The 142987-nt window shown below is 44.9% G+C and overlaps 3 protein-coding genes across 5 annotated transcripts in view; all 3 read right to left on the bottom strand.

Moving 5' to 3' along the window:
- ATP1A1 (ATPase Na+/K+ transporting subunit alpha 1) overlaps window positions 1-12011 on the bottom strand; it is a 23153-nt gene extending 11142 nt beyond the window's left edge. Inside the window, exons 1-8 of the mRNA XM_072329070.1 lie at window positions 11837-12011; window positions 5876-5980; window positions 4605-4664; window positions 3378-3581; window positions 2915-3028; window positions 2241-2375; window positions 1934-2051; window positions 897-1165 (exon numbers count right to left, since the gene is read on the bottom strand). Of these exons, the coding sequence (XP_072185171.1) occupies window positions 897-1165; window positions 1934-2051; window positions 2241-2375; window positions 2915-3028; window positions 3378-3581; window positions 4605-4664; window positions 5876-5980; window positions 11837-11848 (1017 nt within the window). The 5' untranslated portion in view covers window positions 11849-12011. The remainder of the gene's footprint in view (window positions 1-896; window positions 1166-1933; window positions 2052-2240; window positions 2376-2914; window positions 3029-3377; window positions 3582-4604; window positions 4665-5875; window positions 5981-11836) is intronic.
- Window positions 12012-54586: 42575 nt separating this feature from the next.
- On the bottom strand, window positions 54587-68545 carry MAB21L3 (mab-21 like 3). Its single transcript, XM_072335772.1, has 8 exons — window positions 68438-68545; window positions 66966-67067; window positions 63476-63616; window positions 61351-61422; window positions 59215-59506; window positions 57317-57498; window positions 56433-56627; window positions 54587-54820 (listed from the first exon to the last, which is right to left on the bottom strand). The coding sequence occupies exons 2-8, from the start codon at window positions 67011-67013 to the stop codon at window positions 54587-54589; spliced, it is 1164 nt and encodes a 387-aa protein (XP_072191873.1). The 5' UTR covers window positions 67014-67067; window positions 68438-68545.
- SLC22A15 (solute carrier family 22 member 15) lies at window positions 68502-117881 on the bottom strand. 3 transcript variants are annotated; one of them, XM_072335752.1, is made up of 14 exons: window positions 117645-117881; window positions 102639-102851; window positions 99527-99659; window positions 98014-98178; window positions 96686-96815; window positions 94935-95150; window positions 94252-94392; window positions 93553-93638; window positions 93046-93166; window positions 92013-92085; window positions 86412-86600; window positions 84374-84456; window positions 69235-69330; window positions 68502-68614 (listed from the first exon to the last, which is right to left on the bottom strand). In XM_072335752.1, the coding sequence occupies exons 1-13, from the start codon at window positions 117729-117731 to the stop codon at window positions 69246-69248; spliced, it is 1722 nt and encodes a 573-aa protein (XP_072191853.1). In that variant the 5' UTR covers window positions 117732-117881; the 3' UTR covers window positions 68502-68614; window positions 69235-69245. The 3 variants fall into 3 exon arrangements, with proteins under 3 accessions (XP_072191853.1, XP_072191843.1, XP_072191861.1); XM_072335742.1 differs by lacking the exons at window positions 68502-68614; window positions 69235-69330 and adding an exon at window positions 77999-79339; XM_072335760.1 differs by lacking the exons at window positions 68502-68614; window positions 69235-69330 and having other exon boundaries at window positions 77999-84456.
- Between the last annotated feature and the right edge of the window lie 25106 nt (window positions 117882-142987).

A 142987-nucleotide genomic window follows, 5' to 3' on the forward strand; every position in this document is an offset into this window, starting at 1 on the left:
GGTGAGTACAGACAGTAGTTTTTAGGCCTAGTTGCTGGGTTTAAATGACAATTCCTTCTCCACAAGATCTCCAGAAAAGGATTCAAGAGGTTTCTGTCTCCTGCTGCTCAGTGGATTAGAAAGGAATTAATACAACCTGGACTAAGATTCTAGATTCTAGTCAAAGTCACAGTACCCTTAATCACAGTGCTCTTAAAATAGGTGGAGGCATGCCTTATACAAAAATATCCCAGAATAGTTCTAGAGATTGGGAAGCAGTTTAGTGATAAAGGAAACAAGCAGCTCTGGCTAGCCCTTCTCTCCTGAAGCTGTGTGCTTCTCACTCCCAGCAATTCATTCCCAATCTCAGCCGCTGCTCTGCAGCTCAAGGCTACATGGAAACCTCTGCCTTTAACCATCACCATCTGCTACAGAGAAGCACAACCAGACACTCTCTCTGCCTTTTAGGGAGACAAAACTTAAAAGAACCTCTGCCTGGAAGGACAACAGAGAAACTCGCTGAGTGCTCCAGTGGTGCTCAAGGGTTGGAAGGGCATGTAGAAGCTCCACATCAAAAGTACAGTGGGAGAGTCTCTCACTACCACAGAAAGAGGGGAGGAAGATAGCTCTACAGCTAGCTTTGCTCACTTAGTTCTGCAATTCCAAGCCTCTGTGAAGGTCTAACTCAGAAATCCACCATCACTAGATGAACAACTGCAGCATTTGATAGTCATCTACACAACTGGTCCAAATATAATGCATCTATAATGCCTATAAACCCTATACACTCACCACATACAATACCTACAGGACTTCAGATTCACCTTTGTGATCATCCACTGATCATGAAGCACTCTGCTTCCTGAAGTACCACACAGGTTACTTATTCAAGTCAACCTTTTTCCAACTTCACTCACCGTTACTGTTGCGAGCAATCCCTCAGGTACATTGGCAACAATGATCCCAATGAGGAAGATGACAGCCTCCAGCCAAGTGTACTCAAGGATAAGTGAGAGGATGAAGAAGCTGACACCAAGGAACACAGCTACTCCAGTGATGAGGTGGATAAAGTGCTCAATCTCCATGGCAATGGGAGTCTTACCCCCTTCCAGTCCAGATGCCAGACTGGCAATACGGCCCATCACAGTGCGGTCTCCAGTGCTAATAACAATGCCACGGGCAGTGCCTAGAAGAGAAAAAGGGGGGCTTTAGAAAAGAATAACATCCCAGAAGCCTGCCAAACAGCCTTGTAAGCTTGGTCCAATATAATGCCAGTAGATATCCCAATGGGCCAAGGTCTCTCACCACAGCTTTTATGCCCTCCAACGGGATGGGGGTATCTGGAGATACAGGCTACACGGTCTTCCTGCACAGCTAGCCATACTGCATGCCCTTTCCTTTCACCCCAGAGACTCAAGAATTCACTTGATTCAAGTGCCAGTTGCACAGGGAATCAAAGAGGAAAGCAGTCTTCTAGTAGACTACGCCTCTGCTTTAAAAGAAGGAAAGAGGACACTTTCTCTTCCCAAGGCATGGAAAAGATGTTCCGAGCTGCAACATAAAGAGGACCTACCACCGTACGTGGAACTGCAACAGAAGCTTTGCTGGAGATATCTGAAACTTCTGGTTTCTGCAGCAGCTGCATTATTTGCTATACTTCTACCTAGCCCTCTCATTATGGTAACTGCAATAAGGTGCCCATGCCTGAAGACACACCACATTGCTCCTCTTCTAGGAGAAAGATGGTAAGACAAGGCTGTGGATTCTTCTTTGCCCATTGTACAGTACTGGGGTTAGAATGAGCAAAGCCTTTTGCTGGAAACTACAAGCCTGCTCTTGCGTAGTAGGAATGGGTTACAAATATGGTGTGTGTGTGTATTCAGCGTTTGCATTACTTTCCCACAGAGTTAATTCTCTCATATTAATACTTTAATTCACCAAGACAGACACATACCTTCCACACAGTTGGTGGAAAAGAAGGCAATGTTCCTGGTTTCCAGTGGGTTCTCATTGGAGAAGTCTGGAGACCTGGTCTGAGGCTCCGACTCACCAGTAAGTGAGGAGTTATCCACCTGCATGGAAGGAAGTACTACTTCACACACAGGCAGCAAAGTGATCCAGCAGTGAAAACCACTGAAACATTGGAAACCTCCCTCCCCCCATCTTCTTCATTTACTTCATTATTCAATCCATTCACAGCACAGAAGACATTCTTTGATACCAGACTAATTTATGAAGTTTTCAGACAATCACTGCTATACCTTGCAACCATGTGCAGATATGATCCGAAGGTCAGCTGGAATTCTGTCTCCTCCTTTCACCTCCACCAGATCTCCAACTACAACACCTTCAGCATTTATGCTCATCTTCTCACCATTTCTGACTACAAGAGCTTGCTGAAAGACAGTAAAGAAACAATCTATGTCACAAGCAACTCTTAAGGCGCTCAAAGCAAATCCAAGCATCTTTAAATAGTTCTATTATGGTTCTGAGGAGGTTTCTACTTATACTAACGTGTTTATCTCAGATACATCTGAGACTTAAGAAGGAGCTATTTTTGTTTTCTTGACGCCAAAATTCCTTGTTGTTGCCAAGGTGACAGCAAGACGGTTAGGTGTGATACAGTCTGTCTGTGAAGGAATCCAAGCTTTCGTGCTTGTTTATCTCATCAGTTACATATGGTAATAAACTGGTGCAACTCACAGGGTGCCTGGATCTGCCTTGGACTACTCACATAATTACTTTGAGCATGAAGAACAAGCACCCCCTTCAATACTAAAAGCCAGAAACCCACACTAAGAACCAGACAGAACAGACATCTCGTCTCCTAAAAAGCCAACACCTCACATTCAGTCAGGCCTTTTGCAATTGAAGCTCATTACAGTTAATAACCCCGAGCAAGCATGGCAGGTCAAGGAAATGAAGTTTTCTGTACCTGAGGCACCATGTTCTTGAAGGACTCCATGATCTTGGAACTCTTCGCTTCTTGGTAATATGAGAAACAGCCAGTAATGATAACCACAGCTGCCAACACAACACCTAGGTACAGCTACAAGGAGCAGAGAAAGTGACTGAGAGCAGGATTTACCTCAGAGGCTTCCAGTTTGTTCAAGTAAATTGCTTGGTATTTAAGTGCTCTATTACAAAGTATGGAGATAATTGCAGTCTCCGTACATTTTGTACACAAAGGCTATCCACAAGCCACTGTTATTAAGACAAAATGAAGGAAGTCAGCTGCTCATTTCATTATGTGGAAGCACTCCAAGACATGTTAAGCAGGGAAAATTCAGTGGGTGAGCTTATGGGAAAAGCTTCTGGACCAAATGATTAAAGGAAGCTGATATGCTCTGAGCCACAGACAGGCTGAGGAGACTGAGGTAAGAGACATTCTTACTTACGTTATCAGAATTTTGCTCTCCCTCCATCACACTTGTAATGCCATAAGCCAGAAAACACAGAAGGGAACCAATCCACAACAGGAGTGAGAATCCTCCAAAGAGCTGCCGACAGAACTTGACCCATTCAGGAGTGGTGGGTGGAGGTGTAAGGGTATTTGGGCCATCACGAGCCAAAATCTCAGCTGCACGTGCAGTAGTCAAACCCTGGAAGAGAATTTGTTTTTAATTGTGGCAAGACTGACTGAGGAAAACAGCTTTGAATTTGTTCATCTTCTGCTTCAGAAGGGAGACAGAGTCCTGCTAGGAGAAATAAGGGGACACTAACAGATAATGGAAGTCTGTAGCAGAGCTAATGTGCTGCGGAGAACAGGATGTGAAAGCTGAATGCTAGAAGATGAACCGCAAAATGTTGGAAGCTACTTGAGGAGCCTGCAGATCACAGGGCTACAAGCACAGCAGGGCAGGACAAGGAGGCTAGAGCAGCAGACTTTGGTCTCTGAGGAACAGCCCAGTGCTATCCATCCTATCAAATTATGGAACAAGTGAAAGCTGGGGTTATAAAGACGGTGACACTTTGGAATGGCTTTCCAGGAAGTTCAACTTTTAGAAGCCAATGTCTTTGACAGAAGTATGCAAGTCTCCTTTACTACAGAGACAGAGCAGATTTGCTGCTAGATGCAATCCATCAATAATAAAAAAAAAAAAGTTAAAGCAAACATAAGCAAAGGTGCAAAAAATAAAAATAAAAATCACTGCAGAGCTTCTGCACTGGCCTTTGAGGTTAGCCAGAATATCTGCACACTTCTTACTATAAAAGGTTAGAGTTTTAACTGCTACTTGTCATCATTAAATCTTTGGTCACGTGCTAACTCACTAGGCTACGTCTGCAGTATAACAAAGATTTGACTTTATTACAAGTTCCTATGGGGGAAAAAAAAAAATCCAAGAATCAACTTGACCTTGGAACAATTTGGAAGTAGATAACAGTGACTTTGTTTTCCAACAAAGTCACTAAAGCATTGCAGGCAGGCTGTACAGTGGAAGGAGGAAGAGTACTACTTGTGAGCTCAACAAGTCTCTGAAAGCCTGGGAAACTTAAGTGGAAAAGTAGAGATTAAACAAACAAATATGTAAAACCCAGACCACCCAGGTCTCCCATTGTGAAGTGCCCTGAATTTGAAGAGTCCCAGTTCAGGCAAGGAGGGAGAGAAAACAAAGTCTACCTACCCGACTCAAGTCTGTTCCATATTTACGATGAAGTTCATCAAGACTGAGCTTGTGGTCATCCTGAAAGACAAGCAATAGATGAGGGGGTGACCATGGTCCCTGCAGATCAGTCAGCATAAGCTCAGCAACTCCCCCCCCTCACCAGGTTTCTTATCTGCATCATTCCAGTGAGATAGGGCTTCTTTCCAAGAAGAAGATAAGCTAGTTTTGCTATCCTGCTCAGCAGCTCAAAGCATTCTTATGGCTATTTGGGTACAACATAACAGCTTTTTAAACAACCTCTGATGTATCTCAGTGCTGTCTTCATGCTCACAGAAAATTCTAAAGTCACAGTGATTTTTTAGTGTTTTGCTTCTTGGGAGTGGGAGGGAGGGGGACAAAGTAGCTAGGAAGGAAGGTAGGTGTATACAGAAGATTAACTATGTAATTTCACAAATCTTAAATAACACTGTCAGCTTAAACAGCATTTCTTCCTCACCAAGAAACTCCATTTCACACTCAGACTATTTTCAACTAGAAAAAAAAGAACCGGTACACAGCAGCGTCTCACTAAACAGTGACACTGGTGGGCACAGATGCTTTAAGCAAGCTTTGCTACCAAAGAAAACCTGAACTTTGTGGAGCAAGTTTTTCTTTAAGCAGCTCCTCTCTTAAACAAAGGGAAAAAAATAGAGAGAGCCCAGACTGCACTAGAGAGCACAGAAATAAAGCCTGTATCAACTGCATCAAGATCAGATCTAAGCTGAATGATGTTCATACAGATGAGCAATGTTATCCAGCATTCACACATGGAGATGGGAGACTCCTATAGTCTCAAACACCATTAGAAGGAATAACACCGGGGTCAGTCTGAGCAGAGGGCAATAGTAAATTGAGCTTCACAGATCCAACTCCACCATTCCAGCTGGAATGAAAATAGCAGTCTTCCCCACATAACAACACAATAAAGGCTGCACTGCTGCTATCCAGACAATGCTTGCCTGAGTGAGGGAGTGCAGGTACGCTTTGTCGTATGTAACAGGCAACCAAATGCCTTACATTCTGCCTCAAATGCCTTTTGAGAAGTGACATATTCAGGGCCTACTGCACTTACACCAAAACACTTGCAAGGTGTCTGGCTTGGAGGTAAAGGGGAGAAGGAAAATCAGTGCTTCCAGTCACACGACACTGGCAGCTTCCCAGCACTTTTATCTTTCAGTCATATGAGGCACAGAGCCTTGGGAGCAGAGAACATTCTTATAACTGTTCATTCCACACTTTACAAATCTTACCATTGAGACTTCCTTTTTAAGCTCATCCATGTCCCTCTCCTTTGTCTTTTTCTTCTTTGTGCCATGTTCTGATGTAGCAGTAGGCTCATACTTGTCTCTTCCAGCCTAAAAGAGATAACATACTACTGTTAAGAAACATCTACTGGTGTAGGAATTCACTGTATCTACCAGCTACATACATGAGACCGCCAGATAGACAAAAATAACTTCTAAGGTTTTTTGTTTGTTTTTAAGATAAACCACTCCGTTAAAAACAGTAAGTGAGCTAACCACCAGTCACTAGTACACACATTGTAGACAGACACCCAGCTAGGATGAGAGCAAGCCACATGCAATTCAGTCAGCCTTGGTGAGTGAGCCACAGTTCAAGCAGCTAAAGACCTTCTCCTGAGCACAAATGAATATTCCTTTTATGCACTAACTCCTCATCCCCTTGCTCACTCTTCCACACCCTCTGGGGCAAGGAGCAGCCTATCGAGTGAAGATAAAAAGTGGTATCTCTAACATACCAAATCTGAGGGGTAAGTTCCAAGCACTTTCAATTCTCAGTTTGGCACACTAGCTGGGCTGTTACGCAATGGAAATCTGCTTTCAATTTATGGAAGTTTGTCCGGCAAGAATGGTATACAAAGTAGTAATACACTTCCACAGACTTAATCTGTGCTCAGTCCTGCTTCAGCCTCAGATGACCTGCTCAATAAAGTCCCATTATTGAGATGGACTCGTATCCGTATCACCTATGATTAACTGTACATGAAACCAGGCAGAGACTTAGATCCTGTGACAATACGGTAAACAAGCATCCAAGGGCAAAGAAAGCACAGGGCAGCAAATACAAGCATCACTTAAAGACAAAAAAACGAACTACAGGAACTTTAACACACTGTCGGATACCAAAGTAGGCACTAGCACAGCCTCATGGAGCAGTTCCTCCTATGAATAAGATTCCAGACCCTCTCAAGCCTCTGAACGCTGCTTTCCCTTCCCTCCCCACTGCCTAGGACCTACAACGCCCTGCCAAGTTTTAGGCAATGACATTTTCAGCCAATAAGACCTCTGAGAAATATTTTGAGCTGAAACAGCAGTTAGCAGCGACACAGTCAAACCGGTAACAAGATGAAGGAGCTGCAAAGGGGGCTGCCTTGTTCCTCACACGAGTGCCTCAAATCACAAACTGGATTCCTCAGAGAGCTCTGGACACAGTCTACTGTTAGAGTCTAAGGATTGTCCTGTTACAAGCATTTATTATTATTATATATTATTAGTTACTGCAAGAAAAGTAGTAGACAAAACTAGAAGTGAAACTACACTAAAAATAATTTTCCAGAAGAAAAAGAAAAGGCACAACTTCTCTACAAAACCAATCAGGTGCATCTAGGCCAGGATTTCAAGTGCTCTAAGCAAGCGCTGGGTACGTTGTGCTGCAGCCACATCCACGCACGTGCATGGATATCACGTGCACAGAAGCCTCTCTTGCTCTGATCAGTAAAGGCAGACTTTGCACCTCCCATATACCTGCATGCAGCTACAGAGCTGCAAAGCAGAAACACTTTTAACCAAGTAGTAAAGTCTGTTTGCTACCTCCCATCCAGTAAAAAGGCACACAACCGCAGACTGTCAGCATTCTTGACATTCCCTTCCCTGTACCTAAATTCCCGTTGCACTATTTCACACACAAAAAAAAACCCAAAAGCTTCAGAACTTCAAACAGGCAGCGCTCACATTCCAGCATCACAAGAATTTGCCACAGGGCAGTTCTCAAGTCCTCGTGAAATTTCTCTCTTTCCTTTGGTTTGAAGGAAACATCTTGGAACTTCAGCATTCAAACAGTCCCACACAAAACACATTTCTTGCTCACTTCAAGGAAGTAGTGATTATTAATGGAGCTGGAGGAGCCACAGCCCTGCCTGGCATTGCAGCACCTCTGCCTCACCCCTTCCCCACCAGAAGAGCCTGACAAGGTCTTAGAGGTGACTGAGGACCAAGCCTATTGGGGAAGCAGCAGCAAACAGCTTGATAACATAGGAGTTTTAGCTCCAACATGAAAAGGCTCACTGCCTTTGTTCAAGCATGATTTGCTTAGAAACCCTTCAGTAAGCCTCACCGTGAGCTGCAGGGTGGGTATCTGCAAGAACCCAGAGTATCTTGCCTTCCCTTTCCTACTGCATCCTATCCAACAATGGAAGCCAGCCTAGTAACATTGGTCTCAGCTCTCACTTCAGGGTTTTATCATTCTGCATCTGAACTTCCTGCTCTGTCACTCACATGCGACCTTGAAGAACAATCACAGTACTGCCTTCTCTGTTCCCTGTGGTTGGGGCCACTGCAATGGGCTGGCAAGAGGAAGCTCATCAGTTCAACAAAGACTGAACAGTGCTGGCTGGCCTGCAAAGGGCTCTCCATCTTCAGCCCCCCCCCCTCCCCAGAGTCAAAAGGTGTCCCTGCTCTCCCCTCCTTTTCCTGCCAGACAATGAGGAAAGCATACGGTGCTCCTGACTTATCTAGATGCAAGCACACGGCTTGGACACAAAGAAAGGTCCTTCTCATCAGAAATGTCACCTCTGTTAGTTCACTTAGAGGAATTCTGACTCATCAAAATTGCCACACAGAAGGAAAAAAAACTTTTTTCCTTCTTATGTATGACTTTTTTCCATTGGCTCACACAGAACTTTTTTAAGTAGCAGGGTAACGAGTCCTACAGGCCCCCAGCAACCCTATTGTCTTCCAAAGGCAACTTCTGCATTTCCTCCTGGACTAATGGAGCCATTCATGGCTGGTGTTCTAAACACAAGCCACGACTGACCAGGAAACGGGAGGGGTGCAAATCAGCAGATGAGTTCATAAGTATCCTATTCTAACATCGCCTAATCCAACCAGAAACGTCAAGTAAATGCCAAAATAAATTAAGCAGTCTCTGGAGGCCCGGACTGTTCCAGTATTTATGTCATTACAATCAACTGTGCAGAGCAAACAGTGAAGTTACTGTCTTGCTGTCTCATGAGACAACCTTCATTAAATACACTAACCAGATGAGCCATAGCGGTGACCACTCCTACCAGAGCAGAAATGCTGCTTTGTGACCCTACATAACATTAAGCACAGGACATGACTGCCCTCCTGGAATCATTCCTTCTGCTTTCACCTCCAGTCCTTCACCAAAGGTCCGCCTGCCTACTACAGCAGTCTCAGCATGGAGAACACCACAAAGCAGCTTCTACTTCACAGCCTGTTACTGCTCATCATGAGCACTTCTCAATGGGATTCCGCAAGCAGGCGGCTGCTTCCCAAACTATGGGAGGAAAAGCTCTCCTTGTGTGAAAACAGAGCCAAATCTTGCAAGGGCTATCATTCACAGGGTTGAAAAGGAACCATAGTACCCCATATAGTGAGACAAGCGTCTCCACTTCTTGTGGGCCTGCTTGAAGACCCGGGTACAGAGCAGGCTTCCCAAACGCCAACAGACAGCTGAACAACCTATCCTGTTTTGTTTTGGTGTTATTCTGTGTTATAGGTTATGTCATCATACAGTTCTTTACCTAGAATATTAAAGCATTTTAGCTATCACAACAAGGTATTTCCAGTGCTCGTCAAGCACTGGGAGATTAATGGGCTGGACACCAGATCCCTGAAGACCTGGTAACTTCAGCAGCCCCTTGCTGACACTGTGCAGCATTGTCAGGACCCCACTGTGCTGTGGGATGGCAGCCCACAGGCGCAAATGACTTCTCAGATACCCTTTTTACCCATCATGCTGCTTTGAGATCGAGCATTGACTAGGCTGGGGTTTTCTTTGGCACCCTTAACTGCACAAAAACGGGAATTAAAGAGACAGGGAGGAGGAAGAGTAATATTGATGCCTAAATTATTCCCCGTAAGGATTGCTTTGATTGGCATGGTTTCCCCTTAACTGGTGCATTACACCTAACCAGGGTTCAGGCACTAGCTCCAATCCCCAGAAGCAACCTAAAGCAGGCAGTAATGTGCAACAAGGATGGAGAGAAGCACTCCGCTGCCTGCAGACAGCGGTGACCTCCAGCTGGCTCTCCTCCCCTACACACACACACTCGCCCCAGATAATACACACACCCAGGCAGCCCATGGCCCTCCCACTACCATCTGAAGTGACACAGCATCAGCACAGCAGCTCACACACGCAAAAACACCTCCTGCAGCACTATGCTCTCATGGGAAGGAGGTTCCCTTTTTGGGCACCCCAAGGCAGGACAAGCACACTGTTCAGCCCAGCAGTCACACCCTACTTTTCCCCACAGCTTGGTTCTTTCACATCCCTGTTTTTTTCAGAGGGTCCCCATTACTGCAGGCTCACCACTAAATGAGAGAAACCTTGTGACTTATGGAATAATAAGGCAGTGTGTGGCTGCCTCAGACTTCCCGGCAGTACACTTCAGCCTCAAGCCAATTGTTTACTATGCACACAACCCACGTAACGCAAAGTGAAAATATGCCTTCTGTATTAGAAAGCAATTGTAACTCCCTCAGTGAAGCCTAAACTCCAAAACCTGTTGCACTGCAAGGTTACAAATATGATTTCAAGCATCCATAGGACTGCATCAATCCCCACCCCCTCGGGTTTCATCCCTCAGATGAGATCATCACGCACGCTGCCTGTTGCTCACTAGACTGAAACACATTATGCTGGGGCAACCAAACTGCAAGTGGGCTTCACCCATGCAAGGAAGCAGCCCCAAGCCCACTCCACACATTCCCCAGCCCCTTTTTCCAAATGGCCATCCTTGCCCTTCTTCTATTTATGCAGGCACTGCTGTTACTCCACACCAATGAGGACAGTATGGGTGTTTTGAGGAGCACTCTGGAAACAGACAGCACCTCTGTTTTCCATCACCAAGGATGGAGAACACAGGGCTGCTGCCCCAAGGCACCCCACAGCCACAGTCTCCACACAGAAGGCTGGGACAGCTCTGTTTCTGGGCAGCTGGTCCAGCCATCCCCCTGGCAGGCCTGATAGCTCAGCTGGTTAGTGTGCAGGGCTGATAACACCAGGTCACACACTCGAGTCCTATGCCGGCTCCTCTCTTTCCACTCCAACAGCTGGAGCCAATGATCCTTATGGCACTCCGTGATTACGTCCAACCTCAGGCTCCCGCTTGAAAGTCTCCAAACATTTAAGAGAGATCTGGATGGAGGACTTCTCTTTACTCCAGGCTGTAACATGGAGATCGGAGGGCAGGATGGCCGACACAGCCCCGGCACATAAACCACCGCTGCACGGCATGCTGGGAGCCTATCATCTCAATTAACAGGGCAGCACCATAGGGTCACGCCTGATCGCCTTCCTTATGCCATCAGCTCCTATCTGCCCTCAACGCCGCTAACGCGCAGCGCCGCGCGCTGCCAACTCCCTCCCTCCCCCCCGGGGCCCTGCCGGCCGTAAGGAGTCTAAAGTACTTCCATGAGGGCCAGGAGACGTCGGGGCAGCCGCACTTCCCAACGCGGCTCCAAAAGGGCATCAGATAACGCCGCCCGCGGGGAACACGCCCGTTCCCGCACCGCCCTCACCTGCAGCCCCGCGGTGCCGGCCGGCTTCACGCCTCACCGCGCGGCGAGGGTCGCCCCCTCCCTCCCTCCCCCGCGGCCATTTCCAGCGCCGCTCAGGCTCCCCCGCCCTCCTGCAACGCCCGCGGGGAGCCGCCTCCCGGCGCCGGCCTCGGGCCCGCGCTGCCCCCTCAACGCCCCCCACCCGGAGCCGCCGCTTCCTCCCCCCGAGCCCGGCACCGAGCCGGCAAAGAGCCGCCCCACCGGCCGGCACAACGCCTCGCGCACGACATGGCCGCCCCCTCCCCTCGCCTCTCAGACAAAGCGGAGCCGCCAACGGACGACGCGGGCCGACGGGAGCCTCCCCAACATCCACCCCGACGGCGGCCCCTCGTGTTTCCCGCCCCGGCACCCCGCACGCTCCCCGCACCCGGCCAGGCCGCTCACCCCCTTGCCCATGGTGCCGGGCGTGCGGGACACGCGGCTGGCAGCGAGGAGCGGCGTTCAACGACGCCACGTGGCTCAGCAGGTACCGAACAAAAGCAGCGCCCGCCGCGCCGCTCCGCTTTTCCTCCCGCTCTCCTCTACCGCCCGGCTCCTCGCCGCAGCCACCCGCAGCTCCGATACGGCACCGGCTTCCCGCCGGATAAAGTCCCGGCCGCTCCGCCCCGTCCCGCCCGTAGCCCGCCCCTCCGAGCGGACCGTTGGGGCGGGGGGTGGTGCCGGCTTGCCCACGTGTAAAGCCGGGGCTCACCTCGGCCGCCCCAACCGCGCCCCACCGAGGAGGGTTCGGAGAGCCGCCGCGGGCTCCTTCCGGGCCCGGGGTGAGGCCGCCTGAGGGCGCTGCGCTGCCCCGCTCCCGCTCTGCCGGCTCTCCTGCCGCCGCCATGTCGAAGCGCTGAGGGGGCAGCGGGAACGGCGCCCCGCCGCTCTGCCGCGCTCCGCTTCGTGGCTCTGCGTTGGTAGGGTGAAGCCAGGCACGGCCACGGGAGCCGGCTGTGAGGGAACCACCGGGGCTCCCTTCCTGCCTACATCTGCCACACAGCCCACTGGGGTGACGCGGTGCCCCAAAGGCTGCGCGCCTTCCGGGGTTACGAGCTTCTTCTTTTTGTTAGCAGATGTGTATGCGCCTGTAAGAACGGCTTTAAAGCGTTGTAAATGCTGCGGGTTGTGGCCAGGAGCCAGTGATGAGATGCACGGCGTACCTCTGTGCTCTGCTGCACGGTGCCTGGCTGGGCAGTGGTCTCATAGCTCCCTTCTCACTTGAGAACATGGGAGAGAGATGGGGTAGGGCACATAGGGCACACGGAGCTCGCTGTGGGCAGTGGGAGTGCGCCTGCAGAAGAAAGAGCTTTCGTGTGGATAGGTGCTCTCTGGGTGAAAAAAGGCTGAAACTCGCCATGGTAGGAGAATAAGACTGAGCTCAGCTGTGCAAGTCTTGGACAGGAGCTTTGTCATCCAACTGTCCACAGACCTGTGAGATGGGAAGGGATGCTGCTACAAAGGACGGTTTTAAAGGCATTTAGGGAGTGTCACGCCACCGATGGAGTTCAGTCTGGTCGTTGACCCCAAGTCCTGCTGAGGCACTCCTGGTACAGGACATAGTAAACTATAAAGTAAAAACCTGCAGTGAGTTCAGATGTGATTTCAGATGGCAGGCAAGCATTTGAGAGACGTGTTCTTAGTCATCAGCAGAAGCTTCATGTTAAGCTCCTGTTTATGGACTTTATTGGATCTGCCACTGGTTTGATAGCCTCAGAGACTGAAGCTTTCAGTTCACCTGCAAAACCCCAGGTACCTGGGCAGCCATCTCCTTCTTAAGCTGCAACATCCCATCCCCAAGACAGAGCTGGGTAGAAATCTCAGAAGCTGAAACCACTTATTTGTTTCATCTTCACTCCTTAACAACAATTCACCATGTCAAACTTCAGTTTTTCTCATTGTGGCTGTGAAGCATCATCAGTAGAACATTGAAAGAAGACCCCCAGACAGCTTCCAAGCCATTCTGCTCCTTGATGTGTTACAGCTGTGATCTGTACAGTGCAGCTGAGCTGGAATACTACGAATGTGATCCATCTTCTGCATTTGGATAGTTGACGAGTTGCTATTTCTTCCTGATGTAAAACCAGAGGGATAAACTGATGCTATAAAGTCTCATCCAGGAGAAAAACGAGGCTGAGTTCCCTTGCTGGCAGTGACATAAAAAGAGGGCAAATCCATACGGATCAAAGGAAACAGTATTACGTAAAACCAGGAACAGAGGGTAGAGTACGCGTGTTCTCCTCCCTTAATAGGTATCAGAGAGATTAGCTTACAAAAAACCAAGAGAGCTCTGTTTTCAGTATCTACAGCAATTACAAACTCTTTTTGATACCTTGGCATGGTGACTGGGAGAAGCAGAGATAACATACAGGGCACTTCACTCCTGCCAGTGGATCAGGTCCAAGTCGGTTTATAATGCTCAAAAATTCCTGCTCTTTGGCTTGTGTGTCCCTCTCAGCTCATCCTGGGAAAAATCATGAATCCTTTTTTGAACATGTGAAGCGAGAGGGTGTTTATCCCCCTGACTGTGAAGCCAGTTGTGGGCTGCTGCAAAGCTGTTGAATTGCAGGGGTAGGGAGCACTGGGTGCTGTGAAAGGAGTGGGCCTTGCATAGGTATTTGCCCTGCAATGTGTGGGTGCCAACTGCTGTTTTTATAACATGCACATCTTGCAGTCTTTCTGTAGCATTTTTTTTGTTTTCAGTTTGAGAACTTGAGGATGTTCTACAGCAGGGAGATTTATTATGGCTATTTTAGGGTTGAGAAGAGTGTCACCAAGACGTAAGACAGGCAAGCGTTCATGGAATCACAGAATCATTAAGGTTGGAAAAGACCATCTATTCCAACCATCAACCCATCCCCACCATGCCCGCTAAGCTGTATCTGTCAGTGCCTCATCCACACATTTCTTGAGCACCCCCAGGGCCAGTAACTCCACCATCTACGTGGGCAGCCTGTGCCAATGCATTAGCACTCCTGAGAAGAAATGTTTCCTAATATTTCACCTATTCAAGGCTTTGACAGCTCTCTGCTCTTGGAGTTAGAGGCAACAGCTTCTGCTCAGGTATACTCCTGCTTTTTTTTTTGCAGTCTGCATATAGCTTGACATGGAAAAGCAAATCTTTATCCCTTTTCAATTGCCACAGCTTAGGGCTGCATTTGTTGGGAAAGCTAGGATGTCAGATCCTGGTAATGGATACCACCCAGAACAAGAAAGAATATCACCTCCCTCTTATTTTGTTCTTTCTGTGAGATCTTCTGTGCCCACCATCTTGTTTGATGAGTTGCAACAAGAGCCATGCCCTTCCCTTTGAAAAGCACAGGTGCTGCTTTAGCAGCAGTTAATACATACACATTGGGACAGTTTGCTTGTGGACAGTACAATGTCCTTTGCATCAGAGAAAGATCATAGAATTATCTGGATTGGAAGATGAACCTTCAAGGTCACCAAGTCCAACTGCCAAAGCTCCCACTTACTCAGAATTAAAGAAAAAGGAACAGAGCTGGACCCAAACAAGCTATTTTTCCTCATCTACTCATGCCTTATTGCCACAGTCACCAGAGGATGGAGTTACTCACAGCACACTAAAGCAGGCAGTAAAACCAGCAGCAGTACAGGTAAAGCAAGCTGTGTTCCTCCATGAAGTCTCTATATAAATGCCATTTAGAAAGGCAGTCAAAATGGGGATTCATGCCTTCTGAAGGGTGGTTCACTTAACAGGGGACACGGAGTACCCCAGGTGACTGTATGTAACTATTTCTGTCAACCTCCTGGCTGTAATTACAGGTCTCACCCCCTGCTGGCTTGTCTCCTGCCTTTAATGAGATCGCTTTGAGAGATAAGGCTGTGACCATTAAATCTGACTGTAGCGTGAGCAAAGATCATGATCCGCTACAGCCAGTCAGGCTTGGCTAAGGTTCTTCATGTGCTTTCTTTCGTCCCTCTGATGATGGATTCAACGTTTTGCATTTCTGACAGTGTTTTGCATTTTTCAGAAGCCTTTCAACTAGGTCATTCAAATGCTGTTTGCAAAAACAAGACAAAGTGTCCTTAAAGGCCCTTTGAACATGAGGTCTCCATCCTTTGCTGTTGCACATGAATGGTCCTACCTTCATTCAGAGCCATGGCTGTGTGGGTTGCAGAGGCGAAGGGCAGAAATATCAAGCATTCCACTCATTTTGAGTATCTGAGTGTTACGCTTGCACAAAACTCCTAAAAAATTCCTAGGCTCTTGGTCCTGCCGTAGGTGGGAAATCCAGCTACTCAGCTTTTCTCTATAGTAAGTTGAAACTGTTGTGTTTTCGTGTTTTTGTTTTGCTTTCTGCTTTACTGAAGAGGAGGCGGAGGCAATGTGGAATTTAGGAGAGCTGGGTTCCTCTCTCACTGCTTGATGAAGGACTTTTAGTGCTAGTTCAGAAAGCCCAGAAGACCACTTGTAGGGGCATGATGTGAGAGCAAGAACAGCCAAATCATTGCCAGTGGATCCAAATACACCACGAAAGCTTTTGCAGTTCTTCAGAAAAATGAATGTTTAGGAATCCACTGATTAATAACACAATGAAGGTCTTAAACTCTCGCTCTACGAGTTCTAGAGCTGTTTAAAGTTGTAATATATGCTTGTGATACTTTTTTTCCTAAACCCATAATCTATCATTCCATTTTTAGTTACAGACACTGTTTTTAATTTGCCCTCCTATGCCAGTTAGTTATCTGGGAGATAAAGCAGCTTTGAAATCCCCAGACTCCCTGGAACCACACTTTATATCTGTCCACGGTTGTGTGCATACTTTGCCATTCCAAAGCAGATAAACCAAGTACCACGTAACTCACTGCTTCTTTTGAGCACTAGTGGCCATATGGGAACATTTTACAGAGCATGGAATTGAGCCTAAAATATCTTCATGTGCTCTTTTAAACACACACACACACACACATATATATACATATTTCTCTTTTAAACATATATATATATACATATTTCTTTTTTATAGCTTCCCATTAAAGTTTTTTATTAGAAACGTAGGGTGTTTTCAAAGAGGAACACTGCAAACCCAGTCTCTGCCCATTCCACCTGTCTGCATGTGTGGTGCTGTGGTCTTCAAGTTAGGACATTCTACTGTATTCACCATTTCAGATGAAATGCTGCCTGGTAAGTAAGAAGGAGCAAGCTTTGGTAGACCAAGTTTCATCTTCATCATTCTGCACCCAGTCAGTCATTCTACCCAGCCCGTTTTGTCCACCGAGAGCAGGAACGTTTTCCCCATTAACTCCTCCCCTGTATTTTGTGTTCCCAGTTTATGAGCCGTAAGTCAAATGTGATCAAGAATAAAACACTTGGCCTTGAGTTCTGTGAAATCCTGGACATCACATAGCTGGTGTGGTCCCAGAGATTGGGGGAATGAGTGGGTGGGGCCATATAAAAAGGGGAAGATACCCCTGGAGACCAGGGTCTATAGAGAGTTAAATGCCTTGTCTGTTCAACTAGTGCCAAGAAAGGATGACTTCAGGATTCCAAGATCTGTCTGGCCGTATTCTGATGAAGTTCACTGTCCTGATGGTGACCCTATGCTATCTGATCTCACCTATACGAGGCCGTGCCTGACTCCACTACACCTTATGCAGCCAAAAGGGCTACTAAAGCTGGGTGTTGTTGATAGTAGAACAGAGGATGTGTCTGCAACTTGTTGATCCAAAATAGCCTGAATGTGCTAAGTTTTTAGCCTAGCTACATAAACCATCTAATTGCCAGGGCACTTGGGGAGGACTGAGAATATTCTTCCGAGCATGACAAGGATGGATTTTCTGGAGGTGGCTGGTTCTGTTCCCGTAGAGATGATTACTTTAATACAATAAAAAATGAACAATATGAGTTTGGGCACCTATAGCCCTTAATAGCGACATCTTTAAATTTCATTTAAGTCTGCATCCATCAATAAAATATTTAATATTTTTCACTAGACAACTGAGTTCTGCACAAGATGTTCAGTCTGGCCCTGGTTCATCAAATCACTTAAGTGCTTTGCTGAATCAGAGACTTGATTCTCATTAAATCAGGCACTTTATACAAGGAGGCAGGGAGCATACTGCAGCCTTACTTCACTGTGTGGGCTCACTTGGAAGGTGGTGTGCACAGTAATAGGTTACGGATTAAGACCATCCTTTCAAGGCCAGGTCTGCTCCACATCTTCCACCAGATGCATTTCCAGTTGGTTATTTATTGAACTAAAGTGGGATCGCTTGAGCTTTGGGAATGAGCTAATCATTGGTTGGGGATGAGCTAGTTGTTGTTTAGAAATGGCACTGACTTCTTTTTCCCTGAATTCTTCCATATAGCCTCAAGCATATAGGGAAAACATTGGAAGTATTTTGCTCTGAAAAGGAGTTGGACATTGAGCTGGTTCACCTTAGGGGCAGTCATGTCCTATGATGGTTTAGACATAAAGCTACACAGCCTGGGAACAAAGAACTCCCAGATTTTCTGTGAATCAAGTAGAGATCTTATACAGGTCCCAAATGAGCTGGTGGCCAGGATGTGCAGTCCCACAGTAGTTCCCCTGAACTGGGTTTATATTGTGAGTTTGGTGCCCTGTGCCCTGGGAAACATGAAGCGCATACAGACGGTCAATGTTTATATATGAGGCTATTTCAGTACAAGGTAACTATTGGGAAATTAAAAAAGAGGATTTTATAAACGTTTTGAAACAATCAAGATAGCTTCATAAAATCCTCCACTGCCTAAAGTGGAAAACCAGCAGAATGAAGCCTTGCCAACAAACATAGTTCATTCCAGCTCTTGCGGCAGGGAAACAAGACAAGTGGCCTGCCAGAACAGTGGGTTGCAGTTCATCTCAGGAGTACATCGGGATCATTATAGCTCTGAGATGAGCAGTTGCCCTTAGTAAGAAAAGCACACTCAGCAGCAAAATTGTTCTATGTAAATGGGCTACAGCCCAGAGATATCTTGTATTCCCAGAGCAACTCACATAGACATAAGCAAGCAAATCACTGACCAACTGCAGACTTTTGTTTCAAGCTTCTGAGCCCTCTTCACCTGTAAGACTACTCTGAAATGTACCTGTTTGCACCAGTCACTTCATTTGCTCTGGAGTAGGAGAAAAGAGCTGCTTTTCCACGCTCTGTAATTTCACCTAACAGAAAAACAACGTCGGGCAATTAATTACAAGAAGAGAACTGATGAGAGATAGAAGGAGAACTCGGATGACAGGCATCGTTGGCACGGTTGCTGCCTTTTACAAAAAAAAAAAAAAGTCATTTTTAAAATGCGTGTGTTCAGAACATAAGCAAACAAGCCTTAAAAGCACACACAGGATCTTGAGAACGGATCCTCTGCATGATGGAGAAGTGCAGCAGAGGGAATCTGTTCAGTCTTACAGAGAGTTCAGCCTAACCCCTTCTCTGTCAATTGCATTACATGGGATTTCTGGTGCCTGCAAAGACAAGTACTAGCCCTGGGACTTTTCCAGCCTTTTCAACAAATGCATGCATCTACTGGTTTGCTTAATATTTTTAAATAATCTGGGGATGGCTGCCTACTGAACCTATTGCACCACGCTGGTTATCATGCGGCTGTCATGCTTCGGGGCTTCTGTCTGCCTGAGATAAGAGCTGGTTAAAAACTCTGGTTGGGGGATGACACCCAGATTAGGAAAAAATGGCATTGGGGTTAATGAAATTTGCAGGAGTTTCAAGCACAAGCAGGCAGCTGACATCAGAGAAACAAAGAGGTGGTTTTTGTATCGTTTCTGTGCTCCCTACAGAGGCCTCTCCAAAGAGGACATGGTTCTCCAAGCACCAGCCCCTGAACCTAGGGTGAGATGGATCGCACAGAAGTACCCGTGTGGTTTCTTCACTAAACTTGACCCAGTTCAAAGACCTGAACTTTGGGGTGCAACGAAGTTAGGGGCAGGGAATTTCACTGCAACTTGTCTTGTCCAAGCTTCTTGGAAAACTCTTGGCAGAGCTAGGATCTGCCCCAGTTCTACTTTCTACTATCCGGGGTAACCCAGAAGCCCAACTTCTGCTTAGATAGACATCTGCTATTCACCAGGGTACCGATAGTTCTTTCTAATGTCTTTCTGGGAGAGGCTGCTCCGGGGAAATGCAACTTTACATTCATTCAACACCTACTTTTACTAGGACTACAACAGCAGTTTTTCAACAGTTGAAATTGTGGTAAGTTGGCTGACTTGTATTTGGGGATTTTTCCCTCATGGAGCAAGGAGTCTACTGCCAAGCTTTGCTCTGGGCAAAGATCCTGTTGCTGTCTTTGTTATTTCTTACAGTCTGCTGGAAAAATGGCATTCCCTGAGGCTGTAGTCTGTGCATCTGTCTATCCAAGATGCAATTACAGGGGAGCCTGTAGACTGGGGAGCAGCACTGAGGAAAAAGTCCCAAGGAAACGTTCTTTGTTCCTTGAATGACACTGCCCTGCACAGAGGTGTCTGCCAAGTACATGCCTTACCGGCTGCCCAGTTCTCTATACCCCCACGTGGTTTTGTTTTATATATTTTTTTTCAATTATATAGTGTTTAGATAGATTAAGACCTCAGCTTGCCAGCACACAGCTATTGTCTGCATGGGCATGTCCTCAAGAAACAATGCAGAGAGCCCATTATGGTTTGGGATAGACCTAAGCTGGGTAATTGAGACCTACCCTTAAGCCTCAAGATGTTCTGCTCTAATGCTCAGACCCAGCAGACTCCTCTCTTGCAGATAAAAGCAAAAAACCACCAGACCCAGCATTTCCAAAGCTCAGTTTTCCCAGTTTTAACAAGCCTGGAGAGTTTACTTTGGCTTGATAGCTCGGTGTCAGAGTTCAGATCCCGCTTAGTGTGTTGAGGAGGAGGGCTGGATGTTCCAAGCCTGATCTGTAGTTGCAATGAAAATACTTAGTGAGTTTAGCAAATACCTGCAAAAAAAAATTCCTTGCAAGACAGGTCAGTAAAAGTCATTTTCTTTGTGCCAGCATAGCAATATTGTTAAGGAACACTTTTTTTAATTGTTTGTTTTGGCAAATAAGTTGAAATTTCCGTAATGGCAAAAACGTTTGTGCAAATGCTGTTAAATGCACTTCTAAGTCTTTTTGCCAATCCGTTGCCATTTTTTTGTTTCATTTATCAAGATCAGCTAATGCACCAGTAAAAGCAGTAACGCCACAAGGAAGGTTTGCTAGGATAGCTCTGCTGGAATACTTTCATTTGGAAATCTTAAGAATGAGACCCCGCTGAAATTAAAATGTATATAGATTGTGCCAAGAACTAGCAAGGAAAACAGCTTACAACCAAGTCTTCTCCACGCTGTCCTAATGTGCGGGTGAGAAAGCTTTGCCCTGCTTCCAGTTCCTATACAAAGAACGAGAGCTTCCTCTGTTCCTGATACCCAGGTGAGTAGGAAGACAGGAATAACAAACACCACCAGTCCTGACTTCATTCTTCTCAGCTTATGAGCCTTACAGTGTGCAAACAAACCTGTCCATTGCCAAGCTCACCCCAAGGTATGTTCTGGAGAGCTAATGCATGTCACACCCATTCAATCCTCCTTTCATGCATCTTCAGGCAAGGGCACAGACCGCCAGTAAAAGCATGCAAATCATTCTCTAGGCATTGTACAAACATGTGAAGGAAAGTATTTCCTTGCCCTGAGGAAGTCACTGGCAAAGAAGATGAGAAAGAGTAGACTGGGGAAGAAATGGAGGTAGTTCAGTGTTCTCTAGCTGAAATAAAGGGAGGCTGGAGTAACCTCCAGTGTGATGGAGAAGGCATAATGAGCGGGACAACATGAACTGTTGCCCATCCCAGGGCACTCCAGATCCAGTCGTACCCAGGGTGACTCAGGTGCTGCATCCAGCCAGGACCTGACACCCATGGGTGGACTTCATGTGGGGAATGAGGAACTGCCCTTGGCCAAGGCTTCCAGCTCAGAGCTAAGGGATATGGGTGTCTTCTAGGGCCCGATGCAGTGTTTCTGTTGCTGAGAAAAGGATCTGCATGGAGGGACTGCCCGCAAGCAGCTGACATTCTACTGCTGACCTTCACAGGTCTTCCCTCTTGAATTTTACAGATATTTTTAAATCTTGCTTCACAGCTCAAGGAAATATCCTTTTCCTCTTTCTTCATTTTTGGGGCAACATTTCCTCGTTATATTTGCAAGCTGAAAACACAGCTGTCTCATAGGCTTCCTGATGCAAGCTGAGCGTGTTGAGCAAGACACCAGCATTACTAAACTGGAGCGGTACCTCTCCTAGAGAGCCACAGCAGAGGAAACAGAAGGTTTTGCAAACCTCATCAGCTATTCCTGTTGGAAGTCACAAGAGCAGCGCACGTCAAACCAAGGCACTGAATGCTTAAACAACAAATTCAGGTGTTGATTAATAGGAACACACCTTTAAATCTATATTGGCCAAGCAAGTCTAAAAGGGAGGTTTATTGTTGCGAGTGTGTATACTATAAATAAGGGGCTGTTTGATGTTCTGAATGTTGCACAACAGACTGTTTTATACGACCTGACAAGAAATGTTTTTTTTTTTGTATGAGTTAGGGAGGTGATTCTCTGAGGAATTGGATTTCATGGATGTGCTGAGCTCTCTTTGGGGAGAGCATCCAACCTAAGAAGGATGGATCAGTAATGTTGCCTTTTTTTGCCTCTTGCAGGCAATAGAGAACAGACAGGGTGATAAAAGGGCACAACCCACTTTGAGAAGAGGAAGAAAAATGGAATTATTTGGGTGAAGGAAGAACGGAGATCTGTTTGCACAGGAGGAGCCTGCTCTGCATCTGAGTTTTGGAAATACAATTTTGTCCATGTTGCCAACACAGGCAGCAGTATACCATGAGCCTGCTATATCCGAGCACCGCTCCTGGAGTCCCCTGTAAGAAAACACAGATGCCTTTATGGTCTGTGACCATCCAGCAATCCCAAAAGCAGCTTGTAAGGTGATGAGGAAAAATTAGATATATATTTCTCTCACAGCAGCATATAATGAGAGATGGGGACACAAGGCAGGGTGATGAAATAAAGAATGAAATGTCATCAAAAGTCTCTGATGAGCACCTTGAGAGCTCACTAAGTACTGGCAGCCACTGCCATCAAACCAGAATAATGTATTAGTTTCACAAGAACAAGGCCAAATATCCCACTTGTTTTATGTTTTTTTATGCTTTCTTTCTTTTAATACCAAAAAATACATATTAAAAATGAAATAAGCTTTGTAACTTTTATATTAACTATGTCATATATTTTATGTGCAGCCCAAGGCAATTCCTCTTCACTCAATGCAGCCCAGGCAAGACAAAAGGTTGGACAGCCATGAGTTAGCTCGCTAGCTAACACACTCCTCAGAAGGCATGCTTTCTGAGCCCACTGTCTAGCTTGCTTCTTTCCTGCAGAATTTCTCTCCCTTCTCTGAGTCTTTAATCTGGAATAATGCAAACTTAGTCTGAACCCTGACACCAGCATACAATTCTCCTCGGCCCTATGTGAACAGTTTCTGTGGTGATGGAGCAGAAACAAGACCACAACATTGGTCCCACCTGCCTGTGGGGATGCTTGTCCCCCGGCCATAACTTCATAGGTAGCCTTTTTTTGGGTGGTTTTCTATTCCTAAGTAAAATCCTGCTGTTAGCCACATCCAAACTTCGGATAAACTTACATTTGAAGTGAATGTGCAGTCCATAAACAGAGCCTGACCCACGTTAATTCCTGAGCCAGACTTAAATAATGCAGGGGAATTAGAAACTTGGGATGTTCAGCTTGATTTACCAAAGAGCTTGCACCTAATGTATTGAGTTGCAGGACCGAGCCACTCAGGGCTCCCATTGAGGCAGAGGAGCCTTTGTGGGCAGCAAGCATCCTCCCCATGCATGCCCCAGCAGCAGAAGGCATGGTGTTCATTACTGATTTGGGTTTCAGTACATCTACAGGTGGTAACCAGAGAAGCCATGGCAGAGCTACGGAGAAAACAAGCTGAAATAAATAGATCCAAGAAACACTTAGCCCGTGGGCTATCCTGTTGCAAATCCTACTCAGAGGACATCAGAACAGAAGAAATGGAGATTACTGAAGAGCGGATCACTCAAGTTTTACGAATTCTAAAGAATAAAAAAGGTAAATTCAACAAGTTTGCAGCTTGTATATCCCTGCCTCAGGCAACAAGCCTGAGGAACCACATGCAGGGAAGCAGCTTTAAGAAAGCTGGATCTCACGGGTATCAACTTGGCCTCTGATACTCTGCACATAGGAAGAGGGCAGACCTGTACTACATGCCAAGAGAAACAGCGAGGTGGCCACTCCTGGGTCCCAGCTGCACAGGAGTGTGGCTGCTGCTGTGTATTTTAATACCCCCTCTCTCAGGAATGAGGAGAGTGAGTTAACAGCCCTATAACTACGTGCTGCAGCCCAGGGGCACTGTGCATGTCTAGAGCCAGGGAGTGGTGGGCTGATGGGCCCCCAGGCTGTTGCATATATGGGGAAAGGGACAGCTGCACCCTGCTTCCCTGCTTCAGAAAGATGTGTTGGCACTTACTGTGGCCTTGGAGGACTCCTGGTCAGCCTGACATGTCCCCAGGCATGCACTCTCTCCTTTGGAGCTAGTGGGAATGAAATTCATATTTCTACATAGAATCATAGAATGGCTTGGTTTGGAAGGGACCTTCAAGCCCACCCATAGGCAGAGTTTCCTCTCACCAGGTCAGGTTGCCCAGGGCCCATTAAACCTAGTTTTGAATACCTCCAGGGATGGGGCACCCACAACCTGTTCTAACTGTGAACAGTTAAGAAGAAAAAGGCCTAGTGCTTGGGAAGACTTTGCTGCTGGGGTTGCACCTGTGCTGCTTTGTCCTATCCCGTGTGTGACCTTGCCTCAAGGGAGGAACAAGATGATCTGACAAGGGGATATGGGAGATAAGCCTGCCCCTCGTGCTTGCTTCATTATAAAACCAGCATTAGCAGAGCTGCTTTGGAAATGTGGCTTTCCAGTTGTGGGCTGTAAGAGCTACATCCTCTCAAATCGTGCCTCCTGTCCTCCTTCATCTCGCACTACGGCACTGAGGTGACAGGCAGATAAGGTTGATGCTCATGATGTCCTTTACATGTGTTACCTGAAAAGCCATACCCAGATGACAGCTGCTGAGGCAGGATTTTTCCTGGCTCTCTTCAGCTGGACTTACTCCCACCCTCCTCAGCTTAATCTACTGTCTGCCTTTTCAAACATGAAGAGTTAATGCTTTTATTCTCCCCAAGTTGGGCAAGTATCCAGCTAAGCATGAAGAGAAAGAAAAAGGGTTCATTAGCAACCTTGAAGTAATGTATGAGAAATCTCAAGGCTGTATTCATCACTCAGCTCCACCACAGAGACTTGGATTCAATCGATGTTGCTTCCCTGTTTGTAAAACAGATAATTGGTCTGCCCAAATGTGTTGCTGGGACAAAGCTTGTTGCTTATTAAGCCCTGCGAGGTTGCTGAAGGTCAGGTTAGCTGGTCAAGGGAGGTGAAGTCCAGCACTCAGCTGGCAGGCATTTCAACTTCCAGTACAACAGCTCCTTACTGGAGAAGACAGTAAGTCCCATAGGCAGCAGAAAAATGAGAGGAGGGGGGAAAGACAGAGGGGAGCAGCCACTTCAAGTGCCTTTTGCATGTCCTCTGCCTCCTCCCACCCACTTTTGCCATACCAACACAATAACCATGACATCCCTCTCCATCAACACTCAGGACAAAAACAGCCTGTGCTCATGTGTGCCAGGTTCTGTTGCCCATGAACCACATCTGTCCTTCATCCCAATTCCTCTTCCTCAGCAGATGGACAGTCTGAACAACCCTCCTCCTGGAAAATGAAGACGAGTGGTAATGAAGGGAGAGTAAGGAGCAAATGGAGGGTTGAACAGTCTTGGGACCAGACCAGAGACCTTCAGAGGCCATGCTGCCATTTCTCTGTGCAAGCAGTCTTGCTTCACCCAGCTGCATCCCAGGCAGTTCGCCTTCTGCAGTGGGGTGGCATCAGTCACACGGCCATCATCAACCTTGGTCACCCAACTTGTTCTGCTGCTTCAGTTCAACAATGCAGAAAAGCAATGCTACAGGAGCCTGAAGGCTTTCCAGGAGGGCGAAGGCAATGAAAACAAAGCTGGGATTAAAAGTGCTACCTCTGTAATCACTTCTTAAGGGAGCTGGGAAGACAGCACTTTATAAGAGCAGTAACAACCCATGCATAGGTGGTACACACAGTTATGCTGCAAAAGAGCACTTTTAGCAGGATAGTTTGCTTCGTTTGGGAAACTGTTGCAAAAATAAACCCTAAAGCTAACAATAACAACAAATCAGGAAGTGCTTTGTATGGAGAAGTATGTGTATGAGACTGTATATACACACCCAGGGTACCGTGGCATAGCAAAGTCCTGCACATCACCTGGTCATTGTGAAGAAATCTGGTGTTTGTAGCACTTGCAGCTTCATTTAACACAGAGAGACAAGATAAAGTAGTTATTTTTTAGTAGATTATTAGCACCGGTTCTCCAACAGCATGTCTCAGCTCTTAACATTTGTGCTGTGTGAGGAAAGTGGAGGAAGAGGCCACGTCCAGCTTTAGTAACAGCATGCCCATGGCTGCAGAAAAGGGACAAAAGCCCAACAGACTGACGGGTCCCTGGGCTATCGGACTCACCTTCAGACTCTCCTTCATCCAGAAATATTAACTCTAGGCCCTCACTGACTGCATTTTTCACAAGTGATGCATGCTCAGTCTTGGTCACTAATTGATCCTGCCGGGACAGTCAGGGATCACGGGCTACTGGAAGCCTGTAGGCTTCACATGCCTTTCCTCATGTGAATGGTAAAAGAATTTGCCTCTTTGTTTCAGGGATTGTTCTCCCCGGCTCTAAGCACGAGCTGAATATTCATGAACCTCCTATGCGAATTGGTTATCTTCTACATGCCAACACAAAGTCCCCATTCTGCCCGAGGTGCCCAGGAGCCGGATAAAGCCCAGTGTCTGCTCTAACAGTGGATTTCCCAGAGACTGCATGCTGCTGTAAGCCAGTTGTGATCGCCTACTAAAGCAGCATCACAGCAGAACAAAGACTCTTGCAGAGCTGCTCAAGGCAGCTGCAGCTAGTTCTGACTTTTCTTGACCTGATGTGACTCCCAGGCTGCCACAGTGTCTGAAGGGGAAGCAAGAAGGAAGCTAATGTGCTTTTCATGGCGAGTGCTGTTCACTCATGCAGTCAGGCTGGTTAGCATTAAGATTCCAGGTTGCTAAGTATCTTGCTAGTACAGAAGTTCAGATTCATGTTTGCACTGTATTTGTGGTAGGAACAAGTGGGCGTGTTTGTGCACAAATATATATAAAGGCCCATTTACAGGAATAACTGTACAGTTATATATGACGCATAAGGGGAACGTACATCTCTGGGTGGGAGCTCTCCTGAAGTTGTTGCAGACATCAGAGAGTTGTTCATTGTATTTATGACTGAGCTGACATGGCATCATCTGAGAAATGGATGTAATTGAGGGGCAGACAGAGGCACAAATCAGATGGGAAAAATAAGCAAAAAAAAGACCAAAAGAGTAAGCAATTGCAGCTCCATGGAGGTGTTCAAGGCCAGGCTGGATGGGGCACTGGGCAGCCTGATCTGGTGGGTGGCAACACTCCACAGCAGAGGAGTTGGAGCTCAAATGATCTTTAAGGCCCCTTCCAACCTAAGCCATTTTATGATTCTATGATACGTGTGTAAAAGAGACCAGATGTGCTCAGTGTCCACACTGAGTCTGTCTGGGATGAAGTTATGGAGTTAACATTCTTCATAGCAGCCCGATGGCACTATGCTTTGCAGTTGTGGCTAATACGGCACCGATAACACTAGCATTCTGGCTATTGCTGAGCCAGCCTTGCACAGTGCAAAGGCTTCCTCTCCTTCCCCTGTCTCCACAACGGCAAGTAGGCTGGGGTTGAGTGGGCAAGAGGGAGGGGAGACAGCTGGGACAGCTGACCCCAGTAGGCCAAAGGGATATTGCGTACCTTATGACCACACCATGTATCATGCTCAGCAATAAAAGCTCAGGGGAAGAAGAAGAAAAGGGGAAGTTCATCTAATTTCCTCCCCCGTCCTGCTATGAGTACTGGGGTTGGCATCGGACAGCTGGACAATGTCAACCCAACACACTGCCAGTTTGTGTGGGAGGCCTGTGTCTTCTCATGTCCTTGCAGGGAGGCGGTAGGGCTGTTGGGCAACCAAGGAGGCTAGTGAGCAATCCAGTCTGCCTGCACTGGGAGCAGCACTGTGCTGGGGAATAGGAAGCAGCACCAGGGGCAGCCTTACCAGAAACATTAAATGTTATTTTTCCTTAGAACACCACCACAGTCTAAGTGCTACAGCAGTACTTCAGGACAGCAGGTGGCCCCAGGCCAGCCTTGCCAGACCCTCCTGAGTTACTTTCCTCTCTCTGCACAGGAAGGCTAGGGTGGGCATGAGCCTGTAGGCTTGTACAGGATTCTGCTGGTGTGTCCTCCTAACCCAAAAGACAGGATGCACGTAGAGGTCTGTCTGGTCATGGACAGCAGCCTCTTCTGGCCACCACTGCTGGGCCATAGTGGAGCCTTGTACCTGTGCTCTGCACCATCTCTGGGCTCTGCTCAGACCTACCTGGGCCACTGACCGTTCTCCAGCCCAGAGTGAACATCCTGGAATACCCAGGTCTCCTACAATCTCTAAGGGGCAGAGAGGAGGTTTCCTAAGTGAGTCCCCACCATACGTCCTCCACCTCTTGTGTGCAGGTGGCAGGGAACTACTGGTGCTTCAGAAGATGGTGATGCCTATTCAAACTAGAACTGGTTGGACCCCACTTGCTCCCTTTTCCCAGCCCCATGCCCCTCTTTGGCACTAAATAGAGTTACCCGTACCCTCAGGAGATGTTGAGGGAGCCCCATAGGACTGCTTGCTTCAGGAATCAACTCCATGATCCAACAGTCACAGAGTGGTTTGCATTTTGCTGCTTTTCCTTACATTTCCCTGGCCCAAGAGCTCTATGGTTTAATTAGGGTCATCCAACACCCCACCTGCAGGGTAGGGTTTTCCCCAGCAGGCCTTGGCTAGTGGCCATACCATTGCAAACAGCTGGAGAGCAGCAGGAGAAACCCAACCTGGCATTAATGAGGGTGAGAGGTTGCTGCTTGACACTCTTGAGCAGCAGGAGCTTGGCTCAACAGCACTACAGCATATGCTGCTTTTTCCATGCAGAAAAGAAATGGCTTGCATTTCAGCTGTAATAGTGTGTGTATCTTGCCCGCCTCTGGAGATGACAGTGTTCAGTGTCTTGCTTGCAGAATGCCATTGAGAACTGCTTCTACTCCCTGCTGACATTCAGAACCAAAGCCCTCATCCCTTCCTCCTGATGCTTTGGTGAGGGTTGTGTGAAGGCTACCAGATCCAAAACTCTTTTCCAGACAGGCTGTCTCTCTTGCAGGGTCTGCACAAAGACAGACTTTCTCAATGTAGCTTGCTGCTCATTGCACAGCAAAATACTTGGGGCTTTACACTAACTACCAGCATCGTTTATCCCCACTGCTCCAAGCTGAGTGCAGCAGGGACTTGCCGACACAGCTCAGTAAAAGACTGCACTTCTTCACAGTCTTAACTGCTACCATATGTAGCAAAGGCCTGGCCCTAAAGCCCCTGAGGTGCATGTCATCTAAAGTAATTATGTAGTTTAGCTATTACTGTACCTCTGCACACAATAGTGGTCCCCAAGTGGAAGCCTGAAGGCAATCCATAAACCTTGTGCAATCCTGAGAACAGATTACAGTCTCAGGAAGCCACTGTCTATTCAGGCCAGAGACATCAAAACAAGCTATTGCCCACATGTTCTTTGCACAGTATTGTTAGCTAAGGAATGACATATAATATGTGGTCATATCTATCATCTATTTAGCTATGCCAGCATAATTCACATACAGAAGTTATGCCAGCAAATTTTCCCTAGTGGACAAGCCTCATCATGGTTTTCTGACAACCACATAATGCAAAGTTTTCATACTGTTCAGAACAGCCAGGCAAGTATCAGACCTGACTTTCAAGGTAAGAAACCCCCTGAACAAAAGAAGCATGATGAAGGGTAGGCTGCCATCAAAGAGCTTTTCCTGTTTTCCTGCAATAAGGATCGTTTTCCTGTGTCTGTACTCTTCAGGAGGGTTTATATTTGCAACTTCATTTCCGCAGTAGAGATGTGATTCCATTCAGACCCCAGGTAGAAAGCAGACTGGTATAGGGGTTTGCACAGACAGCGTCTGTTGGCACAGATCCCTACTGCAAACATGGCAGCGCTTCCAGTTGAGCCTCATTAGAAATAGCAGATGATCACTGATGGCTTGGAGGATGTTCATTTTCCATGCAACCTTAGCAGGGACCCACAAGGCCAATCACAGCTCTAAGGCCAGCAAAACAGCTTCTCTGAGGATGCAGGTGAAACCAAGCTGTTGCTCTGTTAGAGGTGTCAGTGTTACTTCTGAGCTGGTGGCTGCAGACGTGCTGTAGCCCCCGCCTGTGTTGGTGATCAACCGAACACTCTAGGTGGGATGGAACACCCAATCACCACCATGATTTCCAGCATGTAATTACTCTGGTTATGAAAAACGCTCTCTTGTTTTTGACAGCATGGGTCTCGCACATTTTGTCCCCAGTGCTGAACTGGAAATGTTACGAAGGTCCATTGTACAGACACACCTGCATCTCAGCAAATACCCCAGCACAGGGGCCTTGCATTGGCTTTGTAGGAACTTGCACAGGCAGAAGACCATTCCCATCAATGAGCTAGTACAACATCCAGCAGCACTATTTGCATGGATAGAGACATGAAACACCTGGCAGAGGTAAGCCTATTGCTAGGTATTTTCCAGACTACCAATATGACCAAACTACCACCCTGTTGAGGCATCAAGGGCTCCTCTTTCTATGTGCACAAAGAGGACGATACAACCCCTAATACCGTAGCTAAGAACCTCGTGCTCTTTTGAGCGTCTCCAAAAACAACATCAGAGAACAACACGAGGCCAAGCACACGGTTCATGGAGAAAGGAGGGGTTCTGTGAACACCTTGGACATGTAGGTGTTGCAGGTCATGGTCTGGAGAAGCACAAGGCCTTGGTTGTTTGCACACCTGCCCCATTAGACATGTGTGTGTGCATGAAAGCGTACTGTGATACTGCACAGCAGGTAAGGGGAAACCTTTAGAGGATGGGGCTACAATATAAGGTCGTTGTCAACATGCCTGTACTTCATGAGCCAAACACCTTAAACATGCCCCAGGCTTCAGCCTGGCTAAGGAGTGCTGTTGAAATCTTATCTGCAGACGTGTTTTTGTCTTGCTGTATCATTCAATAAGATCTGCAATATTAACACGATGACAGCAGGATTTAAATGTGGGAGGGACAGACAGTAATGCCAGAGATAGAAAGTGCAGCAGTGCAATAGGTGAGACATGGAGCAATGTCACGGTGTAAACAAAGTTTGGCCTCACCTCCTTCAGTTTGCTATATCACAGACTTGCAGAAACCATGGACAAAACATTGGCGTTTCACTCACTACAAGAGTGCCCCAATTTGGAAAACAGCTAAGTGCAGCTTTAGTTCTCTGTGGACAAAAGGGATTTTCTTGTAATGTAATAAGGGTGGTGTAGCTGGCTCCTTCGGGGTAATGGTATTTGCAACAGAGATGGGGCTTTGGCAGTCCATGGAGTTGGAGGCAAGAACAAGCCATGAGCTGCACATGTGTGCAAACCATCTAGATGAGAATTATCCATGGGTGAAGCAAAGACCTGCCTGCAAACACCTGTGTGTGCCTGAACCTGCCCACTGCAGAGGGTGTTGGAGTGGCAGTCCAAGCTTTCCGGAAACCTGGCAGTGTAAGGAGGTTAAGAGTCAGAGCAGAGCATATCAAAGGGTTCATATCGGCAGATGATACAGACCAGGTAACAGAATCATAGAGTCATTTGAGTTGCAAGGGACCATTAAAGGTCATCTAGTCCAACACCCCTGCAATGAACAGGGACATCTACTGCTAGATCAGATTGCTCAGAGCCCTGTCCAGCCTGACCTTGAATGTCTCCATAGGGTGGGATACCCACCACCATTCTGGGCAACTTTTTCCTGCGCTTCATTCACTACCCTTAATGTAAAAGACTTCTTCCTTATCTCCAGTGTTAATCTCCCCTCTTTTGATTTGAAACCATTTCCCCATGTCCTGTCAAAGCAGACCCTGCTAAAGAGTCTGCCCCCTTCTTCCTTATTAGCTCTCCTTTAGATACTGAAAGGCTGCTCTCAGGTCTCCCCAGAGAACTCTTTTCCAGGCTGAACAGCCACAGCTCCCTTAGCCTTTCCTTGTAGGGGAGATGTTCCATCCCTTGGATTGCTTTTGTGGCCAAACAGGCAGCACCATCACAAGACTGTGATGGGAGGCCTAGAAAAGCCTACTTGTGTTACTGTCCAGTCTGTAGGAGGCTAAGAAAAGCCACAGCAATAGGCTCCATGCATATGAAAGGTCATTGCAGAAGGGAAGGGAATAACCCACTCCCTTTTCCCACTAGGAAAATTTCAGCTCATGTTTAAAACACGGTAAGGAGTGGCAGGTCAATGCCATGAGCTGCCTTTAAACGTTAAGTTGAGCCTGTCACTTCCTGAGCAGACCAGAGGACTGCAGGGCTGCTAACGACATGTCAAAGAAATATGTGTAAGGCATGGGCTAGGTTGAGTTAATCCTTCCCTGGAGAGGAGAATGGGATGGCTGATCCCAGGGCTGTCTGCTATTCTATGTGCTGTGATCTCATCAATCCTTCTAGTATCCAGGGACTGAAGGCAGCTATTAAAAGCTTTGTAAGATCCCTCATGATTTGTGTTTCTTCCATAAACAACAACATGGTTTATTTGAGAAGGAAACACATATTCTGGTAATACTACATCTCCCATTTGCTCCGTAAGCCATTGCTAAAGAGAGGACTCTGAAAGGAATCAGGTCCTGCAGCATCCCTTGGGAAGATGGAGACACCTCAGCTGGCACAGCCACCTCACCTATGAGCCTCTCCAGTCTTTTTCTTTCATAGATCTTTGCACGATTTTCTCCATTTGAAGATTCAGTCTCGTATGGTGAATTTATACTCAACAGTTTAAGCCTATATTCTTCAGTGCCCCTCATGAGCAATGGGGGGGGGGGGGGGGGGCGGTCACCAGAACTGCTGCAACATTTCTCACACACTCGAGGATGGAGCTGGTGGCTGGCACAAGATGCTGGATATCCTCCTTGGTCATCTGTGACCCTTGCAAGCGTCCTGACGCACGCAGCTCAGGACGGTGACACCAAGCACCCTCTGGCTTCCCACTAAGAGCCCCGTGGTGGCTGCACAAGCTCCTTCCTCCCTGCTTGCTGTCCCTGGGGCCTGCTGGGAGTTTCTGCTCTAACTCCTGCCCTGGAGGCTAGAGCATGCCGTCCTGCTGCCGCATGGAGCATTGTTCGCAGAGACACAAATGGGCTGTGCTTGGCAAGCGCAGTGGAAAGGAAAAAGAGGGTGACCTAAGAACATTTCTGTTCTCACTTCATTTTTCCATTGCATCCACTGGGGTTTTTGTTGTTGTTTTGTTTTGTTTTGTTTTCTATCAAGCCCGAAGAGAGGAGCAGAACAGCAATGAAATATAAACTGAGTCGTCTCAACATAAATACTACAGGTAAGGAGCACCGTCAGAGAGAGGAAAGCAAGGTCTGGGGTTGCAGGCTCCAAGCTTCTGCTCACTCCCTTGTGCCCTCCAGCCCCCTGGTCTCCAGCATCCTGGTGCTGCCGCCACTCAGGGCATTGACCCTCTCTGCTGCCTCACATGGCTACCAGACAAAGACTTACATCACTGGCCCTGAGGGCTAATTTTTGGAAGAGTATTGTCAACAGATACAATGGCTTGAATATGACAGCATTATTGTGATTGTGCTGGAGAACATCTATTTGCAGAGGATTCCCTATTGAGCCAGATTCTCACCCAAGACAGCCCGACTGCCCAAGGGCTGGATCCAGGGATTCATTTTGCTGTGTTTGACTTGAAATGTTACTGCCCTGGCAATGGGCACAAGGCAGACCCCTCAGGGTGCCCCCAAACCTGTCAGAGCTGTGAGGTCCAGGGGAATGGCAGCTCCCCGAGGCCTCAGAGCACTCTTGCCCTCAAGAACAAGTTTTTAAGATAGAGAAGCATTTCCTCAGACCCGCAGGCAGACACTAAAAGCCAACACTTCTTCACAGAGCAGCTCTGAAAACTACACTCAGCAGGAACTACCTTGAATCCAGCCTGCAGCCAAAAGCCCCATTAACCATAATGGAGGGGAGGCGGCTGCTGAAGGCAGCTCTGAGTAACACCCTCAGGCAACCGCCCTGCCTGGGCTGCCTGCACCTCAAACCTGCCCTGACTAATCTCTCTGATCTGGCTGTGCCTCTCCGAGGGCACACATTCCTCTGTGCTCCTGGCCTCTGTGTATCAACCGTGGGTTTAGCAGACTCTCTGGGACAGTGGATGTGCCCCTTTGGATGCTGCTCCGCTTCTTGGAATCCTCCTGTATAACTGGAGCAGGCGGAACTGGTGCTGGCACCGGGAAGCAGTTGCACAATGTTGGAGGAAGCAAAACTCTTTTGGCAAGGGGAACGTGGAAACAGACACAGGTGGGAGGCTCCGGGCACTGGAGCAAATGATGACACATCCTGAGAGCCCAGCAGGGAGTGGATGGACAAGCCCGCAGGGATGACGGTGTGCCTTCAGGCTGTTGTTCTCCTCAGCCTGCTCGCTCATGAAATGTGGATAGAGCCGGACAACAAACGCTGGCACTGCATCAGGACAAGAGCACACAGGACGTGTCTCCTAGATGTGCCATGCTCTGCTTGCTCCCAAGGGCAGGGCCTGGCTTGCGCAGCCCAGGGCTGGCACGTGCTGGTGGCAGCGGTTGCATCCTCTTCTTGTGCATGGGCTCACCGGTGTGTGCACCACAGGTGGTGTTGGGAGAAGAGCTCTGACCTGTCAGGGCAGGACTTTGCACTCAGTGTGGTTTTTCTCCAGCCATGCAAATCGATTCCCTCGTAACTGAGAAACGTGACCTAACTGGTTCTCTGCATCGCCTGCACATGCCGGAGTCACTGGGTTCTGGTTTTCCTCTCTCTGCTCAAGGCTGGCAGCTCCTTGCAGCTGCCCTCCCACCCCTGCAGCAGAGACCTAGGCTGCAGTGCTGCCACCTCAACTGTAAATGAATGGCTATCGGTGTTTTCACCTGCATGAGATATTTGGAAACCCCACGTGCCCTTCATCTTCCTAGGCCTTGACATGGCTGTGCTTTCCCCCAGGGTAGAGCGGGCCTGATGTAGGCTGAGTGCATTCCTTTCTCCCTTCCTCCCCAACTCACAACTCACTCTGCCCTGAAGTAATTCCCAAGGCATTTCTGTGGTATCTGAGACCCTGAGAGATGTGGTTCACATCACGTGCTGCTAGCCCCGCATCCCACCAGCAGCGATGGGTCCTGTCCCAGCTGCTGCACGCCAGCTGGCTTTGAGCAGAGTGAAATTGCTCCCCGCGAGCTGACCAGGAAAACACTGTGGTTGCACGCTCTCTCTTCCAGGTTTCTAACAGTCAAAATAATAATTATGTGGCCTGGGAAACAATGATTACTGCCCATAAGCCTGGGAACGGCTTTTGCTATTCAGCTTTATGGGAACCCGTAGAGCTCCCGTGGAAGGGGATTATTTACCTAGTCCTGAGAAAAAGCAGAGGAGGCTGCATGCTATTGTACTGCTGAGTCCCACGGCGGTGCAGCCGGCGAGTGGCTTCCTCTGGCTGTCATTAATCCTTGATGCCTGACGGCCCCTTGCACGTGCATCCTTTGGTTCCTGGCTGCTGGGAAGCCCGTCCATTGTTTCAGTGCTTTTGTCCCAGACCCGCAGCTTTCTGGAGCTTTTCTTTCTGGCCATATCTGGACAAAATGTCACCAAGTGACTGAATTGCAGAACCAGAAGGAAACTTGTTGGGATGGGGAGATTTCAATGGGGTTGGTGCCTGTGCATGTGCACAGACGTACTTAGGAGTTGGGGCACACAAGGAAACCCAAACAGGCCCTTGGCTTCTTCTGCTCCAAAAGGAGTCATCAGAGTAGCAGCCAGGAGCTGCGAAGGTCCAGATGATGGCCCCCATGTAGAAGGGAGAGCCAGCTCCTTCCGTGGGATGTGCCAACACCATGCAAGGCTGCAATTAGTTGGGGGAGACAGCGTGTCTGCCTGTGGCATGAAGCCTCCTTCCTCTGGGAACGGGCTGGCACAACTGCATCCCTCTTGGGGCTGCTTGAAGGAACCTCATGATGCCAAAAGTACCGAGGGCATGCACTTGGGTGCCTGTGGTTTCCCCAGAGGCTTTGCTGGAGGCTTTGCCATGTGGTGGAGTGAACAAGCTGGCCTATGGCACGTGGTGCCCTTCAGCAGGATTTGGAGTTTATCCTACGCAGGGATGCTCCTGAGCACAGCCCCGCTTTTTAGCATCCTCCTGGTGCCCTGTGATTATCCAGCTCCCAGTGACTTGGGGGGGCTCAAAGAAATACCCTGGAGCTGCCACAAATGTTTAACACGAAGGTCTGTTCAACATGAGGGGCAACAGGAGCACACACCGTGCTGCTCCCGCAGTGCTCAGCTGGGAGGCTCCGTGCCTTGCTCCCTCTGGCCACAAAGGTCCAAGCAGAACGAGAGGCTCTAAAAGGCAGCCAACAACTGGCTGGCCACACCAACCGATTCCCAAAGTTGCTTTTTTTTGCTGTTTGTTCTCACCACCCTGCCAAAATACAGATGAAATGGAGTTCATGTGACCTTCCTGAGCGGTGACAGCAAGGGGAGGTGCTTGAGAAAAGCCAGAAACTAACGGGAGAGAGAGCAGAAGGAGGATACTGAGACAAGGGAGCTTGTGGTTTTTTAACCATCAAACAATACACTTCAGACTTGCAGTGGTATTTTTTTGTTGACTGTTTAACAGTTTGAACCCATCCCAACTGCTTTCCTTCCCTTCTGGCCATTTTAAACTCCTTTTTCTTTTTCTGGGAGGAAAATAGATGTGAGTTGAGGGAGGAGCCCTGCTTCCCTCGCCATCCCTACCTGTGAGGGAGCAGTGGTGGCAGAGGCTGAGGCTGCACCATGCCAAGCAGGCATGCGGAGGATGCCACAGCGTATTTGGAGCTGTGCAGCAATTACAGCAAATTTAGTTCTGCCTTGAGAGCGGCCGGGTTATTTTTGTTTCACTGCCAATAAAGATATTGGAAAACCAGAGGTCATTTCCTTGGGATAACAATGCCCCTATCTGAAATGGGCACTGGCATGATCTCCGGTATGCACCCCCTCCATGGTCTGGGTTGGCGTGGAGAGCTGAGCTGCAGTCGTACGTGGCATAGCAGTCTTGTCCCCTGTGCCAGCCACTGAGAGCACAAGGGACCTGGGAAGGACTTTTGGCTGAGCAACTGCAAGATTTGCAACCATGCAGAACTGATCTGTCAGGAAAACAAGAAGGGCTCCAGTCTCTTTTTGCCCCATCCCGACTCGGCTGCACAGGCAGAAGGGGACACATCCCAAACAGGAGGTCCCACTCATCCCCTTATCCTATGTGCTGTCTATCCCTGCTACACCCACCTAAGGAACACCATCCCTCACTCAGCACTGGCTACCCGTACCATTTCCATAAGCTCAGATGCAAAGTCAGCAGGCTGAGAGGGAGGGATCTGCAAAAGAGCGAACCTGAGGCTCAGCTTCATTCAGTCTCTTGCAGGAATGTCTTTGCCACAAAGAAAATCTTATTTTTTTTTCTCTCTCTGTCAAACAATCTTCACGTTTCAGGGCACTTTGCTTTCAAAGTCAGCTATCTCCTGTGTTGTGCAAGGAAAGGATCTGCAGACAGGAAAAGGATAAAAAAGCCTGGTTAAAAAAAGCTGCTCTCTCCAGCAAGCAGGGCTGTTTGTCACCCACTTGGAAATTTGTAAACTCTTTCCTCTCTATTTATCTAACTCTGCTATTTTGGGATCTGCTGGAGCTGTCTGTGCTGGCAGGGCATGCGCGTCAAAGAGAGCAGAGGGAGGAATAGGGAAAGATGCAAAGCACTTGTGGAAGCATTTGCTGTGGGACTCAGCTGAGAATAGTGCCCTGACCTGGCAGTGGGACTTCACCCTTATTTAATACAGCCTGGGAAGACAGTGGGCAGACATTGGTCAATGAGAGTTGGACTAGATGATTTCCAGAGGTCCCTTGCAACCTCTCTGATTCTGTGATTCTGATCTGGAGGGCTCACTTCAGTCCTGTGCTTCTTAAAACCTGAGATGGAACCAAGTGATTCTTCCCCAGTGGCAGCACCTGCAGGGCAGCACATTTGGGCTCATGGGGACACAAGGACACAGCACCGCAGCTACCCCTGCCTGCTGGCACATAGCTGCATGCTGGCCCAGCCAAAGTCCCGGTTGGAGCTGCTGCTCATCCCATAGCCATGCACAAAGCCAATCCTCATTTACTGAAGGCTTGTGGTGGCGGTGTTTTTCAGCTCTAGTGTTTTGATGAGGGCTCGTCTTCCAGTAGCCAAGAGGTCATGGTGTCTGGATAGATTACAACCTGAACATCTGCATCCTATTACACAGGGATGGGGATTATTTTTCAGCATTCCCCACATCTTCTAGCAGTGACAGTAGTGATTAAAGCCTGGAGTGGATTCCTGTGTAGTATTTTGACTTCCTTTACTTTCACATCCTGCTCATAAACAGGAGAAAAGGGCTTTCCTTGGGTGCTGAGTCAGGAAGCTCGTGTGCCTTACGGCAATACCGACATGCTGATGAAAGCCCAAGGATGTCAATAGGCCCAAAGCAGCTGAACAAACCTGCCAAGGGGTGCCAACAATAGCAGGATGTCACTGCGCTTCACAGAGAGGATGTTCCCATTCGTTGATTTGGCTCCCGTGCCAAAAGCCTTCCATTGGCCCAAGGAATAGAGCCAGCATCTCCAGGAAGCAACCATGAGCAGACTCTGGTGGGTCATTGCAAGCACCATGGCTTCAGCTTCCCATCCTCAGAGCAAGGAAAGGAAGAGGACGTGTGCCCAGGATTGCTGTGGGCAGCACCACCATGAGCAGCTTTTATTAGGACAGGGGCTGTGTTAAAATCATACAGTCTTAGAATGGATTAGGTTGGAGAGGACCTTAAAGATCATCTGGTTCCAACATCCTGCCATGGGCAGGGTTCCCAACCACTAGATCAGGCTGCTCGGAGCCCCATCCAACCTGACCTTGAATGCCTCCAGGGATGGTGCATCCACAGCCATTCTGGGCAGCCTGTTTATCTGGGCCTGGCTCTGTGTACCTCATTGGAGGTTGAGACTTGAGGAAAAATAGGAAGAAGGGGCCAAGAGGAATAGGGTTGATGTGCTTTGTCCTATAGCAAAAGCCCAGAGAATCTAGCATCCAAGAGACCACTCCAACCAGGAGACACCCTCAAAATGTCCTGACTAAGGGAGGATTATATGAGGGCTGCTCTGAACATAATGCCTCCTACTTAATTGGCCCACAGCGTCAGAAGCAGATGGTGGTGGTACAGCAGCACAGGCTGAACCTTCCCCTCAGTATTCCATCACATGTTGTTGCTGTGCAACAAATGGCAGCAGAGGGGCAGTCTGACAACATGGCGTCTGACACAGAAATGTGGATGAAGCAAAGGGGTGTCACTGAATTCCTCCATGGAGGAAAAAATGGCCCCCACTGACATTCGTCGGCACTCTCAGAACATTTATGGAGGCCAAACAGTGGGTGTCAACACAGTGAGGCAGTGGGTAGCATGTTTCAGCAGTGGTGACAGCAGCAATGGGGCACCGCCGCTGGTGCAGATTTTTACGAGCATGGCATGCAGGCTCTTGTTCATGGCTGGTGAAATTGCACAGCTAATGGTGGTGACAGTGTTGAAAAAAATAGCGTTTCGGAGCTGAGAATTTGCTCTACCGAATACTGTTATTGCGCTCCTTGTAGTGTTTTCCAAGAAAATAAATAGGAGGCGTTACTTTCAAAGAGACCTACGTACTTTCTCTCCTAGGAGAGGTTACTGAGCCTGCATTTCTAGGCTGTTGGTTTTGGGCTTGTGCAGGTCAGCCTTATAAAAAAAAAAAGACTTCTTTCATGGAAGTTTTCCCTGCAAGACGTTGTAAGACAGCCAAGGGCAGACAACCATCTATAAATGAGCGTGGCCGCGCTGGGTGGGTCTCAGTGCTGAAAGCAACGGCTGTCTGCAGTCTGGATGTGGCCAAGGAAGCAGGAGGAGGGCAGGCTGCCTGGCCGGCAGCCCTGTCCTGTGGGGCCAGTAAGTGCCACTGCCCACTTTCCCTGCAGCTCTGCCAGCCCTTGTCCCTCTTTACCCACCCATTTGTTTGTGGGTTTGTCCCCGGGTGCTGGAGGAGGCTTTGGGGATGCTACTGGGGTGGAGATGGCCACCTCTTGCTCCCCTGCATGGCTTTGTGCCACCCATGGGGTGCCAGGAGGGTTGGCAGTGCTGGCAGTGTGAGTATGTGCAGTGCTTCTGCTGGGGGAGAGTGAAAGGAAAGGCAGGTGCAGCACCCAAAACTAGATATGAGTCAGCTCCACCAGCTGATGGCCAGGGGGTCCTGGAAGATGTCAGTGTTCCTGTCTTACTTTCTGGAAAATAACCAGCCTTGCATACATCCCCCAGTGGAAAACTACTGCAGAAAGAGTCAACAAACATGGCCCAGACTGGCTGTGATGCCCGTGCTGGAGCAAGCCCTGTGCTGGACACCCTATCTCTCAGGTAGGCACCCTTCCCAAGCATCCTTTTTTTCCCTAGCTTCTCCCCTGGGGTAACCCCCAGTGCCCACCCATCTTCTCTACTGCTAAATCCTCCTCTGCCCACCTGCATTTAGGATTTAGCTCCACACTGCAGCAGTGCCCAGCTACCTGCTGGACATCAGCCTGGGGACAGATGAGATTTTCAGCCCATTTTTGATCCGTCCTCACCTATGATTACCTGTACCTGCTGCTTGTTTCTTGCTATCTTATCACATATCCTCAGACAATCATGTTCAGGCATGGTGCACAGACCCAGGCATAACCAAGGACACACTGCCGTCTCCATCACAGGTCAGGAGATAAGCAGCCCTCCCTTAATGCGGGCTTTGTACACCTGGAAAGCAATGCCCAGCACCGGGAACAACAGAGCCTTTCACTTTGCTAAGGAGCCATAGGACAGAGAGGACAACAGAAGGTTCAGCACCTCCATTTGTAGGAAGATGGGGATAGAAGGACTTGGATGGGGCTGGTAGTACTGCTGGTGGTTGCCTGGGTGAACCCATCCCCAGGGAAAGGACAGTACCCACTCTGCCTGATGCCAGGAGGCAAAGTCCCCAGGGAAGGCAGCCAAGCCTCTGCTGAGCACGTGCTGAATTACTGAGAGGGGAAATCTTAAGGGTGCAGGCGGAGTGCAGAGGATTACAGGTGGTTGGCATTCAGGGTAAAGGGCCTCCAGAAGAAAAGAACGGGACAATCTGTGTCTAGAACAGGCTGCCCCAGTGCCACCTGCTGCCCTCCAGCCTTGTAAGCCCTCAGCATGGCCACCAAAGCACAGGCACATGCCTAGCCCTGAACTGCACTTAAGGGGCTCACATGCAGCAGAGGATGCACCGTGTTCTGAGAAACTTGGGCTCTTGGTAAGCAATGAGGAAACCCTCAAATGCCTTGGAACCTGTCTTCTTCCCAGCCTCCTAATTCCACATGATTAAGACCATATAAAAGTAATCTGTAGTTTCCAAGCCTCCCAGATTTGCCAAAATTGGTCTGGATTTATGGAGACTGGCTTCCCAATGAGACCTCAGGCAATTCCTTCTTCAAACAGCAGGCCAAAACCAACACAGCAGCTCCTGCTCTTCCAAATTTCGAGATGGCTCCTCTAGTCCCACAAGTTACAACAGTCTTTGATTTAAAAACCTTTAGAGTCAACTACTTTGGCTTCTTACGGGCAGAACGTCACGATGTCACTGGGAATGGGAACATTTTGGGAGATACCTCAAAGAAATGTCAAGCTTCTGGTTGCCGATGCCGGTGCCAGGTGATCTTTTTGCTATTAAATGATGTCCTGAGATTAAATTGTAGCATCAGGCAGTGGTGAGAGCCATTGTAGACTGTCAAGGAAATCAGTGAGGAGCACATTTTAGGGATTGGGAGAGCGGAGAGGCGCGTTGCAGCTGGCCATGCTGCTGTGTGGCGTCAATGAAGCCTTTGTTCAAAGACTTTGTAATTTAATATAAGATGAACAAGAAAGATGAAATAATCAAGGTGGAGAGGAAGCCAAGGGCTGGAGGAAAACATGATGCGTACCAGAGCTGCACGGAATGAAGCTTATATTCCTAATTAACAAGCTCACTTGTCTCATTTTCTGCTCAAACCACCGTGTTAGCCTTTTAAATATAGAAGGCTCCTCCTTTGCTGTATATGCAGCCATCCCGGCACCGCCAGCCATGTCGGCTGCTTTGCCACAGGTTGTATTTTCGGAACCGCTCAATGGGTGGATTAACAGCTTCCTCTTTATTGCCAGCTCTTCAGCTCTGGGGGAAGAATAGAAATAATAAGTGACATGAAGATGGCTAAAAAAAAAACCACACCCCCACGGCTTTTAGAAAGGAAACTGCAGGGGTTTTATTTGCTGCTTAGTTTGAGCAATGTGAAGTTTGTAGGCTTGTTTTTTGTTGTGTTGGTTTTTTTTTCCACATTTCACCCCCCACACAGCCCAGGGCTGGAAAAGTATTTTCTTGTTTTTCAATGAAAACAGGGTGTTTTTCATAATCACATGGCTGCGAGATCTGGGGCTTTGCTGGTGTAATGCTGCCTGTCAGCAGCCACCTGCACAGGGACCGTCAGGTTTCAGTCCTGCTGGAAGCAAAGAGCAAAGTCTCTCCCCTTCTGTTTAGGGCTCGGAGAAGTAATATTTGATATGAAAACCACGGAAGTGATTTACATGTCATAACGACTGTTGACAGAGGTTTGATGTACAAAAGAGGATAAATCAAAGCGTTTGTTTGGAGAAATTATCGCTAACAAGCGAGAACGGAGGGGAATAACCTGGATTTACGAGTCTCCCTGTAGGTAACACAAACAAAGCCCTGGTGGGAAGCAGAAAGAGATTGAGATGCGGACTGAGGGGAGCACAGCAAATGCAATGGGGATGGGAGAGAGAAACTAAAAGGTGCAGCTTGCTCTCTTTCTCCCTGCAGAACTGCAGCAAAGCGGCGCTTCATCTAGAAGCCTCCCCATTCCACATTGGTCGTGGTGGAAATCCAGCCCCCAGGGGGCATGGAGGGGTCGTCTCCATCTCTCTCCTCCAGCAGCAAGCCTCCGGGGCCGTGCTGCAGCAGGCGGCGTGCCAGCTTGATGCTGCATCGAACTGCTGCTGGTCCCACCCCGCCAGCCTTGGCTGCCGGCTGTGCTCCCACTGGGGACGGAGCCAAGATGGCTCCTCACACTTTGCATTAGAACTGCTGGGGCCCGAGTGACTCAGCCTCGGCGACGCCTCTTGTTCTTGGGAAAAAAAATGGGGTGATGTGAGTCACTGTGTCAATCAGCGAGAGGCCAAGTGCTCTGGGCTCCCTGGGGATGGCTCGGCTGCCGGCCATGAGCATCCTCTGCAGCAGCTTGCGTCTGGAAGCACCGTGCTGTAGGGCCGTGCCGTGGAGTACGGGAGGGTTCCTATGGGCACCTGGCTGCCATTCTAGCCCTGGCGATGCTCCCAGGGCCACCAAGGGGTCACACTGCAAGCAGTGCATAGGAGCAGGTAGTCCTCACACCTCCCTGAGGCAGGGCTGGTCTGACCTGCTGCCACAGGGCTTGCCCTCACCCAGCGGTTAATTGGGATGCAAATGGCGTTTGAATGTTAATTGCTCTGCCCTAAGTAACACCATGTGTGGAAGAAGGGTGACTGCTTTTCCCCTGCTCTGAAATAATGCCATTTATAGGCACACTCTTTGAGACGGATGAGCTTTCAGACAGCATCACCCCAAAGTGCTCTGACTGCTGAAGCCAGGAGGGTCCGTACGGGGCTGGGAGGGCAGCAGCACGGTGCCAAACTGCCCTACAGCCTCTGGGTTGGGGCACCCCTGTTCCTCCTGCGCTGCTCTCTGGGCACAGGATGGAATTTAGACCCGGCAGATCTGATTACAGCATTAAGGAGGCACTCGCTGATGAGACAGAGCCAGCTCACCTCATCGGCCAGACAAAAACCTGGCGTGAGGAGGAGTGATGAAGGGCTGTGTGCCTGGCTGCATCCAGACCCCATACTGGCAGAGGGGGGCTGCAAGCTGTGGGCTGTGCTGGGGTCTTGGGAAAGGGCAGCAAAATATGTGCTCCCCCACACTCCTCAGCGGGTTTGGAAGCTGTTCTGGAGAGAAGAGGGAGCTGCATGAAAGGCTGCTGAGAAATATTCCAGTTTCCAACGTAATTCGAGTCATTTGCAATGGAAAGTTTCCATTGCCCAATAAATCTAACACGCTCATTTAAATGAGGGGGGAGGGAGCGGAGCTTCAGTGCTGGGTTGAGGAAGAGAACAGTGCAGAAAGCAGAGGGGTGCAGCACCCAGCAGGTACACCGTGTTCTTGGCCAAGGAGGGGCATGGGCAGCAGAGGGACAGGGGGCACTGGGTGTGCTTGTTGCATAGGGAGAGCCTGCCTGTTCACCTTGGCGCATCTAGCACAGAGGAAAAATTAGGCTTGGATCAAAGCAGGTGGCAAAAGGAAAAAAAAAACAACAGCAACAACCATGCAGCTTTGTGTTAGGTTAAAATGCATGGCTGTGGGGAACCAGCCTGCAGCGGCAGGGAGGAGCAGCTGGTCTCCTCCCCAGACACCAGACCTTTCCATGTCAGGGAGGGCAGGAGGAGGAGGAAGGAGCAGGAAGGAGTGAGGGCCTTTCCTGGAAGGGTTGCTCAGAGCTGGAGCTGCTGGAGCCATCACCCTTGTGAGGGACAGCAGGGTGCCCAGATGCAGCAGACACTGCTGCTGTGTCTCTGGGCAGGCCCAGTACTACAGCTGTCTGTCTGGGTTAGAGAAGAAAAACATGCACATGTGGCACAATTCTGGTCTGTCTCAGAAACACCACGGCTCCAGCCAGTCACTCCTGCCCTGTTACAGGACGACAGAGGTTAGGACAGCAGCAGAGATGATGTTCCCTTTGTCTTGATCTTGCATTTACAGCCAGAAAGTAATGAAACATAATGGCACATCTGAAAGTAATGCCTCCTAATTTATTATTTTGGCCCATGACATCAGAAGCAGATATCAGTGTTATGGCAGTAGAGGTTTAACCTTCCTGCCAGTATTCACTTTCATGTTGTTGCCTTGTGACAGATGGCAGCAGTGGGGCAGTCAGACTAAATGGCCTCCGACATGGAAGTGTGGACGAAGCAAAGGGACATCACTGAATTCCTCTTTGCTGAAAAAATGGCCCCTGATGACAGTCACTGACACTTGCTGAACGTTGAACAAAGACCAGACAGTGGATGTCAGCACAGTGAGGCGGTGCATTTCAGCAGTGGCAACAGCAGCAGTGGGGCACCTCTGTTTGTTTATCATAGGTGAAAGTGCACAGCTAATGGTGGTGACGATGCTGAAAAATAGTGTTTTTTAGCTGAGAATTTGCTCTATCAACTACTGTTATTGTGCTTTTTGTATCTGTTGTAGCTAGTTTCCATAGAAATAAACAGGAGGCATTACTTTTGGAGCAGCCTACATACATCCAAAGCCTAAGAAATGCTATCTATTGTGCAGGCAGGGCCCTGCAAATTGACAGGAGATGGATCTGTAATCACCAGGGAGGATATAAACAAACAAACAGACAAATATAGAAACCCATATCCATTAAGAATATCAAATAACAGCAGAGAGAGCAGCACAGTGTCATGATCAGCAGCAGCAGCTTTTCCGCAGTCCGGAGCAGCCGCAGGCTCAGAGATGAGTTTCTTATGTCAGCAAAGCCCAGCAAGCAGCAAGGGCAGCCCCTTGAATGTTCTGCTGAGCCCACCTTGAGCACAAGCCAGTTTGTGAGTGCTCTCAGAGGTGGGCTGAAGCTTGCAGTGTGTTTATGCCCTACCTGACTGAGTGAAACCAAGGAGTAAAGGGGCTGGGAATGCTTTTGGGGCAGTGGGACAGGCTGCCCAGGGAGGTCACCGTCCATGGAGGTAGTCAGAAAACATGTAGATGTGGCACTGAGGGACACGGTGAGTGGACATGGTGGGGGTGATTTGATGGTTGGACTTGACGATCTTAGTGGTCTTTTCCAACCTTCATGATTCTGTAATTCTTTGAAATGGAAGGAAGAAAAAGAGGTGATTTTTTATGATTATCTTCTCCCGCTGTGCGAGCTTGTTTCTAATACCCCAAACATTTCAAGTATGTTTCTGGCACTCACATTCCATTTGATCAGGATTTTGTTACAGGGCTTTTCCAGCCTGTAAAAGCCATCTGGAAAAAGAAAAAATCAATAACGACAGCTTCTTACAGAGTGATTTTTAGATCGATTTGTGTCCAATGTACACAGGTAAGAACCAGCCTACTGTTCCCACATAGCCATGTTAAGTATTAAAAGTTGCTGAGCTAACATTAGGGTTTCTGTCTACTAAGCCCCAGAATCTGGCACGTATCAGTTTTCCTAACAGGTTTGTGTCTGTGTGAAAAGAGAAAGGAATATACCTCTGTGCAAAATTTCCCTGTAGGCTCAACACAGGCATTACTTAAAGGAGGGGAGTCAACTCTATGAAAGGACAGATAATGGCAGGACAAGGGGAGATGGATTTAAGTTGAGGGAGGGAAGATTTAGGTTGGATGTCAGGGGGGAAGTTCTTTACTATGAGAGTGGTGAGGTGCTTGAACAGGCTGCCCAGAGAGGTTGTGGATGCCCCATCCCTGGAGGTGTTCAAGGCCAGGTTGGAGATGGGGCCCTGGGCAGCCTGGTCTAGTATTAGATATGGAGGCTGGCAGCCCCACTGTGGCAAGAGGGTTGGAGTTTCATGATCTTTGAGGTCCCTTCCAACCTGGGCTATTCTGTGATAGCAGATCAGTCCCTCCAAAAGTCATGCCTGCAGTGATCGGGGCACAGGCTAAAGGGGAGTTGGGTGTCAGAGCTGTCCCAGTGCTGCTGGTGCCCTCCTGTTTACTAACCACCTGTTAAGCAGAGCTCAGTAAGCAGACACCAGTTTTGGTTGCTAGCATGTTTTTCATAAATTGCATGGATTTGGGATGCAAACAGTGACTATGTACTGAAGCATCATTTTCTGTTTTCTTATTTTGATTGTGCGGTAAGGTTTCAAAGAAATCCAGTCTGAGAGCACCAAGAGTAGCCTCTGCTGTGGTTTCCTCAGTAAAAGACAGACATCAAATAATCTAACCAGAGATGCAGTCCTTCCTTTTGCTTGGAAAATCTCTGCTCTCATTAAATCCTAGCAAATGAAAGCAACCATGCTGCGATCCAGGAATGTGACAAAGTCCAGGGCCTCTTGGTGCTGGGGGCTACAGTAGGATCAATGCCTTAAGAGCCTTTAATGCAGGAACGGACAGTGCCCATGGGGCAGGCTATGTGGTCTAAGAAAGTCAGCAGGCAATAGGAGGCCTTCTGTTGAGTCGACTTCCTCTACCTCGTGCCCTGCCCTGCTCATAGGGTCTGCGGCCTCGCTGACAGCACCAAGCACAAGCAAAGGTAGCCTGGGCTTTGCTCCTAATACACAGTGCCTGTATGTGCACAGAGAGTGAGGGAAATACAGCCTGTTTTCAGATTGCTTCGTTCATTATGTATCGTATCCGTATTGCATATGATCACATTAAAACCTGTAGCAAGCCCTGGGATGCCTTTGTTCCTTCATCAGCAGGAATGCTGCTGGGAGCATGTGGTGTCACGGAGCTCCCAAGGACTCAGAGTTGCTTTCCCCTGGCTCAGAACATTGCTGTACCCAGGCAGGCTCAGTCAGCAGGAGCAGGGTTGCTGCCCCTGCCCCTCTCCTGCCCTTATTCTGAGGTCATTCTATGGGTTTGTATTGTGTTGAGCTTCAGGAAGCACAATGAAAACGAAGATCCTTCCTATGCCAGGCTCCTGCCCTAGACTACCTAGTCTCCCGGGAATGGAGAGCAGACAAAGGGGAAGGAAGACGGCACCATATCTCAGCAGAGGATCAAGCTGATGAAAGGATATATTATTCATTAAGTGTATCTCCAGGACAAGTAACAGGGAGTGAGAGAACAGAGCTTACAATTGTCTTAGGTACAGTTGTAAAAAATTTATGTACACATTATCTCTGCGTTTTTGACAGCTGTTTACTTCTTTGGGGATAGGAGTCAGCCTAGCCCCTTTTTGCAAGTGAGTGTATTTATAGATTCCCACTGATTTCACTGGTGGTGATGGGGCATGCATGTGACTATGAGAATGCTTGCACTTCCTCTGAACCCGGAGTTTCCCTGAGAAAAAAAAGCCGTGCTCTGTACAGATTTTACCCCCTAATTGGCTTTAGCTCCAGCACTAAGCAACTGGTGCTCAGGGCATCCCCCACCCCACCCAGAAGTACTGTTTCACTGCACGCATGGCTTTGGTTCCTGGCAGCCCCTACATCACCTCGGTTTTCCTAACCAAGGCAAATCCCCACTTCTAGTCCCATTTGGGAAGAAAAGCAGAGTGAGCCAACCCCATGTAGGGCTACATTTCCTTCAGCAGTGCTGAAGCTCTTCTGCTCAGAGCTGAGCTGGGGGCTGGTGAAACAAATCCCCAGTACATCAACCCTCCCGCAAGGGCTTCCTACACCCCCTCCACCCCAAGGAGAAGCAACAGCACTGCCACGCAATATTGCTTTTGCTTTATTCTCCAATCTAATCCCTCTCTCCATAATATGATCCCCAGGTTTAATCTGATTAGGATCCCTCACATCACAAGATGACAAATGGTCCCAGATGCCAAGCTAAGCGATTTAACGAGATGCTGCATTGATTATGAAACAAAGCAGGGAGATGCTATTTCAGAGCGGGGAGTGGTTAGCTCAGTGCCATCCTTGGGCTGCGGGGCTCCAGCCAAACACTCCTCTAACTGATGTCCTCCCGATCAATGCGGACCACTGCATTGGACACTTTGCATTCTGCATGAGTTTTGATGGAGAGCCATGCTCTGCAAGGCAAGGGCAGTGCATGCAGCATGGCCGCAGCCCCAGGGTACCAACACAACACTCGCTGGTCACGGGCATCCAAGGCAAGATGCAGGAAATGCAGTCTGTTTGTTCGGCTCTTATTAGACCTAATCTAAGCGTAACAGGCCAAGATAGATTAATATTACCATTGTTTGTTAATCCAAATGCAATCAGACACTTTTTTTTTCTTCCTGCCAGATAAGAACCACCCTTCCCCCTCAGAACTGCAGTCATAATGTAATTCCCTCTCAGCGGCTAATGGCATTCATAAATTACGCTCAAGACCTATTGTTCATTTAATCCTTTTTGCTGCCATTAGCTCTGGTCACTGATCTCTTGCCTCTTCAGCTTGCAGTATTTTAATGACACAGCTAGAAAACAGCCAAACTCCTCAGCCTGAGCGTAGGAAGCCAGACGGGTGTTGCAAGGAGGGATGGTGTCCACCAGTGGATTGAGAAGAAGTGGGGAAGAAGCTTAGCCCCGAGACTGCCGTGGGCTGGGGAGGACACAGAGGGACAGGCTGGGACAGATGGATCCATTCTGGCCAGAGCTCAGGGCTCGCAGAGACGATGGACCTGCTGGCTCACAGCCTTGGGAATTTGGTTCACTTCAAAGACAACTGGACCATGGCCTGCCTTTCAACCAGCCTAACCTGGTTTAATAAGGAAATCATTGACGATAGCTGCTCCTCCTTTGAAGTTGCAGTTATGCTTTAAGGGAACTTGACCCTTTGGTGTTCCCTTCAGCACAGTACTAACCCATGTAGCACATTCTGTGCCACTACATGAGGTGCTGAATACACCTCATAAGGAACTCCGCAAAGCACCCCAGTTATTCCTGCTTAGGTGAACTACACTTGAAAAAGAAGCACAGCAAGGCTGGAACACAAATTTTAGCAGAGAAAAAGGGACCTCAGGACTTGGCATATCTGGTCATGCTTTGCTAAAAACAAGGGAAGTTATGATTATCCCTCTGATGGTTGTACAGACAGCAAACTCTATGGAGGTAGAATGGCATTTTGAGTCTGTATTGGTGCAAAACCACAATCCTGGCTGGTGCAAAACCACAGTGCTGAATGAATTTGGGCTGAAGGTTCCAAGAAAGCTCCCCATGATCTGTGCAGGCCTGAGACAGTCTGTCTGCTGAAGGAGCAGGGGCTGAGTATTGGGAGGCCTCTGAAACAGCTCTTGGTTCATTTGCAGATAAGGATCAGAAAGAGCAGATGATGGGATTCAGTGACTGGTGAGATCACTCTTAACCCAGTTTTCTCACCCGTTTAAAAGGGGATCAACAGAAATCCATGTTCATTTCCTTAAAAATTCTTTTTGTGAGAAATATTTTTAAAAATAGTCTTCTGATTGGCATTGTCTTTTCATATCCTTACCAGTCATGCCGGTGCCATATTGGCACTGCAGTGGCAGCATTGGCACTGCAGGGGATATGACCCAGCTGTTGCTGCAGAAGCAGCATGGGTCTAAGGCTACCTGAAGCTGCAGCAGAAGAGGTTTGGCTGCCTGGTTTGCTGCAGTACAAATGGAACCTCTCCCCTGCAAGGCAAGAGCAAATAAGCGATGAGCCAGAGGCAGCTGGCAGAGGAATCAGGCTGCAGATGAACCCGTATGCAAAGCACTGCCCTGTTGGCAGAAAAAGGTACATTTCTTTGAGCTGTTGACCTGTGCAGGTGCCCAAGTCCAAGAGTAGCTTCTCTAAGAAAAGGAAAACGAATACATTTAGCATTTTAATCCAGCAAACTTTAACTGGCACACACCAGAGTTGTGCAAATGGTAATTATCATCATTCAGGAGAGCCGGAGAAGATGCCATTCTTTCTCCTAGTCACTCTAAAGCCTCTCAAACTGATTAATTCTTTCTTAGGTGTGTTTCCTTGTATTTTTTATTTGTGAGAATCTTTCCTGTGGAAAGCATATCCTGCACGCTCTCAGCAGTCTTGGTGCTTGGTAGGACTTGTGCATTCCTCATCACCCACCCAGGAGTTGCCTTCAAAACCAAGCTCTGACCAAAATGCATTGCCTGGAGCACAGACTAACACCTGCATCATGAGAAAAACAGTGTTCAAGGTCAGGCTGGATGGGGTCCTGGGCAGCCTGACCTGGTGAGTGACAGCCCGGGCCATGGCAAGACATTGGAACTAGATGGCCTTTGAGGTCCCTTCCAACACAGGCCAGTCTATGACTCTATGAAAAAGCAATGTTTATCCTTAAAAAAAAGCAACCCTAGCATTCGTGGAGAGGGAAACATCTCCTGTGCAGGCAGCATTAGCTTGTCATCTATAATTCTCTGTGCCCTTGTTTTGCTCAGAGGGGCAGGGCTGCTCCACCAGGAACACAGTTTGCAAGGTAGTCTGACTTCAGTGTCACTTTACTCATAGGAGGAGCATGAGGACAGGGTCTGTGCTGGGCACTGCGCACATGTGGTGCCTACGATGCCAAGGAGAGGTGATGCAGAGTCAGAATTGACCACCCAAGCTGAAGGAATGGCATCAGAAAGCTGTGCTTGGAGAATGTATCTCCTGGGGTTGGAAAAGGAAAGAAAGAGGAAGACTGAGTTGCCAGGGAGCTGAAGACACGGTTGCTGGCTCCTCGGCAGGTGTATAGCACAGCCACAAGGACAGAGAGATGGGGTGGTAGCTGTCTCATTCCCAGCTCCCTCCTGCTCTCTGCCTGTTGGTGTTGTCCCTGAATTGCTGGGAACTGCTGCCAGCCCATCTCCTGCTGCAGAAAGCAATAAATCCATATTCTCTCCCTTGGAGTGCTTCCCAGAGTTGAGGGACTTACTTTCTTCTACCTGAACCTTGCTATTTACTAGAAGTCCCTCCCTTAGTCTCTTGCCTTTCCTCCTTTTTGGCAAGAGGATTTAGATTTATTGGGATCATTTGCTTTTCAGTCCAATGAAAACTAATAGGATCCCGACTCTTGAGAGCAAGAAAGATCCTGTGTGTGAGGTGTGCGTTTTTGAGAGCGAGATTGCCCTCTAGTGACTTAACCGCAGCGTAAAAGTTGCAGTTTTGCACGGTTTTCCTTTGTAACATAGCAACAGATTTCATACCGAGCTTTCCGCTGGAGGGAGCAGAGTTCCCGTGGCGAGTGCTGAGGATACTCTGTGTCTATAGGAGGCTCCCAGCACCCACCGGTGCAGAAAGCATCCCTCGTCCTGACAAGACAAGAATCCTCCTTCTTTCCCCAATAGTGCCTGTGGGAGTCAGCAAGTACTCAAGAAAGTCTCTGCATTCTGTAGCCAAGCCACAATGCTACACCCTTCTTGAGAGGAAAACTGCAGAGTAAGGATGGGAGTTTATAATCAGCATAAACAAAAAACTGCTTGCTTGCAGAAAGCTTACTATGATAAAAAGATGCAACAACTACATTTGGAAAAGCCATTTAAGACAGAGGCCTCCTGTACAACTCTTCCACCATCACCACCACAGAAACATTCCCACAACCTGACCTTTACTACATGACAGTATATATCACACTTCCCATCTATCCCTGAGATTAAATTATTCCTTGTATTCAGCCCCTAATTCTTATACCAATTCTTCCTCGAAAACCTTTTTTTCCTCACCCGTAATTAGTAGCTGTGACTTGCTGTTCTCAAGAAAAAGCTAGGGATGGTTCAGTGCCTTTGTGGTCAGTAGCACTGCAGCTGCTGTTTTAAATAGCCATAATGAAATTTCCTGCAGCAAGAAAAAAAGATGTCAGACTTGGCTCCAGGCAGGGCTCCGTCTCTCTGGGCTCACTTGCTGCCTTTGCTGATTCATTCCTGACAGCTAGAGGGGCTGGGGTAGAGCAAAAGTGCTTCCATCCTGTAGCTCTGCAAATGATGCCATTTCATATCTGGCTGTGAGCTGCAGCAGCTGAGGACCTTGATGCACAGCTGCAGTCAGGGTAGGATACCACCACTGAAACACCTTCTGCCCCTGGCTACAGAGGGAGGTCGTATCCTCCACATGGAGACATGGATCAGTGCTCTAATATATCAGATTTGAGACAGAGAGTTCTGGATGGTTTTTCACTGTCCTTTCAAACTGCTTTTGCCCTCTTCCAGCTTCAGAAGTTACACACTACAAACACAGCACAAATCAAGATACATCAGGAGATGTTACTTCCTAGTCACAGCCCTCTGACTCTGCTTGGCAGACTGATGTCTCTGTACTCTTCAGAGGGAAGGTACAGGAACAGCTCTGCTCACCAGAAACAGGGGAGCCGTGCTTTAAGCTGTGTCATATCAAGAAACTGCCACTCATGCTCCTTTTATAAGTAAGCCCAGAGCACAAAGGTTTAGCAAGAGGAGATACCTGTTCAAAACCGTTCCGTGCAACATGTTTACTGGTGTGGAAAAGCAACCTGGAGGGCATTCCTGGGGGTGAGATCTGATGCAGGAGAGCAGAACAAGAAAGGCCACACAACTGAGATCCTGCCTGGATCTCAGACCTCATTTATTGGGTGAGGGATGAGGAAGCAAAAGCTCTTTAAAGAAATGACCACTGAGGGATGGGAGACATGAAGAATATCCAGATCATTGTCTCTAAACATGGCCACCAACAGTAGCAGAATTAAGCTCTTTATTTTGATACTCAGTGATTTCTAAGTGCTGGTAACCAGGCTGAAATAAGAGGGAAACATGCTGATGCTGGACATGGCTGCATTTACTGGACTTATCCTAAAACAATCCTTCTGCCAAAGGCTCATTTCTGTAGGAGGTGAAGACTCGATCACCTGCAGCTTATCAAACCTTCTAAAAATAAACTTAATACTGATACATATACTTGTTCAGGAGCCTAAGGAATATTGTCCAAGATCTCAGGATGCTTCGTGTCTTTCTACTTTTCCTTTGCAAAATTTCCTTCCTATTCCTTAGCAAGAAATGAAATGCTTACTTGGGAAAACCAGACAAAGCTGTGAGTAGCCAAGAAGGAAGGTACTATTCATCCTCTTTCTTCTCCATCAGTCTCCTTCTCCTGTCTTCCAGGTTGTATCCTAGAAGTTGGATGGGTGAGGATGTCTTTATCCTCTCCTGAATCCTTCCTGAATCTATAACCAATCACGAGGCTGGGACCAACACTCCCATATAGCGCAGCTCCCAAATGTAAGGTAACTCCTGCAAGATTTAACTCCTGCATACAGAACCAAGCCAGGAAGCCGAGACTGTGCTGAAGGTGAATGGTAAGACCGCAGTTTGACACACGGGGGAGATGCTCTGCCACAGATGACCATCTTGCAGGCCACTCACTGTAGCGGCTCCCTGGGGTTGGGCTGTGAATCCCATTCCTGCTACCTCATCTTCCTGAGCAAAGAACACATTTACCTTCTTTCACAGGTGTAAGAAAAAAGTGCACTTTGGTGTAGTTTCAGTGATTTAATAACATTTAAACCAACGTTCTTTATACTCATTCTAGCACTTGCTTCTTTTGAAAGCCTAAAACTTCTTTTCTTAATATTAAAAGCGCTGGGAATATTGGAGCTATGAGCCCTTGAAAAAATATTCTCCTTCTATGCAACACCCCAAAAAGACACGGGTACTTTAAACAACCACCATCCGTGTGCTAGGTTGCACAGCAGGTAGGTAGCAGAGTGAGACTTCTTTGCACCATCTTTCTGCTTATGTGCCATAAGACTGGAGGCTGAGAATAAGGCAGTTGCTGCTCTGACTGACACAGGGTTGAGTTTCACGGGCTGTAGCTTCTAGGCAAGCTGTTGCTGTTGAAAGCAAATTAGATAGGCTGGGCATCAAGCAATGCCTTCCATCAGTTTTCTCCACCCACTGCTGCAGTCTTGACATTTTGTTCATTCCATCAGTGCCAACTGCCTCAGAAAGCCAGCTGCAACACCTACTGGAAGGACAAGAACACCATCAATGAGGAGAAGAGGTGGGGAAGCTGCTCAAATTTGAGGTGAGGAAGCTTTCTTCAGCCTTAGTCCAAGCAGAAGACAGGGTTCTCTAAGAAGACAGCAAGCTTGCTGGCTACCGTGTCCAGGTCACTGGTGTTGGCATATTTGAGCAGATTGGTGTTCTTGACAAAGTAATGCTTGAGGAAGTGCTGGCTCACACACTTGTGCAGCTTCTGCACCAGCCTCAGGAAGGCTTCGTGAAAGCAGCGCCAATCCTTGGTGCGTGGGTATTTTTCGCACGTCCAGAATAGCACTGTCTGCAAGAAGCAGATGGGAGAGAAGAGGTGTTAGAGGTTCTGCTGAGGGCTCACACGGCTTGCTAAGGCAGTTTAAGTGCTGGTAAGTGGCTGACAGCCTTGGAAACTGGAGTGCCTCGCACTGCAGTCTTCCTGCATTAATCATTCTGCAACAAAGGGATCACAACCGACAGCCTAAGGGAGAGCCCCTTCACCTTCCCCTGGCTGCCCCCTTTCCTTTGCCTTGCAAACCTCACTGGACATACCAAGGATCCTGCACGGATGGCCAAAGCAGGCAGGGAAGGAGGATTTGCATAGGCCAGGGACCTCCACAGAAATGACAGGTATTTTAAGCTGTAGAAAATGGTCTGTTGTACAAGTGTAGAAGCCAGTAGGTGCAAGGAGGGAGAGAATAATAACCATATGAGCATCGCTGTTAGCTTCAACCATACTTGTGCTGAAGATGCACACAGATTTGCTTTCTGAATGTACTGGGATTCCAAGCAACTCTTGCCTGTCTTCTTCTGACACACAATACAGCATGTGTTATGATCTCTTTCTCCCAGTTTATTTCATGTGATACGATAGAATTATAGAATGGCTTGGGTTGTAAGGGACCTCAAAGACCATCTATTTCCAACCCCTTACTGTAGGCAGCGTCACCAGCCACTAAATCAAGACTGAGCAGGAACCCATGAAGCCTAGCCTTGAATACCTCCAGGGTGGGGCATTCACAGCTTCTCTGGGTAGCCTGTTCCTGTGCTTCACCACCCTCTAAGTGAAGAACTTCTTGCTAACGTCTAACCTAAACCTCCTCCCTTTCAGTTTAAATCCATTCCCCCTTGTCCTATCACTATCTACCTGCGTAAAAAGAAAAAACAATAGGTAAAAAAGTGAATTCCATATGATTATTGCTCCCATAGTATTATTTTTATCCCACCATACTGCATTTTTACAGATGTTGCTATGTTTGTGAAGAATTTTTTGGAGGTACTTACAGTTATTGTACCAAAAAATGCAATATTGACCATCTTAATCAACCTGAAAATCATTTCTAAGACAAAAAAGTCACTGATCTTGGGTGCAAGAATTCCACTCAGTTTCTTAGTGTTCTCTGAATTCAGATTTTCTTTTGTGGATTCAGTGCCCTAAAGAGACCCACAAGAGATGCTGTGAGACACAGCTGAACTAAAGCCTTTGATTCCTCTGCTTCTTCAAAGTTAAGAATTTCATCAAAAGCAGGCATTATTGTCCAGATTGCCTGTTTTCCCCCTCCACCTTGCCTTGCAATAGCTGTAGTGCTGAGGAATTTCTTCTCAGATTGATAGCTTTTCAAATGTGAGCAAATTTTATTCACAGCTGCAATAACCACAAAGTCTTCATTTTTGATGTTGCCAGGGAACAAAAGACATGGTAAGGAATTCAACCTGTAGCTTAGGAAGAGCTACTCCTTGGAGGTTTACAGAGCAGTTATCTCCCATCAACATCACTGCTGCTTCAGGCAGTTGTTACAATGAAGTTTCCAGAGGTAAGGAAAATAGTGCTGCTATTCCAGTCAGGTCTTTCAGACTTCCTAATTATGAACATCACTGCCCTATAACAGATACTGAGACCGTATCATGGTGATGCCTACCTGAAGGTGATAAGCTGTGATGACAGGCTTATTTCCAGCACACCAGACATCCTCCTTCATCTGTCTCATGACTCTGAAGCACTTCATGCGACAACCACCATCTTCGTCAAGGCCTTCCATGAGCATATGCTCAGCACGGGAGAAGCACAGCTGCCAGTGATAATGGGAGCGGGCCAAGAGGTCAAAACCAAGTGACTGTGGACAAAAGGGAAAGTGTGACGCAAGATCAGAGAGGCAGACTTCTCTGAGTAATGCAGAGGGATGTTACAAAGGGGTTGTTTATTAGCAGAAGCAGCAAACATGGTTAATGCTCCTATTGTAACTCCTGATTGATGAAACAAGCAATTTGTTTTGTTTCCTCATGTGGTGACACTGGTTACTCCCAGGAGATTCAGCTCTAGAGGTGCCAGGTGCAGTACAAACAGTGCTACTAAAGCTGAGGCACAGCTCTACAGGCACTTTGCCATGGAGCAGCAGGTCATGAGCAAGTGGGGAGCAGGACTGGAAGTCAGAACTCGATGTGTGAGATCATGGCAACTAGAGCTGATCTAGAGTGCCAGAATCTAGCCAAGGGGAGGAACAGGAAAAGGGCAGAAGGAAAATGTTGAGCTAGTGCTCCACTTGCAGAAAGATCACATGAGACAAAGCAGAACAGCAAGAAAAAACACACTCGGCTAAATGGCCAGAACTATTTGCAAGAAACTCATGCAATAGACAGTTAAATCAGTTCTCCCTCCAGAGAATTCACCATCATTAAGGGAAGAAGTTCTCAATAAAATCCAAATAATTTGAAATATTTCTTCTCTACAGCCTTCCAAACCACTATCGCATACCTGCAAAGGAAATTTCTGCACAGACCTTACATTTGTCTTTAGACTGCTCACCTTGATGCACTGCACTTTTTCCTGAGATGGCCAACGCTTGAGGCAACGAGGCCACCGAGCTTTCTCAGGCCAGCAAGTTGGAATCTCCACTGTAGGGGCCAGCTCCACCTCAACCTGGAATTCTGATGTTTCCACAGCCACTCGCACCACTGAGCTGAAGCTCTCCAGCACCGTCACTTTGTCTGTCAAGGAACAACATGAAAGGTGATAAAGGTGAAAAGATCCTCTCCTCAAGCCAAGCAAGGGGTTGCATAGTGCCCATGTCCAAATTGAGACTTGCAGTTCCACCGCTGTCTTCACTTCAGTGACATAAGCAGAACACAAGTAAAACCTTATTTCAATCTGCCCAGAGGTAGGAGAGCAGAGGAAAAAGTAAACATGGGCAATGTTGGTCCAACTGTGTACATGGAAGAAGTTTCTGTCCCTGTCATTCAGGATGGATCACTGTTCCTTCAGCTTTGCTGTCTGAGCCAATGATGTGATCATGCTCTAACCCACTGAAGTAAATACAAAGCAGATTACCATAAGCAGTTTAAGTAATTGTGTGTTAATCCACCTCAATTCGACTGACACTGGCTAGGGATTCCAATTCCAAAAGGAGTTCATGCAGCAGACTTGAAGGGACAGTGATGAACATTTAGGATGGTAACAACTTCTGTTTTCACTGAAGAAATATCCACCCAGTCCCAATGGCAACTTAGCATCTCCTCCAGGAAGCACAGTGGAGTCTGTCCCCAGTATAACCTTATAAACATCAGTAAATCTGGGTGTTATTTCCCCACTGAGCCAAGCCTGGCACCAAAACAGGAGCTCAACAACTTGATGAGCTGCAGCTAGACACAATGGCAGGTTTTCACCTCAACACGATGACTTCCACATAAGTAAAGTTTCGGATGAAAGCTCTTTCCATATGATCTTTTCTGTGAGCCTTAATGGTAACATTTCATTCTCAGCCCTCTTTTCCTTTCAGTAATAACAAACAGCTTCCGGCAGGAAGAATGCAATCATCTAGCTGAACTCGACTTTAACATGTTTTCTCCTCTGAGTAAAATTCAGAGTGCCATCAGAGGAGGTGAAATATGTTTATGTTTCAAGAATACAGAAGACCCGTATCAGGCTGCTGATGGGTAAAGACATTCTGGAAACACGATGTGAGAAAAGGCACCACGGTCTGATCTTGACCATGTCACAGTATCTTAATGTGAAAAGATGAACACAAACCATTCAGCTTGGATGAAGCCATGTGTTCATTAGCTGAAGTCTATAACATGCCTTTAGGACGCTAAGAATTAAATATGAGGATCACTGTTTAGGCAGCATTTTGCTGCAGATGTCGCAGCTATGAAGGCATGTTGCATGCACCACTGATTGCATTATGTCAGCACTTCCAGCACAAATTGCCACAGGATATACACAGGCACTTTGGAATTGCTCACAGAGGGATCAGCACCACTACTGAAAGCAAGTTTCCATGATATCTACTGAATAGCCTGGGCACTGGGGAAAATGGAGCACTTGTCCAACAGACTTTTCGTCAAGTCCTCCTACATACTGGAAAGGTATGGACATCTAAGGCTTCCCTAGAACATTACCTGCCCTATTCATATCTTCAAACACATCTCCAGCTTACGCACTTCCCACGTATCCACTTTTTTCTACAGCATCTTTCTGACTAGTCAAGCTATATTGCAGCTGCCGTACCAAAAAAAAAAGATTACTTTCCCCCCCCAAATTCCTAACTGCTTTGAAAATCTGGGTTGCAGCTTGGCTCAGGGAGATTATGCTGTTTTTCAGCTTCTAATTATGTGAATGACCCAAACATTTTGTGTATCCAGTAGTTCCCCCTCTGCTACCTGCAGACAGCCAGTTCCACTTATACCCGTCCCCACTAAACTCACTGGATAGGTTACAGGAAACAATTGACTTTTCCACCAGTTCTCGGAAGACGATAAGGACTTTGGCTGGAACCAGATCACCTTCAATGTTCACATCTGTTTCGTGCCACTGCTGAAGGGTTTTTGAGAACTGTTCCACCTCGAGCCATTGATGCAGCTCCTCAGGGTCCCGCACAGAGGAGAGTAGCTTGGCTCCATGCACAGTGTAATAGCGCCAGTGTCGGACCTGGCTTTCCCTGTACCCAGTCAGGCCACGCAAAGGGACCGTGATGAGGAATTGGCTCGGTGCTAAGACCTAGGAGAGTTTAGAGAGATTAAGAGTGCAGGCAAGGGCAAATCAGTGATCATGAGGGTTAAGGAAGTAACACATGCAAGTGGAAGCTTTGGATGGAAGGAAAAAACATGGTAAAATAGGAATGATTGGATACATCCAGGACCTTTTCCATACCTGTCTGAAATTTACCTTGGAGGTACACAGAGGAAGAAGAAATTGTCCTATAGTCTGATGTCCTATAGGAGTCTAATGTGACAGGCATGGCCCACACAAGAGAATAGCACACTCTGGCTGATCTGCTACCACATTTGCCGTAGTTTTCCCTGCTCCTTGTTATTTCTAGTTTGCAATTGTACAAAATGTAATAACTAACAGCTTCCAGTGAGCAGGAGAGCGTCAGAGAGCTTGTTCTGAGATTCAGCAATGAGAAACAAAATAGTTCAAGTTCTTAACTCAAGCCATTAATAGAGATAAGCCTAGAGTTCCACAGTTCCACAACTATAGCAAAAGTGCACTTTCTGGATCTTTTCCAAAACCCACTGATGATATTAGTAGAATAAGACCACAGTCCATCCATTTTACAAGCATTTCACTCTGCCTGACTAGAACACATCTGTCCTCCATTAAGGAGACGCAGACATCAAGGTGACGCAGACATCAAGGCCAGTGACATGCCTGAGCCCACACCGGCAGCGGCACTCAGAAACAACTCCAGGTTTTGGCTTGTGTTGTATGAAGCTGCATCTCCTGCTGAGCGAGAAGCAGAGTAAGGATGGAAGAATGATCAGTGGATAACACCCAGAAGGAAGCTTTTTTGCAAGACAATTAATTGGCCTCACTGAGTATAACCATTCTCCAACCAAACCAGTGATCAACCAGCATTTGCAGAGTGCGTAAAGTGAAAAAGAATTTCAGAAAACCTCATACAGGTTCAGGACACAGCCAGTATTGCCAGGTTTGGAAGTATTTGGCAATCTTGGCTCCAGGTGTTCGTTTCCAAACCCATTCAGAATTTTACTATGTTGACTCTGATGCTTTTCAACTCTCTTGAGTCCAAGCCTTACTTACACTGGCATTAAGAAGGAGAAAGAGCTTTGTGAGCAAGATGTGGTGACAGCAGCTGCTGGAAGGTGGTTACCTCAATTAGGTCAATTAAGCACCCTTGTCATTCTCCAGAAACAATCCCAAACATTCAGATAGTCTTCAGTGTAATTTAGGATTTAAAATTTTACTGCAGAGGTGCCAAGGCCCTGAGGGCACTGACAAGATCTTAATGGCTCCTACTCACACCTTTTGCCCATGGACTTCCATTTCAGCTTAGCCTCAGACTGTGCTCCTTTCCATAACAAAACCAGCTTGTATGGGGGTGGCTGTCATCCCCCTCAAAATCAGAAGGTCATGCCAGAAGAGCTGGGAAACAACAGCCCAGCTGAAGGCAAAAGGAGAGATGTGTTGGGGTATAACACTGAACTGGGTCCAATGCAAGCGTCTGTATATTCATACCAAATTCAGCTGTGCAGCTGGTGTCCTCGTGGCCTAAAGAAACCCCAGGCCTGCATTCATGCTCTGTCATGCCAGACTTCAGGCCCCAAACAAGTCACAGGCAATGGACTAGGAGCATCCAGTTCTGCAACATATAATCTGCAGCCAACCTGTTGCATTAAAAACCTGCCTGCAGCATGTTGATCAGTTTAAGTGCAGCCAGGATGTCTCAGGCAAGTGGAAGCATTAGGTTAGAAATACAAGCAATAAATAAAATTTCTCGCAGAAAGGCTGAGATAGCCACGGGAGGACAAGTTAGGAGAGCAAATTGTCTGGAGAAGAGGGTGGGTGAGGAGGAAGCAGGCACCAGGAAGGTGTTGTACCTGGATGGATGGGTGGAACGGGCGCTTTCCCCGCAGCAGAGCTGACCACTTGGCCAGTAAGGCCGGCTGATCCTGAGAGCAGCAGAGAGGAAAACGAGAATCACATAGAACAGAGAGAAAGCATGTGGCAGGTCATTCATTCACCGAGCAAAGCTGAAAGCGTACTACAAGGCTCTTTGCTAAAGGAAAGAAATCCCCCCTTCCAGCATCACAGAGCTGACCGCTTGGCAACTTGTTTGGCCAGTTCTGTACTAGGAATTACTCTGGATGTTAACCTGCTCCTTGTATCTTTATTGAAGCCTCCATAGCCTTTGCACCAGAACTGCACAGATGACAGCTGCAAAAAACAATGGAGCACGACTTGGAAGCTATAAGAAGTGAGCTATTTAATTTGGTCTCTCTGAGCTTTAGTTCAAGTTCATTTATTGAAGATTTTGGCTTTCTGCCCATGTGTTGCAGAAAAAACCCACTGAATATCTATACAATTTGTTAAAATTCCCCACATAGCCCTGTGTATCTAAAAGGAGGCGTGTAGTTTCTCAACAAATCTACACCCTGCATCAAGTTCAATTAAATCCTTTTAACCAGAAGCTGGAAGTTCTGAAAAGTCACCATAAATTTAATTTACAGGGGAAAAAAAAAAAAAACAAATACAAAAAAAGATGCAGCAAAATTAAACACAGAATTGTTAATATACTGACTTTCCCTTGACACAAGCCTCCTCTAGGGTGAGTTATCTCAACAACGATATGAAAGATTCTATTTTTTGTAAGCAGAACAGACCAAGTCAAAAACATTTTTCTTATTAACCCATTCTTTGCTGTATCTACAGCACAAAGTTAGCCAGCCCTCCAAGTGTGATTGTCACTAACTTATAGCACTGGGTTAAATAGCAAATCTGACACTTTTAAAGAAAATATATTTCAGGAATTTCATTTAAGCTGTGGGTGTTCAGACCAGCCTACAGTACAACAAGTTACTGATCAGAATAGATTGCCTTGTTTTTGTGCCGTTTTGTTTTCCAGAACCATTTTACCTTGGCCTTGGTTTTGTCGGTCCTCACAAGCCAAGCAGGTTTGTTCCAGTGTGAGAGGTGGGTGGCAGACCACAGAACCAAGGAAGGTGTGGATCAGGATGTGGCACTGGGTTGTGGCACTGTGGTCGTTCCTACTGGCAAGCACATCTGCCTCGGGACACATGCTATCCCAGAAAAAGATGTAAATCTGAATGTGTTTATCCTCAGAGCAACAGCCAGTTTTTAGACTGGGTGACCCTATTCTGCCTCCACCTCTATGCCCTTCAAGGAGCTTCATACCCAGAATTCTTCCCTCTCATTTGTAGACAGCTGCAGAAGTTGCCTTATGCTTTCACACGCTGTGCATCTATCCGTAAGTGGCTGCATTTTAGTGTATGGGTTGACATAACTAGAGTATGTAGTCTACTTCAGATGAGAAGGATCATTTTCATCTGAAGTTGCCATTGCTCTCAGTATTACTTATAGCCTGTGCTAAGTAGTCAAAGGAAATAATAAGTCTTCTGTCACGCCTGGGACAGGACAGTGTTGTTTTGGTATCTGATGGTCTAAAATGGCTTCTCTTCTCCCACTAACAAGTATGCTTCTTCCTAGGAAAAAGAAGTTCTAATTCACGACCAAGGAAAAAAAAATAATATATTTTTCTGATGACGCGCTTTATGTTCACAGCAGAAGAAAGCTTTCTGAGGTGACAGGTTTTCCACCTGTGAAAAATATGAGTCATAGCTCATACAGTCATGGGCATTTTTTCCTCTTCGTGTTACTGCAGTACTTTTTTTCTTTTTTCTTTCTGTCTTTTGGCTTCTGCTTGCAGATTGACAGCTCTGGCAACAGCATCTCTTTGTAAAAGCAGCAGCTGTGAAAAAAGACTCTGCCACATTCACCCATCCCTCTTTGATGCACCTCCAGTATTAAGATGCCCATAGGTAAGTTCTTATGACTCAGCCAGTCACAAGAATCGCCACACTGAAATGTCATCGTATCTTCTGTGGTGTTTTACTTGGAGGTACTTGTCCATACACTTACAGAATGGAAAATCACTAACTGATTTCCTACAAACCACAGACACTATGCTAGATCTCTTGTCCGTACCTTAATATTCTCATTGTGAATGCCAGAATTGGAGATGGCCTGGAATCGTGTGGCCTTATAGCTGATTTCTGTGGTCAGTTGCTGGATGATTTTCTGCACCTCCTCCACTGTTTTGGAGACCAGAGAATGGCGTGGTTCTACCTGTCAGTTCCAAGAAAGACACTTCATATTACATATAACTGTAGTCTTTGTCTCCAGTGGTAAGAACAATCAGCTTGGTGCACATATGTGCCTATGCTGCAATGGGAATAAAGACTTACTCCCTTTAGATTACAGTCAACTTACCATGAGGCAGAGCTCTTGCTGGTGAACACTGAAAGGCAAAATTCAAGATTGCCAAGTATTACTTGATATTCTTATGCCAATATCGATGAATGGAAGAGAAGGAGTTAATTACATGATGAATTTGCTAACAACTAGCTGGAGCCTTGTTCTTCAACCATTTTGATCCAGGACAGCCAGCTATGCCCCTGCAGAGCCACTGTCAGTTGGATTACTTTTTGCTCCAAGAGCTGGCAAGACTACAAGAATCACAGATACCTCATGCATTAGTCATATTGCAATGGTATGTGGCAACATTTAGCTGCCCATGTGGTACACTGAAAATATCCATACTATCATCGTATCTGAGTACAGGTTCTGTTGAGGGCTAGGAGTCTGTGTGACCTGGTAGATGGTCCTTCAATTCCAGTAGCATTAGTGAAATTATTTATGAAAAAAATATTTCAGTGGAAGGTCTGAAGTGAAGAATGGATAACTGCTTGCCTAGTATCCGTTATCCATGGAAGAGCAATTGACTAACGCAACTTGAAGATGAACAGAGTTGGAATAAACTCCTTTCTCGGCCAACAAAGCTGATTGTTGGGGTTGTTCCATCTGGAGGAGGCTTAGTGGAGACCTTATTGCTCTCTACAGCTGCCTGAAAGGTGGTTGTGATGAGGTGGGGTCAGCCTCATATCCTGCATAACTAGTGATAGGACTAGAGGAAATTGCCTCAAGTTGTGACAGGGGAGATTCAGGTTGCAGGTTAGGAGCAGTTTCTTCTCTGAAAGGCTGATCAGGTTCTGGAATGGGCTGCCCAGGGAGGTGGTGGAGTCACTGACCCTGGAGGTGTTCAAGGAACATTTAGATGTTGTACTGAGGGACATGGTTTAGTGGGGAAATCTTGGTGATAGGTGGATGGTTGGGCTGGATGATCTTGGAGGTCTTTTCCAACCTTGGTGTTTCTATGATTCTTTGAAAGGTAACAGTATTTTTACTAAGCCTTTTTAGTACTTACAAGTGGGAAATGCATCAAGACAGCAGCATTATATTCTCTTTTCCAGACTCTCATCTACCTTTTGTATCCTGATTTTTTGCCGTTAACACCACAATAGTCGCTTATGCTCATATCTAATACAGATGCAATACATGTATCCACCTGTAGCTATAGCTATTTTCTTTCACTAGTCCAGATGAACGCCTTAGTTCTTAGAGCACTTCAGTAAACCTGACTTGCTCAACAAGACACCTAATGGCTCCTTCAACAAGCCAATGTTGAAACAAACTGTTTAAAGTATATCATCACTGTTGGTTGGCCCAAGCTGAGGTCCAGGACTGCCCCTGTACTCCTTCTTCATGCTGTGTTCTCTGAGTAGTACCTGTAAGAAACACTTCCTTCTATCTCCAGTATCCTGAGAGAATTCATTCAACCCAGCACGGTCTCATTTAATTGCGCCTTCATTGTCTCCTGGTTAAACTTCAGCTGTTGCCACAGTCTTTAGGACAGTACAGACTCTAAAAATTTAAGGGAGGTACCACTAAACACCTCCACCTGCATGTAGATCCTCATCACTGAGGCAAGTATGGAAGAACAAATGACATGAGACATGCGTTACCCACAGCTAATGCCAAATATCTACCCACTCTGCTAATGCAAAATTATACCTTCCTACAGAAGGGAAGACATAAACATCAGAAGACAGAGCATAAGCAAGCGAATGCAATTTCTGAAGGGCCAAGGAATTTATCTAATGTGCTTAGCACCAGCATGAACACGCTGGGAGAAAAGGCAGAAAAAGTTTGCCATCAGGCAGCCATTACTATCGCCTATTGACATTCCCATTACCAAACCTGACTTCGGAAGTTTGCCAGAACATCAAGGCTGATTGAGGCTTTATTATGGAAGAAAGAAAAAGGACTACGATTGACTGGAGGTTGTGAAGAATGTTTGAGTTTGCTTTTAATTTCCCAGTCACCTGCACTAAGTGTGCACTCGCATATTTCCTTTGCTGGACAAATGGGTTAATGAAGAAGTCTCTGGTATGAGAAATTCATTGCTACAGGAAGAAACTATTAACAGTAAGCCACCAGAGCTGGAAGGCTGCTAGAAAACAGATTTTCAGTAAAAAAGGAAAACATTTGCTTCTATGAGCCTCAGAACTAGGCTCCACTGTACTAATGATGGATGTATGATCAACTTCCTTGCACATGGCTTCCTTCTGCTCCCTCTTTTATAGCTCTATAAATCCTCAGAGAACGGTTTGCTGTTATAGCTCAGTGTATGGATTCTGATGGAATGGTCATCCAGTGCAAAACGCCGAATGGGTGAAAATGAAAGATCTCAAAGGAAATTGATTATTTGACACCGAAACATTTCCATAGAAAAAAAACAAGCATTTCTCACCAGCTGTTTCATGGTACTAGAATATTTCATCCTTTTCTGAAAGAAGGACCTACAGCTTTCCACTGGAAGTCGTTTTTCATTTTAGTTTCTTGCATTTTGTAATGGAAAACAAACGGATAGGAATTAGCTAACCACTGAGATGAAGCACAAGCTTTAAAAAAATAATATATTACAGCTCATTTAGAATCCCTTTCCATAGAATGTACAGTTCTATTGATTTATTTTTATTGTTTTACTTCATTTCAGAATGGAGAAAAATAACACAGTGCTGGAGTACCTCTATAAAATAGAAAACATGTCTCCATCCTGCCTGTACTGAGACATGCTATTCAGTTGTGGTGTACAGTGAAGTATCCTTAGCTGAGGTGACAGACAATGGGAGAATCCAAGCTGTTTCCATCTCGCCCCAATTCCTACATGCATCTTTTTAAGAAGCAGCCACTGCTGTTGTGGCTTTGGTCTTGTATCTATCAATCCAAGACCACTGGACAAGGAAAGACGGGAGGACTTCTCCCTAGATTAAGTGCTACCGATCACAGCTCATCTCGCATCTGGAATTATGAGAGTGGGAACAAAACCTCAGGAAATATGAAGACATAAAAGAGAACATGCAACTCGGAAAACAAGGCTACCAGCCAAGATCCCTGATAACATTCTGCAACAGAAACCTAGAAATCTCATTAGAAATACAGTTCTCATAAAACTTCACCCAGTCTTGTCTCAAAAAAAGAAGACAGAAGGCAAGCAACTAACTGTCAAGTTTGGCACCCTTCAGAATCAACACCTAGTGTGGGAGACAGAAAATCTGGACAGATAAAGCCTTACCTTGCTCTGGATGTAGATTTCTACATCTTCATCTGTGAATGGTTTCATGGCAAGATGGTCGTCACTGTTCTCTAAAGTGTGAATTCACTTGTTCGCCTGCATCTGGAAACAGGAGGGACACTCAGAGAGAGCTGCTCAGAGCCACCTTGTCCTGTAAATTGCAGATCGCCTAATTCCTCTGTGCGTGAAGAAATGGAGAGAGAAGCAAGAAAATATGCCTTCCCCCTCCTCTCCACTCCCCCCTCCCAGGCCTGAATAGCCCAACTGCTTAGGAAAATTAGCTCCAATTATTATTTTCTAAACCTGATCATTATTATTTTTACTGTGATGACTCTTAAATGGTACATCTCGCATGCAGACACACACCCACAAATATCCCAGTTACTGCTTCGTCTCAGCAGATCCTTTCAGGTTGCGCTGCAGACCCAGTAGGCTCATGCACAGCATTATCGTTCTGTGCACCACAAGCACCTCCCTGTCTCTCTACTAACCCTTCACTAAACCATTCATCAAACACTGCCAGTTATCCCTTGTTGACTTCAATCCACCCATTTTCCATCGGAAACACTGTGGGTATTTTTACACTCTGATCATTCAGTTGGATTGCGGTCTTCAGCCTCTGCTCCTCTCTCCTTATATCTCCTCTCTCTCTCCGGCTGTATTGACAGTAAATACCCTGCTGCCTGTCCCCTCCTGGTTGCTTGCTTTGCTTTCTTTACAGTAAACAGGCAGAACGCTCTCCCCCACTTTCTGCCAGCAGCTCAGCTAACAACCCCGTATGGATAATTCAGCAAGAAAAAACAATTGATCAGGACTCATTGATCCAATGAGGGTTGCTGGCTTTTATAAAAGAGGGTTACATCAGCACATGGAAAGGAATAATGGAGTATATGGGTGAGACACAATGCTGCTTCCTTATTAAGGAAGGCACACTCTACTTTCCAGTAAAATCTTTATTTCCCCTGCAAATTGAACTTTGACATCCCTTGACTGACATTATCACCACAGCAGCTGGCAAACAGCAGCACATCTGTATGTACTGCGTGCTATCTCAGAATCTCAGAGTAGGTTCTTTTGTTGCTGGGTATCTTTTGTAATCATCATTTCTTATTAAGAGCTGAATGCTAAGTATATTAATGTGGAACCAATACCTGAGGACATCCAATCTCCCAGAATCTAGAAATCAAACTTCTCTCCGTGCCTCCCCAGCACCAAAGCTACCTTTCTCCTTTTGCTGAGAGACTTGGGGAGTATTCACAAAGATATACAGAATCCCAGAATGGCTTGGGTTGGACCAGACCCCAAAGATCAACAAGTTCCAACCCCCTTGTCACAGACAGAGCCACCAGCCTCTAGATCTGGTACTAGGCCAGGTTGCCCAGAGCTCCCAAACCTGCATCCTGGACACTGGAAAAAATGGAGCCCTCTATTTTCAGGAATCCTACCTCATTGTGTCTAGTTTCAAGACTTACTGGGTGTCTTTCACCCGAGGAGCCAGTGGTGTGAGAGCTGTGCTAGGAAGGTCAGACAAAAGGCAGGATCCAAAACAAGGTGACACCCAGAACATCAGAAGTGTATTAGGAAGCAAGGAGTCAGTCTCTTGCATCTATAACGTCTCTCCTCATGACATCTTTCTGGAGTCTCAGGTGCTGGCAGACACACAAAAAAGCATGGGTTTGGTTATTTTTTCTTGTATACAATGACACACCTTAAGTTTAACATCCCTTTCCATTGTAAGCACTTCTCCAAGAGGGCCTCGATGTCCCCAGCTCTGTCTCTCTATAGAGAAGAATATGGCATAAGGATGTCCCTCAGGATGCTTTCACTTTTACATAGCTATCTGACCACTGACAGTCCCCCAGTTTCTGCTTGATGAGCATCCATTGATTTATCCAGCTGTTCACATGCATTTCCAAGCCAGGCTTCAATATCTTGTTCTTCTTCAATCATAGTTCCCTGCTGATCTATGTAAATTATTTTGAAATTATTCAGCTGTACTACATACTCCCCCTTTGTTTTATCTCAGTTCCCACGTAGAACCTTCTAACAGCATTCACTGTGGCCAATTTCCTCTGTACCTCTTCTGTTTTGCACCTGTGCCCTTAGTTGCTTATTGATATGCTTCTAAGAGTATTCAAGGATTTCCTGATATCTCCAACTATACTGATCCTATGATAGATCATTTCTGTTTGGGCCTTTGGCAACATCCAGAGCTGGATATGATTGTGGTTCTGGGAAGCCCACACAAAAGTATTCTGTGAATATATACCTTGACTGGTATTAGACTGGTTCTTCTGTCTTCTGAAGGTGACAATTACGGATGCTTTCTATGTTTGTCTGGCTTTCCTTTCTTCGCTCTTTAGTTCTATAGAGATGACAAATATATTTCAAACATGAAGTCCAAAATCATTTGAACCGTGAAATGCACGACAACAAAAAAAATCACAAACATCATGTAAATAAGAACAGTAGTATTAGCTGTACAAGAAAGTCTAATACTGTGGCATTTTTCTGTTTTGAAACTATCTGGAAAAGCTACTCATACGGAACAGTAAGCATGCATTAAAAAGCCTCTACTAAATCACACAAATGAGTTAGCCCAGTGTACCACTTGTGACTCACAGATGATCTGCAGCGGCAACAAACAAGCCCCACTGAAGATGATGCTGCCTTCTAGATGAAATACAACACTTAATTTGCAGTTGCTAATGATGACCCATCACTTCTTGCTCTAATTACCAGAGGCATTAAGTCTGCTGCCAAAGTGCGTACTTGGGTCAGGAGAGGCTACCGAAACAAATCATCCCCGTAGATTTAATAATCTCTGACAGTCCTCTTGCCTTCTTAAACTGTTGCCCTGTTTCTCCCCATTAGTGGACTAAGTGACTGTACAAAATGATAACTGTAGCTTGAATCCCCTATATTTATGCTGTAACAGTCTTTAGCAGCAATGGCTCAGTATTACTGAGTCTCCATTCAGAGGATACTAACATAACATAACCAGACTATTTAGGAACACAAGTTCTGTGTGTTGATTTGTTTGGTTTTCTTTTTGTTTGCTTTGGTGGTTGTTTTTGTGGGAGTTTTTTTGTTTGTTTGTTTTGTTTTTCACTTTGTCTTTCAACAAAAAGAGATGGACAAAAGGGATGCTTCAGTGACAAAAGCCTGAGATGGGCTACAGGGAAAATAAAGTGTTGCTAATTCACTATGACAGCATCAGAATCACGTATGGATGCCAAATTGAAATGCTTCTCTGCTCATTCCCACCCCTCACCAATCAATACTTGGCAAGCTCCAAAAGCTCCTACTACTTGGTCTCACTACCATGCGCTCTTACATCAGCCCTGGACCTGTACTACACAGCAAGCAAGTTAAAGGCTGATATCCTTTCCACACTAAGCACAGCACTGGGTCAGGTGCAGCCCGATAACTTTTCTCCACTTGTGACCAGACCAGACACATCAGAAATAAAAGCAACTAGACTTTGTCAGAAAACAGTTCTCTCACCTGGGAAATCTTGACCTTCAAAACAATTTCAAACCCGAATCTTCAGGAGAACCAGCCAAGGATGCAGACAATTCTGAAAATTACTGAGACCGTGAAGCAGTCGCCCTCCACTGACCACCCCGACTAGTAAATTCATGCAAATAGGAGTCTGTTTTGCAGCAGTTAAGAAGCAAGTCACAGGGTAAGAAACACACAACGTATGGCTTGGCTTCTGGTATTGCTAAGATCACTGGCACCCGGTGTGGTGAGCTGTTCAGAGAGCATGGAAATCTCCAAGTTCATAATGGTCAGCTCAAGGGGCAGCACAAGGAGACAGGCTGCACCAGCTCTGAGGTTCCCAGGACAGCTCTGACTGAGACACAGGCAAGGAAAGGCACCATTTGACTTCTTAGGCCATGCGTTGCCCTCTGGAAATTCATTGAAGTAGTCAAGTTTGGTGCACCGAGATTTAAACCAAATATGTCATCAGGCCATTTCCAAGTGTCTGTAAAGGATACTTTTCCTCCATGGCTGTTTTATCCACCACTAAACTACAGGGACTGATCTCGTTTCAATCGGGAGGTCCCACCATCCTGAAAAGCTACTTGCAGCCAACATTCATACAAACAGGAGCCTTCCAGCACTTTTATTTATATGCCTGGGTGAATGGCCTGAATGCCAAAAATGAAATATAAAACACCAAGGAACTCTCACTGATTGAAACACATGGTTGGAAGAGCTGCATCTGGAGGAAACACGATATTTGGCAGAGCACAGTGCGACTGGAAAAGCATTTAGCACTAGAAGTCACGGCAGGTGAGAAAAAGCTGCTGCACTTTTGGGCTCAGCATGGTTTTGCTCAGCTCCTGTTAGACTGATTACTTTCAACTGTCAGGAAAAATACTTTAAATACAGAGGCACAGTAACTCCAAGATCAAGACCGCAGCCAACTTTTAAAAGAGCCAGGAGTAGAAGCACGCTTACTGCAACGGCTGGTCTATGTGGGGCAGAATCAGATTGTGCCACAGCGCTTCTAGGAGCTGGTATGTTTCTGTGGCTGCCCTCCAGAGCACAAACAACGTCCACTTTTATTATTTTTTACACTTTGCTTTTGTGTCCGAATTGACCTGATTCCTAACTTATTGCTTGAGTCTATGGTAGTTTGAAGCAAATTGAATAAATCACTTGTGCTCAGTAAGAATAGTCACTGCAATGCAAACTCACTTGGGAATGAGGGAGTCGAGCTGGCATCCCTGCTTATGTGCTTCATCCAGAAAGTGACTGTTGAAAAATGTGCTCACTGGAGCCAGAACTAGAAACTAGGTTTCGTATCTCACAGGAAGTGGCAGCTCCATGGCCACGAGGTCTATTGCTTTCTCTAGGTGAAAATATAATTACGTTAGAACAAAGAAGCCAGATTCAGCAAGTGGGTGAGAAGGGTTCCAGCCTGAGAGCCGGATCCTTGGGAGCTACTTAGAACAGAATCGTGGAATCATTAAGGTTGGAAACCCCTGTAAGATCGTGCAGTCCAACCACCAACCCATCCTCACCATGCCCACTAAGCCATGTCCGTCTACATGTTGAACAACTCCACGAACAGTGACTCCACCACCTCCCTGGGCAGCCTGTGCCACTGCCTCACCACACTTTCTAAGACATTTTTTTCTAACATGCAACCTGAACCTCACCTGGCACAGCTTGAGGCCATTCCCTCTTGTCCTATTGCTGTTACCCAGGAGAAGAAGCTCCTTGACCTCACCACAAGCTCCTTTCAGGGTGCTACAGAGAGCAATCAGGTCTTCCCTGAGCTTCCTCTTCTCCTGACTGAACCAGTTCCAGTAAGACCAGTTTCCTCAGCTGCTCCCTGTAACATCCATGCTCCAGACACCACATTTTGCACTTCTTTTGGATATTTCTGAGAGCTGGGAGATGTAATTGTACGGGAGGGAGCAACTCACATGGAAAACAAAGCAAGAGTTAAGGGAGTTGGACTTCAACACTCTGTGTGAACCTGAACGACATCAAAGCATCTGTGGTTTCGTGCAGTCTTTGCTGGCAGTATGATCTACAGTAAAAGAAGCCGTTTGATCACACTTCTCAGCTTGTGTCACACCACGCACAGATAATAAACATCAAACATAAAACCATTAAGTGTTCCCCAGGATATGTTAACTTGACTGCTGTGCTGTATTCTGAGGGAGATTTTGTCAGCATACCTTTAGGAATGACCAGAGATGAGCACAGGGAAAGCACAAACAACTGCATGTTTTGGATGGGATGAAGGGAGAGGAGGGGAGGATCGTTAAGCAACTCTATAGCATGAGGGCCTTGAGGGAAACAGCTGCAGAGAGAACAATAAAACACAGACAAGAATGAAGGCACCATCAGAAGGGCGAAAAGAGATCCACTTTATTAGGAGGACACTACATGTACCACAGAGCAGATGGAGAGATTCAGCAGACAGACTGCAGGGAGAACTCGCCCTTGTCTGAAAGAGTATCTCAGCAGAGGTTTCAGTTGGGTCTGCTCAGAGAACTTCTAGACAGAGGAGATCATGACCTGCATTGCTACACACTCCAGCTCCAGTCACTGGAATACAGCTAACAGCTTCCAGCCCAAGTTGTGTCTGGCAAATAGACGTCATTCTTGTAGTTGGCAAGTTCTAAAAATGTGTCATCAAGAGCTGGCAGCAAAAGGAGGAATGCAATTACATTTTCTAAGCAAACTTCCTCCTCTACCTGAGACCATAAAGCTATACTGCTTCACACAACTCCACACTGTCAGCTGCCCAGCCCTTTCCACTTTATTGGCTGCTTTATGCAGTCAAAGCCAAACTGCCCAAGGAAAAAGGGTCAATCATTTGTGCTGCATCTGTTCCAGGCTGCGGCATGGTAACAGGGTAGATATTTAGGGCTGGAACTAGTTAAGTACAAATTCAGAGCATGGAAAGCAGGACTAGGGGAGGAGAAACTATCCTGGAATAAAAGCACTGCGAATGCGTAGAGGAAGCTGCTTGACTAGTCAGTCTCAGGAGCAAGCGTATCTCTGCTCCTTGGGCTTTTCCTGGAGGGAAGAGAAGGTATTACACGTGCACATGTGTGGAAAGGTGAAGTTTAGGAAGGAAAACAAGGTAAATAAAGTTATTATTTGTCTGGTAAGACAAGGAAAGGCTGCTTCTTCATCATGCTGAGTTTGGGTTGGGAGGGAAGAGGAAGCAGAGCAGTGTTTATGGGAGCACAGAGACATTCTGTCCCTGGTAGCAGGAACTGGACAAGAGAGATCTCATTCTAAAAGGTTCAGAGAATGTCTACTGCTTTCACCACCCTCTACCAAACAACACCAAATGCCACAAGCTGTAATCCGAAGTTTGAGGATGTAAGAGACCTTCAGTTCAAGCAACCCTCAGAAAAGACCACCATGCAAATACTCAATCTTACTCTTGTGCACATTTTTTCTAAAAGCCACATTATTCCAATAGTTTACCCTATTATTGCAAGGATTAGAGCATTCAGAATTGAATCCCTAGGAATTCTCAATTCCTCTGTAATATCCTTTTGTCAACTTCAGTAGGCATGCCCAGAATCATCAGAGTAAATACTAATTGAACACAAGCCATGGTCCATACAGAGAGACCTACAAAGGTTCAAGCAAGTGGGCCCAGCTGAACCTCGAAAGGTTCAAAAAATCCAAGTGCAAGGTCTTGCATCTGGAGTACTGCATCCAGATGTGGAGTCCTCAGTACAAGAGAGACACAGAACTGTTGGAGCACATCCAGAGGAGGGCCACAGAAATGATCCAAGGGATGGAACACCTCTCCTGTGAGGACAGGCTGAGAGAGCTGGGGCTGTTCAGCCTGGAGAAGAGAAGGCTCTGGGGAAACCTGAGAGCAGCCTTTCAGCATCTAAAGGAGGGCTATAAGAAAGAAAAGGGTGGAGTCTTTAGCAGGGTCTGTGATGATAGGACAAAGGGAAATGCTTTCAACAGATTAGATTTAGACCAGAAGTATTTTACAATAACAGTAATGAAGAACTGGAATAGGTTGCCCACAGAAGTGGTGAATGTATCGTCCTGAGAGACATTTGGGCTAGATGGAGCTCTGAGCAACCTGATCTAGTTGCAGATGTCCTTTCTCATAGCAGCGGAGATGGACTAAGTGACCATTAAAGGTTCCTTTCAACTCAAACGATTCTATGATCCAAGGATATCCCACTGGCTCAAATTTTAGATGGGATTGGGGGCAGAGGGTTGAAGAAAGAAGCAAATCTGGAGCGAAAAAGTGACTTACCCAAAGCTGGTATTTCAGCTGCAGTACTCTCGGAAAAGCTCTGTTCTATTCACCACACCAGTAATACGTGCTGGCAGCACTTGCAGAAGGTTCTGAGCGTTTTTCTTCACTTCCTTTAACAAGCTATTCATCAAACATTTCAAAGCAAATATCAGGTAAACCAGAAAGAGTATTTGACACAAACAGAACAAAGCCTGGGTAAGTGCATGCATGACTGCATCTATTGAAGAACCAATAAACAACAGGTACCCACCACAAATATATCCATGGGCCAGGACATCTGACAAGCAGTGAGGTGCATTGATACAAGTTCAAAATTGGAGGAAAACCCAAGTACATGAAATACAAGGAGGCGGATTAACTATTACAGGAAAATAAAATTGACTGCAGAGTAGAAAACCAGCACAGTGGAAGATATACTTAGAGTTGCATGCTCAAGCTGGCAGGGCAGGTCTTCACAAAGGACAATTCAGGCATGCAGAAGAAATGAGTCCATTTCCTTCTTGTCACATCAAGCTAATCTGGTACATCCACCAAGCAAAACTGAGGTAAAGGAGTCCTACCAAACCAAAGTGCTGCTAAAAGCATTGTGAGGTGACAAAGTTTTACAGGAGATCATGGAAGAAGTAGTACTTGGAGAAACATCACCATAAGCTGAATGACTTCCTTTATCAGTAGTTCTTGCTTGCACAAAGCACCTATATACTTCATATGCTTGTCCCTCTGCTTATGTTAGGTAAACCCACGGATAGTTCCATTGTGACATTAGCAAAGATGTCATCTTGCACTCTCACAGCTAGAAGATAAATTAAGGATCATGAGTCTGGGCTATGCTCACACTGCAGGATGCAGCTTCTAGGAGCTACCTAAGGACATGCTTAAATAAAAGAAAAATAAACATTAGAACACCCCAGCACTGGAATCTGGTCTATGGCTCAATCCATAGCTGAGCTAAAATAAAGCTGAACTAGATTTTAAATGGTTTCTAAACTTGCATACTTCCAAGGAAACCCTTCTGCATGGATCCCCTGTGACAAGTCCTCATGACATTCCTCACTGCAGCTTTGCCAAGGCTCTGCACGGATTATACAGAGTACATAGAAATGAACAAAACTGCCCATTTATAGCTGTAGAACAGATTGCAGGATTGCCATAAGCTACCTCTTATCAAAATGAGATCAAACAGAAGGCTGATTTTTTTCTGGTGCACATTACATCCTCCATAACCAAAATGGAGGCAAATCTCAAAAGTAAGGGCAAGAATAAGTCACCTGTGAACCACTTGTTCAAATTTGATGTTGCACTATTTGCTGTTAGCAAGTTTGATAAATAAGTTGAGATTTCCTCTCTCCTCCCTGCCGCAAGGATTGTCCATTGAAAATGCTCTTAAGTTGCAGAGCAGGATTAGAGACTTATTCACCAAGACAGAGATAATTTGGTCACAAACGTTCATCCTGTCTCTTGTCCTGTGTAGAGACAAGATGCAAGATGACAATGCTGGAAAAGGCAGAGCTGAGTTCTTCATGGAATTATGATACTAGGAAATAAATTATCAATTCAATGGAAGTTTACTGTGGTTAACACCTCAGTTAAATATGAACCGAGTGCTTTGAAGGACTGAGTGTTTTGTCTGATAGCTGTTTAGTAGCTGGTAGGCAAAGCTTACTTCTGCCACCACAATTTACACTGGTACTGTCTCTCACTGCCAAGGTCACGTATCAACACACCTCTCCTTTCAAAAGATGGTACTTAAATTCCACCCCTCCCACTTGATGACGTTCAGAGATGTCTTCCCCTTGCAACTGTGAAAAATGATGGATAGCAAAAGCGTCACAACAAGGCAAAGGCCAGTCACTCTAGGCAAAAAACCAAAACAGCCATGTGAACCACAATCCTTCTCATAAGTAATTTGCAATCCCTTCCTGGTCTCACCCTGTTTTTTCCTTATCTTGACTCAACAAACTGCACAATACATCTGCTCAGTAGTCAAACAGGCTCTAGTTAGCGCAAGATATAGCCAGTTCCCATACAATGGGCAGGAGAGCAAAGCTGCATTTAATGGCAGCCCAACACAGTGTATCTGGGTACATCAGCATGATATGCCCTGCCCAAGGGCTGGTGTTAAAGTAAATAATCCCAACGGAAGCACTCCATAGATGACAACTGACCAACTCCTTCAGGCCATTGGCTCCCTGCTAGTTGAAGTAAATTTGACAGGGAACAACGAATTTGAAAGGCTATGGAAAGAGCTGAGTAGAGCACGTAACCAGACACCTCTGAAAACCAGGGTTTTCAATTGATTCCATGGTAAAACTGCAGCAAAAGTAAATACAGAACTAAAATCCTATGCATCTCAAGCAGCAGAAAGAAAGAGTAAAGTTTGCAAGAACTGAGAATAACAAGAACAAAATATAGCCCGTCTGATCACTTTAGATTGAAGAATACACAATGAAGGTGCCCTGAAGATTGACCAGGGAACCTGGCTGGATTGTCGTCCTTAGTTCCACTTCAAGTAAGAGTAAAATGTAACATAACAGAAGGCCTGGTATGTTATCTATCATGCAAGACCACTTGTTTCCTTTAGCATATATACTTTAAAACACTGACATATAACGAAGTGCTCTGGCATCTGCTCAAGTCACTAGATATCTAAAGAAGATGTTTAAATTCATGAGGAGTATGCAAATGTATGAAAGCTTTGTTAACCAGCACTTTAAAACAGAGCACTGCTCCCAGTTATTCAGATTCAGAGAATAAATATCACTGGATAGAGGAGGGAAATGTAGTTAGCCTATTTATCACCTCTCTTTCAGGTAATGAAAACAAATATTCTGCTATCTGCACAGCACTTTGAAGAAGAGGTCTAAACACCAGTCAGTGTATTTGAGCACTCCACCAATACAAGTGTTAGTAGCAACAACAACAGATACTTTGTTATGCTAAAGCCCCAAAGTGTTTCTAGTCTTTCAACATCAATCAGCACAACTGAAGCCCGTAGTAAATTGATTCTCACATTCCACTGCTGCCGGTTTTTGTTAGAAATGATTTGTGATAGATACAGTGGGATATATTGATTAGTACTGACAGTCCCAGTTTCCCAGGCGCTTTGTAGCACTGCCATTCCAAACTGACCTGCTTTCCACCTTGTCAATTTTCTTCTGCAGCATCCGTGATAAATATCTTTTCTATGCTGAGATAGCTTCAGTGCCCTCCAGAAAACAAAAGGGTCAGGCAAATAAAATCAGTACAATAAAATAGGTTTATAGTGTTCCAAAAGAGTTTGTTTTTATTGAGAGATTCTTGTGTCAGGGGAAGAAAAGGCACAAAATAAGTTACAAAGACGTTATATGAAGTACACGTGTCAGAGGCAGTATCAGAGCTGTTACTAGACACCTAAAAGAGAGCTTTCCTCTACAAAAAAATCTTAAAATATTATATTTATTTCAAATAATCAAAACCATTCAGGAATTAACTGAGAATAAAGACCACCAATATTAACCTTTGATTAAATTCAAACGGGCTTACCATCATCTCTCTCTATCTTGGAATAAGTACCTAACTCTACAGAATTATTATTATTTAAAAAAACAAACAAACTAATTTTATATTTTATAAATTAAAAACCCGATGTTTACCCTTAGTACCACCAGTGAAGCACAGTACATATGGGTAAGGCAGTATGCATAGGAAATACATTAAGAAAACAAAACAGATAAGTGCAATTACTCTGTATATTTCTACACTTGTTGCTGTGGTCCCTTGCTTAGAGTAAAGAACATCGTGAGAAGAGATGGACCCAACAACTGTTCACAGAAAGTATGGACATAACTCCATAAAAGGTCTATCATGGAAAAGCACATGATACTTTAAATGTGGCTCCTCAGATCAAGTATTCTGAACAGAGATTTTTCATCAGTACAACTTTGAATTAACGACAGCGCACTAATACAATTAAAGAAGTACTCTGACATTTATCAGTCTGTGCTTTAATGCTGGAAAGCTCAAGACAGTCAGTATTCAAGTCACCCCCCATATATATATGCATACTATCTATATACAACTTGATTGGCTGCTGCAAACAAGAATCAATTCCCTGTACCGCCTCTTTTCTGTTACTCAACTCTGAGCTGACCAGGACTTTACAAGATACAAGAGACTGTGGAAAGATTTGATTTCATGATGATGAAGGCTTAAGCAGAGAGAAGGAAGTTTACCCCTTTGGCTGCTCCTCTGGTCAAGTGGAAATCTAAGATCTGTCTTATGAAATCAGTGAGAATACAAACATGTAACCAGACACAGAACTTGGCTATAAATGTCTGCTTATATCCTCAGGAGTTTCATTTATTTGACCTAAGACAATAGTAACTCAGAAAGGGACTACAGTACCAAGTTGTGCTCGTAGTAACTGTCAGCCATGTAAGGACTCGATCTGAAAGAAAGCATTGTGGAGTCGTGTATTAGGCACACCTGTCAGGAGTTTTGGTACTGCAGGTCATCTAGGGTCCCACAGAGCCGGTTGTCCTGGATCTTGTCCTGATGGCTTTTGAACATTGCCAAGGACTTTACAGCCTCTCTGGTCAATCTGTGGCAGTAATAGGTTAGCCTGTCAGGAAAAAAAAAAAAAAAAAAAAAAGGAAAAAAAGAAAAGGAAAAAAAAAAGAAAAGTGTTTCCCTATGCTTAGGCAGATCCTCCTGTCTTTCAGTTTGGGCCCACTGTCTCTTTGGGACACTTAGGCACTGAGCCATTTTGTTCCAGTGCTGCAGACAGCCAGAGGAGGTTGTGGCACATCTGCATATTTAAAAGCAAATTTAAGAGAAAAAAGACAATACTTATAGAAGGAGGAAGGGGAAAAAAAAAAATAGAGAGAAAAGACTATGCCAGCACAGGATGAGAGAAGGGTGAAGCAGGGCAGAAGAAATGCCAAAAAAGAACTGCAGCCCAAACAAGGGCTGAGAGGATGAGACTTTGAAAGAGATGCAGCTCTAAGGGGCACTGAATCCAGTGAGGAAACCCACAGTAGAGCAGCTGAGTAAGAAACAAGGAGCAAGGAAAGAAAGCTAGCACGATGTGCTGATCCCAATCTCCTGAACTACTTGTTTCCTTGCTGAAGGAACTGAGAGTAATAGCCAGCCATGGGACAGGAGATCACCAAGGTGGCAATGGAAAAGTGTCCGGAGAGAAGCAGCAGTGTTTCCCCCAATTCTTTTTCTCCCCCTGAATACCAACAGCAATAAATAGAAGCTCTTCAATTGGCAATAAGTTAAATTCCCCAACTCACAACTTCATTCCAAACAAGTTATCCCCTCAATTGAGATTAGTACAAAATTAAAGGTTACTTGCCCTTAATAACAGTGTACACAAAAGAACCCACATTCTAAAGGTGCAATAATTCTGGTCCTCCAAAAGCATAAGCATTTTATGCTACTTTTAAAAAGCCTTTAAATAAAACTTTAAAAAGCACAGGTCTTCCTTCTGTTTAAATCATGGATTACTACATAAGTTAAAAAATGGAAATATTTTATATTATCTAAAACTCTATTAAATACAGAAGTGACAAAAAAGCTCAACATAAGGAGGTAGTTGCTTAAAAAATGGAAGTAAAATTAGATTCAAGAAGGAAAGTAGAGCAATAAATGTATCCATATGAAAAATATATGCCCGGTTTCTACAAGACCTTCATATTTTTAACAAGAACAGATGGGAAACTGGATTAAACTTTGGGGAGTGAGGCGAGTCTAGTACTGAAAAACAGTCATTTGGAGTCATACTTAACATCACAGCAACTGCAGTGAACTCTTCTACTACAAACCACTCAGCGGCTGTCAGTTCTACATTAGAAAGCTTTTAATCAGTTTGAAACAATGATTTTTTCCCCTCACAAGCTGCTATCAGAAATGTCTGTCTCCCAGGCAAGTTTCCATCAGTTCACAATATTTTGTTAGAATGTGGATGTAGCAGATACTTCTACTGGGACATCTTTAAGCATCGCAGATATGTTGGTTAGCATTAACTTGCATGTAAGATATCTTTACTCTTTAAGGCCTTTTGTAATTGAAGATGGGCAAGCAGTTGTTTAAATGCATTCCATTCTATGAGCTTACTATATAAGAGAGGATCCTGACACATCACGGCCTTACTTCATTCTGCATGTGCAGTGGAGAATGCAGATTATTTCTCTCTACCACACTTCTGATGGCATCCAGCTCCTGCAGCACAAACATTTAGGTACTTGCCCATCTGCTGGCAAAAAAAACCTGCCACGATAGAGCTGATTTGCACTGAATTTTGTAGTTGTAGTAGGGAGTTAAACTACAGAAATCGCTATTTAGCGATGCCTCAAACTGCACCTTTTAGACAAATCTGTGCAGTCTTTTACCAGATTTTATCAGTCTTTGAGAGTAAGCTTTGGCTTTTGCAACTCAGAAGCAAACAGGCTCTGCAGATTTCTCTGACAAGTCAGCCTCTTCTACAAATCTTTGTTCTTTCAGAAAACATAAAATATTTAAGTGAACTGAAGAGGGAAAGACAAGCAAATGAAGGTAACTTTCTGTCCCCTAAAGCTCTGGAGATGCTTCTAAGTACCAGTTTTGGCAGGTTGCATGGAGGAATTCCAAATGAGTGCAGCTAGAACTAGTCTTGGACCGTTGCTTTCCAGCAGAAGCGGTCTTTGGCACTTACATCATCCAGTTCTGTGATGTTACTTTACACACAATCCCATATAAATTTGATTGAGGAAATTAAAAAGCCTTTCATGATACAGGCACTTACAATAAATTAGAGCAGGAAAAAAAACCACTCTCCATCAGGCAACACAAGGTTTTTTTCCATGATGACAGGAGCTAGAAGTACCAAAATACAGCTAAGGCATTAAAAAGACATGGCATGGAAAATTCTAAGTTTGTTCACACTCCAATTCTACGCTCAGATGTCACATCAGTTTTCTCACACAGGTCTTTCCTTCACTTAATACATGTTGCAGCAAGATAGAAGCAATGAGACTCAAAATACACCTATAAATAACTGTCCTGTCTGGTAAACAACTGCATATAGACATTTCTGACACGGGCGTTCAGTATATCAGGCCAGACTGACTTCCACCATCAAATGACAGTACTGCTGTTCATGAGCTCTTCAGACATATTTACCACCACGCTCACAAACTGCATGCATAGATGCTTAGATTCAGCTATATGTCAGAGAGTGTGATTAGAGGATGCTCTAAGAGTGGGAAAGATAATCAGTACACCATCCTTCAGCTAAAACAAAATATTTCTATATTTCTAAAATAAAGCACAGTAACTTATCAAACAAAAAAAAATACATTTTCTTCACTCTCGGTTTTGATTTTTTACATCTATACCTACAATACAAAAGTGCATGAATGGAGAAGTTTGATTACAAGCTGAAGACTGATTAAAATTGAAGAACCACAAAAATCCAATTCAGGTTCTGCAAAGTAATTTCCTCACCTGAACTGTTACATCCTACTCTTCCTACTGAAAACCATATAGGCACGATGTCCTGTGGCATGACTGGTGTTGTCAGTAATAGATATTGACACACAAACTACGGACAAAGAATGGCTAACAGTTCCTGTCTGCCTCTCAGGGAAAGAAGGGAAAACAAGCAGCTAAAAAATATGCTGGATTTTGGCAGCATGCTAATAATGCCAGGCTTACCACTGTTTGCTTTCAAGTAAGCAGGCTGTATGTCTTTAGAAGTCATCAACAACAAAACCAAACCTGACACTTTTCCAACTATCCATAATTTAAAATGTGAATACAGAACTAAAAATATCTTTGAATAAATACACTCAAACATTCCAAGCTTTTACAAGTACCTTATTTAGACAAATTTTCAAGCTTGTATGAGGGCCAAATATAGACAGAAAGAATATCCAGTCGGGATTAAAAGCGCCCTGCTACAACAACTACGCAGCAGTCTGGAAGAAAAAGTTAAGGCGCAGTCTGAAGTTCCCTACTCTGCTCCCAGCCAAAGCTTGAAACAAACTCAGATCAAGTGGGAGTACTGCCTGCTTCAATCTGTAGCCTCTGGGCTTCCTGCTCCACCAAGAAGGGTAGTATCATTTTCTTCAGTAGTATAGTTCCAATGAACAAAGGTCAAGCAGCTAGCTATAACCTCCAGGTGCTGTTCAGTTTCACTTCCTTTCAGAGTAAATGAACTTCCCAGTTTAATTGGAATAAATTCAGACAACAGCTCTTCTCTTTTTTTAATCCCATTTTCTAAATCTACTATTCACAAAAAATGGCTAGCAAGGCTGACAGCTCCTTTCAGTCTCTACACAGAACTTTGTTAGTAACTTCAAGTATAAAAACCAACAAACAACTTGTGGAAACCAATGTTAATAAATAGTAAGCAAGTGGTTAGAGGATGAGTGCTGAATCTTCCTAAGGCCTTGCTTTTTAGTCACAACATTGCACTTGTTCATATTTCAAGATTTCGTATCCTTCTAACAAAACAAAGTGTAGTGTAAACTAAAGAATGAAGTTGTCTTCCTTAACAAGGTCAAGTAATCAAGTAAACACTGGCTTAGAGGATTTAAAGAGCATTACCTAACAAAGGAATTTGAAATAGATATTAGCAGCTTTGTGGCAATAATCCTACAAAACGTAACAGCAGCCCTTGGCTCCTCTTTTCACTTAAACATTAAATTTCTTCCACAAATAAAGATGCAGACAGTTCCGTAGAAATGAGCTAAATGCCCTAAAAACACGCTTCATGTTACACAATATGTGATAAAGACCTCACCTGTGTGCCACTCATGAAATTGCATCCTTAAACAGAGTTACTTAACTACACTGGCAGAGAAGTTGCTAAGCTTTAATATTTATGGACAAGTGAAGACAAAGTAAAAGTAGGCGAAGCTACAAAGAGAAGTTCTGAGATGCGGGAAACGTGGCAGATCTATGTGTAAGGCAGCCCAAGAGAATGTTTGGTGATAGCAGAGAAATAAATCAGCAACATCCTCTATACCTACAGATGTTATGGACTCTTCCCAGCCTTTCATCATCACAAATTTCTTGGATAGGTCATGAACTCATCAGCCGTACCCTGCAATTCTACAAAGGTGTCCACATGCTGAAGGAGAAACCTTGTGTTCATAGTTGCCTCTCCCCCACTCCATATGCAAAAGTCATTTCAACATACAATTTCATAAGTTTGTACCTCCTGGGGTAGCACACAAAATATTGTGTGACCACTTTCACTCCACAGAAATAAAAAAGTGCACATTTTCAAGTTCTTCAGTTTATGATGACTCAGAACCAACAACCCTGAACACAGGAATGTGTGCACTGATGCTCAGCACAAATAGTTGATAATTTCCTATGTTTCAGAAATGCATCATCCTTCACTTGCTATCATTCAGATGCAGTCTGCGCATTCTCTCCCATTCCTACCCACAAGTATTTGAATGGCTGTCTTGCATGAAAAAGTTCAGTGGTGCAATTAATCTTAACAGCATTTAAACTCCCTTCCTACTCAGGAAAGACACAGGCACTTGCCCAATTACATTCCCTGATAGGTGGTTTCCAGTACTCTCATCTCAGAGCTGGGCTGACTGGACAAGTAAGAAAAAAATTAAGAGAACAAGTCTGTGTTTCTTCTTTTCATTACTTGATCATATGGGTCTCTTCATCAGCATCATAAAACTCCTCATCTTCGCTTCCACTTCCTGTAGAATTGTCCTTGTCTCCAGACTAGAAAGAAAAATGAAGTAATTGGTTAACATCAAAGAAATCTCAAAATACATGAGCACAAAGCTCTACACCTCTATCAGAAGGCTGGTAGAAAAAAGACAAGCCAAATCACTATTAACGCTTTGATTTGTTTGTGCTCTTGAATCTTCAACATCTCTTGGAAAGAACTTACACTGGATGGACTTTCCTGGCTCTATCAGTATACTGGAGAAAATCCATGCAAGAGAGAAAATGGCTAGGATGGCTCTAACGTGGTAGTCTACTCAGCTTTCTTCATTTAAGCCCAAGGAACCTACCCTCTTGTGAGCAACTGGAGACAGACTTTCAGAACATAAAGATCATTTCATCAGGTAAAAGTTTCTGCATTCTGAATTATTACTACTCCATGTGTAGTATGAGCATTTTTCTATATAAGTTAAATTAAAAAAGATCCCTCTCTGATACTAAACAAAAGTGTTGTGGAAAAAGAAGAACATTACAGGTTTGTATGTGAAGAAAATAAACTCTCTGACACAGGCATATTTACTCCATCTGGAGTCCTTTCAATAGCATAATTCATATTACATACCCAAACTAAAATCAACCATTATAATTAATTGATACTTATTTTTCCAGTGTGGCATTTTTCCACTGAACTAGTATGGACTACCCAAGTCATGATTAGTGCATTGCTAGCATATTCCATCTAGTTTAAATGAGCATTTCAGATTTTTTCCAGTATTCTTACATCTATTCTAAGACTTCTGCCTGACAAATCGTATGCAAAGCAGGGCGAGAAAGAAGGTGAAAAACAGAAATGGAAATCATAGTTCTGACTGACAGAACCACACAAGCAAAATCTGTAGCTTTAGATCTGTCTTCAGTGGAGTTTTGCTACGGCGGTGTGTGTAACTGCAAAAGAATTTCAAACAGTTTGAGGACTAGAAGTTGTCAGAAAATATAAAGGGAATTATTTTATGCTTCTTTTTTATTTCTAAAATTATTTGAGGAAAATCAGACTATCGCTGGATGCCACCCAACTTGACTATCACATTTGTGTATGTTAACAGGGACAAAACCTCAACTCTGGGCATCTAGATTGCATCCCATCCTTGAAGTGGTACAAAAGGACAATGGATTCCACAGGGAAAATTCAGGGTATGCCAAATAAACTCTATAGCTTTCTTACAGCAGCTTCACAGACATCTCTGTGGCCTTGTCAAATAAGGTTAATGTTTAGCAGCTTTTCATTTTATTGGCACTTTCTTTGTATAAAATTATATATATAAATGATGATAAATGATCTTGTTCAGGCCGGGATTTGTAGAAGGCCTGAAGAAATGCATGGACAGAAAACTTAAACTTGAGAAGACTGTTAGATGAACGTGAATCCAGTGCATGCATATTTATAAATCACCCCCAAATGGTGATACTGACCTTATTAGGCTGCAAGGGCAAAAATGATGATTTTCCCCTCCTCTGAATTATAGCAACTATACTGCTTGTTAGAATCACTTTCTGTTAGTAAGCCATCTAAATACATCAATGATGAGGTAATTACCAAAATAACGGCTGGTACAAATTTGACATGAACACATACAATAGACTTGTTTTGCCAGCAAGAATTTTCCTTAACATCTAAGACTTCTCAGAAACTTCAGTGGCCAGCCGTGTATGAAGCATACCACAGCAATCCATCTTAGAGATTAGACAGACACAGACATCACCAAGTCCTTTATCCCCCCCAAAAAAAAGACTGTAAACTTTTGTCCCTAAATGGATATATTAATCCAGTCATGTTTCAGCCTGCATTTCCATGGAACAATTCAGATGGGATGGTAAGGTTACTGAACTATCTTCTGCATCTCCTTAGGACCTATTCTCCACAGGCCAAAAATCACTATCCTAGAGAATTTAGGGTGGGTTATGCAAGCTGAAAGTTGAAATGCAAGGGAAAACAATTAATAACAAAATACCTGTGAACCATCTAGGGTTTGCAATGACATGGCTTCATCCCCCAGTCTCCAGTATGAGCATATCTGTAGGTCTGAAATAGTTTCTAGCAGAGGGCTGTTCAAGGTTTCAGGCAACAATAAACTTAAGAGCCCAGACAATAAACCAGCTGCTCCAAATACAATATAAGGCAGAGACCACTGCACAGATTTCTAGAAACGAGAACAGAGAGAGTGGTTGGTACAAAGTAGATTGGTTCCATTTAGTGCATGCTGCACACTCAGTTAACCTTTACAATCATTCCATGTGGCAATTTTCAGGAATATAACAAACTCATACCTTTGAAACTTTTAATCTCATACTCCCCTTACAAAATCTGAATGTTAGCCATCAATGTGCCCTTACTGCAATAAAACAAAAAACAAGGGCTAATGGTATCCTGGATTGTGAAAGGTGAACCACACCCTCTACTCAGCACTGGTGAGGCAATGCCTGGAGTTCTGTATCCAGTTCTGGGCTGTCCAGTACAAGAGACATGGACATACTAGGGAGAATCCAACAAAGAGACACAAAGGTGATAATGGGACTGGATCATCTCACATATAAGAGAAGGAAAGGCTGAGACAGCTGGATCCGTTCAGGTTAGAAAAGGCACAGGAGGATCTTGTCAACACATCAGGGCTACTCCAAAAGTAATACCTCCTATTTTATTATGTTGGCCCATAATATAAGAAGTGGATGCTGATGGTGTGGCAATAGAAGTTGAACCTTCCTGCCAGTATTCTGTTACATTTTGTTGCCACGTGGCAACTGGCAGCAGAGGGGCAGTCTGACAAAGTGTCAGATGAAGAAAAAGAGCGTCACTGAATTCTACCATGTAGAAAAAAAAGGCAGCCATTGACATTCACCAACACTTGATGAACATTTATGGAGATCAAGCAGTAGATGCGAGCACAATGAGGCAGTGGGTGTTGCATTTCAGCAGTGGCAACAGCGACGTTAAAGACAAACCACGTTGCAGATGGTCATATACAGCTGTCACACCACAAAAATGAAGAGCATCTCAATTGGCTCATCTGCATGAAATTTGCAGATTACAACCAGAGATCAGCATACACCGCTGAGTATCGTTGCACTGGAAACAATGGCAGCAACAATGGAATACTGCAAAGTTTGTGTCTGGTTGGTCCCATGAATGCTCATGCAAGAACAGAATGAATACCAGATGTAAGCTTGTCAGGACCTACTGAACAAATATGAGGCTGAAAGTGATGGCTTCCTGGATTGTATTGTAACTGGTAACAAGATGTGGTCTATGAGTCAGAATCAAAATGGGAATCCATGGAGTAGCAACGTGTGAATTTCCCCGTTAAGGAAAAAGTTCAAGACACAGCCCTCCGCAAGTAAAATGATATGCACTGTCTTTCAGAATAAGAAAGGGATGATTCTCCAGGATCTCCTGGAACCTAGATAAAACTCTGACTGCTACATTGCAATGCTGACTAAATTGAAGGCTTAGACTTCCAAGGTCGGGGCAGAGAAGACAGTCTTTCTCTTGCAACACAATAAAACCAGGCCACATAACAGTTTGATGATCACAGAACACATTGCCAGTCTTGGCTGTACTGTCCTACCATGCCCACCGTATAGTCCAGATTTGGCACCTTCTCACTCCACCTATTTGGGCCAATGAAAGATGGGCAACATTTTCCTATCACTGACACAGCAGCTGTGAAATAGTGGGTCACCTTCTGCTGGTGCAGATTTTTCACAAACACAGCATGCAGACTCTTGTTCATTGCTGGCAAAAATGCACAGCAAATGGTGGTGACTATGGTGAAAACCAGTAAAATCTCTAACCTTGAAGATAATCCAAAGCTGCCCAGACACTATCATAGGCAAGCAGCTCTTGGTGACTCTGATTCTGCCAAGGGCTAGGAGGTGGAAAAGATAGACCAGATGGCTTCTAGAGATCCCTTCCAACCTTAACTTAACCTCTATGCTTTAATTTTAAAATAACCACTGTTATTCTTTCTTAGCAGTACTGTCAATTGTGTCTGTTGTGATTTAACCCCAGTAAGGAGCTAAGTACCACAGCTGTTTGCTCACTCTTCCCAGGTGGAATGGGGAGAGAATCAGAATAGTAAAATCATGAGAACACACATTTAGCCATTTCCAGGAAAGCAGAGGTTAACACATGCAGTGGTTTCTTGGGAATACACACACCAAATGGTCCTCCACCTTCCTCCTCCTTTACTTCAGCTTTTATTGCTGAGCACCATGTTATACAGTATTGGATATCCCTCTGGTCCATTTGGGCCAGCTGTCCTGGATCTTTCCCCTCCCAGTTCTTTGTGCACCCCAAGTCCTGTTGCTAGCAGGGCAGCACGAAAAGCTGAAAGTCTTTGACTATATAAGCAGTGCTCTGTAGCAACTAAAACATTAGTATTAACACCACCATTTTCATCTAGAATCCAAAATACAGAGTCACAGAAACCTGTATGAATAAAATTACCTCTAATGCAGACATAACCATGACAGCTTCTTTCAGAATGGACCTTAAAACAAATGCTAGTGAACTTGTACTCAGTTCTTGTCCATAATATGTTCTTTTTAATAAAATCTTACGTCGCTTTAGTAGACAGATATATCACACAAAGACATGCTAGCTGGAAGAAATCTCTCTATGTCATCTAGCCCAACCACCAACTCAAAGCAGGGCTACAGCCAACACTAGACCATGTCAACCATAGCATTGTGTAGCCATTGAAAAAGTCCAAGGATGGAGATTTCTTCCCTCTGAGAGGGCCATTCCAAGGCTATGTTAAGCTTCTCAGACAAAATAAAACAAAAACAAACAAAAAAAAGGTTTCCTATACTTATTTGTAACCCTCAAATAATAACTTGTGGCCACTAACATTTGCTGAACTACATAACTGGAAGTTTGTCTCAGGCCAAATAAACACAACTCCTCCAGCTTTCACCTGAAACTATATGTTCTAGGCCCCTCATCATCCCTGTTGCCTTGTTCTGGACCCTCTCCAGATTTTTGCCACATCCTTCTAGAACTGAGAGACCACAAACTTGATCTGCAGATCATGCACTGACATGGGCATGATATAGCTCCGTGTGACATTTGCCTGTTCTCAATGAGGACACTGCTAGCTGTCATTTGACTTGTCATACAATTGCATCCCTCGGGTCTCTTCCAACAAAGCTGCTACTCAGTTGATCAGCCTATACAAGCCCTGTGATTAATCCCAACCAGAAAGAGAACTTTACACTTCTTGCTGGCCTTCATGGGATTCTTGTTGGTCCAAAAGGTCCCCCTGGAATCAAGCTCATCATTTGTTGTGTTAAATACTCTTTTGCCTTTCCCACAAACATGATAAGGATGGTCTGTGCATCATTCAAATCCATCCAATATTCCTTCACACAGAAATGCTGTGGGACAGTGCCAAAACACTTTTTCCTCTTCTCCTCCCTTTCTTTATCTACATTATGTTCTGTGATGGAATGGCTGACTATCAAACTGGCTGAGAATTAACATTCCTTAGTAAATCCATGCTAACTGTTCCTGATTACCTTCTTGGCCTTCACATGCTTGGAAACAGACTCTGTAAGGTCATGCCCTTGATCTTCCCAGGGACTGAGTTTGAGCTGATCAGCGGGTAACTGCCTGGATCCACTTTCTGATCTATCTTAAAGACATACACAGTATTAGCATTTTTCCCCCCAGTTATCAGTGACCTCCATCCACTACAATGAGATTTCAGATAGACACTTGCCTCACTAGCATAGCCAGCTCTTTCACCACCACTTGGGAAATCCTATCCCATGTACTGGAAAGCTTTCAGTTTCTTTCAGGGTTCATGAAGCTACTGCTCCTCCACTGCTGCCTGACCCTCTGCTTCCTAAACTGTGCTGATATGCATGAAGGCTTGGGGTCAGGCTTTGCCTGTGAAGACTAAAGCAAGTGTTAAGTATTTCATCTTATTCCATCTCATCCACAAATAGGCTATCTATTCCATTCAACAAGGAGCTGAACACTATCTACGTGTCCTTAGACTGAATCTGTATTTACGCTCCTTGCTAGTTTCTAGTTTCAACTAGCTTTGGCCTTCCTGCCATCACCCCCAACAGCCTAAGTGATGTTGACAGATTACCTTTAATGTCTGTCCTTCTTTACATGTCTTATTAAAAGTAGAACTACACTTCGTACAGCTGTGTGCAAAAACATGAGTCATCTTCAACAAAGCTCAAAAATGTATACGTGTACTTTCAGATGAATACTGGAGAATGCTTATTTAAAAAAACAAAAAACAAAAACAGGAGTATAGCATGGTCTCAAAAACTCATTTTCCATTGTGAAAAAGCAATTCTAAATTGAAAAAAAAAAAACAAACAACAAAAAAACCCAAAGAAAATTAAAAAAAAAAAAAATAGAATAGGCTATGATTAAATACAAGGGAACATTTCATCTCTTAGCTCAGCAATTAACTTTTCCCCATTACAACCCTTTGTATAATATTCCCAGAAAAAAGGCTACATTCAAATAATTCAAGAAATTCCAATGAAAGCCTTAATTTTCCCCACAAATCAATGCTCATTTGTTCTTTAAACAGAGCTATTTTGACTTTCATTGGACCCATTCAAAACATGGTAATTCAATATTTGTGTCTTTCAGTGCCAAATGTCCACTATATACAACATAATGGATGCCCCCACTGTTACATAAAAGCAGCCTATTAAATCTGCCTGGGAGATCTGTACCAACTTTGACTTTCCCCGTTGTTGCCCTGAAGATGCTCTCACCTACCTTATGTTTTATTCTACAGAACAAAAAGTCCAGTGTGCTTCTACCCACCTTCTGCATGCCACAGTAAGATGGCAGAAGACACTGAGAAAAGTTATTCCAGATGAAATCCATGTCATGTGAAAGGAATACTCACTTGACTTCACCAAGCAGTTTGTATCAGTAAAGAACCCTGCACTCTATTTTACCTACTAACACACATGCCTATGAACATAATGGAAGATAATAGTACCATCTTCATGCTTGTTTCTTGAGAATTTCTCTTTGCCTTGACAGGCTGCTGTCAAATTTGTGCTCAGAAGCTTAAAGGTAACTAACGGGTCTACACAACAGCATCTGCATTCATTGAAATATAAACCATTTACTGACAATTATAATACATAGGTTCAGTGAAGTGCAGCAACAGTTACATGAATTTCTTCTCAAAAATATGAGTTCCTGAGAAGGGCACTGAGTTCTTACGCTTTATCGTCTCGATGCAGTAAATCTTTTAAATACATTTTTAGTTATTGCTGGCTTATGATTTAAATTTGGGAGCATCAATTTGTTCTTTTCAAATCACAATATTGCTGAAATTCAAGGGTTAAATTCCAAAATCCTAAAGTATCTTCTGAGCTAAACACTGGGATTTTTCTGCCTAATTACAGACTATATCCTAATGCCTTTAGCCTATCATAATGCTGTCAAGACACCTAGTTTTCAGATTATTTTATATACAAGTTTGCACAAATATTCCCACTTCTGCAAGCTTCTGAATCATCAGAACTGCAGAACAAAAATGTACTTAATATAGTGAGTTTAGACAAACCAATGAAGGGACAAAAGGAGCAATGATTCCACCAACACGGGAAAACATGGAGCAGGCACCCATTCCAACATTCCTAAGAAGAAACCAAAAAATCATTAATTAGTCACATTTGCACAGGAAAAACTAGGATTTTAAAGTGCAAGAAGCTGCAAGTGCAGGAAAAGGTTTTTAACAGAGCAACAAAAAAATCTCACTCATGATTCTGGCCATATCAACTGGCAACAAAAAGTGAAATCTAAACAAAAACACCTGAAAAAAGGAATTAAATTATATCCTTTGTACTCTGAGAAAAGCACAAATCCACTGCACATTCAGAATTCTAACATATGTGTACATTTAACACAACAACAACCAAAAAGAAAAGTGTGATTTCAGTCATTGCATCTCATCTCTTCCTGAAACTTTGGCTGAATTCCTGTATGTATCCATATCAGCAGATTCACCCACACAGGAGAACAACTGTACAGGATAGTTTCAATGATGTCTAGCCATTAACAGTGATAACTGGCCAACAAACACATCTATTAAAAATTGCACCTGTATTATAGATGCCTTTATCTACTCAGTTACCACAAGCACAGGACACTTCTACCTTTGAAGCACCAAATTACTTTCACAAAGCTTACTGACTGGTTGCATCCTTAACATAGCTGGTTAAGGAAGCACAAGTATCAACAGAGTTGTCTGGTTTATAAAGCACAGACATTGTTAATGAAAACATCAGCAATACTACTGCTATCCTTATTAGTGGAGAGAGGGTTGTGAGAACACTAAGCATCCAAAAGGACTGTTTTACTATAAGGGAGAATACAGTTACTCCAAAGAGAACACTGCACATTTGAGGGAGATGGAGGTGAGGATAAGAGAAAAGAAGAAAGTTTAATACATACAAGACCACACAGATAATCATTGTATGTTAAGTGAAAATGTATCTCAAATGAAATGTAATAATTAATAGAAAAAGTAAGAGAATTAAAAGGTGATCAGGGAGAAGAACCAGGAAAATGAAGATCTTAAAATTAACTTGCATTACCTGATCACTGTGGGATAAAGCTCTGATGTGTAGATGTAGACAATGTTAAATGCAGCACTGATTGTCAGTTTTCCCAGCAAAGAAAGTGAGCGACTGTTCACCACTGCAAAAACTCCAGTATCTGATAGAGAAAATGTGTCACTTAGGCTCTTCTGGCATCAGCCTTTCACTTGAAGAGATACCTACAAGTTGCATGTGTATTTATACTGACAGCTCATTTGGATAATGGATATATCCCAGCAAACATCATTTTTTGGAATTACTTCAGAAACTCTGGAAAGGAGCGACTGATGTGATTGAAGTGGAAGTGTAGGACAGAATCCAAAGATGAGTTCAAACCCACATTTTCTCTAACAAGCTTTTCTTAAGATCCTAGGGAAATTGCTACTTATGGCCTAGCTTTAAAGTACAAGCATAATGCACTGACAACCAAAAATTCTTGGGCTGCTGGATGGGGAGTTTTGCAACTTCTTATTAAGTATTTTAGAAACAAAAGGAAACATTTACCTTTCTTTTTAGGAAGAAACATGACAATAAGACAAGCCAGTCCTCCCAGGAACAGAAATGCACTCAGCGTTCTCTTTCGACCAAACCTGATGTCCAAAAAAGGGTAACCAATGAAGCCTCTAAATTCACCTTGTCTCTATTTGCAGAAATATCAAATGCCATCTCCACAAACACTTTTTCTCCCACTGATTGAGAAGACTTCTGCTGCTTTCAACAAAACGAGCATGGAGAAGTCTTTGTGCTTTAGCTGACGATCTCAAGGATTTTTATTTCCTTCCTACAGTGTGCATGTGTGTAAAGCTTCTCAGGAGACATTTAGAAAAGAGACTGGGAAGCGAGCTGCATCTTTGACCTAACAGTTAGAATGGGAGTTACAGGACAGGTGGGAAGAATGCCATCTTGTGTCAGGATGGAGTCAAGACAGCTAGTTCTACTGATGAACATCCTTATTTTTGAGCCATATTAGAACGTGCTACTGAGCAACAACTTAAACCTTACCAGAGGTGAAGATCTACCAGCAGCACTTTCAAATAAAGCATTTCCCAAATATAATGAACTGGAAATATCAAAGCAGAAAATTCCATACAATGCCTAAGGACTAGGAGATACAATTTGAAAGAAACTTGTATTTTATTTTAAAAAATAATAATAATTAAAAATAAATAAATGTTAAACACATTAATAGAATTTCATACTTACCATTTTTGGTTAATCAAATAAATACAGACTGGGTATGCTGGGATTTCTATCAACCCTGATAGGGCTAAATTGGCATAGATGTTTCCACCTAAGTCACCCACATTAAGGGTAAGACCATAATAAACCAAGCTGCACACAAACCTGTAAAAGATGGGGAAAAAAAAAGTAAAATCAGAGCTGCAACTTTGCTGGCCATATTCAAGCAGGTACTACAGCAACTACTAGTCCTGGTAACCTCAGGTAGCACTTTCTTTTCAAGAAATACTCCCACTCATTAGACAAGGTAGGCCACCAACCTACTAATGTGCTCCTGACACACAAAACACAAGGAGTAATCCAAGTTATAGAAAGTATGGATGCATAGCATGGGACCAAAGAGGTTAACAGCATAACTAATCTCAGCAGCCTTAGAGGGTCAGGAGGGAATATACAGCTCTCAACTGCTCTATGCCTCAAAAAGCACAAGTGAAACGCAAAGATAAAATATCTCAGAACTAAACTGTAAAAATGGCTTAACATTAGAAATATACTAAGGAAATACTATAATAAGGATCCTTTTCCTGTACAACATCCCCAAAAATAAAGGCTGAGATGTACAACATTCAGGATTAGCTGATTCTCAGCAACATATTCCCTCTAAGAGTTAAAGCAACACAGCTGGGCCTACAAAGTATTTCAAGTACCAGGTGAACATCATGATTAAGGTGCGTCCCAAGAGAACCCTGTATCGGAAGAGGTCCAAGAAACTGCCAGCTTCTCTGGGGCTCCTCTCAGCAGGGAGTTTTAATGAAAAAGTGTACTTCTGCTTGCGGTTCTTCTTTGCAATGAGGTAGAGGGCATCTTCTGCTTCACTCAGCCGGCCTTGTGAATAGAGCCAGCGGGGGGACTCTGGAATAAACCTGTAACACACACACACACACATTTTTTAATTTATATATAGAAATTATATATATTGCAGAGACAGCCTGAGGGCTTTTCTATTCTACAGTGCTGGGTTTGCCTATGGAAATAAGGCTGAAATATGTTCCAGCATGAGATTTCGCAAACAACCCTTCGGGTACAGAACGCATTTACTGAAACAGATGAAGTATGTTGGAAGTAAAGGGAAAATGATTCCTCTGTAATTTAGGTAACAAAAAATAATGTGTGCATGTATACGCGTGTATACATACATACACACACAACAGTATAAATTACAACATTATTAGGATTCTTCCTAGAGGATTTAAGAATCAAAGATGCTCCATGTTATTAAAAGTAAAATGTTTTCACGATGTTTACTAGCTGTCTTCTGTTCCTCATGTTCTAACATTTTCCCTCTTTATAATTATTATTAATTATAATAAAAACTCTCATGATTCTCTCTTGTAGATAGCAAGGCTGTACAAAAATCATGCTCTCACACTTCACATCTAGCATTCGCTTGATAGGTCTGTAACTCCAATACATCCTAGAAAACAGATCAATTATTTTCAGATTCCCAGAACTAAATTAAACTTCTGCACAAAGTCTTGAAGTGGTTCAGGCAAAGAGCTGAAGTGACATTTTTTCCTGGAGCAAGTGTTTCAAGAAAGTTAAAAGAAATAGCAAAAAGCTCCAAATATCATTGCTTTAAGTTTGGAAACATTATGAATGTCAAATATACTTTTCACCTCATAAACAGCCTTTAACATCTTTCCCTGAGTTACAGTGCTTCCTTTGAAAGGCTGTTCTGACTGCCTAGAAAGAAGTTAGTTATCAAATTTGAACAGATATTGGAAGGAAAAAGCCTTAAGTTTGAACTGCAGCTAAACTTCATTTCTTACCAGTTGCTGAGTTTCTGTTGAGAAAGAAAGGTATAAGAAAGGAAGAAAATACTGCACCCCATACATTTCAGTGCTGAACTCCACAAACAAAAATCCTGACTACCTTAATAAAGAAGCCATCTTCCTATTCTTTCTTAATCAGAATATTGGAAAAAATAAAATCAAAGGAAGTTGCCCAGTTTTTCTTTTGCATGTTGCCTTTAAGAATGTGCAAACAATTTTGATGCAGTTCCTTCTGCGTAAACAGAATTATAAGAGAATTGTCATGTTATCACATAAGCACATAAATATTTCTGTATCTTTTCTGTGTTACACAGTATCTTCTAGCATACCAGAGGACACTTTGAAGAACCTATACAGAACAGTGAAAGAATAGGATGCTCTACACCACTCAAGACTATTCCGACTTACAGTAATGATGCATATACAATGCAGCATACACTTGCACTTTCAGACACTGCAGCACTGCAATTTGAAGTAAGCACATAACATGAAGTGGTTGAAGTTGAGAAAAATACCTTAGTTACACCACTTCAAATCAGCCTAGAAAAGCTCCTTGACCTAATTGTATTTCTTCTCATTATTGACATCTTCTTGAAGAAGTTCAGTTTGAATACCAACTTACTTACAGAGAGAGAAGAAAGACTACTGTTCCTTCCAGGTTAACCATAACAGCCAGAGTCCTCCAGGAGCGAATGAAGTACCCTAATAAAGCATACTGGGCAATTCCCACAGCAAAGAACAAGCCACCAATGGATCCTAACACACAATAAATAAATGAAAAAAAAAGAAAAAAAGAAACCATGCCATTATCACTCCTTTAAAGAATATTGCTAACCCCCAACACATGGGATCATACAGAAAATAACTCTTCATTAAGAACATTTCACTCAGTAGCACAGTAGCTAAAGGGGCCATATCCTTTGTTCTAAGTCCTAAGGTAAAATAGCAGGTGGGACAACTCTCTTTCTGAACACTAACAACAGTTGTCCCTTCTTCCCACTGTACAAAAAGGTGTTTTTTTCAGACTATTTTAGCAAATAGACACAAACTACGCTCTGTTTTTCACAGTGTCTTAGTTTCAGCTGGGGTGGAATTGTTTTCTTTAGAGTGTCTGGTATGGCGCTACATCTTTTGTTCCAGGAGAAAAACAATGTTGATAAACATACTGACATTTATAAGTCACTGCTAAGCAGTGTTGTACACAGCCAAGGCCATTCCCAGCAAAGGGCTCAACAAGCTGGAAAGGTACTGGATTATGATAGCTGACCTAAGCTGGCCAAAGGGATATTCCATAACACATGACATCATGCAGAAGGAGTTTTGAAGTGAGTGGGAGTTTCTCTCTCTCTTTCCTGCTGTCTAGGGCATTAGCTGGACATCAGTCAGGGGGTGGTGAGCAATTGTTTGTGCATCGCTAGTCATGTGCATTCAAATTTTGTGTGTTTGTGCCTGTGTATGTGTGTTATCCTCTTCCTTTTCACTAGCTTAGTAAATAGTTTTATCTCAACCCACAAGTTCTTCTCTTTTTATGATTCTCTCTCTCATCCCAGTGGGATTTGGGGGGAGGGCGGGGGGGCAGTGAGCAAATAACTATGTGGTCCTTAACCATCTGCTGGGTTAAACCAGAACACACAGTCTCAATCCCAAAGGGTAGAGCTCAGCTATCATAAATAATGGATAAGTTTTTAGCTGCATAACATCCACAGGGGATTTGTTTCAACCTGAGTACCTTAATCAGCTTGGGTGATGCAGAAACCTGAATGGCCAAGTGATCTGCTGTGCTTGTCTAAAATTCATATTAAATAAAGCAGGACTCAAAGACTGTGTTCACACAGATGCTCAAGAAAGCAGAGTTAACTTTGTAAATGCTAGTTAGCTTTGGTGTGTTTCATGCAGTATGTGCAACTGAAATCTGTAAGTTCTGACAATAAAGACACCATCACTCAAATTTTACCTGCTAATGCCCAGTAGGCAGTACCCACACACTCATTCAGTAGAACAAAGGCAACCAGTGACATCCCACCATTCATCACCCCTACCAAGAATCGAGACACAGCAAAGAATTCATACGAAGGTGAGAATCCATTTGCAATGGCAAACAAGATGTCAAGGGCAAAACCTGGAAATCAAGGAAAAAGGTTTAATTTCAGAAAAGCATAGTAAAATAGAAGTGTTTATCAATGTCTGATGTTCACTTGATGCCTTAAGTAATCACATTCAACACCTACAAAACACGGCTACGTTCCACAGGTATAGGTAGAAACACAAGGACTCAAAGTCAATCATAGAATCATAGAATTACCCAGGTTGGAAAAGACCTTGAAGATCATCAAGTCCAACCACAGCCTAACCAGTACCCCATCTCTAAAAAAAAAAACCTCTGCTAAATCATATCCCTGAGTACCACATCTAAACGGCTCTTAAACACATCCAGGGATGGCGATTCAACCGCCTCCCTGGGGAGCCTATTCCAGTACCTAACCACCCTTTCTGTAAAGAAGTTCTTCTTAATATCCAACCTGAACTTGCCCTGGCGCAACTTGAGGCCATTTCCCCTCGTCCTGTCACTTGTCACTAGTGAGAAGAGACCTGCCCCACTCTCACTGTAAGAACCTTTCAGGAACTGGAAGAGAGCGATAAATACCATATTAATACCATAAAGGGGAGAACACAAGGAGTGACTTCTGCTATGTGATTTGCAGCACTAAATCCCCAAATTCAATTCATGGAAGACAATTTTTGAAATATTTAAAATTATTTCCTGTCTCCAGTTAAGATGGTTTCATATTTATGTTCACAGAGAAGCCCCAAGCTAAGCATATGACCAAATATCTCCCCTAATTTCTGGAAAGTACTCCATATAGATTTGTGAACCCTTATCAGAGGTATAGCAGATTCATTTTTATCAGCTTTGAATTAATGAGATTGTTTCTTTGAAGGAAAAAACTGCAGTGTTTTTAGTTCTGCATGCTCGTCCAACTACAAAAAAAACATACACAAAACATACAGTTCCGAATGCTTGATTTGGGGAGAGTAAAAAACAACAACAACAAAAAAACTGCATGAACTTTAAAGTAATGATCCCAAATACAAAAAAAAATAAAAAATTAATTCATGCATCCAAGAGATAAAAAAAATTTGCAGTAGGTTATATGTGTAAGAACATTGCTAATGAATTATTAGAAATACTAATTACTTCTGAGCATGACGACCATCGCTTGTGCTTGCTTTTTAAATGTAAGCCCTTGCAGTACAATTCCTAAATTTAGAACATCTCCCTGGTACTTAGGTACTGATTGAATAGTAGAATATTAATTTCTTGTCCCCAGAAATATACTGGAAAGACAAAAACTACAGCTCTGTATTAAGTTCTCATAAGAAACTGGGCCCTTGCCACTCATCTTCAGAGATAAGACACCTCCACTTCATTTTGATTGTTTACCAGAGAAAAAGATCATTACTGTTACCTGTGAGATAGACTTTCTTCCTTCCAAAGCGATCTGAGAGTTGGCCAAAGGAGATCGCTCCAACAAACACACCACTGAAGTAGAAAGAACTGGCAGCACTGACTTTGTATGACGTGTTGCCAATTAAAAACCACTGGATGGAGACAAAAAAAAAAAAAGGGGGAGAATTAAACAGAGTCAAAATGGTTCACCAAAAGCTAATAGTTGGAGGGGGATGAAACATACTTTCAGGAAGATAAAACTGCCTAAATCTCCTAAGCACCCTAGACAGTCTGTCATCACACAGCCGCTGAAACAAGTGCTTTCCTTCAGAATCTCTGGAGGCATAGTAACCAATTGCACAGCTCCCCAGATCAAGTATAGTCTTTGATTCTGAACTCAGTAGATACCTCATGGGATACTGTAATTTTGCAGCATTTGTCCCCTCTCCCATTTTTCTTGCCTTTTCTCACATAAAAACAATGAATTTAAATATATTCAGTCCTATCTCTTGGCATTTATCACTGAAGTATGTAGGAACACTACACAAAATTAAGCATTGTGATTTATGTCCAGAAATATTTCTCTCTTCCTTATGAACTGCCTTGTCACTGAGAAACACTTTGGTAGCTTTTGACAAGTTTTCTGGTATTGCTCATCCTTCTACTTATTTTTACAGTCCTCTTTGTGCAACTTCCAATTCTCCTCTATTCCAAATACACAGATCTTCAGGTGTTCTTTCAGACCTAATGTTGCCTCAGTAAGGATCTGCCTGGCAGAGAAAACTGTTTCTTCTACAAAACTCCAGAGTTAAATTATATCATGTTCTCAGTGATCAAAATGTATTTCCTTTTTTACTCTAAAATCTTCAGATATGGCATTCTTTTCTTTTTCTGCTCCCCTTTTGTCTTGAAATAATGTTTCCTTTCAGTGATACCCAGCTTTTCTTCCTGGGCAGGTAAGCTGGTGATTATGTCATTATCCCCGTAATAACAATCTAATCCTCTCTTCATAATCTCTTCCCTTACCAAAAACCTATTAGATATCCACTCTAGCCAGGCTTATATTATTTCACATCTCAGCTACAAACCACCTCACTGTGAAAAGAGAACTGTGCAATTAAACCTCACCAAGATTATGGAGCTAACAAAATATAATCACACAGAAGCTCCAAGAAAATAACTTGCCTGCTCTCAGTATATGCTTCATCAAATTGTCACTTAAATGGTGAAGCTTTTACTGACATGATCAGCAGTAGGGCGTCAGGACTCTGACAAAATTATCTTCTGAAACTAACCATGAAACCACAAATCAGCTTCTCTAGATTTAGAAAAATAATTCACAATAAAGTGTATTTCTATAATAATAGCACACGATGAGATTACACTTAACTTGAAATAACACAGACAGTTGATTTTATAAGAGCTACAAGAATAATTGCCCAATTTTGGTATAAGTGTTGGGAAAAAAAAACAACAAAACAGCGTGATCTCAGTGACATTAGATTCTTTCTGAATAATATAGGGATCAAAGAATAACTTGGCTGTGGTGAAGTAAAACTTGTTCAGATGTGTTCTGCAGGTTAATCTCAATGACTAAAATGACCTTTAAAGGACTTGAGATTTCTCATCTAAACAGAGGATATCGCACATCTTTTTACATCAGATTTTTCACTGTAGGTTTGCAATAATTAGTAAATGATACCACAAGGTAAGCGTTAAAAATATCCTCCTGAAATACTGAAAAAAAATTCTCTACATGCCAGCAGAGACTGCACAGTGATCAAAAGCCCCCAGAATAAGATCAAATAGTTTTTGAAGAAATGCACTAAGATCTTTACAATTAACCTTGTTTTCAAGTATATGATACATGCAGCTAAAGTTCCAAAGAAAGTTTATCTCAGTAGTGGAATACAGGAAGCAACACGATTTTTATATAAGTGGGTCTTCTCAGTAAAGTTCAGGCTTAAGTTCACTATGTTCTTTACCCACGTTTTTCACCTGTGCAGCTAAAACGCATAAAAATCTTCACAAGATTTACATCCTAAGGCACTGCTTGGCTCCAAAAACATGTCTGACTTGTCAAGATTAAGAGAATAAACAATTACTGGAGAAACTGAAAACTGAAACACGAAAAGCTCAGACAAAATGTAAAGAACATACTGACAATTGGCTTTAAGTTATGTTCAAAAAAGTCACTGTCCATTAGGATTTCAATTTCAATAGAGGCATATGCACTCACCCTCTTCACTATCAGAATAAGAAGCAGTACACATCATACACAATTGCTTGGTACTGTTCCAAAACTGGCAGTTATTAATATGCTCGTAACCAATAAAGTTAAGTAGTTTATGGGACTAACTCAAATAGCATTAACACATTTGGACAATAGCCATGAATTATCAAGTAATGCTACATTTAACTCAGCTGTACAGCGCTACATTCAGGTCTGACTACAGATACACTCAGGGCTCTTGCAGAGAAGAACATTAACAGATATTGTAGGCCTCAGCAATGGCAGTTGAAAGCTGTAACCATTCCTTTAGAGGCAGCAGCCATACCATGAAAGAGGACACTTTGAAAACACAGAGGCCACAGTAACAAAGATGAAGATTGTTTTGGGATAAAACACATGAGTTTGCTTCGTACATTTTGCTTTCCACTACCCTCCCTGAAATTGTAAATAAACAACAAGAGCTGCTTTCTCTCCAGTTCCTTCACTGCTCACTAATTACAGGATGGATTCACTACATGCATTTGTCTTACCAAGGGGATTGCAGAAGAGCTTAAGATACATACATACAGGATTTTAAACACATTAGTACAATGACATGATTCCAGCCCAATGGTGGAACCAGGCTATGCGATACCCACCTCCCACATGCAAAAGGCGGGCAGTTTTAGTGCAGAATGTTGGTCAAGATTTGCACTGCAAAACAAGGGTTCTGCAGGTGCCAGTTAGGATAGGAATAAGTTACTTGTTCTCTACCTAGAAAAAGCACCTGCTTCATTTGCTAATCAAAACATGCATTAGTATGGGAGAAAGAATCAGCAGCATTGTCATCTTTCCTCCCCACTCTGCAAATGAGATTTGCTGCTCGCACACAGTGAGCACACACTCATTTCAGACTTACCTCAGAGACTATTGATGTGAAGCTGCTGCTGAAGCGTACATGCTTATGAACCTCGCTGCCATTGGCAGTCAGGAGCCATTCCCCAAAGGCTCTCTGCTCACTCGCTGACTGGTTGCTATGGCTCTGGTTAGCTGAGAGCAATTCCAGATCCCAGTGGTATGGAGGAGTTGCCCCCACCAATGCAGTGAGGATGGCTTCAGTGGCCACATAGAGCTGGAAAGAGAAAAACATCAAAGATGCTTAACATACATTCAAGTACTGCTTCCTTTGCAGCTGGATCAATTCAGCATTTAAATAATCCTATTTTATATTTTCCTTCTGCCACTGTAGCATGTTACGGTCCCCACCCATTCAATATCACAAAGCAGTGAACTACAACTTCAACTAAACAGTTCTTGCATTTCTTAGCTGTGGACTATTTGAAAGAAAGGAAATTCCCCTCCTGTCACTCTCGGTCAGAGACCAGCCCCAACTGCCACACACAGCAAGTACAGCACTTGGATGCTTAAAGAGCTGTTAATTAGAGAACGGCTTGGAAGGGACCTCAAGGACCATCAAGTTCCAACTTGCCTTCCAAAGGCAGGGTTGCCAGCCCCTGGATCAAGTTCTAGATCAGACTGCCCAGAGCCCCCATCCTTCAGGGATGGGACATCTGCAGTGTCTCTGGGAAGCCTGTTCTAGCATCTCACCTCTCTCCCAGTAAAAACCTTCCCCCTGACATCTAACATAAATCTCCCTTCATTTAGTTTAAAACCATTTCCCCTTGTCATATCATTATCTACCCTTGATTTCCCTCATGTTCATAAACTCCCTTTAAATGTTATGGGGAGACCTCATTGTGGCTTTCCAACCTTTTCCTTTCCAGGCTGAACAAGCCCAGTTCCTTCAGCCCTTTGATGATCTATGTGGCCCTCCTCAGGACCCTCTCCAAAAGCTCTGCATCTTTTTTGTTAGGGGCTTCATCCAGATACGGTCTCACAAGGGCAGAGGAGAGAGGGGATAATCGCCTCACTCACTCAGCTGGCCACCCCTCTACTGATGGAACCTAGGGTACCACTGGCTTTCCAAGCTGCAAGCACACACTGCTGGCTCATGTTAAGTTTGGCATCAACCAGGACCCCTAAGTCCTTCTCAGCAGGGCTATTCTCAGGTTCTTCTCCCAGTTTGTATACATACATGGGATTACCTCAATCCAAATGCAAAACTTTGCACTTTGCTTTGTTGAAGCTAATTACGGCTCACTCTTTGAGTTTATCAAGGTCCCTCTGGATACAGCAGAAGGAGGGGATGCTATATCAACTGCACCACCCAGCTTGGTGTAATCACCAAACTTACTGAGGGTGCACTCAATCCGATCATCACTCATTACCAGCCTCTACCTGCACACAGAGCCACTGACCACAACCCGCTGACTGTGATCTTCCAGCCAATTCTTTACCCACTGAACAGTCCACCCTTCAAATCCAAATTTCCCCAATTCAGAGACAAGGATGTGGTAGGAGAACATCAAAGGCCTTGCAGAAGTCCAGGCAGATGACAACAGCTGCCTTCTTTTATTCACTGATGCCATCTCTCTACCATGGAAAGCCACCAGATTGGTCAGGCATGATCTTCCCTTGGTGAATCCATTCTGGCCATCGTGGATCACTCACTCATCTCTCATATGCCTTAACACATCTTCTAGAAGGATGCGTTTCATGCTCTTTTCAGACACAGAGATGATGCTCACCAGCCTGTAGTTTCCTGGGTTTTTTTCCTCCTTTCATGTAAATAGGAGCAATGTTTCCCTTTTTCCAGTCCCAGGGGACTTCACTTGACAGTCATGATCTTTTTCAAATACGATGGACAGTAGCTCAGCAGCCACATCAGCCAGCTTCCTTAGGACCTTGGGATGCATGCCCTTCAGCCCCACAGACTTGTACACACCCAGTCTCACAAGTCAGTTTCAGACTTCTCTGCCCTTATGGTGGGGTGGGGCTTGCTCCTCCAGTTCCCATCTAAAGGCTGAGAGATGCAAGAATATTGGTTGCCAGTGAAGGCTGAAGCAAAGAACTCATTGAGTATCTCAGCTTCTCCATATCTGTCCTAGCCATTTCTGATATGGCAGAGTAGGTGCACTCTTCGGCCTGTCTCTTCTGACCCATGCACCTGTGAAATCCCTTTTTGTTTTTAACATCCCTCACCAAGTTCAGTTCCATCAGTGCTTTAGCTTTCCTAATCCCACCTCTACAACTTCAGACTGCATCCCTGTATTCTCCCCAGGTGACACATCTATGTTTCCACTACTTGTACTTGTCCTTTTCCTTCAGTTTGACCAGCAGGTCCTTGCCAAGCCATGCTGGTTTCTTGCCTCCCCTGACTGCTTTTTTATTGAGCCTTTTGTGCTCTCAGAAAGGCATCCTTAGGGAGTAACCAGCTTTTTTCCCACTCCATTGTCTCTAAGGATTTCTTCCCAGGAGACTTCATCCAACAACTCCTTAAACAGGCTGAACTTTGCTCTTCTAAAGTTTAGGGTCCTGACTCCATTCTTTGCCAGGCCTGTGATCCTTGAAATCATGAACTCAGCCATGGCATGGTTGCTGCAGCCCAGGCTGCCTCTGATCTTAATATCTTTAATAATCTCCTCCACACTGGCAAGCACCAGATCAGCAATGCTTCACCTTCGGTTGGTTTGCCCAATACTTGAACCAGAAAGTTATCATCAATGGACTCCAGGAGCCTCCTGGATCACTTAAAGCTCACTGTGCTGTCTAGTCAGCAGATATCCAATTATCAGATCAAGGCCAAAAAGTCTTTAATGCAAGTAGCTTATTTTGTTTTATTCTCCCCTTTTACCTGTGTTATTATTCCTTTCATTTGATGTTTAGAATACATCTCAATTTCATATTCCCACTTACACCAATTTATTTTTCTGTTAATCTGTTTTACTCTTAAAAAGAGACAGAGGCACAATATGTGGATATTTTTAATATTTATACTCTCACACAAGGCCTACATACAGTAATTAAGAGCTAGTTTTGTTTAAGGAAAAGAATAAATAAAAGCACTGGAAGCCCAGATAGTTCAAATGTGGCACAGAGCAGGGCTGTTGGTGTGTACCCAGAAGAACAACCACAAGTCGCTGCTTTAACAGTCTCTAGATCTGTACAACTCCATCTTAAAATCCAGTGTTTTAGACCTCTCTGAATGCAGGTAACTCAACACAGACGCTCCTGACACAACAGGGTGCTGCTGCTTCTCCTGCCAATTACTTTTCCTATGAAGAAAACCTGTCATGCTACTCCATTCCACAAGCTTTCTTTCTACCGCCTCCTTCTGAACAGGCCTTGCACTGCTCCCAGCACCTCCTTGATGTGTTCTTGGTAAAAGCATGCCCCTTGGGAGTGCAGTTTCCCACAAGGATGCTATACAAGTAATATGCAGAACTCAGAATGTGGATAGGCACAGAAAACAGGCAAGATCCCCTGAATTCTGATGTTAGCAACAACAGATGATCCTATTCTGCTCTGTACTGAGGAAAAGCCAGTTACACCTCAGTCTGAACCAGAATCAGTACTATGTTAATAAAGACACCCCTGAGTTATTATATCTAGAAGAAAAAACGACCCGTTAAATTACATTATTTAAGATAACAACTTCCAGGCAGATAACGATGAGAAGTGAAATACCTCACCCAAGATATAGGGTAATGAGTAAGATTAGATAAAGAAGGGGTTGAACATGTTGGTAGGGACATGTGGACACGGTACCCTCAAGCCCTAAGGAACAGTCTGAAATCAGTGAAAACTGAGAATTATAGGTCACCGCCTCTGGTGGGTCCCTGTGCTTTGACTCAGACAGCACCATGTCTGCACTAAGCGATAACATCCTTGGTTTTGTCTTGTGAAATGATAAACATTTTTGAAGTAGCTCAGGAAATGAAATCCTCAAGGCATTTGGTTTAGGGAATGAAAGCAGAATGTTCTTCATTCCTTGCTCCAGGTGAAGCTCAACCCAGCCACAGAACACGAAATTGAAAAATAAATGATTGCAGGCATGCAAGGAAACACAACAAATATTTTTTTAAGTAAAAAATTCAGCCATAAGCAACCTACTGGCTGCAGCAAGCAAGGAGAAAACAACAGAAACACTTCCAATTAATAAGCTGAATCAGAAAAACAGACAAGATGGTGACATGCTGAATTAGAGGAAAATAGTATTTGATAAGATGTACATCTAAGTCACTGCTGCGACAAGACTTCTTCCCAGTGATCATTTGCCTTTTTCTTTGGCTAACAGGTGTGGTAAACCCTCCTAATTTTGTTGCAAAGCAAATAAACAGCTTGTTTTTTTAAAGAGATTAATAATAATAGAAGTGAATGAAATTATAAACAGGAAGGGGATATAAACATGAGAGGGAACAGCTGTTTATGAGGGTGAACAGTGACAGGACAAGGGGGAATGGTTTTAAACTGAGATGGGGGGGAGGTTGCCCAAGGAGGCTGTGGACACCCCATCCCTGGAGGCATTCAAGGCCAGGCTGGATATGGCTCTGGGCAGCCTGGGCTGCTGGCTGGCGACCCTGCACATAGCAGGGGGGTTGAAATCAGATGGTCACTGTGGTCCTTTGCAATCCAGGCCATTCTATGATTCTATGAAATTTCTTGACCAGCTGTCTCAAGATTCATGACTTCCAAGAAAAAAAAAAATAGAACCTAAACAAACTAGAAGGAAGAAAGTTTTAATAGTTTCACTCATGTATAACGAACACACACAAAATCATTTAAGAAACCTTTTAAACTTAATTCATCCATTATGAAATACAAATGAAAGAGAGAAAAACAAATAAATCCAAACAAGTATTATTCTATGAAGAAGTGCTTTCCAACTTTTTAGCAGCTCATCAGCAGTTCACAACCAGGCTAGACACTCTAGACAAATACCAGCTGAAGCATTCACTGCCGAACAAAATTGAGTCAACCGCTACCTTCTGACCTTTCAGACTGAGAAACATGAAAACTGCATCTTCAAGGAAAGACGACAAATGACCTTGGTAAAAGCCCATGACAAAGAGAGAGCTACATTGTCAGCTTAAAGTTATTTCTCCTGACCACAGTGCAAGCAGATGAAAAGCTGGAGGCCACCTTATTTTTGCAAGCTTGATGAACTCCTCTGCTCTGACTTATTCCAAAAGGGCAATCTGCCTATTAAGTCACATGATTCTTATTTCTATTTTTTTTCCCCCAAACAACTGTGCGTGTATGTCTGCAGAAGGGCCCTGAAAGCATCTTTCTGTTGCAAAAGTTATTTTCTGATGCTGACAAAATGTCCTTCAATGAAAGCAGCACTTTCTTCTTTGAAGCACAGTGGGAAAAAGCCACATACTAGAACCAGAGGCTATGTTGCACTTAGAGAGTCAAGAAAGGCCAGATATATGAAAACAGAGTAATCTCTCAGACATTTGATAAACCAATCCCACTCTGAAAGCAAATACTCTTCAGGAATAATGTAACCATTAGTGGCTAATACCCCTGCATGCTGTGAAGGAAGCCTGGAAACTAGAAGTGCATGAAAAGATGTTGCAACTAACCTAATCCATAACGCAAACTGAGAGTATTCAGTAACTTCTTTAAACAAAATGAGCAGAAATAAGATAATGAGTTTTCTGCTAGTTGTCTGTCAGTCTTCTATTGTGGCAAAATCCTTCCAATCATCTGGAAGATTTACTTAGGGAAAGATGAAACAACTTACTGGATTTAAAAGACATCCATAAGACTCCCCAACTCACCACTCACCCCTCACCCCTCCCTGACCAACCTAACAAAGAGATGCACAGCCTTGTTGCCCTGTAAAGCATCAAGTTCAATGACATACATTGACCAAGTCTGCTGTATGTCTGAGTATCACAGCAGTCGGCTGCATGCTGGTAAACATGAGGCCAGAAGTGCTTTCATTCCACAGCATGCTGGACTATGTGCAACAACACAGAGGCAAGCATATCTATCTAGCACAGGATCATGTTCTACAGTTGAGATGTCTGGGATGGGACTTCCCACTGCTCCAATAAGATCCCCCCAGCGCAAAGGAAATAGAGCAAACCTTGCGTCATAGGTTGACAGCCCTCTAAATATGAAGGAAATTGCAAAATGTGACATCCTACTGTTATTTTTCCACCTTTAAAAATCAGAAGGCAGAAAGAAAGCTTAAGTGCCTCATTAAAGTAACCACACATAAACCTGTGGTTCTGCTTTGCTAAATACTCACACACTTAAGTTTGAGAATCAAGCTGATAAAACAAGAAGCTGCATTTAAATAAGCATTTACAGTAACTCTTCTCAGCTTTCTTTAGCCCAGGTTATTAAATCTTCCCTTTGTCCTGCAAGGCAAATTCTAGACCTTCCCCCACAAGCCCACCGGGATTAGGAAAACGATGAAACAAATGCAGTGCTTACTCAGGTTAAATACTGATAACAGCAGACTGACTTTCTTCAACATCTAGCCAGAGGTGAAGCTGTAAACAGACAAAACACAGAAAATATGCTATTGCACCAGCACACCTCCTGTCTACTGGGATGGTACTTGCAAAGAGCAAGACTCAATGCAAGAAATACACAAAGACCATTCATTATGTTACCCATAAACCCAAGTACTTAACTTCAGCAGTTGACTTTGTGGGTTTCTGTTTAGGTTAGATATGAGGAGGAAGTTTTTCACTCAGAGGGTGGTGATGCACTGGAACAGGTTGCCCAAGGAGGCTGTGGATGCCCCATCCCTGGAGGCATTCAAGGCCAGGCTGGATGTGGCTCTGGGCAGCCTGGTCTGGTGGTTGGTGACTATGCACATAATAGGGGGGTTGAAACGAGATCATCATTGTTGTCCTTTTCTACCCAGGCCACTCTGTGACTCCTTTAGTCAAGAAAAAAAGCACCTGAGTGCACAGGACTTTGCCTCTCTTGATGTCACCCAAACAATCACGTGCAAACTTGAAACAATTATTCTGAATCCAATTAGAATCACAGAATCGGTGACATGTATTTACACACCAACCAGTAAAACCATCCTGCACAAAAGGAAACCAAACTGTCTAAAGTGGATGGAATGTCACTGAGGACAGCAATGATGACGTGGCCTGCTAGTGGAAAAACACAGCAAGTTTACTGCCTGCAAAACACAGGAAGATTAGAGAGTGTATGTACACAAGGGCAGGGAAGAAGGGAGTAGTGTGTCATAAAGTAAATATCTCTATTCTGTAATCTTTGGCATCCGGTACAATAATGTCCAACTTCCCAGCTCATCTTCCTAAGGTGCTCAGAGGACAGACTAGCAAGACTGACAGTTTCAGCAGAATTTACCACGTTGAAAGCCATCTTGATTAACAGCAGAAGAGGGGACTGCTTCAACTCTCACCATAGGTAATTACCGTTCCATTGCACAAAATAGTTGATGTAACAATAAATCTGCTGTTAATAACACAAAAACCATCTCCCTGTATGTTTTAGCCATACAGCATAGAAAGACACCAGACACCATTCAGTCAGTGCCTCCCAATTACTTTCTGTTTCCAGTTGTCAATGAGATATTCCAAAAGCAAAGCATTCAACAATAGCTAGAGTCAACATGCTGCAGAACAAGTTCCTTCTGACAGCTTTACTCCTTACACAGCACAATTATTTCTCACATCATCCCCATTGGGAACCTCATCACACAATAGCATGCTCTCTATAGTTGGGGTGCTTGTAAAAAATACAGAGTTTCCTCAGAAAGAGATGGCTTGTGGAACATTACTGGACTTGTAGCTGCAGCCTTTTGTCTTGAAGGAGGGTAGCCTTCAATTATTTAGAAAGGTTGTTGTCCTGTTTGCTTTGTTTCTAAGTAGGCAAAACAATCCACTTCTTGGTGTTTCTCCCCATACTTGCCACATCCATCAACAAGTACTCCTGGTCTTTCAACAGCACATTGATCAGGCATCTTCTAGGACCGAACTGCACAGAAACTGAAGCCAGCCTTGCAAATCAGATGTGTTTATATGGAGACATACACAGAACATGCTGTTTCAGTGGCAATCATAAAAAGAGCAACAAAACTTGGGAATTGTGGGACGACATGTAGAACCACCTAAAAATATAAACTCAACTACATGCACTTTGTGATTAAGACGTAGCTGTGCATATAAGCATATGTCTAAAGCTTAGGATGACATGCTGGTTTGGATTGAAACGACAGTGAGAGGTGGCAGAGATGCTGGCAGCTGATAAGGTGTTCGTGCCTCCTTCCTTACACTTCAGATTTGTTTTGTATTTTCCATTCAAATAAAATCCTAACAGAACACCTCATCAAGTACAGAGTAAACCGTACTCACTTATGATCAAGTCTACATAGCTCAAAGAACAGCATATTTAACTCTGATACAAGCATTGAAAAGATTCATAGACAAGATCTCAGTGTTATCACTGCAACTTCAGAATGAAGCCTCACCCCATTCAGGAAGCAGAATGAGGAGAATAAGTAATGTTACACCAAGACACACAGTTAAGCATTGATATGTATGAAATTACACCCATATACTACCTGAAGCCAAACACTGTTTCAAAATGAATTATTTCTCAAGGTCTGGGGAGAACTTACTTGGACAAAACGTTTAAGTAAGCTACCTGCTTTCCCTCAGAAGGCTTGTGCAGGCGGGCTCATTAAAGAGCAGTTTTCTGCATCATGATATTCTAATGATGGAGGTCATTAACTTGCTGCCAGCCACAAGGGGATTACCAACACCTCTCCTCAGCAGGGCTGCAACTGCATCAAGAGTGTCTTTGACCAAAGTTGAAACACTTTTCCAATAACTCTGATGATACTATCCTTACTATCTTATCTTCCCTTTAGTTAGTGATAATTCCAAGCTAGAAAGAAACAACACCCTAGCTAATTATTCAGACTACCACCCAATGAGCATGACACCCAACTCCAGGCAAAGACTCTTTCAGCTCTGCAGACAATACCTCCTTTTTAAACTCTAAACAGTTTTAAGGATCCTTTTTAAAAGAACCACAGTAGCACCATGCTCCCATTCTCAGATTCCTATCACAGGTTCTGTTTGGAATTGACCAATCTTTCACGTCCTCTGGTCAACACAGATCTCCTTCAACTGTACATATTGAGACATGGCAGCAATATTTTTTTCATATGCTCTTAAGCACCTGATCAAGACATGAGATTGTTTAGTGTTGCTACGCATTAAACAGCACAAGACAGTTGTTTCATAACACACTTCCTCCAAAAGGTAGCAAGTGCTATTCTAGAAATCAACAGGCGTCGAACAACTACTTTCAGTTCTAGGTAAAGTTATAAGTATTCTATGAGTCATCAGCTCATCTTATTGCTCCCTAACTCTTGAATATACATTGGATATACAAGATTAACAAGATTGGATATAACAAGATTAACAAGGGCTGCTGGGGTTGAACGGTTCATTCGAGGGATTGTACCGAACTCCGCGGGCAATGATTGCAAAGTGCAAAAGGAGGGAGTAGGGCAGGGGGATGCTGGGGATGCTGCTGTTCTAGCAGATCCTGGATCGCTTATGAAGGTGGTGAGACGGACAGCCCGGCTGAAGTGCCTTTATACTAATGCAGGGAGCCTGAGTAACAAGCAGGAGGAACTGGAAACTGTGATGCACTCTGAAAGTTATGACATTGTTGCTATCACAGAAACATGGTGGGATGACTCCCACAATTGGGATACTGCCATCGATGGCTATAGACTCTTTAGGAGAGACAGGCGAGGTAGGAAGGGTGGGGGAGTCGCTCTCTATGTCAGAGATTGGATAAACTGTGAGGAGCTCCCCATGAAAAACAGTCAAGAACAGGTTGAGAGCCTGTGGGTTAGGATTAGAGATGGGACTAATAAAGGTCAGCTGGTATTAGGGGTATACTACAGGCCACCTGATCAAGGGGAGGCTGCTGATGAGGCTTTCTTGCTCCAGATGCGTGAGGCGTCTGGCTCACAGGCTCTTGTCCTGGTGGGGGACTTCAACCATCCGGACATTTGTTGGAAAAACCACATGGCGAGCTGCAAGAGCTCTAGAAGGCTCTTGGAATCCATTGATGATAGCTTTCTGGTTCAGGTATTGGACAGACCGACCAGAGGTCAAGCGTTGCTGGACCTGCTGCTCACCAACGCTGAGGAGATCATCAGAGGCGTCAAGGTTGGAGGATGCCTGGGCTCCAGCGATCATGCCCTGGTTGAGTTTGTGATCTCAAGTGATGTGGGCCTGGCAAAGAGCAGGACCAGGACGCTGAACTTTAGAAGAGCAGACTTCAAGCTACTCAATGGAATGCTGGCCAAGATCCCCTGGCGCGCTGCCCTCAAAGACAAGGACGTTGAGGAGAGCTGGCTGCTCTTCAAGGATGCCCTCCTGGCAGCACAAGAGATCTCCATTCCCCTGATTAAGAAAGTGGGCAGGAGAGGTGGAAAACCGGCATGGCTCAGCAAGGACCTGCTGAGAGAACTAAGGGTGAAGAAAGGGGTGTACAAGCTCTGGAAACAAGGCTGTGTCACCCGGGAAGAATACAGGGATGCCGTCCGGATTTGCAGACGTGGGATCAGGAAAGCCAAGGCGCAGGTAGAACTGAACTTGGCGAGGGACGTGAAAAACAACAAGAAAACCTTCTACAGGTACATTGGCCAGAAGAGACAGGCCAAAACGGACATACCTACTTTGGTAAATTTAAAAGGAGAAATGGCTTCAACAGATGAAGAGAAAGCTGAGGTGCTGAATGAGTTCTTCACCTCGGTCTTTACTGGTGGCCAGGATTCTAGTCTTTTTCACGTCCCTAAGTCTTGCACCCCCATACCTCTATGTGGGGACCAAGGAGGTAAATCCCTCCCCACTGTAAGGGTAGAGCAAGTCCGAAATTGCCTCCTTAGACTGAATGAGTATAAGTCTATGGGGCCAGATGGCGTGCATCCCAGAGTCCTGAAGGAGCTGGCTGAGGTGGTTGCTGAGCCGCTCTCCATCATATTTGAGAAGTCGTGGCTGTCAGGTGAGGTCCCGGATGACTGGAGGAAGGGTCACGTCACTCCCATTTACAAGAAGGGGAGCAGGGAGGACCCGGGTAACTACAGGCCAGTGAGTCTCACCTCCGTGCCTGGGAAGATTATGGAACAGATCCTCCTGGACAACATGCTTGATCACATAAAGAACGAGCATGTGATCCTAGACAGCCAGCATGGCTTCACCAGGGGAAGGTCATGCTTAACTAATCTTGTGGCCTTCTATGATGGAGTGACGGCGTCGGTGGACGAAGGGAAGGCGACCGATGTCATTTACCTGGACCTGAGCAAGGCCTTTGACATGGTCCCCCATCACATCCTCATCTCCAAATTGGAGGGAAGTGGATTTGATGGGTGGACAACTAGATGGATAAGCAATTGGTTGAAAGGCCGCAGACAGAGGGTGGTGGTCAATGGCTCTATGTCCAGGTGGAGGCCGGTAACGAGCGGTGTCCCTCAAGGGTCTGTCTTGGGACCGGTGCTCTTTAACATCTTTATTAATGACATCGATGAGGGAATGGAGTGCACCCTCAGCAAGTTTGCTGATGACACCAAGCTGAGTGGTGCAGTCGATACGGTGGAGGGAACGGATGCCATTCAGAGGGACCTTGACAGGCTGGAAAGCTGGGCTCGGGTGAACCTAATGAGGTTCAACACGGCAAAGTGCATGGTTTTGCACTTGGGCCGGAAGAACCCCAGGCACTTGTACAGGCTGGGAGGAGTTGTCCTTGAGAGCAGCTCGGCAGAGAAAGACCTAGGGGTCCTAATAGATGAGAAACTCAACATGAGCCAGCAGTGCGCTCTGGCAGCCCGGAAGGCAAATGGGATCCTGGGCTCCATCAGGAGAGGGGTGGTCAGCAGGGATAGGGAGGTGATTGTCCCTCTCTACTCTGCTCTTGTGAGGCCCCATCTGGAGTACTGTGTCCAGGTGTGGAGCCCTCGGTACAAAAAAGATACGGAGATTTTGGAAAGGGTCCAGAGGAGGGCCACGAAGATGATCAGGGGGCTGGAGCACCTCCCCTATGAGGACAGGCTGAGGGAGTTGGGTTTGTTCAGCCTGGAGAAGAGAAGGTTGCGGGGTGACCTCATTGCAGCCTTTCAATACCTGAAGGGAACTTACTCCCAGGAGGGGAGCAAACTCTTCGAAAGGGCTGATAACAGCAGGACTAGGGGAAATGGTTTTAAGTTAAAAGAGGGAAGATTTAGGTTGGATGTTAGGGGGAAGTTCTTTACTAGGAGAGTGGTTAGGTCCTGGAACAGGCTGCCCAGGGAGGTTGTGGATGCCCCGTCCTTGGAGGTGTTCAAGACCAGGTTGGACAGGGCTCTGGGCAACCTGATTTAGTAAAGGCATATGTTTGGTGGCCCTGCTAGGCAGGGGGGTTGGAACTACATGATCCTTGAGGTCCCTTCCAACCCGGGTCATTCTGTGATTCTGTGAACACAGCCTACAGTTCATGAAAGTAGCCTAACCCCATATCCTCCAGTTAAATATGGGTTTCTGGTAAGTCTATAGAAATTAGAACAAAATGTTTCTATGATTTAGCTACCATTGTACTACTATAGCGACAGAATCCAGTGCTGCAGAACATGCCCTAAAAGTCTTCCAAAGCCATTAGACTGGCAGTGAGTAAGCCAAGCATAGTTTAATAGAGTAACAGCTCCAACAAGTTAATGAGTAACCACAGCAGGTAATACGGGAACAAAACAGAGTGAAAACAAATACCCTGCAGAGTTGAAAAAGAGATACCAACAAGTCTTGTACTTAGGCTAGTTTTACACTGATGACATGGAATCATAGAACAACTCAGGTTGGAAAAGACCTTAAAGACCATCAAGTCCAACCATGACCTAACCATACTACCCTAACAGCTCTCCATTAAATCACGCCCCTGAGCACCACATCCAAACAGTTTTTAAACACATCCAGGGATGGTGACTCAACCACCTACTTGCGGAGCCTATTCCAGTGCTTAACAACCCTTTCTGTAAAGAAGTGTTTCCTAATATCCAATCTAAACTTCCCATGGCACAACTTGAGGCCATTTCCCCTCATCCTGTTACCAGTGGGAAGAGACCAACCCCACTCTCACTGTAAGCACCTTTCAGGTATTGGAAGAGAGCAATAAGGTCTCTTCTCAGCCTCCTCTTCCCCAGACTAAACAGCCCCAGTTCCTTCAGTCGCTCCTCATAGGGCAGATTCTCCAAGCCCTTCACAAGCCTTGTTGCCTTTCTTTGAACCTGCTCCAGCACCTCAATGTCCCAGCCTTCCAACTACAAGTAACCTGGAGGATTCCCCTTCCCCTCCTCCCCCCACAGTGTTAATAAGCTTGTCCCATAGGTCTGGCACTAGTTCACACAAGCTCATGTGAAACCTGCCTGTCAAATGGACAGTTTCATCCAAACAGACTTGTACATTTGGTATAGATTGTCTCAAAGAAGTTCTGTGAGCTAAACTATGTTTGTAACTAAAATTTAGAGACCAGACACAAAGGCTTTAGTTTGGCACATCAGTAAGGAAAGTGGTAAAAGCAGCTTAATATGGAAGCTTGTATGAGAACAAAACCACTGTAACATGAGGGAAAGCAACTACAAAGTGTTACTAAGGTCAATAGATAAGAAATATCCACAGATAAGAAAGCACAGGAGTTTATTTCAGTCGGAGGATGATTCCCATGGGTTAAGTTCAGGAATTCAAGATAGCACGAGGAAAACAAACAGACCCGTACACCTGTTCCATCTCTCTCTTACAACTACCTGAATTTATTATGTGATTCGTAAAGATACAGTCTATTTCTGACTGGAGAAATAAGTTGCTACAAAGCAAATGAACAAGAAAAAGCATCACAGAACAGTCGAGCCACACTGCCTAAAACACTGGGAATACAGAATACTTGTCATAGTTGTAAAACATGACCAGCACTGGAAGGAATACTGAATAACTCCTTACTCTCTAACCTTCAGTGAGCACACAGGTTGTCTGGATGGCCGCAAGAACAAGCTCTAATCAGTGCTTAACTTTAAATACCAGTCAGATAAAGCAAAGATGGCAGAGGAAAATGAATGGGGATAAGCAGGAAATAGAAACCTACAAGGTCTTTGCCATTCAACTTCTCAGCTTTGCAAGCACATTCAGAATCCCCAACTGACTGAACTGAGCATCTAAACTTTGTTGGTTATCTTACAGAGTTTCTTACTATCTCCATCAATCCCTCAGCTGGCAGCAGACACCAGCAGTCTCACCGATTAAAACTGGAAGTTCCAGGTGACCATCAGGCAGTCAGCAGAGGGGGGGATGCTTTTAAGTCCCCCTTTTCCATGAAGCTAGTATACTTCTATATTGGCTGTAATCCAGAATTAATAAATTTATACGAATTCACTTCAATCACAGGTTTGATAAGTTAAAATGGAGTAAACTAAACTTGTGTCACACTTAGCTGTACCTTACGCCTAGGCCAGACTATAAAGACGGACGTTCTCCTCACACTTGCTTCATAGAATCATTAAGGTTGGAAAAGACCTTTAAGATCAACTAGTCCAACCACGTCCCCTAAGCTGTGTCCCTCAGTGCCACATCCACACGGTTTTTGAACATCTCCAGAGACAGCGACTGCACCACCTCTCTGGGCAGAGCTGTGCCACTGCCTCGCCACATCTTCTGAGAAGAAATGCTTCCTAATGCCCAACCCGAAGTCGTGCTGGATCCCTGCAGAATCCCCAACAGAAACCGCTGCCTTGCAGCCCAGTTCATGGCAATCTCGGTTTAATTCCAGTGCACGCCGCCCTTCATCTAAGAGCACTCTCTCACTCGGAGCACCGAAGGACACAAGCCGGAACTCCTCAAGGTACAGGCGGCAGCATCCTCACGCCCCAAGCTCACCCTGCAGCAGCTCCAGCCCTGCCGCTGCCTAGAGGTCACCCCAGCACCGGGAACGCTCCGAGCGCTCAACATCGAGCTGCAGCCCACACGCGAGCACCCCTCACCTGGAGGAGCACGGCCAGCAGGACGCACAGATACACCTGGTACGGTCCCATCTGCCCCACCAGCGGGAACGCCTCTTCCACCTCCATCCCGCCGCGTCGCGCATCCCCGGCCCGGGGCGGGCAGCGGAGCGCCGAGCGGGCCCTCACCCCGAAGGAAAGGGAGGGAGGCGAGGGGCGGCGCTCACGCGCAGCCGCCGCCGGCGAGGGAAGCGGAAAGGCAGCGGCCGCCCGAGCGCCGTTAGGAGGGATGGCGCATGCGCCAGGGAGGAGTTCAAGGAGGGAGGGGGGTAGGCGGGAAGGGAGGCTCGCCTACTCCTCGGGCTGCCATTGGCTGCCAGCGAGGATTGATTGGGGCGAGAAGGAGTGAGGAGGAATGTGGGGGTGTGAGGGGGGAATGTGGGATAGGTGGTATGTGGGATAGGTGGTATGTGGGATAGGTGGTGTGCTTTGGGTGGGCTGCGAGCTGTCCGTGGGGTGGTGTGAGGGACGTGTGAGTGGAGACTGTGTGATGGGGTCTATGGTGTGTCTGCGAGGGAAGCGTGAGGGAGACAGCTGCTTGCAGCAAGTGGACAAGAAGGTGTACACATACAGAGCACTCTGCTTAAAAAGGCACCTGTATCCTGGCATACCTAGTGGTCTTCCGTGATGTTGCCCTTCTTTTGTTCAACGAAGGGCAGTAGGGCTTGTGAAGGGCTTGGAGAATGTGCCCTATGAGGAGTGACTGAAGGAACTGGGGCTGTTCAGTCTGGGGTAAGGGAGGCTGAGGGGAGATCTTATTGCTCTCTTCCAGTATCTGAAAGGTGCTTACAGCGAGTTGGTCTCTTCTCACTGGTGACAGAACAAGTGGAAATGGCCTCAAGTTGCACCAAGGGAGGTTTAGGTTGGATGTCAGGGAAAGGTGTTTTTTTTTTACAGAAAGGGTTGTTAAGTGCTGGAATAGGCTGCACAAGGAGGCAGTTGAGTCACCATCCCTGGATGTGTTTAAAAGTCATTTGGATGTGGTGCTCAGGTACATGATTTAATGGAGAGCTGTTAGAGTTAGGGTAGTATGGTTAGATTGTGATTGGACTTGATGGTCTTTAAGGTCTTTTCCAACCTGAGCAGTTCTATGCTTTTATGGTGTAACTGTGTCAGTGAACATGGGAAGAACCACAGATACCTATCTGGACTTGAGTAAGGCCTTTGACATTGTCCCCTGTAACATCCTTCTCTCCAAATTGGAAAGCTATGGATTTGATGGGTGGACTGTTCAATGGACCGTGAACTAGCTGTGAGATCATACAGTGTCAGATCATACTCAAGCAGTGGGCCCAGCTGAACCCCATGAAGTTTAGTAAAGCCAAGGACTTGCACAACACCCACTATCAGCACAAGCTAGAAGATATAAGGATGGAGTACAGCTCTGCTGAAGAGGACTGGGGGGGTACTGGTGGGTGGCACCAGTGAACTAAAAGGTGGACTAAAGCCAGCAGTGTGCTATCATAGCCCAGGAAGCCAAACAAATACTGTGCTGCATCAAAATATAATACTTGCTATCTGTTTTATGAAAGCTTTTTGCCACTTGTTCAAAGAACATTGTGAATGTGTAGGAGAGGCTCTCATTTAGAAGTAATGGGCTGACTTGTGAAGGAACATGAACTCCACTAAGTGAGACGGGAGATAAATACACCTGCGAAATACTTCAGAATATTCATGCAGAGTGGCCATGAACTTTTCATGGTCCATTTTCATTGTACTTTCATAATAAAACTCCAGAACATAAACAGACTAGGATGCTGAGACTATTTTTTCCTAGTGGGACCAAGAATCAGCAGCAGTGCCACTCGTGCCTGTCATGTTTTTGTTGTATGAACAACAGCTGGAAAAAAAGGAAGAGAGCTGCGTTGTGAGATGCAACCTTTAGGGCCATGCCAGGAGTCTGGGAAATAATATCATTTCCTTACTATAAAAATCTTGGCAAATTGACAAGCATCAAAGCAATTTACTCTTAATATGAAATTCACCTTTGCCATAAGCACTTCTTTTCATATTTGAGGCTTAGTACAGATTGATTAAAGGCAAAACAGCAAAGGATTTCTGAAATGTCAGGACCTTTCTGGTGTTCATCCAACCGCACTTGTGTCATTTTAACACTTAGCTAAGACTCAGAGGAGGTGTTCTGGTGCTTAGCACAGTTGACATTCCACTTCCTGTGCACCCTTCCCATCCACCCATTCCATTCAGCCACGCTCTATGGCAATAGCAGCTTTAACTCAGCCGGTCCTCTGCTTGCCTTTGCCATGAGCTCTCCCATGTGTTTCACCTGGGCCCACTGCTCAAGCCTATCTTGTTTCCCCTTGATGGCATCCTATCCCTGTGGTGTGTCGACTGCAGCCCACAGCTTGATGTCATCAGCAAACTTGCTGAGGGTGCACTCAACCCTGCTGTTGATGTCATTGATGAAGATACTAAAGAGTATTGGCCCCAGCACTGACCCCCAGGGAACACTATTCATCACCGGTCTCCATCCAGACATTGAGCCATTGACAAGATGTTCGAAGCAAGAAACCCAGCTGAGTGTAGAGGGATAACAGGAGGAACCGTGTGTGTGATGCAAAACCCCTATAAACCATCACCGTAACCTCAAACACTCAGGCCACTTCATGTGTTCTGCTAAGACCATACGCTGCTTAGAGGAAAACAGGCTTTTCCATCTTCCTGATTTCTACTCACAATGCAAGGTGTTTACCCCACGATCCTGCTGGTTTGGGAAAGATTTGGATGCAGTACTCAGAAGCTTCATCATTTTATTGACAAAACAGTAATACTGCACTCCAGTTGGCCAATGATCTCTCCTCACTGGAGCCCTCAGAGCTTTCCCACAGTATTACTGTCTGTGAAGTTCATTAACGTGCAATTTGCTCCCTCCTCCTCCTCATTAATAACCATATCAAATAAGAACAGTTTAAGCTATCCTGTCTTTGGGGAATTTTTCTTTTAATGAGACTGAACCAGGCCTCTCAGCCAGTCATAACGATGGTATACTTTAGGTTTTCCCACATCGCTTCCAACTTCCCTTCTATTACCTCTGCTTCATAGCGCTGTTGCACTTTAGATGCTTGCCTGGCAAATTCATGTGGGCACCCCAACACTGAAACAGCCTCCAGGCTTCTTTTCAGCCTTTCTGAAGTAACTTTCATGTATGTTCAGCCCCTTCCTGTCTGTGTATAATGTCAGTCTTTCAGAGCACAAGAGCTACTTACAAAGGGATAATCCTAAGCTAAATTTCTCTCTAAAAATCTATTAAATCAGATTTCACAAAGCTAACATCTCATTCTGGTTCATTAGCGCTGTGTTTCCAGATTTGTTGTATTAATTCACAGTAGGTTCTGACATGGCTGTTAATTTTGCTTTGGAAACACAACCAGTAATAGTTCGAAAGAAGATCTTAAAAGAGCTATTGATGTTTCCTCCTTCTGACGGGGACTTCTGATTCATTCAAAAGGTGGCCACATGAATCCCTGACTCAGCACAGCTGAAGTTCAAAGCAGATTTCTAAGCATCAGCTTTTGGCCACAACAGATTGGCTTTGGGAGAAAAGGACCTTTGCTTCTGTGCTGTCTTGTGATCTTGCACTTCAGAAGGCAACCATCTCTTCTGGGACTCTATCCTCTTATCTCACAGAAGGTTTCCACCACATCAGCTGAGCTCAGTACTGAATGACTGAACTCTGAGACAACGAGAGCGACAGTGGCAGGGAGAGATGGTGGAAACCTCTCCTGTAAGAAAGTGAAAGGATTATGGTTTGAAAACAGCTACTGTTAAACAAACCTAGGGCTAAAGGAGATTCCCTTCTCTGGAGAAAAATAAAGCAGAGGTTCTTTTTCTCTCCTGGCTTATTCCGATCCACAGCAATGTGACAGAAGCAGTCAGAGGGGCTGTTTGGCACCTGCTGAAGAATACTTGCCTTTGCTGGCCTCCTATTATAGAAAAGGAAGTTTTTTTCAACCAGACTAATCAGCTGCACATTGCAGCTGGCTTGCCCCATAATACCATGCAAAGCTAGCATATGGCTCATTACAATATACTCTGAGTATGTGTTCAGCCAAACAATCCACCAAGGCATTATTGCTTCTCTGATGTGCCGTTTGCACTTCTTGCAAACAAAGCAATGAACAGTTCCTTTGGAGACTCTTTTCAATTTTAGATGGGGCTTGAGAAAGCTGAATTTCTTGCTATGCTATGAAGGAGGTTACAAGATGATTCTCCATCTCTTGCTAGATGGGCATTTCAGGTTCCAGAGGAATCTGAGCTTCCTAACACATCACATATCTCTGATAGTGGATGGTTGCTCTAAAGGTGGTTCTCCTGGTCTTGTCCAAAGGCACACATCAATATTTGATATCCCTCTTAGCCAGCAATGTTCAGGGCAAACTATTGCCCTGATCCTGCCCAGTTTCCCATCACATAGATGTGGCCTACGGTTTCTGCCCTGTGGTGGGAGCTCCAGTTGCACCAGTAACACCTGCAGGGAGTTCAAGCTGAGAAGAGTTTACGAACAACACTTCCATAATTAGAGCATACTAAAAACTTAGATATTATCCTAAGAGACAGGATTGGCCATTATGATCTCCAAGCAGTGACTGAGGCAGAGATGACTCAGATAACATCACTGACCATACAAGTGGGACTTGTCCCTTAGAATGGATCTCTTGAACTACTGTGCTATGCTGCCTTTGGGAGAACCTGTGGGCTATTTGTGTGCTCTTATCTCAACAAGTGCAGTCAGCATTTGGCTCATAATCTTGACATTCTGACACTTCACTTTCTTCTTTATTATCAGCATACAGAAAATTTGTTTGGACATGCCTAGTGCCCTGTGTACTGCCAATGATCCCATAGAAGTACATAGGAGAACTTGTGAGTGGTTTTTTTTGACAGAAGGAACAGCACTCTCTATTTGGGAGCAGAAGAGGGTTTGTGACAAGCAATAGCCTCCACACAATGCTCTGAAAAATGCTGTCCCTTTGGACAGTGTGATGTGCTGAACAGTGTATGTATACACAAAACCAGAAAGCATAGATGGGTAATGGGATTTTGCACTTTTATTTCCAAACAGTGGAGGTAGGGGATGCTCCTTCTGTCAATAATCAGGAAGCCACAGAGTCCAGAGTCAGAGGCCAGTCTGAGGGTTTCTGGTAACAGTCATCATACACTTCTGACCATTTTCTTGCTCCACTTCTAGAGGCAATCTCAGAAATCCCAGAGGTCTCAGCTGGGACCTGACCACACATTTGGTTCAGGATAACTTGCAAAATCACAGCAGGCTGGACATCCAAATGGGCTCAAAGCATTCAGCTGGCTCTACGGAGATACAGCATGGCTACTTCTGAGCTTTGGAGAAGGTCAGATCTGCACCAAGGCCAGCTAACTAACTGGCAGCAGTTTGGTGAGTCAGGATAGGAACTTCTGGTTTCAAAACAATTCATTCTCCTCTCTTATTTGTTGTGCAGTTACATCCAGCTCTAACACAAGCTTAAATTACCTGGACACCTCAGCCTAGTGTAACCATTGAAGCAATCCCTTTAAAATAGTTGTGGAGGTGTCCGAGGATCAGAGGTTTGCTGACTCAAGTGGACAGGATTAGTGCCTTTCTTTGGACCCAGTTTCTTAGTCAATGCACCCTTCTAGAAAAAGAACTGGGGGGAGGAAAGCAAAGCATGCTGCTCCAAGGTAGGCTTGGGGCTTCCTTGAAGCCCCATGCTGATGAACCAAGTACAGAGCACGGACTCCTTTCACCAGCAGGGCTGCGGTGAGGAACCTGGTATGCCAGCATCACTTTTCAGGTTGGAGAGGAGAAAAGAAAAAAAAATAAGACAGAGAAATAAAAAGAAAAAAAAAACGAAAGAAAAAATAAAGGGGAAAATGAGGAGAAAAAAAAGAAAAAGAAAAAAGAAAAAAGAAAGGGGAAAAAAAATGAAATCAAGAAAAAAATAATAAAGGAGCAGCTGCGTTCGCACCCCGAACAAAGGCTGCTTGCGCTGCCGGCCGGGGCCAGCAGGAGGAGGCCGAGCGCCGCCGGCCTCGCCGAGGGGACGCTCCCATGCCGTCCACGTCCTCTGCCGGAGTGCTGGTCAGCCCCGGGCTTCGGAAATGAGATGGGGGCGACGAAGAGCTCCGAGTTGTTGCAAAGACCGTTTATAAGCTGTGAATCGGCTCTACGGCCACTCCGGGGTCTGCTGCACGCTGTGGAGTACTCTGTCCTCCCAGCATGCCTGATGGAGCAGGAATCACATCTTGCTATTTCAATACGATCGCTCTGGCGTGTCTGAAATTAAGCCTGGATTAAGCTTTGTCATAACATGGAGGCTGTCTTGTCAGATGCTTCTGGTAAAAGATACACTAATCTGCCATTCATACCGTTGAAGACCTAGTTCGTAATTGTTACTGCAATCAGTCACTGTGCCATTATCACTATACTGTGCTATACCGCAACAGGCATGGAACTGCAACACAAAGCAAGAACCATAGCATATTTATGCTAGAAGCAACTGCTTTATAGAGGATTGGCTTTCTTGTTATGGCATTGCTAGGTACTACGTTTACCAGCACAGTGATGACTTGCCCTACTGCATTTTCCATGCTGCTAGGAAGAATTACATTGCAATAACAGGTACAGAATAGCTGTAAAATTTGTTTACAATGGTGAAATCTATGAAAGGAGCAGAGAAAGAATTATCAAGTCCAAGGCACATCATAGAATTCCTAGGGGTCAATGTGTGCAGCGTTTCTATATCTGAGCCACTGAATCTATATTTTTCTTTTCTAGAAAGCGTGGATGATGCTGAAATCATCCTGAGAGCCCCTGAATAGCTTTGCTCAGTCCAAAGCTGGCCATTTGGAGCTGTTGCTATGAATGAAAACTGGAGAGCGCTTTTGCTGCCAGAGATCCAGTGGCGTTGAAATGAAGCTACATTACAGCCTTCATATCCACAGACTCCTCAGCAATGTTTGCAAGCAGTGCTCCAGCTTTGTTTCCTCCTTTTAGGAGTTCTGTTGTCACAGCCCATCCAACAGAGTTCAATTTCCCAACCTAAATTCTACCTGATAGTAATGAACAGAGCAGGAAAGATACACATTCTCCTCTAAAAATAATAATAATTAAAACATCAGGATATCCACAATCTGCACTTGTTAGATGGCCCCAGATATTGCCATCTTTCCTGAGACTGCTCTGCTAATCAGCCCTTCATTGTCTCCTGGAGACCTATTTGGAACCAACAGAAGAAGTTTCCTGGAGGTAAAAAAGCTCACACAAGTGGCTCTGTTGGACTCTGGTGATAAGTAAGTATGAACTGACACCAACTGCAAGCCCCAGAAGGCAGCAGCAACAGAGAACTTCCCTTCTGCAGTCTCCAGCACTGGCACTCAAGGCTTGAGGCCTGTTCTTGGAGGCCATCCTCATTGCTCATGTTGACTCAAACTGCCAAAGAGGACATCTGGTAGAAGAAGGGAGCTGGTTTTTCTGAGACCAACAGTATCCTTATTAGCAGCTGCGTTTGACTTCTAATTTCATCTAGGCCACTGAACTGTTGGAGGATGACAGCAGCTCCACTGAGTTTCGAGGGTAGAAGTGCACCTAAAGGCTTCAGCTGCATTAGCATGTTTGGCTGCTGAGTGACAGATCTGCCATCGGGTACAAAGTCAGGGATGACATGCTAAGAGAAGCTGGCATTTTTGATCAGTTCATTGGCCATGACACCTAAGGCAGGAGTTTGCTTAAGTCTCAGACCCCATTTCCAATGCCTTTAATGATTGCAGCCAATGAAGTGAATTGTGTCAAGGGGACAGAGGCTCCCTTAGAAGGGATAAAGGAAGCACAAGTGTGAAGAACTGCTGGGGCTGGGTTATTCATCCTAACCATAGGGTATGCTGGAGAAAGGGCTCCAAACTTCTCAGCAAAGGTTAACTTGCCATTGCCTCACAACAATATTTTTAAGATTCATATATGTGCATACTGAAAACTGAATCCTATCTTAGATTACTTGATCTCCCAAGGGGTGGAGTGGAGCAAGAATTCAGGAATTGGGATGGGAGGCCTACAGAAATCAAGGCCATAATCTAAACTGGTTTCCTAAGTTTTGAGATAATCTAGAGAGTCAGCAACAGTGTTAGAAGGAAACACAGGTCTTTTTCCATCTACAGGTATGAAGTGAAATGCTACACACTTAAAGCACAAGAAAGCAAAAGGTTTCTGCTAGTCCCAAACTTGACAAGTTGCTGCCAAGACAAAATAATTGCCAATAAAAGTAAGGAGAGATTTGCTATGAATATGAGCAGAGGACTGCTTTTGCTCCTTGCCTGTGGAAAATAGTTGGAAAGTGATTCGTCTGTAGTTCCATTTAGAACATCTTTATCATATGTGCCACATATACTTCAGCTCAGACTCCTCTGTAGTTCAGTATTTACTAGTAAAGACGTAGAAATGTGATACTAACAAATGAAACAGAACGTACTGACTGAAAGAAAAAGTCAACATGGAAATGGAGGATCCTTTCTTTGCCAGGGACTTGCTGCTAGACTTACAAATAAACAGTCAAAAAGTGGGGCCCCAAGATTTGACCGTGGGGAGAAGACAAGAATTAGTCAATAGCCAATGTAGATGATGCACCTCCTGGAAAAGTGGATGCAAGAGCAGAGCAGAAGTTACTGGAGGTAGAACTGAACAACTCCTTCTTCAAGACCTGTTCTGATTTTGGCACTCCGAGCAGAATCCTGTCCCCCTCTGGTGTATTCTGGTCTACCTTGACCACTGGTTAAATGATGCCTATTACAAAATGAGAAACCACATCCCATAATTCAAATGAGGATCTTGGTTTTCAGCTATTTGAGAGTCAGTTTTGAAAGCTGTGACTGGAACCAGACCTGTCCTATGAAGAAAAGGCAGTACCTGGGGAAGTCAGTCACTAGTTTTTGGGTTGAGATCAAATTTTCCCTAAGCTAAGAGAAGCTGGAACCAGTATTTGGATTTTTATCCCTTCTGCCATGACACAGCAACTGCTGCCCTATTCATCCACCTTTACTGTCTTCAAGATTGCTTTAAGTGAACTTGTTTATTGCTGATTTCTTTGGAGTTCCAGTTGGGCTCATTGAAAGTGTTTGTATTCTGTTTCCAATTATCTGTAAGTAAAACATAGCAGCTTCAGATACCAAAGAAAGGAAAAGGCAGAAATGGAAAAGAGACTAGTCAGGGGAGCTTTTTATATTCAATTAAAAGAAGTTAGCCCTTAATTCATGCTACTCCAAATCCATGTGATGCTTTGGGATTATTTTAAATTAAAAAGTTTTCTGAAGTGGCTTGAATTTGCTATTTGAAGTTTAGCCCTTTTCACATCAACTGAATGTACTCAGTCCATAGTCAGCATCTTCCTAAAATGTACGCATTATCCTGGAGTCATTCTCAGGTAATCCAACAAGCACTGGACAAGCACTGGTTTCACTTCTACACCTCCATTCCTGCAACCTCCCAAAAGGAAATGAATTATTCTTCTTGCCTACATGCCAAGATTTTCAAGAACCTGCATATTTCTTTCTTTTTTTCTTTTGGCTCCGATTCAAAACCAACTTGCGGTCAATGTAAAAATGTCCACTGATTTCCCCGGGCTTTACTTTGGGTTAATAAAAAAACTCCAAAGTCTTTGAACAAATAACACTGTGGAAATACAGTGCTAATGCTAGCACCTCTTCAGACAGTTCTTCATCTGGCAGTATTCCCACAGAAGACAGACTGAGTGAAAGCCAAGTGTGGAGCTCCAGATTTCAGCCATTGTCTTCTAAAACAATGGATGTGTAATCCAAATTGTTCTGCTTTGTTAGGACTGAAGTGTATCAGCTCAAAAGGGTTTATTCCCAGAGAAATTTCATGGTAGGCAGGATATATTGTACACAGACAGTGGGGCTAATATCCCAAGAAGTTTAGTGGCCACAGGAGATCTGGCTCTTTGTTACTGAGTAGGAAGTACAAGCCTGAAAAGAGCATCCCTAGTGAGCAGAACTATCCTTATTTCAGAAGCAAGGAAGAGGGAATGAAAGTTCAAAGCCAAGCTCCTGGAAGACAACAGGAAACCCCTGTTTGCTACAGAGGTGCCCAGATTTATCTAATGAATCAGTGGCACAGGCAAGAAACTGACCCAAACTTCACAAGAATGACAGAAGCTCCTCACATTGGACCTATGACTTTGCTCTCTTTAGCGTTGTCTTAACTCCTTGCATTTATTTAGTTGCATTGATTAATGATTATCAGCTTTGGTCATTCATCAGTACTGATGCTACGAAGCAGTGTGTGGAGACTTTTCTGGCCTCTTAAGTCCCATTCAGTTTAACCCTGATTCTGCTGAGGTCTCTCTGATTAGCATCTAAGACCCTGACAAGAGCAAATCCAGCACATGTTAATACTGGGTAAAAATCCAGGCAGACAGAAACCCTCCAGCGTTTCCTCAGTGTCTCCTCTCAGAGAGGAGACTTAGTTTGGATACAAGAAAAAAAGTGTTTTATGATAAGGCTGGTAAGGCACTGATGGAAGTTGTCCAGAGAGATGGTAGATGTCTCATCCCCAAAGACATTCGAGGTTGGGATAGATGGGGCTCAAGCAACCTGATCTAGTTTATATATGTCCCTGTTCATTGCAAGGAAGTTGGACCAGGTGATCATTAAGGGACTCTTCCAACTCAAACAATTCTGTGACTTAAAAATTCTCAGCGTTTTGGTTGGTATATTATCACACTCAAATTGTCAAAATTATTGACATGTCTAAACATATTTATTTTGCCAGGCAGTTGGAAGGAACGTGCCAAATGCTTGAAAAATGACACCGTGAGATTCAGCTGGCTGTTCAGATCATACACCCCATGATAGTGCTTGTCAACTCAGGGTAGCTCCAGAGTGTCACCTGGAGTCACACCAGCCACAACAGACATTTCTTCCCCTCTGACCTACGAAACAATCCCCTGCTCGCTTTCAGAGGTGCCACTTAACCAAGTGTCTCCAACAGGAGGGAACTATGCACGCATTTGACACTGATGAAGTAGCAACTAATCAAAGTGAAGGCTCCAACCTTTGAAACTTGCAGCCGTAATTAGTTCAGGGCTCAGGACTCAACTATAACTCCCTGGGCCTCATTCATATCCAAGGACCCAACAAAAGACTGTTTTTCTGATGTAGCTTCAAAGTAGTCAGTGTTAGAAAATGAATGAAAAAACTGGGGAAACGTGTAAGTCACCCTTCATGTGTACGTAGTTTAATTGCTGGCTGCAGTATCATGGTAAGGAGACATCTTCATTCCTAAGAACACAACTCGTTACATAGACAAAGCCCTTTCTGGTTCTAAGCTGACACGTGTGTAGCAATGCAGAAAAGGAAAACAACCTGCAGCCCTGTGACACCTGCAGCCCACAACGCAAGGAAACCTGCAATGTATTTTATGAGTACAGTGACCACACGGAAACGAGAGCTGCTTCAGGGAATGTTACAACAGATTTGTGTTCGTATAAGATAGAAGCAAAATACTTAGAGCTGCACTCAATAAGTTTGGCATAGATGACCCGAGATCCCTATGAGTGATCCCACCTCTAATTATGAGGACTCCAATTTGTTTAGACTAATAAATCAGAATCCAGTACACATGCCACAGAAACAATTCATGAGTCTGGAGAATAACATGCTGATCAAGAACAGGGATGAAAAGTGTTGGAGAAACAGCTCCATTTCACCTCACAGAATGGTATCTTCTGCAGAAGGAAGGCAGAGCTGTTTGGTAAGTGATAAAGTGCACAACAGCCTTCCAGTGAAGAGGATCTCTACAGTGTGATTACAGAGCCAGAGGGATCCACACATGTGAGGCACACCCCTGAAGTGTGCCAGCTATTCAGCTACCACTGCAGGAACAATGCTCTAAGATCAATGACCAACCTAATTTCTGCTGGACTGCAGATGTTCCTGCCATATAATACCTACAAAACTGATAGGCAGGAAAATGAGCTGGGAGAAAAACATCCATTTACTGATGATATGTATTGGCCTGCACACGGCAAATGCAATTCATGGTAGGAAATGCATTATTCTGTCCTTGTTGGGAATTATAAAGAATGGCAACGTGTTACGTGATTGAGATAGTCAAGCACCTCCTGCCCTCAGGAAGGATTCAAAGGAAGCCACAGTCATACCTCAGAAAAGTAGAGAGCAAAACCACAGTATCATAAAGAATTACAGTATTAATGTGTGCTCTTACTAAAGCAAGTTTATCTGGGTGCCAGCATCTCCTGAAGGTTATAAGTATGAGGATTTCCTTGTTTCTCTGGATGTATCACAGCAACTTTTGTCCATTTCTCCCAGTACAAGCCAGATAATTGATTGCCTTTTATTGTCATGAAATAGAGCAGACAGGACAGGTCTGACTGTACCAACAGGACATCTGTGCAGGAGCAGCAACAGAAGGGAAAGTGAGCAAGAAGCTGAGAGTGGACACAGCACTTTCTCTACCACGGGACAGTTCCACAGTATCTAACCAGGGCAGAGTGGAGACAGTCCTTTGAGAGCCCCAAAGAAGGCAAAGGGAAGTGTCAGGTCATAAATCCATTCAAAAGTCCAACCAGGAGCAGCCAGGAACAGGATCAGAGTTGGGACTGGGAACAAAGCTGCTTACAACACAGATCTGGCACCTAGCCTTGAAAACTCCTCTGCCATTCAGGATCATATTAAGACACACCTATAGCGGTGCTCAAGCTGGATGTTGGGATCCCTGCCCTGAGCTTATACAGGATGCTGCCTTTGAAGCGCATTTCACCTGATACGGGATGGCCACGCTTACCAAGTGTGTGAGCTCAGTGAGAAGAATAGCAGCTCACAACAGAAAGAAGTCTTTTAAAAAACAAAACGTCCTATCTTCAGAAATGTTCTTCTCATTTCCCAGTGTCAAGATTACTGAAAGCCACACAAGCAAGGAGAACGACACCAGAAGGAATGGAAGAGAATCAGCAGACAGCACACCCAAAGAAATAAAAGTCACGTCCAGGAATGGGAGAACATTTTAGTAGCCTCTACCATCAGCTCGGCTGATGTTGGGAACAAAAAGCTGTGAGAGCAGCAAGGAGGGTAAGAAAAATGGAGGTAGCAAGAGAGAGGAAATTTTGCCTTGAAAACAGAAACAGTGCAAACAATGGGTGAGAGAGGGATTTCAAGGTTGGCAAACTTGAAAAGCAGTAAAAAATGTTCCTCCTAGACTGGACTATGGAATTACAAGGAAAGTCAGCAAATGTTCAGACAAAACACAGCAACAGAAGCAACTGCACTGCAGGCTGTAGCAAGATGCATGGCCATGAGGCAGTGAGCGCAGGATCGAAAGGTGCCTTGGAAAGACTGTCCCGCCATATGCAAGTACAACGTCTGCCATAGCTGTGAAGCTTCTAAAGCAGCTGCTGCCAGCATGGCAGAGGTTCAGGCTCAGAAGCACTTCATTGTTCCTCGCCGTGTGTCCTGCTGAGCTGTGCATGAAATCATCTCCAAAGCTGCGCTCCAGGTTGAGTTCACTGCTCATGGTTCCAGCGAGGTTTAAGACACTCCACCTGTTTCAAGCTGCATCAACCTCAAGACAGGGCAGGTTCCTACAAGAACCACAGTTACAAACCATACTAGGATACACTACTTTCCAACTGAATTGGCTTTTGGGCTGCTGAGAATGAGCAAAGTTGTGCAACAAAACACATGGGAATGCCTGACCCGAAGCCCCCGTCTCCAATTCTTTCAAAACAAATAGAATGCAAAAATGAGCAGGTTTTAACCAGCCTTGGTAAGCAGCCAACACGGGCACATGGTTAGCTTGAGCAGGACTGGACAGCATATGGCACAGCGACCTGGCTTCTCGTGAATAATGGAGTATAATAAAACCTGTCAAACTGCTATTGGCAGCTAGGGTGAGGAAAAACCCGATGTGCACAGACAGTTTGAGAAAGCCTGCTTGTCAGTGCCATGCAAAACATTTTGCAGCAGTAAATATACATGTGTAAAGCGTTTCTCAGGCTGGAGCGTTTTATCCTGGGTTCCCAAATTCTGTAGTAGTGCAGGGATGGCAAAGTGAAGGGAACGCCAGTAGCTGGGAGCAACTAATACCAGATGCATGGGGTGGTTAAAGAGACCAGAGCCAAGAAGCAGGTCCAGAAGCAAGAATAGCAGGAGGAGCTGGAAGGGATGGTAGGAGGACGGAGGAGAGCCATGGCCACCTGCAGGTGTACTGTCTGGAAGCACATGGTGAGGGACAGTGAAGGGACTGTGGTGCGTTCTCCACCAGGATGAGGCAGCCTCATCCTGCCCTGGAGGCATTAGAGTCCATGTTTTGAGAGATAAACCTCCAAGGCAAGGAGTGAACAGCAGGGTTCTTTGCAATGCGCCCACCTAGCCAGTGCCAGCAGGGAAATACGGATGGGGGATGTGCAGCTATTCACCTGTGAAAGGATAGCTGCTGCCTGGTCTTTGTGGCAGCCCTGCAGAGCTCCACCAGAGGGACATAAGTCAGAATTAACCTTCAGTTTTCAAGTCTTGGATAATGCCTATAGCCTATATAGGCATATAGCCTAGCCCTGGCTATAGGCAGCAACTCTGGAAGAATCTGAGTGTCACAAGGCCTGAGGACGGCTTGCCTTGCACTTGTCTGTGCTCTGCAATGCTCTGCTTCTCCTGGATTTGGCCAGCTTCAGCAGTGCTCCTGCTCCTTGAGAGTCACTGGGAAGCAGGATCACTGCTTAGTCACTACAGCCTGCCATTTCGGGAGCCTCCAGTGCCTTAAAATGTTGCTATTGCTGCCTAGGGTGGCTGGTTGGTGGCATCAATGGCCTGCCTTCTCTCTGCTAAATGCACCTACACAGGAGCAGTAGCAACAATCTGGAATTCAGAAAGCCTACAAACAGGCAGCCCCATTTTAATTAGTTGAGTACAGAGACTAATTAATATGTAAATGAGGAGCTTACCAATATTAATCATCTGTTTTACTAGGCTGCTTCACTAAAGAGTTCCTAACGAATTTGCAGATGAAGCTTCCATGGCATTAAAAATCAGCTGAGCACCTATATGACAACACTCACTGCCTAGAAGAGGGGAAGACAGAAAAGGAAGAGCTGGGCTTTGGTTTTTTGGAAGGAGAACAGCAGAGACTAAAACTAATTTTGTCTCTGGCAAGTATCGCATACGCTGACTGAGTCAACCTTTTCCAAACCCTAATTGAAAGCATTTCAACAAGCTGGACATCAGAAAGCACTTGGAACAGTACCTGTATATGCATGTCTGTCTGTGCGTGCTTACATATGTGCTAGCAAAGCAGGACAACTTCCTAAAAAAGTGGTCTGTCTTTAACACGTGTCAATAGCACTCAATGCTGTGGGACATCAGCCCTAACTAAAACCAGGCTGATGTGGATCTGTAGTTTTCCTAGCTCTGTTCCTGCTACTAATGCCTAAAACCTGACTGAAATCACACCCCTGAGCGACGCTACTCTTTTCTCTGCTGGGTTTATGTTTTTACCCCAAGAACTTCTCAGATTCAGCCTCTACTCTCATACATGACTTCAATGCTTGTGGGTTTCCCTGGCTTCCACGGGGAACACAGAAATCAAATAAGGAATGTTTTCACCTGTAACAAATCTGCCAAAGCATCTTTGTAGCTCCTGCTTTTCTTTTCATATCCCTTTACCCCCATGTTCCCTCCATTAAAAGCAGGGCACACGTTCTTGCTGTTGATGTGTCCCTTTAAATGACTGAAAAAGTGAGCACGAGATGTGCAGATCTCTTCTTGAATCCCGGGTGGGAGCAGAAATCTGCCAGCAAGATACTTCAAAAAATTAAAGGCAGCCTTAAAAATGAGTCCAAAAACACTGTCTGGTCTTCAGCGCCAGTGAATGTGGCTTTGGATTAAAGAGGTTCCTGAGGTTGCAGAGCTGGAAAATGGAAATAGCTCAGCAGCACCTGCCATCACTCCTGAGATAGGCTTCTCCCTCCCAGCTGACCGCACCGAGGATGCACATCTCATTTATTTAGAGAGAAGGCCCGGAGAAAGGTTCCTCATTTAGCTGCTCTTCATCCACAGGCAGGGAGTGCTTCCCTCCTGAGCTGGGGATACTGAGACCAAGGGGAAAGCTGTGCCCTGCACTTGCTCCTAATGCTCTCCATAAAATCCTTCCACTACTAACTGGTAACCAGTTTTCCTATAGCTGTCTGTAACATGGAAAATTGCTTCACCGTTAGTCTTTGCATTCAACACAGGAGCATTGCTTGTTCTTCCTCCCAGAATGTCTTCTTTTCACTGTGATGCTTTTGGCTTCCAGCCTATGGAGCTCTTGGGGTGGTGCAGCATTGTCAAGGATGAGGGCCATACCCGGATAAGACACATCCTGATGGTAAGAGGGAGTGCCCCTGACTTGTGCAGGGTCAGAGGCACAATCTTCTCACTCACCTGCTCCATCCTACCCAGCACATCCCTTCCACTCAGCCCAGATCTCCTATCACAGCCCCCACATTGGCTTGCAGTGCCCCAAAATGAATGAGTGGTGAGTGACTGAAAATTGGCAAATGGAACAAAAATGTTTAGCAGGCTATAGCAGTAGCTGTTTCTAGCACAACACCCACAGCCACAGACAGAAGGAAGGCGAGTGCAAGAGATGGGGAGCGACAATAAACACAGTCGAGTATTCAGAAAAGCAAAGAGCTCCCATTTTCCTGGTGAGAACACATTAAACTAGCCTCAGCTTTTAGGGTCTGCGAAACAAGCTCTTTTGAGCTTAATGCTAATAGGAATATTCTCCTGGGGAATGATGATCCCACCGATGGGAGGGATGTTTTCACAGGTAAATGGTTTGTCTTGGTATTAGCGATGCAAATAAGAGCAGCGTGCTGAGGTTGGGTGATGGAAAGATGAAACTGTGTTGGAAACCGACTGAGGAGGATCAGGCAGGGTGTCCTCTTTGTTGCTGCAAGCAGAACTGAGCAAGAGGAAAACAATACAGGCAAGAGGTTTTGCAAACTTCTGAGGTCATTCTGTTGTCATTTAAAAAGGGGAACATACAGGTTTGCTTTTCCTATGACTTGCTTACTTTTACCAAGCACAGAAAACAAATCAGAAGGAGAAGGCGGATCTTTTTGTTCTTTGGAGGAAGCTAAGGGATGGGGAATAGAGGGGGAAAGAGCAAGTCAGGAGAAACTGAAGGAAGAATGTGTCTCATCCCTAATACAGCAGCAAGGAAAAAAAATCCCCCAAATGGTGCTTCCAAGCTCTCGTGTCACATCTCCCTGTGATCCCCTCAAAACAGTGAAAACCGCAGTGATTATTAATCTATTTTTTGTTGTTTCTCGTGAATCTTGAGGGGGAAAGGAAGCTTCTGCCATTTTAATTCCTTTGTTAATGTCTTTATGAATGCAATTAGCACTTCATTCACGCTCCTTTGTTTCTGGATCCCATTATGGAGTGGCTTATGCCAACTCCTCTCTCCCCAGAGAGGTAAGGCATGGCGCAGCTCCGCTCAGCTGTGCGGCTGAGCACTGACAAACTCAATTTGCGGTAGGAGTGGGTGAGGTGATGCCGTGCAGCGATACGGGCGAATGGCCCCTTCCACACCAAAGAAGACATCACCTATCTTGGGGAAACATGTCTGCAACGTGGGTAAGTGGAAGGGAAACAAGGCTGATTCACCTGACAAGAAAGTAACCTAAGACAGCTGGTCTTTAAATGGAGACATCTAATGATTCCACCCCTTTGCTCTGATATAGCCACCAATAACTTCTAGGCAGGAAGCTGGGGGAAGCCAGAATATGGTACTGCAGACTCTTTCTCCTGACCTCTCTTTGTGCTGGCCCAGCATTCTCCCTGTCACACCACAGACTTGGTCAGGCACTGATGTCCAAACACCCACCGTTGGCACTGGTTCCTCTCCTGCTCCATTCCCATCCCAAAAGAACCCGCTGCTGGTTAAAGTAGATCACTGTTTCCATCAAAACAAGCAGAAGAAAGGGGAAAACGGTGGGCTTTCAGGCCAGAGGAAAAGAGACGGGGATTCTTTATCGCTTATTAAATGTGCAATTCAAAACCCGGTGAATAGGGAGATGAAAAGCTCCTGCTGAGAAATGGAGAGAGAAATTGCATTTTGGCCTCAGGGAAACCTGCGCCTATAATATTAAAGATGTGCAAATAAATAAATAAAGGCAATAGCCAGATTTACGCGTCTAATATCCTTGTGTGCCATGATCAATGTCGATATTTTACTTTTTTATGAGGTTCTCCAAAAATCTATGGCCCTTTCCTTTATTAATTGTAGATCCTCATTGCAAAGGTCTTTCGCATGTCTCCAGCAACTAGGTCTTAGCTGTCAACTCCATTAAATTCTATTATAATATGGCATGATTGAATGCTCCAGTGGGATTGGCCAGCCAGCGTGTATTAATATATTATGGAGCACGTAGAAGCAGGCACCGGCACCTTACAGCATTCACAAAGATGCTGTCATGTTTACATTTTTTTTTCCTCCATGCACACGGCTGCTGTTTCAGTGGAAACGTAAATTATCCCTTGCAAAAAAAAAGAAGAACAGTGTAAACTGCCAGGGAGCTTTCCTGGGATGTGGGAGCCAGCAGCTTTCCCTCCAGCGAGCAGATGCTCATTCTCTTCTTGGGATGTATTTGTACGACTTTAATTAGTTTGTGTTTGTACAGTATGAGGAGGCCCACGGTATTTAAGGCTGAGGAATATTGAAGAGTAGAGGATTTCCCACCCTGCGGATTAGAAACAGGGATGCTGCGCTGCAGGGAGGGAGCAGAATCAGAAGAGAAATAGGCAGAACACACAGATTATTTTTTTAAGTAGCAAACACTGAAACGTCACCCCAGCAGCCCGTCAGTGAGGAAATATTTCAAGCCATAACAGTTTTTACTGGTGAGAGGTGGAGGGTTGAGCAATTGAGCGGTTGAGAATGGGAAGAGGACTTCTGTGGCACAGTCGCAGCATCTTTCCACAACACAAGCTCCATTTGCTGTGCCCGTGGGTGAGAGAAGTACCCAATACAGCTACAAACCCCTTTTTCCCCAATCCTTTTTGTGTGCTAATTCCTCCCATCCCCAAAAGTGGTGCCTGTGGCCTGCTGGTCGTCTCCTCCAGTCCCATCACAGCTCCTCCTTCACAGCACCACAGTCAGCTTCACCCTTCCATGCTGGAGTGCAGTGCAATTCTCATGCCTCATGAATACCTGCACCAGTTTAAACTAATGCTTTGCTCCAAGAATCAGGGTGGGACTGACCTATATGAATGCCTGGTGCTCTTTTACACTCCCATAGCAGTAAAAGGGGCCTAGCAGATGTTGCATAGATCTAATGGAAAACCTGTGCATTTGGGGGCCAGCATGTGTAGGCTGGATCAGCAGCAATGACGCTGTTTAGACAGTTGAATCCTACTCTCAGTGCATATTTACAGCCTGAACAGAGCAACCCAGCTTGGGCACCTTCTGCTTCTCCTTGGAAGGCAAAAGAGCAAAGCTTGACTGCAGGCTCTGAGCGAAGATCAGCTTAATTCGGAATTCAGGAAGAAAAAAAGAGACACATTAAGGCATATGCTGCTCTCAAATCGTGTGTGGTTCCATAAGACCTAATTGGCCAGAGATGCTCTAATCTGATCTATTTTACAGGTAGCAACAGTAAGTCATCATCTACAGGTCCCTGGAGAGCTCTTCTGGGCCACCAGTCTCTCAGACCATCACAGCCATGTGTATTGGTGCTGTCAGCTCCCTTTGGCTCTGTTTACACTCAGTATTTCCAAAGCCCTCTGTGCTACCATGGGCAGGAAGGCAACCAGGGCATCACCAGAGCTGCAAAGGACCGGTTTTGATGGGTATTAATGCTGTGGCCATGGCAAACGAGAGAGAAGACACAGACTGATTGCCTTTGAGAAGCAATGCTGAGTTCAGCGCAAAGACCTGACCATGCTCGCCCAGTAAGGGCAGTGATGGAAGGGGACTCCCAGCCAGACAGGGCTCTGTGTTCCTAGGTGGTGAACTGCAGGCAAACCTGAAACTCCTGGAATATCTGGGGATGAAGGGGAGAGTGCTGCCATGCTGTAGAGCCTGAAACACAGCTTCCTCCTCCCAGGGTCCAGCCAGGATCATACTCATTTTCAGTGCCCGTGCTCCTGACGTGCTAATTGCCTTGGTCAAAGATGTTGCCTTGCCTGACTCAATCTGCTTCCAAAGACAAAGAACTCTCCTAATTCCATAATTCATCCTTAACATCACACCCCGCCTGCTTCCAACCAGGAATCACAGACAGATTGATTGATCTGTCACAACGAGGGCTAAAGACTATCTAGTACTGGGGGCCGAGGCCAGGGAAGAAAAGGCACTACTAACACTAATAGATTGCTATTCTTTTCTGGGAGGGTATCACTGCCTTCAGCCAATTTGAGAGACTAACCATCCAATTTAGGAGAATAAAAATAACCGTTATGGTTACAACAGTGACCAGGAGAAAAATAGTAATAATAAACAAACAAAGAAAGAAACAAAAACCAACGATGGAAAGGGAGCTGGTTCTGCTTTCCCAAATATCTACTTCATACTTATGCCCGTGCGGAGCCTGCTTTGTCCCTCCTGCCACCAAACAGAGGGGTGAGAGTGTCACAGAGAAGCACAGGCTGCGTGTTCCTGGCTCCAAGGCGGATGTAAATGCGTGAAACGTGATGGAAGAGGCTTGATTTCTTTTTGGTATTATTTCTCTCAGGAATGGTCTGACAGCCCCAGGCTGGAGTATGTGTCTCTCCCAAGTACTCTGTCACCCTGGTAACCATGGAGACCATGACGATCGATTAGATGCCATCTGATCTCAACCTCATAAAAAACCCCGCATGCACACGCTGGCCCGGCCGCGCACACGCTGACAAAAACAGGCGGCAGATGGCGGCCAGGCCACTAGGCCTGTCTCCAGAGAGGGGCTGCGAGACACGGGCAGAGAGATCAAGGGGGAGAGAGAAATCAGACAAAGGGAGGGGAGGCCAGGGGAGACAAAGAAGCATGGAGATCCAGAGGGAGAAGGAAAAGAAATGGGAGAAAGCCCCCAGCTAGTGCAACTTCTTGGGGGCCTGCATTTTGAGGAGCAAAGAGCATTTACACTGCCTGCCAATCTGCCTTGCTTGGAGAGCGGAGAGAGAGGACAAGTGCAAAAACAAGTCGTACCAAAGGGGAGGCCTGTAAAAGCGTGTAAATGGACTTATGCACAATTCTATCCCTTATCTAACAGTTCATCCCCTCCACAACTGGTCGGACCAGTGATGAGATGAGAAGGGAGCCACACCGAGCAGAACAATCAGAGTTCCTACAATACCTCTGTGCCATCAAGAGGACTGTTGTCACATTCCAGTGGGGAAGGATGGAGATATCCCACCCTGAGGACCCACAGTTTATCCACCAGACACACACTTACTAGGCTGGAGGTGACTGGCAGGTATAAGACCACCCCAAATCCTGCCTAACAAGAACTCTTGTGCAGATGCAACACCAGTAACAACTGAGTCCTCCAGCTGCTGGAGGCTTTTATGCCATGTAAGCCATAAAGGGGGCTTCATAGATGCAGAGCAAGTGATTGGACAGAGATCCCAGTGGTGTATAAGGAAAAAAAAAGAAGAGGGGCTTGACCACCACTCTGTAGGGAGATGCCAAAATGAGACAAGTTAGAGACCCTTTGGAGTACCCCAATAAGCTCCAGTGGTTTCTATTACAGTCAACTAGAGAAATGAAAAAGCCTTATTAATAAGAATTGATTCAAAAATGAGCTGTCCCAGAAAAGAGAAGAAAGGATGCAAGGATATGAAACCCAGCTGAAGGGAAGGACAGACCTACACATGTGACTGCAAGGGCATCTGAGTCTCAGGGCACCATTAGCTGGAAGAAGGATTGTCACCACTGCAGTTATCAGTTTGGATTCCCTTTGATGGGAAGGAACAGGTCCTTCTGATGAGCACCTCACCCTACCGCAAACGTAGAGAACAATCTAGATAAGCTGCACTATCAAACTATTTCCTTTTCTTCAGGCTGTAAATGGAATCCAGAGGGACCATCTCAGATGGGGTGTAGACATGAGTAGTTAACTGAGACAGGTCCCGCTTCATGTGCCAATAGCACCAAGACTGCTGCTAAGTGACTCATCTCACTCCTTTTAGTTGTCCTTTCATGGGCACATGTGACTTTCAGATTCACTGAAGATTTTATTTCTCTGCTGCCCATGGGAAAATGCAGTTATATTGCAATAGCAGCTCAGCAGACAGGGTACAGTCCCAAAGGTCTACCTTCCCAGGATGCTGTAAAGTATTTTGAGAACTGCATGGGTAATAACTTCACTGTGAAGGCATTGAGCTATTGCTACTAGAGAGAAGTGGTTCGTGTTCGAAACAGAATGCTCAGAAACAGTGTTCACCTTAAAAAAATTAGTAAACATCAACACCTATTTAGTAGGGTTAATCAATCTATTTTAACTATGGGAATGAGAATTGTCCTCTCTTTTGTTATATACCCTCTGAAGATCACACCTGCCTGGTTTTGAGATAAGCAAGGGACTGTTAGTTGTCTGAGGTAGGAGTTAAGTTCAGCTCTCAGAAGGTGCTCACACACCTCCACCACCAAGAGTGGGAGAAGGGGGCCAGTTCTGTATTCACACTGTATAGACCTATCTACATGTGCATTCTCCCTTCCTTGGGGTTTCCTGAAATATTACTTAATCTAACATCTACACTTGCTCTGTAAAGTGATGCTTGCTCAAGCTGAAAGAGCAATCCAAACTTCAGTGAAGAACACAAACTACAAACATTAGTGAATTCAGCTGCTGAGCCATAAGGCTTCAATAAAAATGTAGAACACACCTCCCACTCTTTTGTTTTGTTTTTTGTGTTGTTCTCACCCAAATTCCTGTTTTCCCACAGTTCCACCTCCACATCCTGCATGTCATTTCCCAGCTGCATACTTAAATGCACCCCAAAAGGCTTTGCCCTCCCCTATGCCAAGAGCTATTCTTCCATCAAAATGCTTCAAGGTTTTTCCAAGATTCATTTAACAAGCAAGGTGAGAAAAATACTCAAAGAATCATAGAATTGTTTGAGTTGGAATAGTCCTTTAGTGGTCATCTAGCCCAATTCCCCTGCAATGAACTCAACATCTACACTTAGATCAGGTTGCTCAAAACCCTTTCCAGCCCGACTTTGAATGTTCCCAGGGATGGGGCATCCAGCACCTCCCTATTCTTACTGTAAAAATTTATTTTTTCCTTATATCCAGTCTGAATTCTAGCAACTGTTCCCCTTTATCCTGTCAAAACAGATCCTGCTAAAGAACCCATCTTCTTATTTCTTACAGGTCCCTTTAGATAGCGAAAGGCTGTTTTCAGGTCTCCCTGGAGCCTCCTCTTCTCCAGGCTGAACAGCCCCAGCTCTCTCAGCCTGTCTTTATCGTGGAGGTGTTCCATCCCTTGGGTCATTTTTGTGGCTCTCCTTTGGACACATTCCAGCAGGTCCAATTAAAAGATCTCAGTCATGAGATGTCAGTCTTGCCTGGTGAAATAAATGCAAGCACCCAGTTTCCACAGAGGAAAGAATGACCTCAAAGCATGGAAGCAGGGATTTATTATAAGGAAAGGATGTTCATAGCAAGTGTATCTGGCTTGGTTAGGCATCAGACAAGAAGGAACAATTATTTGTGGGGATGTAGTTAGTAGCAAAACAAGAAAACATAGCAAAACAGCCAAAAACAAACAACAACAAAAAAACCCTGCAAATAACTTGACTAAATGTAATATAGAGATTACCAAAGAATGGGTGACCAGACCCACAGACCCAAATAACCCTAATGGGAGTAAGAATCCATTAGCTTCCTGGGAAACTAGCGCTTCCTGAAACCAAATAATCACCCAAAATCAAATTGAATGATACTGAACCCCCTCTGAGCATCCTTTTATCAGTATAGTAGAATCCAAGTAAGAACAAAACAGACATGGCCCTCCTGCATGTCCATCCTCTTCAGTCAGGCGTGGAATGGGGCACTGGACAACAAGTCTGAAATGACAGTTTTTGAGGGAATAAGGGGCACTGTTTAAAGGAAAAGCCTTCTATAGGGCATAGAATGGCTTTCACTGGCTAGAATTTTTAAAGCTAGACAAAGCACTCAAAGATACTTTATTCTACAAACATTTACCAGGATAAAAAGAGGGCAGATGGTACCTCAAATCTTCTTTTACCTCTTTTCAATTGTGTTGACTCATATTCCTGTGATATATGCGTAAGGAACTCGTCAGAAGAATGATCCAAACAGTACTTGTAAAATGTCGCTTGCACCAATGCCCAGTTAAAGTATCACTGATAATCAAAGTAGTGTGAATTGGGACCTCTGAGAAGAACCATAAGCTGGGCCAGAAGAAGCAGGACTTTGGAAATCCATTACAAACCAGGATCTTCACCCCAGCCTGACCCTCTGAAAGGGGCAGCTCAACAAACACTGGAGCCCAGTATTTGCTTTGGGTGCTTTCGTGACTGCTGTGAATTTAGTTATGATCTTTACTTCTCAGTATGGTCTGAATTTAGTGATTTCAAGCCATTCTGTGTTTCTTTTTTTCCTGAGTTGCCTTTTGGTTGGCCACAATCTTTGAGATCAGCCATGAACATGATCTCTGTATCTTCACTTTTAATACCACCAGTCCCAAGTTTTTGATCCATTTCAAGTCAAAAATCATGCAGAATTCCTGTGTGTGCATAATTTACAGTAGGGGGTGGTGCAACAATCACACTTATATTAACACGTTTGGCTAATCTCCCCTGCCAAGGAATTCTGAGGCTCAGATCTTTTTGATGTTAGGAACTTTTATTTCTCTCTTCCCTTGCAGTGCTCTACCACATCTCCTTGCCTTTAGTTAGTACCAGGGCCTACTTTATCTCAACAGAGTAGGATTCAGAGATGACCCAGGGCTCACAGCTTCCAGGCATTTTTCAGACAGCACTTATCCCAACAACTCTCTTTCTCATACAGATTGTTGTCAAGGCTGCTGCAGATACGATTTCCCCCTTTGGAGAAATGCCTTTGGGATTGCATCCCTCCAGTTTCATATCATGCAATGCCAATTATTTCAGCTGTGACATGAGAGGATAAAGTTGGGGTAGAGGGTGTCGGGGAAGCTGAATAAGTCCCTGTGAAATCACACTGACCAGATCCTCAGAAACAGTGGAAAAAAATAATTCCCTTCAAAACCAATAGCGCAGTGCCATTGAGGAATCAAAGCAATGTGCTCACACAAAAGCAGAGTTGAATATACCTG

The sequence above is a fragment of the Excalfactoria chinensis genome, chromosome 1, assembly GCF_039878825.1.
Source record: "Excalfactoria chinensis isolate bCotChi1 chromosome 1, bCotChi1.hap2, whole genome shotgun sequence".
NCBI lineage: Eukaryota > Metazoa > Chordata > Aves > Galliformes > Phasianidae > Excalfactoria > Excalfactoria chinensis.

Excerpts from the sequence above, each read along its gene's own strand:
- MAB21L3 (XM_072335772.1), bottom strand. The coding sequence starts at position 67,013 with ATGAAACCATTCACAGATGAAGATGTAGAAATCTACATCCAGAGCAAG. Across the intron at positions 63,617-66,965 it reads AAATCTACATCCAGAGCAAG|GTAGAACCACGCCATTCTCT; the intron begins GTAAGGCTTTAT and ends TGGAACTGACAG. Across the intron at positions 56,628-57,316 it reads AAAAAGTGCAGTGCATCAAG|TCACTTGGTTTTGACCTCTT; the intron begins GTGAGCAGTCTA and ends TTTTGTCCACAG.
- SLC22A15 (XM_072335742.1), bottom strand. The coding sequence starts at position 117,731 with ATGGAGGTGGAAGAGGCGTTCCCGCTGGTGGGGCAGATGGGACCGTAC. Across the intron at positions 93,167-93,552 it reads GTTTCTTCCTAAAAAGAAAG|ATACTGGAGTTTTTGCAGTG; the intron begins GTAAATGTTTCC and ends TTTCTCTATCAG. Across the intron at positions 79,340-84,373 it reads GAAGAGACCCATATGATCAA|GCTAACCTATTACTGCCACA; the intron begins GTAATGAAAAGA and ends TTTTCCTGACAG.